This window comes from Trachypithecus francoisi, unplaced genomic scaffold (genome assembly GCF_009764315.1).
Source record: "Trachypithecus francoisi isolate TF-2019V2 unplaced genomic scaffold, Tfra_2.0 Lachesis_group11, whole genome shotgun sequence".
NCBI classification, from domain to species: domain Eukaryota; kingdom Metazoa; phylum Chordata; class Mammalia; order Primates; family Cercopithecidae; genus Trachypithecus; species Trachypithecus francoisi.
In genome coordinates, this window is record NW_022681456.1 from 69,379,890 (window position 1) to 69,524,068 (window position 144,179).

Genomic DNA, 144,179 nt, shown 5'->3' on the forward strand with positions numbered 1-144,179 from the left:
CACTCCCAACAGCAGGCATGGAAGCTGAATACCATGGGACAAAGACGAAGTGCAGGTGCGCACAGGGCGGAACCCCATCATCCCTGCGGGTTCCCCAGACACTCTCCATCCCATCTGTGTAAGGCAGTCACGGTGACCAAAAAAATACAAATACTCACTACTTTATGTTGAAATGGTGTGTTTCAGGGGTAGGAGACCTCAGGCCAACAACAGGGGTGGAGGGAGATTTCTAAAGAACTGACGGGGTTCTATTTTGGTAATGGCCATGGGTTGTCCATTTTATATAATAATCCTGTCAACTGTTCGCATGCTTTTTTATTTTTATTTTTTCACTTTCGGCCTCCCTCTTATGCATACTTTTTATACTTTTAAATGTGTATATTTCAAAAATTAAAACAATTGTTTTAAATAAAATAGGAATATGCGGTGTGAGCTTAAGGTTATTTTTCCTCAGAGGATAAGGCAAAGAGAAAATGACATCTGGGAGAATAAATATGACCCACCCAAACTTAGTAAAGTTGTTGCATTCCAGCATGTGTCCCTGCGTATCTGCAAAAGCAGCTCAGCCCACTCCTGTGACCTTTTTAAATCTAGCATATTATCATAAATAAACACACACAAACATCAACTAATAACTTCAATTTTTAATAATGGAAACAATTTTGCCATTCTAGAAACAATTTTAGGGAGGAAAAATCTTCCCTACAAAAATAAGCTTAAACCCATCAAAATTATAAATATTATAACTTTTTACTTCTGCCATTTAAAATGCTCTCCTGCAATACTACCCCCCTTCATTTAACATCTTTCCTGTACCATCACATATTGAAGAGAAAACAGTATTACAGCAAAGCTTAGATAGTTGAACATAACGATTTGCACAATGGTTCTTAAAAAATCTTCGGCCTTAGTGGCCTTTTTTCTTCACTTACACATTAAAAATGCTGCTGCAGTAACCAGTGTTTGGGAAAGGACTTCAGTCTTCAAGAACCATGAACTGACAGAATTTCAATACAGTAAGTTTCCAAATTGCAATCTGTAGTGCACATGACAGTGAGCGAGGTTCTGGATAAATACAGATGAGGATGCCTATTCAGACAATCTACTTCAAGTAAAAAAAAAAAAAAAATTCACAGATACCCATAAGCTACTACTTTAGGTTCTAACAGTGTCTTAATCTGAGAAACAAATGCTTCACAAAATATAAGTTAACTGGGATGAATAATTAAAAAATCAGGTGGTGATAACAATATACTCAAACCCAGGCCTCAGTCTGAATAGTAAAACCAGTAAAAAAAAATCATGAAGGCATTCCCTGAACAATAAAGGTAAAGTGTTGGATGATAATGTCACTAAAACCTCATCAATGTACTAAAGAGAAGTTACATGCAAAATTAAACAAGATGTGCCATACATATTTGACAGCTGCTAATTCTGTTTTTTTCAAATTTCCTTAAATGCTTAGGAAGATCTGATTGTCTCAGCAGATTGTGTGGCACAGCGTAACAACTTAGGTCTGCCTCCAACAAGATGGGTGTTCTCCGAGAAGTCAGAAGAGCCACCAAGAGAGGAACAGAAATGCAATAAAAGGCACAGTTCACTTAGGCAAAGAACTGAAGCACCTTGGAATTTCAAAAAGAATCCATTAGGTGTCACCAAAGTGTTAACAATTCCTTGGGAATTTATAAACAAAAAATATCTAGACTAAAAATAGAATATAAGGCCCCTCTGGAACCACTGCACACCCTTCCCTCTGTTCTCAGATTAAACTGCTGCATAAAATGAGGTTATTTAGCCTGTTTTAAGGAAGGCTTGTATTGCACATGCATTTCTTTGGTTGGTAATAACATGTACTTTTGTTAAAATATTTCCATAATGAAGCCCTGTTGTGTGGTTAGCTGGGTGTGGACTTTCCTCCTTTTCTTGGGGGCCCTCCTACTCACAGTCAAGTTGCCCTTTAGAACTAAAGATCTGGGTCCTCATTCAATTGCCCTGTTCTATATTATGTAAGAACAGATTTCAATGTAGAAAAGAAAGTGGGGGGGAGAGAAGGAGGGAAGGAACAAGGTAGGGTGGGAAAGAGAAGGGAAGGAAAGAAAAAAGGAAGAAAGGAAAAGGAAAGGAGGAATAAAAGGGAAGGCGGTGACTGTCACAAAAGTTTACTTGATAAATATCCTAGCTACCAATCAAGGGAGAAACAGCTGCCCCTACCCGAATTCCATCTCAACTTCGAAAACCACCTGGGGGAGGAAAATTATATACTGTATGTAACTTAACAAGAGTTAGTGAACGGTCACTGTCCTGCCTATGCACAGCAGCTACACCAATTAGACCTTCCACTCCAAAAGGGGCAGAATGAAGAGGATCAGGTCCAGTGTGAGGCCTACCTCTGCTCAGGTCGGCAGTCTCCACCTGCCTGATTTTCTGGTCGGTTGGTTGCAGAGTTCATAGGGCCCTCCTTTTGGTTTAGCTCCTGCCTCTGGCTCTGTTCCCACATAGGAAACCAAGCGATCCTAAAATGAGTTTAACATCTCCACACTGAATGCTTTTAACTCATTTACAAGCAACTACCCCTTTCTCCACTACCCCTAACTGAAAAGCCAAGTCACCTTCCACAGCCCGCAGTGCTCGCCACCACCCCACATGCCTTCTTCCAAACTTACACTTTCCTTTCTGTGTCAACCCCTAACAAAATCCTTCACAATAAATTCCTCAGAGTTCCTAGATTCCTGTGCCTTTCGATTCACATGGATGATTCATCTGACATTAAAAAAAGAAAAGAAAACAAAACAAAAACCAGACAGGTAGTTTCAAAATAGGACAAGTATTCAGAAAGATTCCTAGTTAAGCTTTTTAAAACATCAACAGCATATCCGTAAGCTTAACAGCATCATCACATAATTAAAACAACCAAAAAAAAAAAAAACACCCCCAGAGTTCATGCTTCCAAGCACCCTCGAATGCTCCTGACGACGCTACAGGTTCACAGCTTGCCAAGAGGTAACACTGCGGTGCTGAACAATAAGCTTGCAGCGTCCCTTACATGGGACGCTAAGGTGCAGGATGCTGTGTGACCAGGTTTGGGGAACAAAATCTACAGATAGAAAGGGGAAGACCCTAGCATAGAGGGGCAAGACAGCAGCCCTCTGAGAAGAGAGGCACTTGCTGTTGTTTTGTACATCGGTCCCCGCACTGGGCCTCGCGGGCAGGGAGCCCCCCTTTAATCAGGCTTCCACACCTCGCGGAGGGCTTCTTGCAGCTTGTGTCTGTAGGCTGCGTAGCGCCTCCTCAGGTTCTGCAGCTGCTCATCTTCTTCCTTGTCCAAGATACGCAAGAAATTCTGTAGTTCTGGAAGGCTGAAGGCTTCCCACTGTCAGGAAACAAAGGAAGAAAAACGCCAGGTGTTTAATGATCAGTCAGACTTAGGAACGCCGACCGGGAGCTCCCGGAGGTGCGGCTGCCCTCCCCTACCAGCCCCAGGCCGCAGAAGGTGTGGTCTGCAAGAGCTGGGGTGTTGCCAGCCTAAGGACTCCCTCTACTCCCACTCCCACCTCAGCTCACACCAATCACCTTCCTACCCTCTCCTCCCACTGTTGTTCAAGACTATCTCCCTAAAAGCCAGGGGCCTCTGTATCCCTAAGTCTATTAGACACTTTCAGTCCTTATCTGATTTGACCCCCAGCAGCATTAAACACAACTCGACACTCCTTCCATCTTAACCTCAAGTTCTCCACTCAGCCTTTTCTCCCTCGGTATGGCCCCTTGGTGCTAGCTACCATCATCTATCCCTGCATCGCTGGGACAGCTTCCTACCTGGCCTCCTCACTTGGCTGTTATGCTCCCTGATCTGTTCCCCAACAGAACATCCTTTGTAAAATGCACATCTGGCCAAGACTCTCTCCTGCTTAGAACCATCTGATGACTCCCCTTAGTTGCTGAGGCTAAGTCTGAAAGACTCTAAACTCTCCTGCCCCATCTCTCTCTCACTGAGCTTCACTCTCTACCCAAGTAGCACACATTCTCCCCTCCTCTGCTTTGCCTAGCTATGAACTACTCATCCTCCCCATCTCAGCTTAACAGCTACTTTCTCTAAGCAGCTTTCCACATCTTCCTCCCCTCTCTTCCCACCTGGGACTAAGTGTATCAAAAGCCTTCACAGAGCCCTCATCACAACCAAGATTTTAAAATTACAACTATTTGCTTAGTATCTATCTCACCTGCAACTTACCACAGCTGCCAGACTTCTCCTATTTAGAGTTTATCTCTTGCCTTGAGGCTCTGAGCCTTGTTTCCCTAACAGCTCCTAGTACTTATTTAGCAGGCACAAAATAAGTTTTTAGGCTGGGCATGGTGGCTCATGCCTATAATCCCAGCATTTGGAATGCTGAGGCAGGAGATCACTTGAGCCCAGAAGTTCAAGGCCAGAAGTTTGAGACTAGCCTGGGCAATATAGTGACACCCTGTCTCTACAAAAAATTTAAAAATTATCTGGTTGTGGCGGTACATTCCTGTAGTTTCAGCTACTCGGGAGGCTGAGGTGGGAGGACTGCTTGAGCCCAGGAGTTTGAGGCTACAGTGAGCCATGATTGTGCCACTGCACTCCAGCCTGGGTGACAGTGCAAAAGCCCGTCTCTTTAAAAAGAAAAAAAAACAATTAAAACAAATTTTAAAAAATAGAAGCAGTGAATGTCAAGGAGGGTATCTAGCATCATCTAGGAGGTTTTTTCCAAACACATCCTCCTCTCCCAAAGGGGGCCCTGGATCCTGGTGGAGAATTGCTGTCTGATGGTGTAGAGAAAAGGTTCAAAATAACCAAATACAAACAAATAGAGAAAAATAAGTAAATCCACCAAGTGGGCTCAGTAGTAGAAGAATTCCCGGAGATAAGTTTAGGCTGGTTATTCAAACAAAAATGAGCAACATGGAGGAGGAGAGCAAAATTCCACGTTAGAATATTCTGTTAATTTTTAAAATTTCAACAGATTATCTTTCACCTATGTTGAAGTCTCCAAAATAAAGACATCATATAAATATCCCTCCCACCCCCTAACAGCTATGGAAATTTCTTCCTTCAGTTCAGTTTTCCTCAGATAACTGAGAAACAAGAACACCATACAGAAGTCCAGTACAGCAGTCCAGAACAATAAAACCCAATGTGAAGTCAATTTCAAACCTAAGTTAAGGCCAGGTGCAGTGGCTCACACCTGTAATCTCAGCACTTTGGGAGGCTGAGGAGAGAGGATCGCTTGAGCCCAGGAGTTTGAGACCAGCGTGGGCAATGTAGCGAGACCCCATCTCTAATTATAATTAAAATAAAATAAAATAACTAAGTGAATAAAATTCTTGCCCAGTGTAGTTCTAGTTGCTACTTAAAACACTAAGTACAAGAAAAATAAAACACTGACTAGACTATGCTCATGTGTCTGGCTTAAGCTGGCAGAGGGAATGCTGCCCAACTGCAAAGCCAAGTCAGACTCTGCACCCTGCCTTCTCCCCAAAATGAGTCTGAATGTCTTGAAAAGCTTCAAAACACCAGAATCAAAAGAAACTTCAAAAACATCTAAAACCACTGTCTTCCTAAAACTCCCTTCACTTCCATGTATACATTTCTAATTGTGACTCAAAGCCATCTTGTAAAGTGTGTTTAGTCCCACTCAACAGATTTTAAAACTAAAGACTAAAAGATGAGAAGATTTACCTGAGGTCATGCTACTAATCTAACAAACAGTAGGAAACAGAGTGTTTCCCAACTTTTAACCTAGAAACCCTATTGTCAACTGCACCATGTAGGACATTTCATACCATTTCCTGTTTCCAGACAGAAGACTGGGACAGGAGCTTGGGATTTGCTCAAGTGTCATTTAAAGCTGACACTTGATCTAGAGGGCAGGCTCAAGTGCTTTTTTTCTTCTACTGAACTGGCTAAATACAATCCTCCCTGGAGACAACATGGCAAATGATGCACATGGAAACATAATTTCTTAGTCAGTTGACTGGGCAAAGGGGAAAAAAAAGATTCTAGAAAGCTAAATGTCTTCCATGGTAAAGAGATCAAATTTCCTTTTATTTCCTTTAGAAGGGAATTAGCCTGGAGACTTTTGTTAGCAGCAAACACATGGTGAGTGTCAACTTTCAAAGTTCAGCTGGACTGGAGTATTTTAGAGGTGGGAAGGGGTGAAAATGACTCTCTGGATGGAGATCAAGTAAAAAAAATTTATTTTCTCCCATCTCTGACACACTAATAACATAAGGTTATAAGAGAACGACATTGTAGGCTAACTTTGGGTTCATTTCTGACAATTCAAAATCTCTCTCCCTCTCCCTGCCCTCCAACTCGCCTCTCTTCCCATCCCCCATCAATAGCCAAGTCACTAGGCTACTGCAATTAAATAGGGCCAGCTTTCTGTACAGTGTAAAGCAATAGTGAACAATAACTCACCTCTCCAATTTCATGTTCACGAAGAACAAAACTAAGCGTGTCTGTTCTGGGCCCTGCTACCAAACGCAGGTAGAGTGGATGTTCCCGGTCTGAGAGCTTGCAGGCGTAGACTGGGTAAGGAAACAAGCAGCATGTTACAGAGTATTCAGCCATTCCTGAGACCACTTCCCCATTGTGATCCCCTCCTCCAGATCAAGGTAACCATTCAAGTTACCCTAGTCTCTAAGTCACCAATTGGCTCATCTTATTATTTAATACCAGTAGCCCACAGTGGAATAAAATCTATTCTGTTTCTGTTCAAATATAAACTGTGCCTTGATTAAGGAGGAAATTATTTTCAAGAATAAATTTTAATAGGTATTAGTCCCAAAATACGCTTATAGTTAGCTCTGCCCTTCCTTTTAGAAAACAGAGATAAGAGCCAGGCATGGTGGCTCACGCCTGTAATCCCAGTACTTTGGGAGGCCGAGGTGGGCAGATCACCTGAGGCTAGGAGTTTGAGGCCAGGAGTCTGAGACCAGCCTGGCCAACATAGTGAAACCCTGTCTCTACTAAAAATACAAAAAATTAGCTGGGCGTGGTGGTGGGCACCTGTAATTCCAGCTACTTGGGAGGCTGAGGCAGGAGAATCGCTCGAACCTGGGAGGTGGAGGTTGTAGCGAGCTGAGATCGTGCCATTGTGCTCCTGCCTGGGCAACAAGAGTGAAACTCTGTCTCAAAAAATAAATAAATTTTTTTTAAAAAAGAAAAAAAAAGAAAACAGTCAACCTAAAAACGGGTCTACAACTCTTTTAAAAACAGTAAAAATAGGCCAGCTATGCTGGCTCGCACCTGTAATCCCAACACTTTGAAAGGCTGAGGCAGGAGGATCACTTGAGGCCAGGAGTTCAAGACCAGCCAGGGCAACATAGCAAAGCCCCGGTCCCCCCCAAAAAAAAAAAAATATATATATATATATATATTTTTTTTTTTTCTAATTAGCCAGGCATAATAATGGTGCCCACCTACAGTCCTAGCTACTCAGGAGACTGAGGATCACTTGAGCCCAGGAGTTCAAGGTTACAATGAGCTATGATCATGCCATGGTACTCCAGCCTAGGCGACAGAGTAAGACGCTGTCTCAAAAACCAAAGCCAGGGGCTTGCGCCTGTAATCCCAGCACTTTGGGAGGCCGAGACAGGCGGATTGCCTGAAGTCAGGAGTTTGAGACCAGTCTGGCCACCAACATGGTGAAACCCTGTCTCTACTAAAAATACAAAAGTTAGCAGGGCATGGTGGTGGGCACTTGTAATTGCAGCTACTTGGGAGGCTGAGGCAGGAGAATCACTGGAACCCAGGAGGCGGAGATTGCAGTGAGCCGAGATTGTGCCACTGCACTCTAGCCTGGGCAACAGAGCAAGACTCTGTCTCAAACAAACAAAAGACAAATTTTAAAAAATGTATATGCCATCCAAAGAACATAAAAACAAGAGTTCTAGAAGCAAATCTCTCTACAGATTAAGAATTAGCAGCCACAAACCGAGCAATCAGAATATAAGCTCTGGTAGCTTCAAGCACAGCCATGTCTCATGCTAGACACACACAGTGACATTGCCAATCATGTTAAAGGATTTGCCAGCCATGGGGGTAATATTTCAACAAGTCACTATTACTTTCAGATTGTACAGCTGAAGTCCAGGTGAGCAGGCAAAGAAACTGGCAGATAAAAATGCCATCGAGCTTCTCTACATTATTGTGGCACTTCCAGATGCACTGCCTTGCCAATTTCCCTGTAGATATAAACTTCCCCCACAATACTAAGCTAGTGACCTCTGGAGGTAGGAACCCTGGTCTGTTCATCTTTGTATTCCACGGGGTCTAGCCCCATGGTATGTTTTTAAAAAGATGTCTGCATACTCAGCAATGAGCTGGGTTTCATCCTGTGTAACTGAAGAACATTACTATCCTGTAAAGGTTAATATATTTTCTTCTATAGCTACATGAGGCTTTACCCAGAAAAACTAAAGAAAGCTTCAATAGTTTATTGTACACACACACACACACACACACACACACACACACCCCAATTTCAAATCGCATGTAGTGAATCACTGAATCACTACTGTCCACCACTGGTATCAATTTCTGGTTACTGCCTGACCTGGAATATCTCATTCCGTTTCATACAGTAATATAATATTTAATATTCTCTTTCTATCCCCTGAATGTGGATATGAAGTTTAGTCAGACCCTAGATCAAAATGTTATTCACTCATTTTATGAGCCTCTGGGGGGCAGAGTACCAAAATGTCTCGGTGTAACACCAAGTGAGACAAGCTAAGGAATCAGGAGAGCCCAGGGCTGGGCCATTTCTATCAGTACGCTGAAATGTGCTGTGATGCACATGTGCCTCCCCAGTCACAAGGTCTCAGCACAGGTCCACCAAACCACTCCATGTACCGATGCACAACAAATGTGGAATGTGCTATTGAAAACTTTAAACACAGAGGCACTCTTTTGTGTCCTAAAGAAAATTTAAATCAAAGCCACTCCTAACAACAACAAAAAACAGCCCCCGCCCCATCCCAACAACAACACAAAATACTCCATAACTGCCCATCGCATATGGATGCTTCCAAGCTCCTCAGACCCACAACTGTCCAACTCAAAAATGTGGACAGCCAGGAAGCACTAAGTGTATGCTAAGATCACCATGGCTTCCAGCATTGGACTCCAGGCTCTTACACAATTGACATGGATGAGACCCACCAGTCTTCCCTCTGCTAATGAGAATAGCAGATGTAAGTAGAAGCACAGACCATTTTCCTTTTAAGCTGGCAGCATACCTTGGTCTTCCCTGTGACAACGCTTATAAAGTGCAAACTTGGCAGGGCTCTCAGTCACGAGAAATTTTTTGAGCAGGGCCTCGATCACTTCCCCGACAGTGTTTGTGCTGCTGATATGAAGTGTATTCATACAGCCATTGCTACTGGGAGAGAGTTTTCCAGAATTTGGAGAAGTCTGTGGAGGTCTGCAGAGTTCCATCTGTACTTTAATGAAGCCAGTGTAAATCCCATTTGAATTCTGAAGCAGGGAGAGAAGCACACACTTAGCTGGGTGGATGGTGGCACTTGAGGGAAGGAGCATATCAAAACAAAACGGGAAGGTGAAACACTCCTTTGTTCTCTTCTCTTGGAGGTTTGTGGCAAAACTTCACTAAAGATTGCCCCCAAGGGAATGACCTCAGAGGGCAGTTAACACACCAGGCAAAGTGCTTCCAGAGGCAAGGTCTGCAGGGCAGATGTGGCAACTGAAGAAGCCTCCTGATGCTGTGGCCGACTGCTGGCCCCAGACTCATACCTCTGAAGCTACTGGCAAAAGGTCAGGGCCCATTTGCGAGCTTACAATCCAATGAAGCAGATGCTAGCCAAACCATAAAACTTATTAAAGCTTGGGGGATATGTCTAGGCTACAGGCTCAAAGGAAACAACATCCTCAACTGGCGACTATTATATGCAAAAGGAAGGTCACAATTAGGGCTCTGAAATACCAAAGTCAACAATGAGGAGACAGTAAGAAAACAGGCTATTTTCATTCCTAGTGGCTGTATTCATTTGCACTGAATTACTAACTTTGCTTAAACTTTTTAACACAGCATATATGCCATGCAGCATGGGATGCATTTCAGGTCTCTTAAGCAGCATTTTAAAAACAAATTCAATTGCTTGAAACCAGAAGGTGGAGGTTGCAGCAAGCCAAGATCACGCCATTGCACTCCAGCCTGGGCAACAGAGCGAGACTCTGTCTCAAAAAACAAAAAACAAAAAACAAAAAACAAATTCAAGCCACTATACTTCACAGTACAGATCTTAAAATCAACTATCTTTGCTGATGGCAGAATTACCATTTCTTAGTTGACAAAAACAGTAATAACAGTTTGGTCTTCACTTTTTATTTTTCTATTCAGTATATTTGGGGCCAGGCGCAGTGGCTCATGTCTATAATCCCAGCACTCTGGGAGGCCGAGGCAAGCAGATCACTGGAAGTCAGGAGTTTGAGACCAGCGTGGCCAACAGGGTGAAATCCTATCTCTACTAAAAACACACAAAAAAAATTAGCTGAGTGTGGTGGCGGGCGCCTGTAATCCCAGCTACTCAAAAGGCTGAGGCAGGAGAATCTCTTGAACCCAGAGGTGGAGGTTGCAGTGAGCCGAGATTATGCCATTACACTTCAGCCTGGGCGACAGAGTGAGACTCCATCTCAAAAACAAACAAACAAAAACAGTATATTTAGAAAAGATTTACTGTAATGTTTTATTAAAACAAACTGTCAAGTGTTACATATAAATGCCGCAGTTAAAGTAGAACATTTAAAACTACATTTATGGTGTGTTATTTTTCTTCCTTCCCGCAAGATCAATTTCCAATCCCAACTGATTGAAATCCCAATTGAAAATTGTTCTTTTTTTTTTTTTTTTTTTTTTTTCTGTTTTTGAGACAGGGTCTCACTCTCTCACCCAGGCTGGAGTGAAGTGGCACGAACACAGCTCACTGCAGCCTCAACTTCCTGAGTTCAAGTTATCCTCCTGAGTAGTGGGGGCTGCAGGCGCCCACCACTACGCCTGGCTAATTTTTCTGTTTTTAGTAGAGATGGGGTTTTGCCACGTTGATTAGGCTGGTCTCGAACTTTTTTTTTTTTGAGATGGAGTCTTGCTTTGTCGCTCAGGCTGGAGTGCAGTGGCGCAATCTCGGCTCACTGCAAGCTCCGCCTCCCGGGTTCACCCCCATTCTCCTGCCTCAGCCTCCTGAGTAGCTGGGACTACAGGCGCCTGCCACCACGCCCAGCTAATCTTGTATTTTTAGTAGAGACCGGGTTTCACTGTGTTAGCCAGGATGGTCTCCATCTCCTGACCTCGTGATCCACCCGCCTCGGCCTCCCAAAGTGCTGGGATTACAGGTGTGAGCCACCATCCAACTCTTGACTTCAAGTGATCCACCCGCCTCAGCCTCCCAAAATGCTGGGATTACAGGTGTGAGCCACTGTGCCCAGCCTAAAATTTTTATTTTTATTTTTATTTATTTATTTATTTATTTATTTATTTTGAGGCGGAGTCTCGCTCTGTCGCTCGGGCTGGAGTGCAGTGGCCGGATCTCAGCTCACTGCAAGCTCCGCCTCCCGAATTTACGCCATTCTCCTGCCTCAGCCTCCCGAGTAGCACGGGACTTACAGGCGCCTGACACCTCGCCCAGCTACTTTTTGTATTTTTAGTAGAGACGAGGTTTCACCGTGTTAGCCAGGATGGTCTCGATCTCCTGACCTCGTGATCCGCCCGTCTCGGCCTCCCAAAGTGCTGGGATTACAGGCTTGAGCCACCGCGCCCGGCCTAAAATTTTTATCTTTAAAATAATATGGATAATTTGTATCTGTTTTAGTCTCTATGGGAAAAGAAAAAAAAAAAGCAAGTGGAATTCTCCTTTGATGAAAAAATGTGTTTGAAAACGAAATCTTGCTGCTGGAACGATGAAGAGTTACCTTGGGATTCTCTGTTCCTCTCCCCTCTTTTCGGAGGAGTTCTACCAGGGAGGGGTCCTTTACCACGAGGGTTTCTATCTGAAAGCTCCTCCCCAAGAATCACCGGATTCGGTAGGGCCTGTTTTAAACCAATCACCCTGTCCTTTGCCAAACTCTGTCAGTTCACAGTAAACAGACTGAAAGACAGGGGTCCAAGTGCCCTGGAAACTGGCACCAAGGGCTGACAAGTGCCGTGAAGAAGGCGGGCCACCCAATAGGTAGGCGAGACCTAGATGCCAGCTAAGTTTAAAGGAACATGAATACTCCAGCTCTACTGTCAGCTCTTGTTTCCCTGTCACCAGGCCCTGAGCTTTCTCCCTCCTGTACACCGACTCTGCATGCTTCAAACAGTGTGGTGCAATGCTGTGGAAGCCTGCGATGGCGACGTGAAAGACACTGAGTATTAAGTACCTCGTCTTACACTAATGACCGGCAGAGAAAACTGTCCTATTATATACCTCTATATTCCAATCCATGGGCTCAAAATCCTTTCCCTGACACTTCCATACTTATTTTGTACAAGACAAAAACTTACGGGCTTCTGATACCTGTAATCCCAGCACTTTGGGAGGCCAAGGTGGGCAGATCCCTTAAGCCAAGGAATTTAAGATGAGCCTAGGTGACACGGCAAAACCCCGTCTCTATAAAAAACTACAAAAATTAGTGGCAAGCGCCTGTGGTCCCAGCTGCTCGGGAGGCTGAGGTGGGAGGATGACTTGAGCCCGGAGGTCGAGGCTGCAGTAAGCGGTGATTGTGCCACTGCACTCCAGCTCGGGTGACAGAGCAAAATCTTGTTTCAAAAAAAAAAAAAACCTTACCTGAGGTCTTCTTAGAATCTGAGTCGCTATTTCTGTATGTTAGGCAATGATGCTAAAAATCCTTTGAGAAAGGAGGGGTGGGTCACAAAATCTTTTAAAATAAAATTGTAAGTGTTTCCCTTTTTTAAGGTTAACCCAGCAACCAATTTTTGAGACAAAGTTACTTCACAATACAGCTTTAAATTGAAAGTCACAGAAACATTGCATTTTCCTGTTCTGTATACCGTGACTACTACCCTTCTACAAATGTTATTCAGATATTTAGAACTATAGATTGTAGTACCAACAATTCATATTTGTTTTTTGACAGGTGTCAACCCAAATAGTACTGTGGGTACTTACCAAGGTCATCTTCAACTTGTCTGTGACTGCTAAGTTGTATTTATGAACTTTCTCTTTGATCTCCTCTTTGCTGAGGTAACTGTGGGTTTCCTTCTCTTTCTCAACATCCTAGAAGAAAAACAAGCCATGTCACATGTGAGCAATCATAGAAAAAACTGCGGATAGGCTGGGTGCGGTAGCTCACGCCTGTAATCTCAGCACTTTGGGATGCTGAGGTGGGCGGATCACCTGAGGTTGGGAGTCTGAGACCACCCTGACCAAAATGGAGAAACCCTGTCTCTACTAAAAATATGAAATTAGCTGGGCATGGTGGCGCATGCCTGTAAACCCAGCTACTCAGGAGGCTGAGGCAGGAGAATCACTTTGATTGAGAGGCAGAGGCTGCAGTGAGCTGAGATCATGCCATTGCACTTCAGCCTGGGCAACAAGAGCAAACCTCTGTCTCAAAAATAAAAGGGGATAAGTCAGGATTTTTAAAAAATTCCACACAAGGGCTGGGCACGGTGGCACAAGCCTGCAATCCCAGGACTTTGAGAGGCCAAGGAGGGCAGAGCTTGAGCCCTGGAGATTGTGACCAGGCTGGGCAACATGAGAAAACTATCTCTACAAAAAATATAAAAATTAGCTGGGTGCAGTGGTGTGCACCTGTAGTCCCACCGACTTAGGAGGCTGAGGTGGGAGGATCACCTCAGCCCAGAGGTCGAGGCTGTAGTGAGCCATAATTGTGCCACTGTGCTCTAGCCTGGGTGACAGAGTGCGACTCTGTCTCAAAAAAAAAAAAAAAAAAAAAATTACAACCCACACAAGAACCGTGTTGTTCTCGCACATCACCTTGACACACACACACACACACACCACACACACACACACTCTCTCTCTCTCTCTCTCTCTCCCTCTCTCTCCCCCCCGCCCTGCCCCAACTCCCTCGATGCTTCCCTTTCTCTCTTACTTTCAAACTCTCCAGGCTCATCCACCAATTACGGTTCTCATTCTTTCAGACTACAGTCTTCCTAGGGGATATATTTTTTTAAAAAACTAACTTGTCAGCAGCTAGAAGTATCCCTGACCTGTAAACTGTACACAACTACCAGAGGGTAATTCATCTTCCAAACAAATCCCCAGGCCAAGATACAAGTAGCCAGACTTCTCCTTCCCACCCTTCCAGTCTCACCCATTTCTCTACCTCCCTACACTCTAGAGGGAGAAACATCGGTTAAATCCTCCTCACTGTGAAGAATTTATCAACAATTAGCTGTCTAAAGAGTCCCACCAGTGCATGACATTATGCAGCAGCAGACGTGATCACAAATGACCAAATTACAGCGTTTTGTCACCCTGACGAAGCATACCAGGCACCTAACTTGTATTGCCTTTACTTCTCCCAACAACCTAATCAAGGAGGCATTATTATGCCAGTTTCAGCAAATTAAACTGCTGAAAAAAAATGTAACTGTTCAGTGGAAGCAAATGAAAGCCTGCTAACCCTCTCTAACTCCAAACTTTACTGGAAGCTCTAAGTCCTTCCACAGGGGTGTTCTCATTTAATCCTCCCAACAATGAGCTAATGCTAATTAGCACCCCTATGCTACAGATAAGGACAGAAGATTTACAGAGGCCAAGCAGTTTGTCCAAGGACAACCCAACTAGTTGAGAGACCAAGTTCCACTTTACTCCAGGTCTTCTAGGGTGTTCCCACTAAATCCAATCGGTCCCCAAGGGTCTAGTGTGGGTAAACATTTAAAAACTTACAGAAAGCCTGCATAATCAGATTCAACACAAGGAGAGGAAGAACAGTTAAAATCCAATGATTTACACCTGCAAAATAAAGCCTTTGTAAACACGCCTCTTTCTGCCAGACACATCACACCATTCTCACAGCTGGATAGTCTCCAGGCAGGCACTGGTTTCCATCTGCCCACTGGAAGCTAGTGTCGTAAATACACCAGGAGGGGCTACTACAGAACTTGCATCAATACCACATTGAGTAAGAAAAGGCTCTTGATCCATTCAAACCTCAAGATCTTTGACTTTAGACCCTAAAAGGAGTGTGCTGACTACAAATTATCTCGGTGACTTTTCAATGTCAGCACCAACCTGGTGAAGTCTAATGGGTCAGTATACTGGGTAATACTGGATAAATACCAGCACAAGATAATGTTTGCTCCCTAGCTTCAGGGGTATGCTTCCAGGTCCCTTGGGAGCATCCTATTTGCCAATGTAAAACCCCAAAGTAATCTTATTTTTGGTATTAGTGTTTGGTGGGGGAAAAGCTGTGGATTAAAATAAGCTTTCAAAAGCGCCAGTGACTACTTCCAAGAAAGTGTTTTGTTTTGTTTGAGACAGGTCTCACTTTATCACCCAGGCTGGTGTGCAGGGGCATAATCACAGCTCACTGCAGTCTTGACCTCCTGAGTTCAAGCGATCCTCCCACCTCAGTCTCCTGAATAGCTGGGACTATAGGCAAGCACTACTGCACCTAGCTAATTTTTTGTACAGATGAGGTCTGGCTATGTTGCCCAGGCTGCTCTTGAACTCCTGGGTTCAAGCAATCCTCCTACCTCAGTCTCCTAAAGTGCTGGGATTACAGGTATGAGCCACTGCACTGAGCCCCAAGGAAGTTTTAAACATGTATCACATCTCTGTCTTGTTCTTACCAATCCACAATTAGCTGGGCACCAGTCATAGCTGAAGAAGAAAAGGAAGTAGTCTTGGATTGTACATTGTTTTAACTGTCCAAAGACTCTTCAAAGCATATACTAAAAAGTGTATAATAAAGGACTTAAAATCTCATGGATGTGGGATGGGAAGTTGGTGGGGCAAAGGAGTGTTGCAGAAAGTGCACCACACCTGCAAGACTTGGGCTCCAGTCCTGAGTCTGTCACCAGCTAACTCTGTGCCTTGGGCTTCACTTCTCTGAGCCTGTTCCCTCATTTTCTACCAAACAAGGAACTAGAGTCAATCACCTCCTCTAAGGTGCTTCCTGGCCTATGCTGATCTGATTGCAAAGATGTAGCGGCGCCTTCACAGGTGTGACCAGGCCTAGAATCATCCGATTGAAAAGATCTGGTGCTTTCACAGGTATGACCAAGGGCAAAAGAGTCCCATGTGAGGAATCACCAAAGGCTCACCATTAAAAACACAGGAAATGGCAAAGCACATACATACACAGCAGCATACATGCGTCCTAGGGGCTTACCACCACTCACATGAGAATTCTAAGAACGAGGAGAAGGAAGTGATTAAGAGCAAAGAACAGGGTGAAGTAAAGCTGGTTAACCCTAAATTACAGGTTTTGCTGATGCTATGGGACTTAACACCCAGTCTTAGGCCCCTTCACACAGGCAGACCCAGAAGCTTGAGGAAAATCCAAAGAGTAAGCCAGTCTGGAAAGAGATATTTTCCCTGGATCATCCACACATAGATAACCAAGACATCCTTATGTAACAATCATATTTCCTTCTCAGAGATTAAAAACTAAGGAAACTGGCTGGGCGTGGTGGCTCACACCTGTAATCCCAGCACTTTGGGAGGCCGAGGTGGACGGATAACCTGAGGTCAGGGGTTGGAGACCAGCCTGGCCAATGTGGTAAAACCCTGTCTCTACTAAAAATACAAAAATTAGCCAGGCGTGGTGCCAAGCACCTGTAGTCCCAGCTACTTGGGAGGCTGAGGTAAGAGAATCGCTTGAACCCGGGAGGCAGATGTTGCAGTAAGCAGAGATCACGCCATTGCACTCCAGCCTGGGAGACAGAGCTAGACTCCATCTAAAAAAAAAAAAAAAAAAAAAAGGATCAACTGGATAGGAAAGTATATCCCAGAAACATAGGTAAAACCCAAAGGGCCCTGATGCTGTACTTTTAAAGCCAAAAATGTAGCAATCATACACCCAAGCCTCATCATTCGGCAAATATTTGCTGAGCTTCTGCCATGTGCCAGGCACCTGCCTAAGTGTGGGGCAGTCAGGCTCAGCAGCAGACACCACGCCCGTCCTCACTGGGCTTGGTGTCTGCACAAGTGGAGGGGGAAGGTCAAAGGACAAACTGCTTCCAAAGTGGCCACCAAACACTGTTTCTCTGGGTCTGGTAGCAAAGAAGCCATAAGCTCGGGCCTTGGAACAGAGGACGGTGGTTTCATTTAGCATCAGAGGAAGACCCTTAACTCTACAAACTTCCCAATTGTTTACCCCTTTAAAACAGACGCTCCTGTCCGCTCACAGAGTAGAATCCTCCCCCTTCCTCCGTATACACTGATTATGAATCAGAACCATAATCTCTAGGAATGCAGCTGTATGCCCAGAAAAAACGAAGAGAAGAAAATGAAACCCAGGAGGGGCACAGAAGCTCTCACAGGTAAAGGGGTGGGAGCAAGAAGGAAGGGTTAAAAGAAAACGGTGCAGTGGACGTGGGATAGATACACCACCACGTGTCAACCCTGGCCTTTCAGGAGAGGAAACGGCATGGGGCTCAGTCGTCTGTGGATAATGTGTCAGTTATTGTTCTTGGCAGGCAGTGAGGGCATCATGCCATGCCTGAGAGTGTCTGCTTGCTGAGTTACAAGTCATCTTTTCATAAGTCAGTTTTGTTTTGTATTCCCCAAACCCTCCAGCAGTTTCTCAGAGGAAGAGTTCTTCCACAAAAAAATATTTCGTAAATCCTAGACTCTTCTTCCCTCATTGTTTCCAGCCAGCAAACCCCGGAGAGCTGATCTTAGGCTCGCTTCAGTTCCTGGGTGGGGTTACGTCACTGTTTTTCAGCAGCAAACTTTCTCAAATGGGACACACCCCACCTCACAGGCACCCAGGAGTTCTCGCATAGCATGGCCCAGGCTCTACTCAAGAAATGCGGCCCAATCCCGTGGGCTCACAACTTCAGACTTTCGAAGAATATGCCCCAACAAATCTGGGTAAAGGGTATGAAAATTGTTTATACTCTTTTGGTTAATTTTTCTATAACTGTGAAATTATATCAAAATTAAAAACATAACAAAATGCCCAATAAACATAGTGCAATTAAGAGTGACTATTCGGGCCAGGCGCAGTGACTCACGCCTATAATCCCAACACTTTGGGAGGCCAAGGTGGGTGGATCATGATGTCAGGAGTTCAAGACCAGCCTGGCCAAAATGGTGAAACCCCATCTACAAAATACAAAAATTAGCTGGGTGTGGTGGCACACCTGTAATCCTAGTTACTCAGCAGGCTGCAGCAGGAGAATCACTTGAACCTGGGAGGCAGATGTTGCAGTGAACTGAGACTGTGCCATTGCACTCCAGCCTGGACAACATAGCAAGACTCTGTCCCCGCTCCCCCCTCAAAAAAATAGTGACTGTTCAAAAGAGAGTGAAAAGGTGAATGTGGCCCTATCATTTCCTCTATTTTAGCTTAGTGACAGCCTGTGGACTATGATTTAGACATACTTAGGTCTAAAATCACACAGCTCTGCCACATTCTAGCTGTGTGACCAGAGGCAAGTTACTTAACCTCTCTGGGCCTCAGTTTTCTCATCACTATAAAATGTGCAAAAGAATACCTACTTTATACAACTGTTATGAAGATATAATACAAGCCATTATTCAACAACTATTGATTGATTACCCATTGGTGCCAAGCTCCATGCCAAGCACTCAAAGCTGTGAGAGACAGCTGTGGACGCCTTTCTGCCTTTGCCTGCCTGACAGCCTAGGAAAGTTTACCTCACTCCCCACCCCAGCCCCACAAGAGGTTTTTGGGTGTTTTTTTATCTTTTTTTTTTTTTTTTTTTTTGGTATTACAGATCTCTTTAAAAAAATAAAGACCTTTTACCAAAAACAAACAAAAAAGAGCAAACATTAATAGCACAGATGCTCTGATTGAGTGGGGGACAATATATGCACAGTGCCTGATGCCAGCGGCATGACACTCAGTAAGTGGTACCATCACCCTGCCACTGGGAGGTCCCACAGCTCTCACAGGTGCTCTGACACCTGGTCAGGTTTGGGGTCCAGCCTGGGTCTGCCTAGAAGGGTGAAATTCCCAGGCCAACAGGTGCTTTCTCCAAGAAAGGCTAGATTCCGAAATCATGAATTCCTACTTTTCATCTCATCGTCTGCTTTGGCAATAGGCAGTCACCTGCTGATGATCAACAGACTGGGAGAACCAGTGTAATAACAGATAGAACAAGTTCTAGCCTAGGAATCGCATAGAGCAAAACATCAAGCACCTTTCACAAGGAAAACAGCACATTTATTGGAGCAGTGGGCCCATCCCATGTTGCAAATGGAATTCAAGGCTAGCTCAAACTGAACTGAACCTAGGTCTTGACTCCTCTAGATGTCTTCTAATAAGGACATCAAATAAAGTACCATGGACCAGACCAAAAGAGAAAAACATTCTCTGGGAGAGACATTTCCATTGAATTCCTGGAGGGACTTATAAGCAAACCAAAGCAGGTTTGCACGGAAGCATGGTATGAAGTAAACAAGTGATTTCCAGGAGCTACAGAGCAAGCACTGTGGGAGTTTCTTTTTTTTTTTTTTTTTGAGACGGAGTCTTGCTCTGCCACCCAGGCTGGAGTGCAGTGGCCAGATCTCAGCTCACTGCAAGCTCCACCTCCCGGGTTTACGCCATTCTCCTGCCTCAGCCTCCCGAGTAGCTGGGACTACAGGCGCCCGCCTCGTCGCCCGGCTAGTTTTTTGTATTTTTAAGTAGAGACAGGGTTTCACCGTATTAGCCAGGATGGTCTTGATCTCCTGACCTCGTGATCTGCCCGTCTCGGCCTCCCAAAGTGCTGGGATTACAGGCTTGAGCCACCGCGCCCGGCCTGTGGGGGTTTCAAAAGGAAATTTCAGCATGTGAAGTTAGGTGCTCCTAAACTAGATTTTAAAGTATGATTAATACGGAAAAATACTGTTCTCAGGAGTCTTTTAGGTATACAAAGTGGAGGCCATGTGATGAATACAAAGAGAATTGTCACACAGAGCTACAAAGCCCTAGGAGGGTCTTCCAGGTGGGGAACATGTCTTGCTCAACCCTAGTGAAATGTATGAGAAGAGCCACCTGGGACAGTTTGGCATTTACATTTGATGTCTGTCCAATGTTCTTTACTTTCAGCACCAAAACCTCTAAGATATTAAAGTAGGCAGAGTCATCAAGCATGGTGTCTCACGCCTATAATCCCAGCACTTTGGGAAACTGAGGCGGGAGGGTCACCTGAGCCCAGGAGTTCAAGGCCAGCCTGGGCAACATAGCACACCCTGTCTCTAAAAAAAACAAACAAAGAAATAGCTGGGCATGGCGGTATGTGCCCACAAAAAATTGTTTTAAAATAATAAAGTAAGCACAGGTGTTGAGGGAGCCCAGAAAGTTTTCTCAAATAATGATCAGCATTGTTGATATAATCAGGGCTATCCAGCAGTGTTTTCTGCAGTGGAGGAAATGTCCTGTAACTGTGCTGTCCATCAGAGCAGCCATGAGCAACATGTGGCTTCTGAGCCTTGGAAATGAAAACTGAATTTTAAGCTTCATCGAATTACTGTAGTAAACACTGCAAATACAGACTATAATAGACAGAGATGTAAATGAAGAACAAGGAAGGAAAAGATCCACAATAAAACAGTGTAAAACAGGATGTTCTAGAGCAATACTACAGACCGGGCACAGTGGCTCATTCCTGTAATCCCAGCACTTTGGGAGGTCCAGGCAGGTGGATCCTTGGAGCCCAGAAGTTCAATACCAGCCTGGGCAACACGGGGAGACCTCGTCTCTACTAAAAATAGAAAAATTAGCTGGGTGTGGTAGTGTGTGCCTGTAGTCCCAGCTACTCGGGAGGCTGAGGCAGGAGAATCACTTGAACCCTGGAGGTGGAGGTTGAGCCACTGCACTCCAGCCTGGGCAACAAGAGTAAAACTCCACCTCAAAAAAAAAAAAAAAAAAAAAAAAAATTTCTACCCCTGAAGGAAAGAATCAGAACAGTCGTTTCTGGGGTGTTTGGTGCTGCTGTTCTTGTCCTTAAAAGTACAGTGTGCTGCTTGCTGCAGTGTTCTCACGGCACCAGTGTTGATAATCTGCCATGGTGCCACATCTAGAGACTCAATGCTTATCTTGGTGTATGGCCCTGGCATGCTGAATCATCCTGGCCACTCTAGGGCTGGGATTTTTTTCCCCCTGCCAGATGACAGGATTTTTTTTTTTTAATGGTAGGATACAGGGTGGGGCTCTATTTTCACTTATGTGAGGATTCAGGAGTTCATCTTGCCTGAATTCAGTTTGTAAGCAGGCAACTTTTTTAGTGCAGCCACATAAGATGTTCACTTTGTTCATGTTTCCAACAGCAAGGAAAAGGTTAGAGAGGGACTTAACAGCCTCTCCCCATCCCCCAATCCTCCTTGTAGCAATAGATGCATCACTGTCATCTCAGGGCAGGAAAAGTAAGTGAAAAAACAGAGGGCAACTGGAATGAACAAGGGCAATGCACACAACATTGCAGAACAGCAGGGGCCATGCTCCCCAAAGAGTGTTCCATGGAACATCAATCCTCCAAAATGTGCTGTGGACAGAAAAGGCCCTCCTGTTCTTCCTCCTCCTTCACTCCTCTTAGAGATTCCCAGTGTTCCTTAGAATGTTCAAGGCTCTAAGAAATCCTGCAGTTAAGAAACCAGGCCAGGCACCGTGGCTCATGCCTGTAATCCTAGCACTTTGGGAGGCCGAGATGGGAGGATCGCTTGAGCCCAGGAGTTCGAGACCAACCTGGGCAACATTGCAAAACCCCCATCTCCATTTAAAATTTAAAAAATTAAAAAATAAACCAGTTAAAGGACACAGCAAGAAAACCTTAAGAAACTTTTAATGTTATGAATGTGACATTCCTTAACTATGAGCAAATGAGTACATTATAAAGGAACAAATATTTCTTTTTTCTTATTATTCATTGAAGTGAGCAGATTCTATTCATTAGAGGATTATCAGCACACACAATACCCATCTGTTGAACTTGAAATTTTAAACAACCTCTTTCTTGGTCCTTAAGGTTACTTGTTAAGCAAGAAGCAGGGGGGAGTCTAGGTGGGTATTTTAGGCAACTTCTAACACATGGTCTACAAAAATAAAATGAAGCAGCAACCTTATAAGGCTGAAGTACTATACTAGCCTTCCTTAAATACACTTGTATGGAAGAAAAACAAGAGAGCAAGAGTGCACACAGAAAACCAAAGCATACCATCCGCTGCTGCTATACTCCAACTTTACTTCTCACTATGTCCTGCCCTACCAGTCAGTGCAAGCTAAGAGCACCATTTGCACCCCACCCTGCTCCTCACCTGGTGATCCTCTGCGTTCAAGGCCCACCCCACCCAGGAAGCCATCCTAACCACAACAGCCCTCAGTTACCTCCCTGTCCTCAGAACGCCCATGCTACCCTCATCAGTTCAGGTTTAGGATCCACAACACCTTCTACGCCTTGTTGCTTCCTGTGCATACTTTTGCTTTCCAAATACACAACAATGCTTTTACACTTTCGTTTGTTTGAGACAGGGTCTCACTCTGTCGCCCAGGCTGAGGTGCGGTGGGGCCACATTGGCTCACTGCAACCTCCGCCTCCCAGGCTCAAGCAATCCTCTTACCTTGGCTTCCCAAAGTTTTGGGATTACAGGCATAAGCCACTGTGCCTGGCTGTTTTTTTTTTTTTTTTCATCTTTCACTCCCAGAATACTGTGCTGGAACTACCTCAGTGCTGGATATAGAAGAGGGCTTCGGCCGGGCGCGGTGGCTCAAGCCTGTAATCCCAGCACTTTGGGAGGCCGAGACGGACAGATCACGAGGTCAGGAGATGGAGATCATCCTGGCTAACACGGTGAAATCCCGTCTCTACTAAAAAATACAAAAAACTAGCCGGGCGAGGTGGCGGGCGCCTGTAGTCCCAGCTACTGGGAGGCTGAGGCAGGAGAATGGCGTAAACCCGGGAGGCGGAGCTTGCAGTGAGCTGAGAACTGGCCACTGCACTCCAGCCCAGGCGACAGAGCGAGACTCCGTCTCAAAAAAAAAAAAAAAAAAAAAGAAGAGGGCTCCATTCCTGTTCAGCTGATTCTGATCTGGTCATAGAGCTCACTGTTTCAAGACTGCATTTGCAAGCCACTCTCTTTCGTACATCTTATCAACTGGCATGAAGCTTTTTGCTCTCTTCTCAAAACTGAATGAATCTACAGAGGCATACAAAAGGCCTTTATAATGCCAGATACAAAGTTTGATGTACTTCTGTTATCCATGTGCATCATCAAAGAACAAGAATCCTTCAAAGCGTGCCCCCTAAATACTCTTGCACACTCGGGGCAGCAAAAGCAGGAACAGGCCCAGCATGTTAATAAGATTAATTGCAGTTGTGATACACATTAAAAGAGCTTCATCTGGGCCTTCCATGACCTCACTTTTTAAACCCCCTGGTTACCAGCCCTCCATACCCTATATGGTTGTACTTTTAAAACCGGGTAGTGTGCCAACAGTCAAACAGCCACTCATTTGTTTGGAGCCAGAAAACAAACTTGGAGGTGGACCAGTCTCCTCTGAGTGCCCCAGCATGAGGTCCCAACCTCAAGGCAGACCAGATTACACTCAGAAATCCCAATTTGACGTGTTTTCAAAGAGAATCAATTAAGATGCCGTTCATTTCTGAAAGGTGATATATTTCACAACTGGTTTAATTTTCTTCAAATTCTAGGTGAGCTATGTAAGAAAGGAAAGATTATTAGAGGCCTCTGAGCCACGCACATCCAAATCCACTAATCAGCTTTGACAATTGGAAAAGGAATGTGGCTGCACGAGAGTCAGCACTCTTGCTGCAGCCGTCCTTTCTGAGATCTCTGTGGGCTCCATCTCAATGGAAAAAGCAGTGGATTCTTAGGTTTTCAAAGGCAGGCGTGTCGTCATGGACTCAGTTTTCCCTGGTTATTAAAAGAAGCCACTGGACTACAGTCCTTTTCAACAGTAAGTTTTCAAATATTAATACCATCTACAACACTATCCCAAACAATAAATACAAAGTAAGTTCACCGGAGAGTAAGAAAATTAACTGAAAACATTAATAGAAGAGGACTGCCAAGAAGCCAGGAGGGAAGTGAGACTGACAAGGTAATTCCGAGTGGTGACACAAGCACCACCCTAAATTCAAGATTATATATAACACCTCACTGTTCAAAGTGTCACCCAGCAGCCATACATCTCCTTCAGCTAACAGCAATTAAAAGCCATAGTCCACTCATTCAGGTTAACTGGGTTTAAAAAACCAGTTTTTATTAAGGTCAAAGTTTGGAGGTCAAGTCTCAAAACTGCCATATCCTTTATGGAACTTTCGAACCTCAGTGATAAGGACAGTTTCCAGAAAAAGGAAATGAACAGACTCATTTGGAGGCGAGCCAGACAGGAAGCATGAAGCAATGAATGCTGCAGCAACCGAGGAGGCAGGTGGAGCCCATCTGGGAAACTCAGCCGGCTCCACCAGCAGCAGGAATCTGAACATCAAGGGCAAAGGCTTGCAAACAAATGGAGTAGCCACTCCGCCAGATGAACCTAATTTGAAGGGAGAAGAAAGTCTGAAGAAAATTAGACATTTCTGTAGACCAGGCTAGCCACAGTGGCTCATACCTGTAATCCTAGCACTGTGGAAGGCGGAGGCAGGAGGATTGCTTGAGCCCAGGAGTTCGAGATCAGCCTGGGCAACATAGCAAGAGCCTCCCCACCGTCTGAACAAAAAATAAAAATACTAGCCAGGAGTGGTGGTTGTGCACCTGTGGTTCCAGTTACTTGGGAAGCTGAGGTGGGAGGACTGCCTGAGCCCAGAAGGTAGAGGATACAGTGAGCATGACTCAGCCTGGGCAACAGAGCAAGATCCTATCTCTCAAAAATAAATAATAGGCCGGGTGTGATAGCTCACGCCTGTAATCCCAGCACTTTGGGAGGCCGAGGTGGGCGGATCATCTGAGATCAGGAGTTCAAAGACCAGCCTGGCCAACATGGTGAAACCCCATCTCTACTAAAAATACAATAATTAGCTGGGCAAGTTAGCACAGGCCTGTAATCCCAGCTACACAGGAGGCTGAGGCAGCAGGATCGCTTGAACCCAGGAGGTGGGGGTTGCAGTGAGCTGAGATCGTGCCACTGCACTTCAACCCGGGCGACAGAGTGAGACTCCGTCTCAAAATAAATACATAAATAAATAAAATAATAAAATAAAATAACTAAAAGAATATATATGGATTGTTTGTAATACAAATGTTGAATGCTTGAGGTGATGAATACCCCATTTACTCTGATATGATTATTACACATTATATGCCTGTATCAAAAAATCTTATGTACCCCATAAATATATACACCTATGTACCCACAAAAGTTAAAAATTTTTAAATAAATAAAAATAGACAAATGTAAAAGTCTGAAGAGGGTCATAGGGGGTTAAACTGTTTTATATCACTCTTGTTCCCATTAATTCCATCCACTTTCTTGTCCTGTATTCTCCTTCCGCCCTACAGGCCTCTCAAGATGGCTCTTTGATAAGTCTGTTCACAGTCCTTAAAAGGCATGGCTGAAATCCCAAGTATACAAGTATTTATTCTGCCTCAGGCAATACATGATGAAGAACGAAGAAAGATACCCCTCTGCTGCCATCAATTCAGGACACTGATAGAGGCACAGCATGGGCCCATGGAGAACACCTACACATCCAGCTCTATCTGAGCAGCAATTTCCTTCAGAAGCGCAGCTCTAAGTTTTGGTTTTATCTGAGGCATCACCTTCCTCCTCTTGCCAAGGAAGTAAAAAGTCCTCTGGAGTTATTAAATGATAAGTTAGAGCAATTCAAATAAAAGTTAGGTGATTAACACCTCAAAGAACTTCACAAAAGCAATTTCCAGAGGTACTCTTCGCTGCAGAAATCCTCTCCGTCCTCCTGCTTGGTGGCAGATAGGGTGTGAAACACTTACATGATCAAAAGAATGCCAGGAACACAGGTTGGTCAGAGTCAGAAGGCTCAGAGTGAGTAAGGAGTGAACATGCACAGAAGACCACAAGAGGTGAGGCCAGGGAGGCAGATCCCCTTGCAGGGAGAAAGCCGAGGGTCTGGTGTCCCTGGCCCACTTCACTGAACCCTGCTGGGGTGACCCAGGACCAGCCCCTGTCAGTCTTTGAGGGTTCAGGTGCTGCCTGAAACAAATACTTGAAGAGGGAAAAAGGTTTTTCTCAGCGACACCTCCCCTATCCTGCCTCCCTTTCTTTCCTGGTCCCTCATCCAAAACCAGACAGGGCAGGATTAGCCAACCCAAATTCTTGGGATGGGGCAGAGGCAGAATCCCCAGCACAGAGGTGGCAGCAGCTCCCCTTAGGGAATTGTATCATCACCCATTCCAGACACCATGCCACACCCTTCACAACTTGCCTCTGAATTCTTACAATAACCCTGGAATTGGGTAATACTATCATCCCTATTTTGCGAATAGGAAATAGAGGCTTAGGGAGATTTATTTTGCCTGAGGACACAAAGTTAATGGAGGGGCTAGGTGAGGTTCCTACCCAGGTCTGTCTGATTCAAAGCCAGTGAAGGCACGCAAGTGAAAGAAAGGAGGAAAGCCCTGTGGAAAAGACACGCAAAGCATGCTGAGACCCTAACGCTTGCCCACTGCTGGTTTCTGACGACTTAGCCATTTTGATACAGAAGGTCAATATGGATTTTGGAGGGCGGGGTACTAGCACAACTGGCAACTTACTGGGGAATCGGTAATCTGGCCAGGGCCACTGACAATTTAAAAAGAAAACTACATGTGCAGCACTCCAGAAATGACAAAACACCTTCATCTCCTAAGGACCATACAAGTGCTGTTAACGTGAAGCCTACGGAAGAGTTTTTCAATGAAAAGACCCCCCTCTCTTTAATGAAAAGAGAGACAGAGAAACCGCATCGAGTATGAGAAACAGTTTCTGCCTGATTGGTGAGATTTAGAATGGGCCCTCACTTTGTTTCTCTTTCCATACAAAAATTTCAACATCTTTACAACATTTTCAAAAACTTCTCCTCAGACTGTACATCTTTGTTAATCAGAAAAAAAAGTAAAATCTAGGAGGGGAAAAGGCTTTCATGTGTAAAAAATAAAATAACCTTGGAAATAAAAATAAAAACAATGCAATTCAGCCCTTGGCCAGCATAACTGAACACCACTTTGATGTGCCGCTCATGGGGCGGTCACCCCCAAATAAATAGCTTTAGACACAGAACAGAGGCACCAACACCACAAGGCTGTCTGGCCTCCTTAATGCAGACACCAACTGCACATACAGAGATGACATGTGGAAGCTGCTAGACAGAGCGAACCTGAGCTCCCTCAGGTAAAGATATGCAGTTGTAATCTGTGAAATAAAAAAGCTTCTCTATCCATTAAAAACAAAAACAAGCTGACCAATGTATAGATAAAAGCTACCCTCCATCTGCTCTGGAAAGCAGATTGCCAGCAATTTTTTTTTTTTTTTTTTTTTTTTTGGTAATCTACAGCAATTTACATTTTCTTTGTTGCACAGAAGTGTTGCTTGTATAACCTGAGGGTTCACACGTGCTCCAGCTCCTTTTCCTCCTTGGTGGCGTGCACAGGAAGCCGGAGGCCAGGAGGAAGGGGCCTCCAGCTCCACCTTTCCTCAGCACTGGGGTCAGTGGCCCAGCCGCCTCCCAACCCTGGCTGTGGTCTGCTGCTTACAAAGGGACGGGTCAAGGAGAGCGGCAGTCCAGCTACCAAAGCTGAACTGGAAACCTGCTAAAGGCTGATGTGAAGCAGAGAAAAGAAAAAGAGAAACTGAATGTAACATAATGAACGCGTTAGCATTACAAGTCTAGGACTTCACAGCTGTACTTCACTCAAAACTAAAGACCTAGGCAGGAAACCAGTGGCAGACACCGTAAGAGAAGAGTCAACACAGTCTTAAACACAGGATATGCCCTGCCTAGAGCCACATCCTTATCTCCACGTGTGGCAGGGGGAACTGTTTCATCCAGAACATCTAAGGAAAAAATGAAGACAAGGACTACATCAGATTTCACACATTGTAACCCAACTTTTTCTAGGGTGTGTGTAATATATAAAAGTCTTTCAATTTAGAACTTGACTTCCTTAGGAACAAATTTTTTTCCTCCTAAAAAATCAAAGTTAAACAGTCAACATCCAAGTCCCACCCTGCTGAGAGCTAAACTCCAATCACCATGTTTTCTGAGGTGCCAACGCAGGGTGATTAAAAAGAAAGAACAACAAGGCTGGACATGGTGGCTCACACCTGTAATCCCAGCATTTTCGAAGCCCAAGGCAGGCAGACGGCTTTGAGCTCAGGAGTTTGAGACCAGCCTAGGTAACATAGTGAAAACCTGTCTCTACGAAAAATACAAAAACTAGCCGGGTGTGATGGCACGTGCCTATAGTCCCAGCTACTTGGAGGCTGAGGTGGGAGAATCGATTGAGCCTGTGAAGTGGAGGCTACAGTGAATGGAGACTGTGCCACACTCCACCCCAGTCTGGGCAAGACAGTAAGACCCTGCCTCAGTTTAAAAAAAAAAAAAGGGTGGTACGGTTTGATAGAGGAAAGTGCCCCAGGCTGGCTGAGTGATATTTACATTGCTGATTCTGAGTGCCAAGCACTGGTTCCGGTCATTCAACAGTTATACCTTATGTAACCCTCCCAGGAATCCCGAGGGTAGAAATTTTAACCCCATAGTATAGATGCAGAAACCAAAGCTAAGAGCACAGAAGCAGAATGTGGTGAACACAAGTCCTGGCCAAGCCCATAACCATGCCCTTTGTACTCAGACCAAAGGCCTCTAGAGCCCAGGAGAAAAACCTGTTGCCAGCTATCTGTGTGACCTTGGGAAAGTACATCTTTCCAGGTGTCACTTTCTTACCTCTTAATACGGAAGAAAAACAGGCTCAGTGAATCTGGAAGGAGGGAGTGAGCATGCATGCATAGCCAGTCCCACCCTCTGTCCTCTCTTGAGGGCAACATTATGCTGCACAGCTCTGGAGATGAGCCTCAGGAAGGCCACTTGCCCACAGAGATAAGCCATGTTCTGCATAGCAGCTCTAACCCTGATCAGCATAAAGGTAAATTTTGGTCTCCAACAATTGAAGACTGGCTGAATTGAAGACCACCTTACTCTTGTCTTTCTTCTTAACTGATTCCAGGACACAGGCAGGGAACGAAGATGAAATTTGGTCCTCTTTGAATACCTGTAAAATGGGAAAATTTCTAAGACAGAACTTCTATTCATTTAGAATAGGAGTGACGACCCTCCTTCCCGCAAGGGACTTGTAATAGAAAGAAAATAGGCCAGGCGCAGTGGCTCACACCTGTAATCCTAGTACTTTGGGAGGCTGAGGCGGGAGAATCGCTTGAACCCGGGAGGAGGAGGCTGCAGTGAGCCAAGATGGCACCACTGCACTCCAGCCTGGCGACAGAGCGAGACTGTCTCAAAAAAAAGAAAGAAAGAAAAGAAAATACACACACACATTCCAAGTAACCAAAACACAATTCCAGAAATTAATAAATGGAAACTGTTAACTAGGTACACTTACTTTCACAAAATAAATGTGTTTCCCTTGCAGCAGAGAAACCATATTTTTGAAAGTACAGATATTATTTTAAAAACAAAAACACACCTTAGAAATTCCCAATGCAGAGAAAAACTCTGGTAACGGCTGGTAACCTTCTCCACACCCCTCCATTTCCCGAAGACCTGCCCCGAGCCCAGCTGAGCCTCCGTATCTGGCTCCCCTACCCAGTAACCGGCTTCTACCACACCCTGCACCGGTCAACACTCCTGAGCCACCATGGATCTCAATTACTTTTGCTCCCACTTTCTTGCTTTTCTGTACCCACTTTTCAATTTTCACGTGAAATGACAAATCTCTTTGCAGACACCGCCAACAAAAAATATTTTCCTTTCTTTCTGCTTAGTAAATGAACCAATTTTGGCATTCAATAAATATTTGTTCAGCACCTAAATACTGTGCAAATAGTTGTGTGAGGCACTGGAATACAACAGTGAACAGAGCACAGGTTCTGCCCTTCAGAGCCCAGGTGGGACACGGACAGTGGCGGGATAAAGAAGGGAGCACTGCAAGGAACACCTTGGGAAGGTTCCCTGTAGGAGGAAGTATCTAAGCTGGAAACTGCTTTGTAAAGTATTCTGTTAGAAAGTAAAGCCATTCTTAGCTTTACCTTTTAACACCCATCAAAGGTGTTATCCAGAAAGATAACAAAGTTACACCAGAATAAGAAGTCACCTAATGGAAGGCTTTGGAAAACCAGAGTATACAGCTCAAATCTGCTAATTTTAGACAAACAGAAAATACTTCAGTGAGCATGGTACTAAAGGGTATTTTTAGAGTCTGTTTCAGTTAACCACTCTGAACTCCTCAGTTCAAAAAAAAAAAAAAAAGGCAAGCAAAAGAAAGAAAACTATTTCAAATCTATAGCAAGTAAAAAATTATCTTCCTTCTTCACGCCTAATTTCTTTCATCCTACAACAGAAAATAAACAATCAGCATTCCATAGCTAATTCCATTCTATGCCTAACCACCTTATTTACTTAGTACTTGGGGAAAAAAGTTGACTACAGCTGTTACTTCTCATTGCTTATCTTGAGAAAACACTGAACAACGTAAAGCACATATGAGCAATAGGCAATAAATTAAGCACAAAAAAGCATGGCTCCATAAAAAAGTGATCATTTAACATAACTTTTTCTTTTCGTTACTTTCTAAATCTCAGTCTCACTAAGCCTCAGTTTCTTGTCAGCAAAATGAACATAAAAATACCTGCCCTTTGAGGGCCCTTGTTCAGAGTAACTGAGATAACACACATAGAACACTTCACTGTATCTGGCTGGTTACCATCATCATTACTATTACTACTACTATTGATGAAGGGCAGGCAAACTCCCAAACTGGGGCTTCGCCCACGAAGATTCTTGACTGCACTGAGGAAAGAGTTGAAGAGTGAGTGTGAGGTAGAAGGAAACTGCTTTACTGACGCAGCAGTGTCACAGCTCTGTGACTGCTCCAGAACAGCAGCTCAAGGGCAGTTCTGCAGTCATATTTATGCCCACTTTTAATTACATGCAAAGTAAGGGGCAGGTTAATAAGAAACTTCTAGAAAAAAGGTGGTAACTTCCAGGTTGTTGCCATGGAAAGGGGTGGTAATTTCCAGGTGTTGCCATGGCAATAGTAAACTGACATGGCACTGGTGGGTGTGATTTATGGAGAGGTGCTTTCACCTCTTCCCTGTTTCAGCCAGTCTTTAATCTGGTCTGGAGTCAAGTTCCACCTCCCACCTCACTAACAGTATTTATTATCAAACTTGGTGTTTAATAGTAAGTTAAAAATCTAACAGTAAAAATTAATGTGTATCAATTAAGCAATCTGACTGGAGACTTTCAAAATCAATATTAAAAGTGAACAAACCTGACTGGTGCCAAATGAATCATTTAAGTTTAGCATCTACATATGCTAGACACACATACTAATCCGTTTTGTCACACGAACCTTGCAAAATAACAATTACTTCACAAAAGAGAAAATGGAAATGGAGAGACTAATCTACCCACATTTTAAACAACTGGTTGCGAGAGGCACTGAGATTCTAACCCAGATCCACACAACTCCTAGAACCTTCCACTATCTTGTCTTTCTGATTTTAGACAATGATTTAGCCCACAAAATACTATGACCAACAGAGAACGTCATACCTCTTCATCCTGGACCTCTGACTTTTTAGAGGTGGAGGGGTACAATTCTAATATTTTTCAACAGAGACCTATTATTTAAATGACTTACTAAGCACTGTTAAACTGAGGTACAAATACTATATAGAGAACTGAAATAATTAGTAATCGCCTTCAATAGTTTTAGAAGTATAATTTTTAATACCAATAATAGGATCCACATTCCTTAAACTAAAGGGCAAGGCTAACAGCCAAAGACCAATAATGCTTGTGCTGAGGCAACCAGTGATGACCTCCCAAAATCAGAGCTGTCTTCTATAACTACGGAGTAATTTGTGATTTGGCTTCATTTTTGTTTTTTGGAAAGTGCCTGTGCTTGGACTTACACATTTAAATTAAATTTAATTTTTTAAACAACAAAAGCCAGGTGGTGGGGGAAGGGTTGAGACTGGGAAAGAATTTCCCTTTTTACTTTCTGAGCCCCGAAACTGATTTTATTTTTCGTAACTGAGAGATTGCTTCTGTAAGTACACAATAACATGATGTTGAAACAGAAACTATGAGACTTAAGGAGAACTGGTTGACTTAAAACATATACCAGGGCCAGGCATAGTGGCTCACGCCTGTAATCCTAGCACTTTGGGAGGTCGAGACAGGCGGATCACCTGAGGTCAGGAGTTTGAGACCAGCCTGACCAACATGGAGAAACCCCATCTCTACTAAAAATACAAAATTAGCCGGGCATGGTGGCGCATGCCTGTAATCCCAGCTACTTGGGAGGCTGAGGCAGGAGAATCGCTTGAACCCAGGAGGCAGAGGTTGCAGTGAGACAAGATCGTGCCATTGCACTCCAGCCTAGGCAACAAGAGTCTCAAAAAAACAAAAACAAAAACCATATACCAGTTTCTTCTTCCATTGTTAAAAGTAGGCTAACAACAGATCATTAGAGAGGAAATCGGATGATTACTGACCTTCTTGAGATGAAAGAGTACACAAGAAACTAATTACTGAACAGTTTGACAAATGGCCTGAGTAGATACTGCTGTACACAGGACATTGTATAATATTTTGTAAAGCCTGTTGTTTTTGGAAGTATTTACGGTAAGCTTTCTTTAAAATTATTAGGGTAACTACTTCTGAAATGCAGCATTTTTTTTAAAGCTTTGTTATTTCTATTACGATTTTTCATGGTAAAATTTTGGCACTGAGATGGGCATTCTCTGTACCTTGATAGCACCACTCCAAAGGCAGAGAACAATGATTGACAACAGTCAAGTTGTGGATGAAATGACCAGGAACAAATAATTAAGTATGTAAATCCCAGCTTCACAGGAACTCTTCTCATATTGCTTTTCTGACTAAAATTGCCGTTTATCAGGTCTCTGAATGTTAATGTCTGACTAATTAAGTCATTGCCCAAATCAGGTTTCCCCTTGCCCCATCAATATGTTCTCTCACATATACTGGCATGCTGCCATATAAAGTAAAAATCTGGAGATAGTCTATATTTTATATATAGGTTTATGTATTGTTGAGGATGCTTTTGTTCTGTTCTTTTGGACATAATAAAGAATTCTCTGTTGAAGAAAAAAAAAAAAAAAAAAAAAAAGGCAAGGCTAAAACGTAGTAAGACATTGCAGGATGGCCAGGGGCAGTGGCTCACACCTGTAATCCCAGCACTTTGAGAGGCCAAGGTGGGTAGATCACCTGAGGTCAGGAGTTGGAGGCCAGCCGGGCTAACATGGTGAAACCCCATCTCCAGTAAAAATACAAAAATTAGCCGGGCATGGTGGCGTGTGCCTGTAGTCCCAGCTACTCAGAAGGCTGAGGTGGGAGGATCACTGGAACCCAGGAAGCAGAGATTACACCACTGCACTCCAGCCTGGGCGACAGAGCGAGACTCCATCTCAAAAAATAATAATAATAACAATTGCAGGTGTAAACCACATAGAATAAGCTTGCATCCCTGATATGTATATTTTCCCAAACTCAAATTTAGTCGCTAACCCAGATACGGTCATTATATTCTTCTTTTTTGGGAAATCATTATATTCTTCTTTTTTTGTTTTCCCCATCAATCAGCATGTACCACACCTTTACTAGATTTCTTACCCTTTTCCCCCTTATCCAAGTACATTTTAAGGAATCTGACCATGTTTGAGAATGAGAATTATCCCTTTTGCCTATTGATCCACTAGATAGTAACACAAGGCCTTTGTTAGGTACACATCCGAGGTTCCCGCCTTAAAATCTATTCCTCCAAAATGGCCTAAGGGAATGAAAGGGTGAGGGGTAGAGAGAGATCAACATTATGTGCGTGCTCTAAATTTGGCACTTACATAATCATTAATACATAATTACTGCTTCTAACACTGAGCACTTTTTCCTTTTTTTTTTGAGACGGAGTCTTGCTCTGTCGCCCAGGCTGGAGTGCAGTGGCCGGATCTCAGCTCACTGCAAGCTCCGCCTCCCGGGTTCACGCCATTCTCCTGCCTCAGCCTCCTGAGTAGCTGGGACTACAGGCGCCCGCCACCACGCCGGGCTAGTTTTCTGTATTTTTTAGTAGAGACGGGGTTGCACCGTGTTAGCCAGGATGGTCTCGATCTCCTGACATCATGATCCGCCCGTCTCGGCCTCCCAAAGTGCTGGGATTACAGGCTTGAGCCACCGCGCCCGGCAGCACTTTTTCCAAGAACATGGCCCTTCTAGTTTCTATTTAAAGCTCTGAGTTTTATAACAAAAGGCACAATACATTATATGTGTTAATAGCTAAAATTTATTGAATGCTTAGCATTATTCTAAGCACTCTTCATGTATATCTGAAGACATCTCCCCCCCAACCCCTCTTACACACACACACACTCTTTCCCCATCAAACCTGAAGCCTTGTTGCTAGAGCCCTCACTCCCAGCCAGGCATGATCAAGAATTCACCTTCTTCCACAGACACTGTATCCCAGAAACAACCAGGGAGTTCCATTTCAGCACGAGATGGGGTCTGGCCCCCAGCAGGAGCTTAAAGACACATTTCACACAGAAATAAGATGCAGCTGCAATCACTCATTATCCCCAATATTCCTTCTCAGCAAACACACACACACAGACCATGGAAGCTTTATTTGCTTCTTGGCACTGACCACTAATCTAACATATGTCTAGGTATTTATCTTGTTTTTGTTTCTTTATTTGAGACAGGGTCTCACTCTGTCACCCAGGCTGGAGTGCAATGGTGCAATCACAGCTCACAGCAGCCTCAACTTCCCAGGCTCAAATGATCCTCCCACCTCACCCTCCTGAGTAGCTGGGACTACAGGCAAGTGCCACCATGCCTGGCTAATTTTTGTATTATTATTATTATTTTTTGGTAGATATGGGGTTTCACCATGTTGCCCAGGCTGATCTCAAATTCCTAGACTCAAGAAATCCACCTGCCTCCGCCTCCCAAAGTGCCAGGATTACAAGTGTGAGCCACCACACCCAGCATTTATCTTATTACCTACTTTCCCCACAACAATCTGAGCTCCACAAAGGCAGGGATTTTTTTTCTCTGTCTCCATTTTTGTCTCCAGCATCTAGAGCAAGGCTTGGCACACAGCTGGTGCTTAATACACTTTAAAAAAAAAAAGAAGAAGAAGAAGGAGACTGGGCACAGTGGCTCATGCCTGTAATTTCAGCACTTTGGGAGGCCGAGGTAGGCAGATCACTTGAGGTCAAGAGTTCGAGACCAGCCTGGCCAACAGGGTGAAGCCCCATCTCTACTAAAAACATAAAAATTAGCCAGGCATGGTGGTGGGCACCTGTAATCCCAGCTACTCAGCAGGGCTGAGACAGGAAAATTGCTTGAACCCAGGAGGTGGAGGTTGCAGTGGGCCGAGATCAAGCTACTGCACTCCAGCCTGAGCAACACGTGACACCCTGTCGCAAAAAAAAAAAAAAAAAAGAAAAAGAAAAAGAGAGATGGGGTCTTGTTATATTACCCAGGTTGCACTCAAACACCTGGGTTCAAATGATCCTTCCATCCCAGCCTCCCGGGCAGCTAGCTAGGACTTCAATACACATTTTTGAATGAAAGGAACAAAAAGGGTTGTGTGGGCATCACATCCATGGAAAGAATCCCCCGCACCCCTTTTTTTTAGAGACAGGGCCTCACTTTGTTGCCCAAGCTGGAGTGCAGTGGCAATCAAAGCTTACAGCCACCTCAAATTCCTAGGCTCAAGAGATCCTCCCATCTCGGCCTCCTAAACAGCTAGGACTACAGGCCACACTGTGCCCAGCTAGTTTTTTAATTTTTTGTAGAGACAGCCTGGTCTCAAACTTTTGGGCTCAAGTGATCCTCCTGCCTTAGCCTCCCAAAGTGCTGGGATTACAGGCATCAGCCACCATACCTAGGCCGAGAACCTGCTATGTACCAGGTACATCAGATCACTGTATCTAAGCATTGTTATTACCACTTACATACGAGCAAGCCAAGTTTAACTTACTCATGGCTACGGCTACCATTCGACTGAGGCCAGGATCTGAACCCAATGCCTCCGGCACTAGGCTCTTGCCTTCCACAAAACACCTTCTGACGTGTCAAGCCTCAACTTGAAAACACACCCGGAGAGCACGCATTCACAAGAAAGGGGTGTTCTATTATATTAATGGGAACCACTGAGCTCAAGTCTCACAGATTCAGAGGAAAGCTCGTGTGCTCCAGTGGGAAGATGGGAAGTTGATGGGGAGAGAGGGCCATATGATTCCCTGCCAAGTCCTCCAAATTCAAAGGATCACAAGAGGAGGCAGGAAAGGACTACTAAGCATGAGACAAAAGTCAGCAGAACAAAGCTTGCTTCTAACTCAAAGCAAAACCAATAGTCATCCTGAAAGAAATGTTTTTTCAAAAGCTCCTCCATTTTTTCCAATTTCCAAGTCTTCTGCATTGAGTATACATTATTTTAGCCATTGGAAAAAAATATGTTAAAAAGAAATGTCCCTGCTTTTACAGGGAAAAAGCTAATGATAGTCACTACCTTTAAAAAAAAAAAAATGATTTTGTAGCCTTCTCCTTAAAGGCCAAGAAATTAGAATTATGTCAAAGTATTAATCTTCCTTACGAAACACAAAGTTGTATTTGTCCCTCATAGCACCAAGCCACGTGCAAGCAGCAGCTTTCTCGTAATACTGGGCAATACAGACTTCTGAGTGTACACACCCTTACATACAATGAGACAGCTCTTTCAAGATGCCTTTTGACTCGCTTAGTATAGTGGCTCCAGAATGTAAATGGTTAATGATGATGGAATTGTAAGAAAGTAAAAAGAAATATCACTTTCAGTACCATTATTGTCTACTTTTTCTCTTCTTGAAAAAACAAATAATTTGTTTCCAGCAACATTAGGTTAATAATTATTAGCATTTCAGGGTGGGCACAGTGGTTCACATTTATAATCCTAACACTTTTTGAGGCAGAGGCAGGTGGATCACTTGAGCCCATGAGTTTGAGACCAGCCTGGGCAACATGGTGTGTGCCATATATACATATATATGTATTTTTTTTTTCTTTTTTTTTAGATGAAGTCTTGCTCTGTCACCCAGGCTGGAGTGCAGTGGCACAATCTCAGCTCACTGCAACCTCTGCTTCCCAGGTTCAAGTGATTCTCCTGCCTCAGCCTCCCAAGTAGCTGGGATTACAGGCATGCACCACCACATCCAGCTAATTTTTGTATTATTAGGAGAGATGGGGTTTCGCCATGTTGGCCAGGATGGTCTCAAACTCCTGATTTCAAGAGATCTGCCCGCCTTGGCCTCCCAAAGTGCTGGGATTACAGGCATGAGCTACCATGCCCAGCAATATCATTATTATTATTAGCATTTGATTTTTCTACATTTCCTTTCAAATTATGCTATATTCTATTAATAGACTGTTGCAAACCTCTCCCTCCCCTCCCTCAGCAACAGGAAAACAAAGACTCTGATTTATTGTAAAATTCACAGACAACCCTTGAACCAAAATAAAGCAGTCCACAAAAATGGACCCCTCTGTATCCTAAAGCCAACTTTTTGGAGTATGCTCCAAAATTCCGCCTCGGAATTCACCACCGGGCTAGGATCCCTGTTCTTCCATGTTTGTCGGTTTGCTCTGACCTTGTCATTAGTAAGAGAATGAGGGCAGTACAGGTTCCATTTAGGAGAAGAATAATCTTATCAGGAAATTACTTTATATCTCACACTGTGCTAAAAATATCACATCCTTATCCCCACACTTCACCTCTGACTCCACCTCTCTCTCACCTCCTCCCACCAAGTAAAGAATTTATTTAACAGACAAAGGCTGCCTCTGAGAATGATCTGTCTAAAAACACAGGCAGGACCATGGAATGTGTTTGAAACTAGAGTCTCTGGGCTCTTGGTCACTGACCCACAGGACTTAACGTCTCTTCCACAGTTTGTTCGTTTTTCTGTTGCTCAGGCTGGAGTGCAGTGGCGCAATCACGGTTCACTGCAGCCTTAAACTCTTGGGCCCAAGACATCCTCCTGCCTCTGCTTCCTGAGCAGTTGGGACTATAGGTGTGCATCATCATGCCTGGCTAATTTTTTGTTTTCTGTAGAGACAGAGGTCTCGCTTATATTGCCCAGTCTGGTCTTAAACTCCTTGAGCCTAAGTGATCTTCCTGCCTCAGCCTCTCAAAGTGTTGGGATTACAGGCATGAGCCATCATGACCAGCATAATTCATTCTTTTTTTGGAGACAGAGTTTCCCTCTCAGCTCACTGCAACCTCCACCTCCCAGGTTCAAGCGATCCTCATGCTTCAGCTTCCCAAGTGGCTAGGGCTACAGGTGTATACCACCACACCTGGATAATTTTGTATGTTTAGTAGAGATAGGGTTTCACTATGTTGTCCAGGCTGGTCTCGAACTCTCAGCCTCAAGCAATCCGCCCGCCTCAGCCTTCCAAAGTGCTGGGGTTACAGGCATGAGCCACTGTGCCCGCCAAAATTCCTTCTTATTAAATTTACTTTCACTAGTTTAGACAGTGCTCCATAAGCATGCTTTGTTTTGTGTTTGTATTTGAGTCTCCTCCATGGCTGGCCCATCAATTCCTTAAGGCCCTGGCTATGTCTCTTATGTTGCCTTGGGAAACCGTAGTCAGCGGAAAACCTCATGCTGATGGGTTCCTCACCAAAAGCACACAGTTCCTTTGGCACCACGAGGATCTTCGTTCCATGAAGAATTTTTAGCCTATAAACAAGTCTTGTTCTTTTAGAAACATTCTGGCTTAAAAAAAAAAAAAAAAAAGTATGTCTGCGGCTATCAAGTCTCACCCACATGTTGATTTTACTACTTTAAATTAGGTTTCCAGACATCTGACGGGCACTCTCCAAGTACTACCTAAATAACACCACCCACACTTCTACCACAGGGGAGCACAATGCAACCTGACAATTTATTTATCTTTTGGAGAGAGTCTCGCTCTGTCACCCAGGCTGGAGTGCAGTGGCACAATCAACGCTTGCTGCAGCCTTGACTTCCCGGGCTAAAGTGATCCTCCCACCTCAGCCTGCACCACCATGTCTGGCTAATTTTTTTTGAAGTTTTATAGAAATGAGGTCTCGCCCAGGCTGGTCTTGAACTCCTTGAGCACAAGTGATCCTCCGGTCTCAGCCTCCCAAAGCACTGGGAAGTGCTGGAATTACAGGTGTGAACCACCACACCGGGCCCTGACAATACTTTTCAAGCAAATGTATCTTTGCCAACCTCCCTCTGGATTAAAAGTGCCTTGGGGGCAGAGTTTTATCCTGCTTCTGTGCCAAGGCACTGGCGTTTCTGAAACACAGGAGATGCTCCATGGGTGACTGGTGGAAGGACCAGAATGAAGGAAGCAGGCAGAGACCTGCCCTGGGCATCCTCAGAAGGCAGGCACAGAGGCAAGAAGACCACTGAAAAGGGTGCCTGGCCTGGTAGACAATCTAAATACCCTGGTCCCACCCTCTCTTTTCATCAGAGTGATTTTACTACTCTTTCTTTTAAAAAATTTACTTTATTGTGGTTAAACACAACATAAAATTTACCATTTGAATCATTTTTAAGTATATAGTTCTTTGACACTGAGTTCATTCACAATATTGTGGAACCATCACTACCATCCATCTCCAGAACTTTTTCACCTTCCCCAGCTGAAACTCTGTATCACCCAGCACGGTGGCTCACACCTGTAATCCCAGCACTTTGGGGGCAGGCAGATCACCTGAGGTCAGGAATTCGAGACCATCCTGGCCCACATGGCGAAACCCCATCTCTACTAAAAATACAAAAATTAGCCAGATGTGGTGGTGCGCACCTGTAGTCCCAGCTACGAGGGAGGTTGAGGCAGGAGAAAATTGCTTAAACCTGGGAGACGGAGGCTGTAGTGAGCCGAGATAGCACCACTGCACTCCAGCCTGGGCAACAGACCAAGACTCCATCTGGGAAAAAAAAAAAAAAGAAACTATACTATTAAACACTGACTCCCTATTTCCCTGTGACTACCATTCTACTTTGTCTCTATGAATGTGGCTACTCTAGGCACTTCATGTAATTGTAATCATATAGTATTTGTCCTTTTAGTGACTGGCTTATTTCATGTAATGTCCTCAAGATTCATCCACATTGTTACATGTCAGAATTTTTCTCTTAGACTACTACTTTACTGACAGCCTAAAATGGTCCACAAATTAAGGGACCAACATCAGGAAATCCCAGAGATTCCATCAGTCGGGCAGGACCATTCCTCTGGTAGGTTTTTGCCTGAGTGGGCCTTCAGCCTGGTGTGATTTTTTAATCTCTGAGTTTATAGACTCAGGGTTGTGTAAACAACTGTCACTGCACAAAGTCAGGGCCACTCAGCATTTCCCCACCACCAGAAGAGAAGAGTGTTTGATGTTCTTTATCTTTCACTGCAACTGCATTGGGGGACTGGGATAATGGAAAAAGGTAGAGAATCACAACTTTGGAATCTTTTCAGCACTGCAAATTCATTAACAGCATTTTTTAAGCATCACGGAGATGCAACTCACATAACATAAAATTCACCCATATGTATACAATTAAATGGTTTTACTATATTCACAAAATTGCACAACCATCTCTATTTTCATCAACCCACAAAGAAACCCCAGACCCATTAGTAGTCACAGCCCCATATCCCACTCCTGCCCATTAATATGATTTTAAGCTTTATAATCTAGCTGACAAATATTCTTATACTCCTACATGTCCCACAGTACATAGCAAGTACTTAAAGAGTCCAATAAACACATCTATTACTATCAAATGCATATATACATACATCACAAATAACCTAAAAAATAATCCTTTCTAGTAAACCTTATGTTCAGAAATTTTGTTATTAGACATATCCCAATTAACCTGAGATCCAAGTTAGGGGGTAAAAAAAAGGATTTATGATTTTTTTTCTTTTTTTTTCCCGAGACAAAGTCTTACTCTGTTGCCCAAGCTGGAGTGCAGTGGTACTGTGTTGGCTCACTGGAATCTCTGTCTCCTGGGTTCAAGCAATTCTCCTGCCTCAGCCTCCTGAGTAGCCGGGATTATAGGCACCCACCACCACACCCGGCTAATTTTCATATTTTTAGTAGAGACAGGGTTTCACCATGTTAGCCAGACTGGTCTTGAACTCCTGACCTCAGGTGATCCGCCCACTTCGGCTTCCCAAAGTGCTGGGATTACAGGTATGAGCTACTGCACCCAGCCCAGATTTATGATATTTTTAAGACTAGATGTATGTTCCTAAAATGGTAGCATTTTGGCCAGGCATGGTGGCTCATGCTTGTAATCCCAGCACTTTGGGAGGCCAAGGCAGGTGGATCACGAGGTCAGGAAATCGAGACCATCCTGGCTAACATGGTGAAAACCCTGTCTCTACTAAAAATACAAAAAATTAGCTGGGCGCGGTGGCAGAAGCCTGTAGTCCCAGCTACTCAGGAGGCTGAGGCAGGAGAATGGCGTGAACCCAGGAGGTGGAGCTTGCAGTGAGCCGAGATCGCGCCACTGCACTCCAGCCTGGGTGACAGAGCAAGACTCTGTCTCAAAAAAATAACAATAAAAATTAGTCAGATCACGGGCAAGATTACTGTGCCAAAGTAGAAATGACTCTTCTTAGGGCTACCAAATTAATTCCAGTCAGAATCAGAGTGGGGAGAACAGAGGGCAAACTGGCAAACTTGACACTGGAGCAGCATCATTCTTTTCCAAACCAGACTTGTCTGTGCCCCATGGAGAAGGGGATCCACCAACAGCCCGCCACCAACTGGTGATCCCTGAGGGCCAGCCTCTAAGTTGGGACCCATGGCCAACATCCCGCAGACAGTACTCTCTAGATACACTACTGGAGAGTTGTTAAAGACACTGTTAAGGGCTGAGCGCAGTGGCCCATGCCTGGAATCCCAGCACTTTGCGAGGCCAAGGCAGGAGAATTGCTAAAGCCCAATAATTCAAGACCAGCCTAAGCAACATAGTAAGATTCCATCTCTACAAAAAATCTGAATTAACATAGGAATGCCAGCTACTAGGGAAGGTGAGGCAGGAGGATCACTTGGGTCCAGGAGGTCAAGGCTGCTGCAGTGAGCCATGTTTGCACCCATGCACTCCACCCTGGGTAACAAGGCAAGACTCGGTCTCAAAAAAAAAAAAAAAAAAGATACTGCTGAAGATTGATTTGTGTCCTCCCAAAAATCATGTGTTGAGCCAGGCATGGTGGCTCATGCCTGCAATCCCAGCACTTTGGGAGGCTGAGGTGGGCGGATCACCTGAGGTCGGGAGTTCAAGACCAGCCTGACCAACACGGAGAAACCCAGTCTCTACTAAAAATACAAAATTAGCTGGGCATGGTGGTGCATGCCTGTCATCCCAGCTACTCGGGAGGCTGAGGCAGGACAATCGCTTGAACTCAAGAGGCAGAAGTTGCTGTGAGCTGAGATCGTGCCACTGCACTCCAGCCTAGGCAACAAGAGCGAAATTCAGTCTCCAAAAAAAAAAAAATCGTATGTTGAACTCCTAACTCCCAATAACAGAATGTGACCTTCTCCGGAGACAGGGTCTTTACAGAGGTAATCAAGTTAAAATGTTAAGGCTATTAAGGTTCAGGGTGGTCCCTAATGCAATATAACTGATGTTCCTGTGAAAAGGGGAAATTAGGCTGGGCGTGATGGGTCAAGCCTGCAATCCCAGCATTTCGGGAGGCTGAAGTGGGAGGATCACTTGAGGTCAGGAATTTGAGACCAGCCTGGGCAATACAGTGAGATCCCCGTCTCTATAAACATTTAAAAAAATTAAAAAATTAGCAAGGCTTGGTGGCACATGCCTCTAGTTCCAGCTACCTCAGAAGGCTGAGGCAGGAAGATCAGTTGAGCCTGGGAGATCAAGGCTGCAATGATTCATGATCACACCACTGTACTCCAACCTGGGTGACACAGTGAGACCCTATCTCAAAAGAGAAGGGGAAATTTGGACACAGACATGTACAGAGAGATGACGTGAAGACACCGGGTGAAGACAATCACGTATAAACCAGTGAGAGAGGTCTGGGACAGATCCTTCCCTCCTAGCCCTCAGAAGAAAGCCACCCTGCCAACACCTCAATCCAGGGCCTCTAGCCTCCAGAGTCATGAGACAATACATTTCTGCTGTTTAAGCCACCTTGCTCGTGGTGCTTTGTCAAGGCAGCCAAGGCAAACTAATACACACAAGACTTTACATGTAAATAGAATTATACTGCAAATTACATACTGAAACAAAATCAACATTTCCCAAGTTCCACATAATTAGAAAATAGTAAGAGTGTGATTACTGCAGTAACCACTAAATAATTCCATCATATATTCATCTTAGAAGCAAGATGAAGCAAAAAACAACACTGAATTAAGAGCAAGAATCCTCATTCATCTCCGGATTGAATGTGCTCAGAGTGTGCTCAAGCACAGGCTGAACAAATAAATTAACCCATATGTTTCCTCTAGAAGATGGAAACAATGTCTATAAAATCACAGTCCTTGAGCCAGGCCTGGTCCAAGCTACTCAGGAGGCTGAGGCATGAGACTCTCTGGAGCCTAGGAGTTTGAGGTCAGCCTGGACAACAATAGTCTAAGTAAGAAAGAGGAGACGGGAGGGGGAGGGGGAGGGGGAAAAAAAACCACTTTGCAGTCCTCAGATATCTTAAAAAAAAAAAAAAAAGCCCAAGCACCTGCAATGGCCATGAAGCACTGTGCTACAGAACACACTGAAAGATACAGCAAGTTTATAAATGAACATTGTCTTTAAAGCAAAATTAAGTGTAATATCTACTAAGAAGATTATATTATTCAAGTAATATAAAACTACAATGTTAATTTTGCCATTAGAACCTCAGGCCTCTAATTTATAGCCAAAATACCATCCTTTCTCATTTCTATTCAACAAGGAAATAACCAATATACTGCAAAATATGGTAATCTATTTTAATACCTTAACACCAACTAGTCTGTTGTAAATTTCAAAATTATTGCCTTAGCATGTCTAATAATTCCAAATAAGAATATCCAGTAATTAATACATAAGAGACACCAAGCCTACAATTAAACATTAAATGCGGCTGGGCAAGGTGGCTCATGTCTGTTACTCCAGCACTTTAGAAGGCCAAGGCAGGAGGATTGCTTGAGCCCAGTTTGAGAACAGCCTGGGCAACAGGGTGAAACCCCGTGTCTAGAAAAAATGCAAGATTTAGCCAGGTGCGGTTGCGTGCACCTGTGGTCCCAGCTACTCAGGAGGTTGAGGGTGAAGGATCACTTGAGCCCGGGAAGTAGAGGTTGCAGTGAGCTGTGACTGTACCCCTGCACTCCATCCTGGGTGACAGTGAGACCCTGTCTCAAAAAACAAAAACAACAACAACCAGCTGGGCATGGTGGCTCACGCCTGTAATCCCAGCACTTTGGGAGGCCAAGGAGGGTGAATCACTTGAAGTCAGGAGTTCAAGACAGCCCGGCCAACACGGCAAAACCCCGTCTCTACTAAAAATACAAAAGTTAGCCAGGTGTGGTGGCAGGCACCTGTAATCCCAGCTACATGGGAGGCTGAGGCAAGAGAATCGCTTGAACCTGGGAGGTGGAGGGTGCAGCGAGCCGAGATCAGGCCACTGCACTCCAGCCTGGGTGACAGAGTGAGACTTCGTCTCAAAAACAAAAACAAAAACATTAAGTGGGCAACCTTAAAAATAACTTCTAAACATATGTTAATACATGCATCTCCAGGCACCATGGTCATTATCATTTTTATTGTCTCTCCACGCATCTTGGACCTTAAACTAGGTAAGCTACAAAATTTCCTGACATTTAGTTGTAACTAAGTTTTTTGTTTTTTTTTTTTAAAGAGGGGACATGAGAGAGGCACAGCCCATTAAGACACTGATTTTTCTATTACTAGATGTGTCTGAAATGCAGTAACATTTCCTTAATAAGTTCGCTCTGTATACGGTCATATGGCACTTTCAAACACTAATCTCAAATCTATTTATATCAAATGCAGCAAAGCACACACAGCAAACACATCTTGGAAACCACTTTACAAGCCTGTAAGAAATCAGTGTTAGTCACAATAGAGGCAAAAGGCAAAGAGCCAGCAATACAATCGCGCATGCACAAGTCATAAAGTTTACAGGAAAGTATGACTAAAAGTAAATAGTGCAGGGGTTTTCCAATGAGGATGATATACCTTAGGCAAAAATGTGTAAGAATCAATATGAAACATCTAAGACAGCAATTCCCTTTAGTGAAACCATTCTTTAAGGTATAGAAAAGACTTTTTTTTAAGACTCCTAAAAATCCTTTAGAAATAAATACCTCAGCCAGGCATGGTGGCTCACGCCTGTAATCCCAGCACTTTGGAAGGGCTGAGGCGGGTAGATCACAAGGTCAGGAGTCCGAGACCAGTCTGGCCAACACAGTGAAACCCCATCTTTACTAAAAATACAAAAAATTAGCTGGGTGTGGTGGTGCATGCCTGTAATCCCAGCTACTCAGGAGGCTGAGGCAGGAGAATCCCATGAACCTGGGAGGCAGAGGTTGCAGTGACTCCAGATTTGCACCACTGCACTCCAGCCCAGGTAACAGTGCAAGACTCTGTCTCAAAAAAAAAAAGGAAAAAAAAGAAATAAACACCTCCTAGCTGAGGACAACTATCACTAAGGTCATCACTGAGCACAGCACAGAGGTCCTGTCAAGGTCCTATCAAGGACCTATCAAGGTCCTGTCATGGCAGCGCTGCTTCAGGCTTGCTTTGAGGCACTGCTTCCTCTTTGGCATAGAGATGATCAAATTTGTTTATCAAATTGCCAATGACATCTGGGGGGGTAAGCCAGACCACAGGCTCAAACAGGGTGAATCCAAGATAGAATTAAAGGTACACTTAAGGTTTACACCGGGAATCCCCTGGCCCTGGCCCTGCAAATGCATGCATATATCATCTACATAACAAGAGAGAAATAAATGATCCCACTAAACTGTGCTGGTGCGTAAATTTGTGGGTGTCTTATTTGAAAATCAGTACTAGCAAAGAGCAACAGTTCAGAGGGAATCATAACAAAGGCTCTGAAAACTACACAAGAGCCTACTGGGGATGTTAGTGTGGGGAAAAGGAAAACTGGGAGAAACAATAAAAAGTGTCTTTATAATCTAAAGAATATCATGTACAGGGTGGGCTGGCCTTGTGCTCCCTGCAAGGCCCATACTGTGAAAGCTATTCAGGGAGACCATTTAGCTTATTTCACCAAAGAGCTTTTCTGATCCTCAAAATTGCCCAAAAATGGCTGCCCTGGAAGTTGGCAAACTCTTTGTTCTGGAAGTGTTAAGCATGACCAATTTGGAAACAAGATCTTTTCGAGACATTTAACACTGATAACTTGGCTATCAAGATGGCAGGATTTTTCCTGAGTTCCCTGAGAACTCAGAGATATGACTATGTCCCAACTGGGTACCGTAGGACCATTTTCCTCACTGCTTCTTACCTGCAGAGTGGGCAGAGAAGATGCACTAGAAGTCAAAGTGCTTTTAAAAATTCAGATGGCTGGCCGGGCGTGGTGGTTCACGCCTGTAATCCCAGCACTCTGGGAAGTTGAGGCGAGAGGATTACGAGGTCAGGAGATCAAGACCATCCTGGCTAACACGGTGAAACCCCATCTCTACTAAAAATACAAAAAATTAGCAGGGCGTGGTGGCGGGCGCCTGTAGTCCCAGCTACTCAGGAGGCTGAGGCAGGAGAATGGTGTGAACCCGGGAGGCGGAGCTTGCAGTGAGCCGAGATCACGCCACTGCACTCCAGCCTGGATGACAGTGAGACTCCATCTCAAAAAAAACAAAAACAAAAACAAAAAAATCCAGATGGCTGCTGAGACCCCAAGAATACCAATTAGAATCTCCAAAGTCAGACCAAGCCAGACCGTTTTCAAGAGCTGTATGAGTAGCTGGGCTCGTTCCTTTACTGTAATCCCAGCACCCTGAGAGGCCAAGGCAGGAGGATCACTGAGGCCATGAGTTTGAGACCAGCTGGGCAACATAATGAGACCCTGTCTCTACAAAACATTTTTTAAATCATTAGTCGAGTGTGGTGGCACACACCTATAGTCCTAGCTACTCAGTAGGCTGAGGGGTGAGGATCACCTGAGTCCAGAAGTTGGAGGTTACAGTAAGCCAATACTGTACTACTGCACTCCAGCCTGGGTAACAGAGTGAGACTCTATCTCTAAAAAAACTGTTTTCAATTTGAAAACAAGAAGCTTGGCCGGGTGTGGTGGGTCACGCCTGTAATCCCAGCGCTTTGGGAGGCTGAGGCAGGCGGATCACAAGGTCAAGAGATAGAGACCATCCTGGCTAACATGGTGAAACCCCGTCTCTACTAAAAATACAAAAATTAGCTGGGCATGGTGGCGCGTGCCTGTAGTCCCAGCTACTCATGAGGCTTAGGCAGGAGAATCACTTGAACCCGGGAGGTGGAGGTTGCAGTGAGCTAGGATCACGCCTCTGCACTAGGGGCTGGCGACAGCAAGACTCCATCTCAAAGAAAAAAAAAAAAAGCTTTATGAGTGATTCTGACACACATCCACCATTGGCTAACCGACTATGCCCTAGAGCTCTAGCCGGGAGCCTCTATCTACTCCCATGGCTCCTACAACCAGTTTTGTAACTCCCACGTCCGTTTTCTCCAGCTCAGATCTACCTCCCAACTAGCCTTCAGTCCCACACGATGGACACCCTACTGCAAGCTCTCCACCAGCCTCTCCACCTCCACGTGCTGCCATACCACTGCCCAACGAATCGTCCAGCGGGAAATGCTTCAAAAGGCCACAAGGCCTGACATTCAAGAGTCTCCCTGACCTGGTCCAAATCTGGGGCCACCTACTCACTACTCAGCTTATGCCTGTCACACATGCACCCACCAAACAGAAGTATCTGCAATTTGAGGCACAAATTTTATCTCCACGTGCTGGCCCAACTCCTAGTGTTCACATGTCTATGATCCAGCCACTTTTCAAAGCACAGTTCAAATACCTTCTCCTACACAAAGCCTGGTACCACCGACAGCCCCAGCACTTCCTCAGGACCTGTCCTCTGTACTTTCCATAGACATCATGGCTGAACATATGCATTTCTAATCTTGGGTGCCATACGCAGTGCCCTTGAAGGTTGGACCTATTTCTCATTTGTTCCGTTTTATACTCCTAAAGGGCCTAAAAACAACCTTAGGAGGCTGGGGACAGTGGCTTATGCCTGTAATCCCAGCACTCTGGGAGGAGTGCTTGAGCCCAGGAGTTGGAGATCATCCTGGGCAACAGGGCAAAACCATGTCTCTATTAAAAAAATACAAGGCCAGAGCCAGGCGCGGCGGCTCACACCTGTAATCCCAGCACTTTGGGAGGCCGAGGCGGGCAAATCATGAGGTCAGGAGTTCGACCAGCCTGGCCAACATGGTGAAACCCCATCTCTACTAAAAATACAAAAATCTGCTGGGCATAGTGGCAGGTGCCTATAATCCCAGCTACTCAGGAGGCTGAGACAGGAGAATCACTTGAACCTGGGAGGCGGAGATTGCAGTGAGCCGAGATCGCACCATTGCACTCCAGCCTGGGCAACAAGAGCGAAACTCTGTCTCAAAAAAAAAAGAAAAAGAAAAAAAAACCAAAAAACAAAAAAATTAAAAAAAAAAAAAAAAAAAAAAAACAAGGCCAGGTGCGGTGGCTCACACCTGTAATCTCAGCACTTTGGGAGGCCAAGGTGGGCGGATCATGAGGTCAGGAGATCGAGACCAGCCTGGCTAACATAGTAAAACCCCGTCTCCACTAAAAAATACAAAAAATTAGCTGGGCGTAGTGGCAGGCGCCTGTAATCCCAGCTACTCGGGAGGCTGAGACAGGAGAATTGCTTGAACCCGGGAGGTGGAGGTTGCAGTGAGCCACGATCATGCCATTGCACTTCAGCCTGGGCAACAGTGCAAGACCACGTCTCAAAAAAAAAAAAAAAAAAATTAGCCGAGCATGGTGATGTGTGCCTGCAGTCCCAGCTGCTCGGAAGATCACTTGAGTCTGGGAGGTTGAGCCTGCAGTGAGCCATGATCATGCCACAGCACTCCAGTCTTGGTGACAGAGTGAGACTCTGTCTTAAAGAAAAAAAGTAAAACAAAGAACAAAAAAAAACAAAAAAAAAAAACCTTGCTGAATAAAACAACTATGGGTTTCATTTATGTTTTACCAGAATTGGGGTGCCAGGAGGTGGGGGGAGGTTCTCAGCTTAAAAGATAAAAGGAATTCGGTTAGTAAATCCTAACTACATAGAGATCATTTTTATTAATAATCATAAGACAGGGGCCTCATTCCATCCTTTGTAGTTAGACAGACCTAGATTAAAATTTCAGCTTCTGCATTTTCTAGCTAGATAAACTTGGGCAAATTACTTAACCTCTCAAAGCTTTAGCTTCTTCATCTATAAAATGGGGGTGGCAAACATACATATACTTCATTGGGTAGTGATAGAAAGTAAACGAACTAAGGAATACAAATCACTTCGCACAGAATTTGACCCAGAGGAGGCCCTCAGTAAACGCTACGGTTGTTATTGTTACTAGATCTGCAAAATGTACACACAGGCATATTCTTCCTGGCTCTTTCACTCTATTTCAACAGGAAAAAAAAAAAAATGGAGAGTAGAGAAACCAAACACTGATCCCTTTTGAAGTATGAGGTTTCCCATAGGAATATGTAGTGATTTTTTAAATATTTCAGCATGAATATAAGAGGGGAGAAGAAGAACATAAGCATAATTAGACTAGAATTTTGACAATGTTGACTTACAGTAGATGGGTAGGGAGGGTCTAATCAGAAATTCTTTTTGGTTGTCATTGAAATAAATGCTACATCTGAAAAAAGATGCTGAGCAAAGCTTTAGGCTATGCGTTGGTTATTCATCTTCATCCCACCCAACTTGCACTAATCAGAAACTTCCTTGCTAGTTCCTTTCTCCTGTAAGTGAGGGTGGTTCCTACTTGAAGACACAATTAAAAACGGAACAACTAAAGAGACTGTTAGCAAGGATGTGGAGGAAAGAGAACTCGCATCCATTGTTAGTGGGCATGTCCGTCAGTCTAACACAGTTAGAAAACTGGTAATATCTACTAAAGCCAAGGATACACCTACTCTACAATGCAGTAATTCCACTCTTAGGTATATATATCCAAGAAAAATGAAGGGTTATGTCCACCAAAAGACACGTCCTACAAGAATGTTCAAAGCAGCTGATTGACAATCTAAATGTTCATCAAGAGAACGGATAATGATATATTCGAACAATGTAATATTGTACCACAATGAAGAATTGCTGATACATGCAATAACATGGATGAATCTCAAGGTGTGGCACTGACTTGGGCAAAAGATGTCGGCTGCAAAACAGTGCATACTGCACGGATATGAAGTTCCAGATGCGGCAACATTAACTTAGCGTGATAAAAGTCAGACTAGTGGTTCTAGCCGAGGGCTGGGGAGATTACTGATTGTGAACAGTCACATAGGAACTTTCCCGGATAACAAAAATGAACCACATTTCTACATCTGGGTGGTAGTTAAACATAGAGACTCATTAGATTGTACAATTAAGACTTGTGCATTTTATTGTGTATAAATGATACCCCAATTTTCAAAAATTCAAATAAATATCTACACAAATAAACATTCTGTGAAGATACAACATGCCCCATTCTTAATCTCAGGAGTAAAACTATTTTTCTTTTTCTCTTTTTTTGGTAAGGATGGGAAGGCAGGATAGAAGGCTAGTAATACAAAGTTTGGCTTAATGAAACAGAATACACACCTAAAGCACACAAACTTCTCAAAATAAAAAAAATTATTTTTAAAATTTTGTAATTTTTTTTTTTTGAGGCGGAGTCTCGCTCTGTCGTCCAGGCTGGACCAGTGCAGTGGCCGGATCTCAGCTCACTGCAAGCTCCGCCTCCCGGGTTTACACCATTCTCCTGCCTCGGCCTCCCCAGTAGCTGGGACTACAGGCGCCCGCCACCTCGCCTGGCTAGTTTTTGTATTTTTAGTAGAGACGGGGTTTCACCGTGTTAGCCAGGATGGTCTCGATCTCCTGACCTCGTGATCCGCCCGTCTCGGCCTCCCAAAGTGCTGGGATTACAGGCTTGAGCCACCGCGCCCAGCCAAAATTTTGTAATTTAAAAAGATAGAGACGGGGGTCTCACTATGTTGCCCAGGCTGGTCTCAAACTCATGGCCTCAAACCGTCCTCCTACCTCAGCCTCCCAAAGTGCCATGCCTCGCCAAAGTGAAAATATTTCTTAAGAAAGGATAATCTCTCATGTACTTTATCCTAAAAGAACCCTCCTCAGAGAGTTACTGTGATGATACACACATTCAATACATACTCATTACTTAATACATTAATTAATGAATACAATACATATTCATTACTTAATAATGGTTTGCCAAAATTATTTGCTCATTTCCTTCAGCCCTTTTGATCCATTCCACAAAAATTCACAACCTGAATTGAAAAAATTCAGGCCGGGCACAGTGGCTCAAGCCTGTAATCCCAGCACTTTGGGAGGCCAAGGCGGGTGGATCACAAGGTCAGGAGATCAAGACCATCCTGGCTAACATGGTGAAACCCCGTCTCTACTAAAAATACAAAAAAAAACTAGCCGGGCGAGGTGGCGGGCGCCTGCAGTCCCAGCTACTCGGAGGCTGAGCCTGAAGAATGGCGTGAACCCAGGACGCGGAGCTTGCAGTGAGCCAAGATTGCGCCACTGCACTCCAACCTGGGCGACAGAGCGAGACTCAGTCTCAAAAAAAAAAAAAAAAGAAAAGAAAAAATTCAGAAAATCTGAATTTGTTGAAAAAATTCAGAAAATCTCTCTCAGCATGCAAACCATAAATAATTCCTACCTTAATCCATAAGAAAGTCCTCAGGCTGTCACCAAAGCTGGAGTGCAGCGGCGTGATCATGACTCACTGCAGCCTCAACCTCCCAGGCTCAAGTGATTCTCCAGAGTAGCTGTCTACTGGCACACACCACCATGCTCAGCTAATTTTTTTATTTTTTTGTAGAGACACAAAAATGTGTTAGGCTTCTCACACTAACATAGACACAAACCTCTGGGTATTCCCAGGTATCCTGGAGGTAACAGGATAAACATGGCATATGTATCTGAGGACATCCTACTTAAAAATTTATAGGAACACCACATGTATACATACATATTATATATATTTTTGTTTGTTTGTTTTTGGTTGGAGACAGGGTCTCTGCTGCCCAGGCTGGAGGGTAGTGATCCAATCCCAGCTCACTGCAGCCTCAACCTCCTGGGCTCAGGTGATCTTCCCACTTTAGCCTCTGGGGTAGCTGGAACTCTAGGCATGTGTAACCACACCCAGCTAATTTTTTGTATTTTTTTGTAGAGATGGGGTTTCTCCGTGTTGCCCAGGCTGGTTTCCAACTCCTGGGCGTAAGTGATCTGCCCGCCTTGGCGTCCTAAAGTTCTGGGATTATAGGCATGAGCCACCTCACCTGGCCAGAAAACATATTCATATGTAAAGAGATATTATTAAGCAGATTACAGATTTGACTAAGACAACACAAGACACTCCAGAGAAACCTCTGCTGCTCAATTCAAGCTATGCTGTAGGCCATCACTCTTCCTGAGCCCCTCAGGTACTCTTCCTCTCTCTATATTTCAACAACAGTTTTGACAGGTTAGGCACAGGATATTTAGAATATTTCTGGCTCTCTACCTTAAACAACTCTAATCAATGTGCTTCAGGCTTTTTAATGCAATTTAAACCCATGACAAAGTTTAAGCTATTTCCTCAACTTATAAAGACCACTCCATCTGGCTTACTAGCCCTGCAGAGCCAAATATTTATTTTCAGCAATGTTGACATGCAAAAGCAAAAGAACAGGAAACTGTGCTTAAGAAAAACAAAATACCACAATAAGATTAACAAACTACATACAATTTTATAGTTAGCTTTAGGAAGCTGTCTTTGTATGAAAAGTATATTTTCGATTCAACTGCATACATACAATGAAGCTTTACTTTGTTAAAATAATTAGTCAATCACTGGGAAACAAATGAAACTCTGAGATAAAGTGAAAAAACAAAATGCCCTTTTTAGAATTCACCTGCCAGTAATCTCTGGGTGCTTTTACCCAAAGACTCTAGTCTAAAATTCACATGCAAAACATTTTTTTCGGTTATAAAACAAGAGTTGCAGGAGAGAAAAAACACAGAAGCCAAAAGAGATTGTCCTATCATCCAGAGTAGATCTTTTTTCTTTTCCTATTTTTATATTTAATGAAACATTATACATGCTGTTTTGTTGGGGTTTTTGGTTTATTTCTGTTTTAGGGTTTTTTTTTTTTTTTTAAGAGATGGGGTCTCACTATGTTGCCCAGGCTGAAATGCAGTGGCTATTCACAAGCACAATCATCCCATACTTACAGCCCTGAACTCCTTCCCCGGTTCAAGCAGTCATTCTGCCTTAGTTTCCCATGCAGCTGGGACTACAGGTGCTTGCCACCTCACTGGGCTCTACACATGCTGTTTTAAGATTCTTTTCCATTTGAAAAATGTTGTGAATATCTGTGCATCTAACACTTTTAACAGTAACAATAGCTAAATCTTTATGGAGCATTTACTATGGATCAGACATGTTCTAAGCATTTTACAAGGTATTAATAACTTCTTTGATATTCAAAATAATCCAAGGACAGCTGTTAAGCTACAGTTAACAATTGCATTAAGAAACTTGCCCAGGGCAGGCGTGGTGGCTCACACCTGTACTCTCAGCACTTTGAGAGGGCGAGGCAGGGGGATCACCTGAGCTCAGCAGTTCGAGACCACCCTGAGCAATATGGTGAAGCCCCGTCTCTACTAAAATACATTAGCCAGGTGTGGTACCACGTGCCTGTAGTCCCAGCTAAGGCACGAGCATCGCTTAAACCCCAGAGTGAGACTCTGAAAGAAAGAAAGGAAAGAAAGGAAAGGAAAGGGAAGGGAGGAAGGAAGGGAGGGAGGGAGGGAGGGAGGGAGGGAGGGAAAAGAAAGAGGGAAAGAGAAAGGAAGGAAGGAAGGAAGGAAGGAAGGAAGGGAGGGAGGGAGGGAGGGAGGGAGGGAGGGAAAGGAAGAAAGAAGGAAAAGAAAGAAAAGAAAGAAAGAAACTTGCCCAAAGTCACCAAGTTCTAAGTGGCAGCACAACTATCAGAATCCACTTAGTCTGAATCCAGAAGCTATACTTTTAAACCACTGCACTCTACAAATAATTTTAAATAATTGAGTATCTACTGTTTCCAAACTTCTCACTATTACAAAGTTTTGATGAACCTTCTTTTTTTTGAGATGGAGTCTTGCTCTGTCACCCAAGCTGTAGTGCAGTGGTACGATCTCGGCTTACTGCAACCTCCGCCTCCAGGATTCAAGCGATTCTCCTGCCTCAGCCTCCCGAGTAGCTGCGACTACAGGCACCCGCCACCATGCCCAGCTAATTTTTGTATTTTTAGTAGAGACAGGGTTTCACCATGTTGGCCAGGCTTGTTTTGAACTCCTGACCTGAGGTGATCTGCCTGCCTCAGCCTCCCAAAGTGCTGGGATTACAGGTGTGAGCCACCAAGCCCAGCCCTTGATGAACCTTGTTATAAGAAATCTTTTCATACATCCTTGATTTTTTTCCTTAAGATAAATTTTTAGAAGTATGATTGCTAAGCCAGAAGATAAAGCAAATAATTTAAATAACCAGGTGAGCTGTCAACCAGAACACATTTTAATCAGCTCATAAGGAAACAATGCAGTAGAAAAGATAATTTGCAACAAATAATTACAATTAGATGGCTCCATATATAGAAATAAGAATCACAGGCCGAGCACGGTGGCTCATGCCTGTAATCCCAGCACTTTGGGAGGCCAAGATGAGGTCAGGAGTTCGAGACCAGCCTGACCAACATGGAGAAGCCCCGTCTCTACTAAAAATACAAAATTAGCCGGGCTTGGTGGCACATGCCTGAAATCTCAGCTACTTGGGAGGCTGAGACAGAAGAATCACTTGAACCCGTGAGGTGGAAGTTGCGGTGAGCCAAGATCACACCATTGCACGCCAGACTGAGCAACAAGGGCGAAACTCCATCAAAAAAAAAAAAAAAGAATCACCAAAAAAAAAAAAAAAAAAGAATCACTAGGTACTTTAAAGTCACAAGGGAGGTGCTAAATAGCTAAAGAAATGCTGGTATTCAACTGCTTAAATGCCCCCTTGGAGTCAGTAACTTAAAAAAAAAAAAGAGAGAGAGAGACAGGGTCTCACCATATTGCCCTGGCTGGTCTCAAACTCCTGAGCTCAAGGGATCTGCCTCCCTCGGCCTCCCAAAGTGCTGGGATTACAGGCCTTTATTTTCAACTTTAACATCACCTGTTTTAAAGCTCTAAGTCACATGGAAATAACCCAAATGATGATTGATGTTAAATAAGTGTATCTTATTTAATGTCATGAAATAAGATTAATAAAAATGCAATGTATATATACATTAGAATATTATTTCACCTTTAAAAAGAAAATCCTAGGCTGGGTGAGGTGGCTCATGCCTGTAATCCCAGCACTTTGGGAGGCTGAGGCAGTAGGATTGCTTGAACCCAGGAGTTCGAGACCAGCCTGAGCCACAGCTACTCAGGAGGCTGAGGTGGGAGGATCGCTTGGGTCTACGAGGTTGAGGCTGCAGTGAGCCATGACACCACTACACTCCAGCCTGGGTAACAGAGTGAGACCCTGTCTCAAAAAATAAAGTAAAATGAAAAGGAAATCCTACCATTTGCAACAACATGAATGAACCTTGAGGACAATATTCTAAGTGAAATAAAATCAGTCACAGAAGGACAAATACTGCATAATTCCACTTATACGTGGTTTATCTAAAATAATCCAACTTATAAAAGCTGAAAATAGAAAAGTAGTTGCCAGGGGATAGGTAGAGAGGGAAATGAGAAGTTGTTCAATGGGAATAAAGTTATAGTTATATAAGATGTATAAGCCCTCAAGATCTGTGTGCAACATAATGCCTATAGTTAATGATACGGTACTGTACACTTTTGTGTTGAGAGGGTCAAACTCATGTTAAGTGTTCTTACCACAAAAAAAAGTGACAAGAAAAATTTGGAGGCAATAGATGTTTATGACCTTGAGTGTGGTGATATCATCACTGGTGTGTACATATGTCCAAACTCATCAAATTGTATACATTAAATACATACAGGTTTTTGGTATAGCAATTATACTCAATAAAGCCGCTAAAAAAAAAATCAATTGATTAAAATAAAAGTAACGTGGTCCACTGGGGAGAAAAGGTTTGACTTAGGTCAAACTAGCTGGAAAGTAGAGAATATAAAAGACCCTCTGAGGCCTCACATGAATTAAACAGGTCAGTTATCTACCTACATTAAATCTGCATAAATGCAGTTTACCTTTCATTTCTTCATCATAGAATGGCAAGGAGATCTTTCATGTTGCGTTTCCTCAAAAGATCTATGCAATATAATGACACATCACAGACCTTGTGGCCAAGATCCACCAGAAGCGGCTCTCTTACTGATTCCTCCCAGTAGGTAGTAAGTGTTAGGAGAAGCAACTATACCATAATAGGAAAACTGTTTTAGAACCTTATTGAAGAATGCAGTTACATAAAATTTATAAAAACAATGTGAAAAAAATATGAAGGAACCGATATTATCAGCCTAAAGCCAGTCCAACAGGTATCTTGGAAACCACAAACTACACCTGGGCAACTTGAGCAGGAAGAATACGATAAGAAAACAGAACCTCTTTCACCCAAAGGGAGCATTCCAGGTGACTTCAAAAAGATCTTGTCATGATTTATGCCATTCTTCATAATTAAGGCACCTGATCATTTCTACTTGATCACTTTGAGACGTGATGGTTTAAAAAGAGTTTCAAATAAATTATAGAAGTTTTAAAGGCCACACAAAAATGTTATCACCTGTTCAAAAGTCTCCCCTGCCCAACTAAGCCATATTCACTGTAAGTCAAATTACAGGTGGGCACAGATACACAAAACAAAAATATAGTTTACGAATTTCTTTTTTACAGAGTCTCTCATTGTGGTCCTATGCATTATTATGCAGCCAGTATTACTGTTTATTATTTAAATTAGATGGAACTTTACATAAGTCACAAGTTATGAACCATTAACACAACAAATATTTCCTATTGTGTATATTCCATTTACCTCCTAAACCACAAGTATGCAAAGCTCCATTACAGTTTCAAAATAAATCAGCATACAGGTTTAAAAAAATAATTTCTTAATCCTCAGAGCTTCCCATTTCAAAAAGAGAACTGAAGAATCTGCCAATGGCAGTAGCCTATGAACATGAAGACACAGCCCCTTCCCTATGACTAAGCAGCTCCAGGCCTTGGATTATAACTACACAATGTCTCTCACACATGCAAAAGGAGATCCATAAAGATGTTTATTGTAGTACCATTTGCAATAGAGAAAAATGGGAGGAAATAATAATTAAATGTCCATCAACAGTAAAATGGGCACACTATGGCGTGTTCAGCAGCTCAGAAGGAACTAGAACAAAGGTCAGTCTCAAAATCAAGGTTCAACAACAGAAATAACCTGTAGAAGAAACACACAATATGACACCACATATCCATAATAAAAGTATAAAGCAGATGGATGGCAATGATCAAAATGAACTGGGGGAAACAATAGGTTAAGAACAAATGGGGCCAGAAATTGAGACCCAAGGGCTTCAACTATGATGCAATGTTTTCTTTTAAACTGAATGGTGACTAAAAGGTATTCATACGACTTTTTTTTTTTTTTTTTTTTTTTTGAGACGGAGTCTCGCTCTGTAGCCCAGGCTGGAGTGCAGTGGCCGGATCTCAGCTCACTGCAAGCTCCGCCTTCCGGGTTCACGCCATTCTCCTGCCTCAGCCTCCCGAGTAGCTGGGATTACAGGCGCCCACCACCTCGCCCGGCTAATTTTTTGTATTTTTTAGTAGAGACGGGGTTTCACCGTGTTAGCCAGGATGGTCTCGATCTCTTGACCTTGTGATCCGCCCGCGTCGGCCTCCCAAAGTGCTGCGATTACAGGCGTGAGCCACCGTGCCTGGCCCATACTACTTTTATAGAATTACTATAAAAGTAGTAATTATGCCTGAATTACTTTAATAGTAAAAATAATCCTTTCCTAGCAATTGACCTACTTCAATAAATTAACATTTATAATAGTTCAAAAATAATTCCTTTCTATTATAATCTTGCATTCTTCAATAGAAATATATGATAACTAGGACAGGCGTGGAGGCTCATGGCTGTAATCCCAACACTTTGGGAGGCCGAGGTGGGCAGATCACGAGGTCAAGAGATCGAGACCATCCTGGCCAACATGGTGAAACCCCACCTCTACTAAAAATACAAAAATTAGCTTGGTGTAGTGGCACACGCCTGTAATCCCAGCTACTTGGGAGGCTGAGGCAGGTGAATCACTTGAACCCAGGAGGCAGAGATTGCAGTTAGCCGAGATTGCGCCACTGCACTCCAGCCTGGTGACAGAGGGAGACTCCGTCTTTAAAAAAAAAAAAAGAAAATCTGATAATTACAGGAAAAGGGCACAAAGGAACATCCTAATTTTAGAACTAGCCCGGTCACATATACACACTTTGGAGTGTTTCTAGAAAGGAACAACTCGAGGGGCTGGGCATGGTGGCTCATGTCTGTAATCCCAGCAGTTTGGGAGGCTGAGGTGGGCGGATCGCTTGAGGCCAGCAGCTCAAGATCAGCCTGGCCAACATGGTGAAACCCCGTCTCTACTAAAAATACAAAAATTAGGCAGGCATGGTGGCACATGCCTGCCGTCCCAGCTACTTGGGAGGCTGAGGCATGAGAATTGCTGGAACCTGGCAGTCAAAGGTTGCAGTGAGCCGAGATCACGCCACTGCACTCCAGCCTGGGCCTGGGCAACAGAGCAAGAATCTGTCTCCAAAAAAAAAAGAAAAGAAAGAAAGAAACTACTCATACTACCCACCTATCTCTGGAGACAATCCCTAGAAGTCTATAAAACTCATTATGCTTTTGAGACAATCTAAACTTTTCAAACACACACCAATGCTTTTTCTACAGAAAAATAAAAGACACCCACTCAGTCAGTTTGAACTTCTATCCTTCCAAATCCAAGCTTCTCCCACCTTCAGGAGGTATGCCCTTTTCTATGCAGCCCCCAAGGGGCCTACTGCTCAACAACAGTCGCACAAAAGAATAAATCAGGCTATCCCTGTGGGCCTCCTTAAATGTATTTATTTTAACCTCTTCTGGATTGCTCTATAGTCATTTACACAGCTGTTACTGTTTGCAAATTGCATCATATTATATTGGTCTCCCCATATAAACTTGGGAATATATGTAGGGAGGAAGCAAGTCTCTTATGGAATAACCTAATTGTATCTAGTACAAAGTTCTATGCATTGTCCATGCTCAATAATACTGTAAACATTTAAGGAATCCCAGTATGCCAGTAAGGGTGTGTGTGACTTAATTTTTTTTTTTTTTTTTTTTTTTTTGAGATGGAGTTTTGCTCTTGTTGCCCAGGCTGGAGTGCAATGGCGCGATCTCACTCACTGCAACCTCCGCCTCCCAGGTTCAAACGATTCTCCTGCCTCAGCCTCCCAAGTAGCTGGGATTACAGGCATGTGCCACCATGCCTGGCTAATTTTGTATTTTTAGTAGAGACGAGGTTTCGCCATGTTGGCCAGGATGGTTTTGAACCCCTAACCTCAGGTGATCCACTCACTTCGGCCTCCCAAAGTGCCGGGATTACAGAGGTGTGAGCCACCGCGCTCAGCTACTTTAATTTTTGGAACTCACCCAGGTCCTTTACATTTTTTCTGATCTGAGAGGAAAACAAGCATGCAGCAATATACAACCACTTTCTAGAACTCCTTCCTTACCACTCCCTGAAACACATTTCCGAAGCCTACCAATAACAGACTGCTTTTTAAATTACAATAAACCAGCCAGGTGCAGTGGCTCATGCCTGTAATCCCAGCACTTTCGGAGGCCAAGGCGGGCGGATAGCCTGAGGTAAGGAATGCAAGACCAGCCTGGCAACATGGCAAAACTCTGTCTCTAATAGAAATACAAAAATTAGCCAGGCGTGGTGGTGCATGCTTATAATGGGAGCCTTGGGAGGCTGAGGCGGGAGGGAGGATCGCTTGAACCTGGGAAGCGGAGGTTGAAGTGAGTCAAGATTGCGCCACTGCACTCCAACCTGGGCAACACAGCAAGACTATCTCAGAAAAAAAAAAAAACAACATAAGTTATAATAAACCACAGAGAAACCCCCAACTTCTTTGGAATTGTGAGCGACTCTTATTACAATCATTATCATTTCCACCCATACTGTACATGCATATTTTTAAATAACAATGAATGTAATCAGTATGTTCATAAGAAATATAGTTTAGGAATTTCAGGGTAACCTTTGACATAAAAAGGAGATACTGCCTATTTTCAGAATCTGGTTCCCATCCCCGTCTCTATCCTCACCTTCTACTATCTGACTTCAAACTAGTCCGTCTAGGTTTAATTTAATTATAACCTTTTAATGTCCCTTCCCATTGTCCCTGGACCCCCACAGCCCAGGCTCCACACACATGCACAAAGTCCTCATCCCCTTATCTTCAATAATACAACAGTCACCCTAACCAGGCTGCAGCTTCCCTTCTTCTTACTGCTTGTTTTTTCTTTTTGGTATTTATTTATTATACTTTATGTTCTAGGGTACATGTGCACGACGTGCAGGTTTGTTACATATGTATACATGTGCCATGTTCATGTGCTGCATCCATTAACTCATCATTTACATTAGGTAAATCTCCTAATGCTATCCCTCCCCTCTCCCCCCACCCTTCTTAATGCTTTTGAAAAGTATGTGCTCTCACACCAGACCACCCAGTTTCTAATGTTGGTTAATTTAATTACCGGCTACTATTCAACCTCTCTGTGCCTCTTCTAATAACTGTATCACATCACAGAGTTGGTGTGAGAATGGGATGAATCAGTATGTGTAAAAGGTATTGTAAGTGCACCACAAGTGTGAGCCATCCTTATCAACAGCAGCATGCTCTTCACTGCCCTTACACAGACATTGACAGTGGTCATTAAATGGCTCTTTATGACTTTCCACTAGCCCATGTGCTCCACTAGCTTGCTCCTCTTTGAATTCCCAGAGAAAACCACAGCAATGGGTATTAGGCAGGCACGTAATAAATGTGTGATACTATAAAACAGGAATACAGATACAAGGGATCATCAAAAATTGCAAGGAAAATGAGTATTATGAAAAAACTATGGCCAGGCACGGTGGCTCGAGTATTATGAAAAAACTATGGCCAGGCACGGTGGCTCATGCCTGTAATCCAAGCATTTGGGGAGGCTGAAGCAGATGGATTACTTGAACTCAGGAGCTTGAGACCAGCCTTGGAAATACATCAAAACCCTGTCTCTCCAAAAAATGCAAAAATTAGCCAGGTGTGGTGGCATGTACCTGTAGTCCTAGCTACTCAGGAGGCTGAGGAGGGAAAAGGGTGACAGAGGTTGCAGTGAGCCAAGACCGCACCACTATACTCCAACCTGGACGACAAAGATAGACCTTCTCTCAAAAAAAGAAAAAGAAGGCTGGGCGCGGTGGCTCAAGCCTGTAATCCCAGCACTTTGGGAGGCTGAGATGGGCGGATCACGAGGTCAGGAGGTCGAGACCATCCTGACTAACACGGTGAAACCCCGTCTCTACTAAAAACTACAAAAAACTAGCCGGGCGAGGTGGCGGTGCCTGTAATCCCAGCTACCCGGGAGGCTGAGGCAGGAGAATGGCGTGAACCCGGGAGGCGGAGCTTGCGGTGAGCTGAGATCCGGCCACAGCACTCCAGCCTGGGTGACAGAGCGAGACTCTGTCTCCAAAAAAAAAAAAAGAAAAAGAAAGAAAAAGAAGAAACTTGCATGGATTTGAAAAACTTTTTGCACCAAAATAAACTTGTACTAAACTTGTCATAACATGTCTGAGCAAAGCCTAGTTTGAGGCACTAAGAAGGACAAACATCAGTTTGAAAAGAGCCCCTCTCTGAGCAACATAAATAATTCTGCTAATTTTTTTTTTTATGAGACGGAGTCTCGCTCTGTCACCCAGGCTGGAGTGCAATGGTGCCATCTCGGCTCACTGCAACCATCGCCTGCCAAATTCAAGTGATTCTCATGCTTCAGTCTCCGGAGTAGCTGAGATTACAGGTGTCTGTCATCACACAGGGCTAGAATTCTGCTAAAATTTAAGCAAAAATAAACATCAAATTTATGGTGAAGCTTGGGCAGAATGGTGAAATCACTATTGCTTTTTGAAAAGTTTATGGGGACAATGCCCCCCAAATATCAGTTTAAGTGGATAACCCTTCAAGAATTGTTGGGCGCAGTGGCTCACATGTGTAATCCCAGTTGGGAGGCTGAGGAGGGTCACTTGAGCTCAGGTGTTCAAGACCAGGCTGGACGACATAGTAAGAACTCATTTCTATGAAAACATGAATTTTTTTTTCAAAGTAGGAAAAAAAAAAAGACGACGTTGAAGATAAAGCTCACAGCAGCAGACCCTCTGTGTCAATTTGCAAGAAAAAAGTTAACCTTGTTCATGTCCTAGTTTAAGAGGACTAATGATTAACAGCAGAAACAATAGCCAACACCACAGACATCTCAACTAGTTCAGCTTACACAATTCTTGCTTGTTTGTTTGATACAGGGTCTGGCTGTCACCCAGGCTGGAGTGCAGTGACTCAATATGGCTCACTGCAAACTCTGCCTCCCAGGCTTAAGCCATCTTCCCACCTCAGCATCCCCAGTCGCTGGGACTACAGGCGCAAGTCACCATGCCCGGCTAATTTTTGTATTTTTTGTAGAGATACAGTTTTGCCACATTGTCCAGGGTGGTCTCAAACTCCTGAGCTCAAGCAATCTGCCCACTTCAGCCTCCCAAAGTGCTGATTACAGGCGTGAGCCACCCCACTTGGTCCATATTTCTATCAGCATTTTGGTCAAATTTAATCAGTCTCTAACAAGTTCCAAAACTTTCCCTCATCTGCCTGTCTTCTTCTGACCCCTCCAAACTTCCAGTCTCTGCCTATTACCCAGTTCCAAAGCCAGTTCCACATTTTCAGGTATCTTCATTGCAATGCCCCTCTCCTGGTATCAATTTTCTGTGTTAGTCTTTTCTTCATTGCTATAAAGGAATATCTGAGACTAGGTAATTTATAAAGAAAAGAGGTTCATTTTAGCTCACAGTTCTGTCGGCTGCACAGGAAACATGGCACCAGTATCTGCTCCTGGTGAGGACCTTAGGAGGCTTCCAATCATGGTGAAAGGAAAAGGGGAAGCAGGTGTGTCACATGGCAAGAGAGGGAACAAGAGAGAGAGGAGGAGGTGCCAGGCTCTTTTTAAACAACCAGCTCCCACATGAACAGAGTAAGAACTCACTTATCACCAAGGAGGTGGTACTAAGCCATTCATGAGGGATCCATCCCCATAATCCAATACCTCCCACTAAGCCCCAACTCCAACATTGTGGATTACGTTTCAACATGAGACTTGGAGGCAACACACATCCAAACCATATCAGTATTCTCTGGTGTCAAAACCAGGGCATAATTAATGCAATGGCACCACACTCAAAACGTATGTTTCATCTTCAAAGACTTTTCAAAAACATAACCAGCTAGTCCCTGTCAGTCCTCTGAAGTCTCTTATCAAAAGGAATAAACAAAATGATTGAAGAAACAGATTTTAACCTGATAGGAAAAAAACAAATAGAGCCAGATCAAGATAACAACATTTCTATTGAAACTTCTTAGATTTATTTTCTAGCTTATTCTAGATGTGCTAATTTTGAGCTATTTGTGGAGCACCACCACATTCTGGTCATCACAGACTTTTTTCCTAAGAAAGTTAAAAATATACTCAAATGGTCTGTGAAGTTTACTCTTCCAGTCCATATCCACATCAAGATTTATTTTTCTCTTGTTATTTCAAATAAATCTTAACCACTTCCAATTCAAGGATGATGATCTCATGCTTCCATGAGATCTGAGCATGAGATCTGAGGTCTGTTCTCAGCTGCAGACCCCTAATTCTGGCTGCCAGCTGGATGCTACACAAATGTTGTGTATAGGCCCTAAAACCGAGCTGTTCCCCTACCTCACTAAACCTGTTCCCTTTCCTCCCAGTGTACTCCTCGTTCCACAGTGGCATGGCCATCCTCCCACCCAGCCACCTTCCATACCTCCTTCTTTTCTCTGGTCTCCTTCCTTCTCTGGTCGATCAGGTGCCAAAGTGACACCTCAACTTCTGGAATCCTTCTCTCTCCCACTGCAACTGCCCTATTTCTAGCCCTAATTACCTTCACCCAGCTTACTGCAATCGCCTTCCAAACAATATCCCTACCTCTCTTGCCCTCTAAACTCTGCCATAAACTGTTGTCAGTTTTAAAATCATAGGTCTGACCACTTTATTTCTCCCTAAGTGGCTCCTCCTTACTCACAAAATATTCAATCTTCAGGCTGGTAAGCACAGCCCTTCAGAGCCTGCCAACCCTCCCTCCTTTCCAGCCTAGTTTCTCACCAACCCTTGGGGTGGCAACCTTTGCTGCAGCCATACCACCAGTTGGTCCCAAATACCCCAGCACTCCCCTCTTCTGGCCCGGTGCCTGCGTGTGTGGGCTTCTCTTCATGCACCACTCCCACATGTGCATACCCACTACCTCCATCAATATCCACCTGCCACCAACTGAAATGCCTAGTCACCCCCTCTTCTATTCTAAACACATTTCCAGATTGAACTTCTCCTCCACTCAACCATGGGAGAGTCCAAATACAATCCTTTCCAGTGCGAAGGCAGGCATCTCCTTCAATGATCCCCACTCCCCTGACACTCAGCCTTACTTTCCATTCAAGTCCTCTAATCTAAAAATAAATAAAAAACAGGCCAGGTACGGTGGCTCACCCCTGGAATCCCAGAACTTTGGGAGGCCGAGGTGGGCGGATAACCTGAGGTCAAGAGGTTGAGATCAGCCTGGCCAACAAGGCGAAACTCCATCTCTACTAAAAATACAAAAATGAGCCAGGTGTGGTGGCTGGCGCCTGTAATCCCAGCTACTTGGGAGGCTGAGGCAGGAGAATCTTGAACCCAGGAGACAGAGGTTGCAGTGAGCCGAGACTGCGCCACTGCACTCCAGTCTGGGCGACAGAGCAAGACTATGTCTCAAAATATATACATACATACATCTATAAATACATACATTCATTCATACATATATACATTACATACGATGACAATACTCTTACCACTTCCTTTGCCCTTGTGGGTTCATTTTACTACACCATCCTCTCCTTGCCAGACAAGCCTCATGGAAGAGCACCTCTACTCACTCTCCCGCTTCCCCTGCAGTACTCACTCGCCATCCACTGCAGTGTGACTGTGTGCCTCCAGTTCACTGAAGTGGCTCTCCTCAAGGTCTCCAGAGACTGCCTCATGGTTCCACTCCAGGCCTTCTTGGCTTTTCTGCAGTACTTGTCCCATGACCAAGCCCTTGTTCTTGAGGTGGTCCCGACCTCAGATCCCAGGACAACCACCCTCTTCTTTTTCTCCAGCCTCTCTGACCACTCCTTGGTTCCTCCATGGACACGCCCTTCTCTGCCCACTTCTTACCTTCTGGGGCCCCCATGCTTCTGTGATATCGTCCATGCTTCTGTCTGAAGACCTTTTTTGCTGTACACACACAGTTCAGGTGACTGCATCTAAGCCCATGACTTCAACAAATTCCAAAGCTCTCTCTGCAGACCATGTCTACCTTCTTGATAAGAAACCCAAGAAAGTTCGATAGCCCACAGACATCTCAAAACACACATGCCCAGATTTACTCACTCAAAATTTATTGACTGCCTAGCGTGTGCCATACATACATTGCCTGAATGTGTCCTCCCTCCTAAACCTGATCTTTCTTCTTACTTGATTTCTTGGTGAGAGGCAGCTTGCTAGCACCATCTTCCAAGGGACCCAAACCAGAAACCTACAACTCATCCTTGACTCCTCTTTCTCACCACCTGTATGCCCACATTCAGTGTTACTAACGCCTCACAATTAACCAGTATCTCCAACCCAGCCCCTCCTCCACTTCATCCCCACATTCATGCCTTCATTCCATTTTAACAACTGAACATCTACTGAGAACTGGGTACAACTTACTCCTGTGTAGACATATGATCACATGTCCTGAGAGTAAAAAGAACAGTTCAGGATTTTTTTTTTTGAGACGGAGTCTTGCTCTGTCGCCCAGGCTGGAGTGCAGTGGCCGGATCTCAGCTCACTGCAAGCTCCGCCTCCCGGGTTTTATGCCATTCTCCTGCCTCAGCCTCCAGAGTAGCTGGGACTACAGGCGCCCGCCACCTCGCCCAGCTAGGGTTTTTTTTTGTATTTTTAGTAGAGACGGGGTTTCACCGTGTCAGCCAGGATGGTCTCGATCTCCTGACCTCGTGATCCGCCCATCTCGGCCTCCCAAAGTGCTGGGATTACAGGCTTGAGCCACCGCGCCCAGCCAGTTGAGGATTTCTAAGCACCCTTTTTGTTTGTTTCGTTTCGCTTTGCTTTTGAGATAGGGTCTCCCTCTGTCACTCAAGCTACAGTGCAGTGGTGTGACCATAGCTCACTGCAGCCTGAAACTGCTGGGCTCAAGCAATCCTCCTGCCTCAGCCTCCCAAATAGCTGGGACTACAGACACAAACCACCACATTTGGATAATTTCTCTTTTTTCAGTAAAGACAATGTCTCGGTCTGTTGCCCAGGCTGGTCTCAAACTCCTGGGCTTAAGCAATCCTCCTGCCTCAGCCTCCCAAAGTGCTGGGATTACAGGCATGACCCACCATGGCCTAATTTTTAACTTTATATCTCTTTTTTGGATGACAAAAATTATACATATGGCAGCCCACATTTTCCCTTTTGATGAATGAAAAACCTTAAAATCAATGAGTGCCTACATGAGTGGAATGCCTACATGTAAACTCAGAGGTACTTCAAATATTTCGTAACTGAAACATTTAGGATCTGGGAATTTGGTGCTTTTATTTGCCACAAAATGCAAACAACCTTTTAGTTCATATAAACCATTTTTCTTTCTTTTCCTTTTTTTTTTTTTTTTTTTTTTTGAGATGGAGTCTTGCTCATCACCCAGGCTGGAGTACAGTGGCACAATCTCAGCTCACTGCAACCTCCGCCTCCCAGGTTCAAGCAATTCTCCTGCCTCAGTCTCCCAAGTAGCTGGGATTACAGGTGCACACACCACGCCCAGCTAATTTTTGTATTTTTAGTAGAGATGGGGTTTCATCATGTTGGTCAGGCTGGTCTCAAACTCCTGACCTCAGGTGATCCACCCACCTCGGCCTCCCAAAGTGCTGGGATTACAGGCATGAGCCACTGCGCCCGGTTGACATAAACTATTTTTATACAATACTCATTTTCATAGGCCAACTTTTCCAATTAAAACAAACATAGTATGTGAGCAGCTACCTAAATCAGCTATTTCTTCATATTATCACATTAAACATACAAAATCCACCACAGAATTTCAGGAATACTAAGATCTGTTTAATGAAAACGGCAGGAGTTGCTAGAAAAATAATTTTTTATGATTTTCATAACTAAAATCACAAGTTTGTGTAACTATGCATTTAAGTATAGTCCTTCTAGCTAGAAGAATAGCAGGGGGACGGGCGCAGTGGCTCATGCCTGTAATCCCAGCACTTTGGGAGGCCAAGGCGGCCAGATGGCTTGAGCCCAGGAGTTTGAGACCAGCCTGGGCAACGCTGTGAAACCCCATCTCTACAAAAAAAAAAAAAAAAATACGAAAAATTAGCTGGGTGTGGTGGCAAGTACCTGTAGTCCCAGCTACTCAGGAGGCTGAGGTGGGAGGATTGCTTGAACCCATAGGCGGAGGTTGCAGTGAGCCAAGATTGCACCACTGTACTCCAGCCTGGACGACAGAGTGAGACCTTATCTTAAAAAAATAAAAAATGAAAATTAGCCGGGTGTGGTGGTCTGCACCTGTGGTCCCAGCGACTAAGGAGGCTGAACTGGAAGGATCACTTGAGCCTGGGAGGTGAAGGCTGTGGTGAGTTATGTTCATGCCACTGCACTCTAGCCTGGGTGACAAAGCAAGACCCTGTCTCAAAAAAATAATAATAATAAAATAAAATAAAAATTAGACAACTGACTCTGGCATTTTATAATAGGATTTAACTTGCTGCAAGTTTTCTAGGAATATTTACCTATATGTGTAGGCTGGAATAAAGGAGACACTTGAAGCAAGTGAAAGAAATTAATCAGGCCGGGCGCAGTGGCTCACACCTGTAATCCCAAGCACTTTTAGAGGCCAAGGCAGGCAGATCACCTGAGGTCACAAGTTCAAGACCAGCCTGGTCAACATGGCTACACCCCATCTTTACTAATAATACAAAAATTAGGCAGGCGTGGTGGTGCATGCCTGTAATCCCAGCTACTCGGGAGGCTGAGGGAGAGAGAATTGCTTGACCCTGGGAGGCAGAGGTTGCAGTGAGCCAAGATCGTGCCAATGTACTCCAGCCTGGGCGACCAAGCGAGACTCCGTCTCAAAAAAAAAAAGAAAAAAATTAATCTTCCAAAAGAAATGAACACACTCCCTCAATCCCAAAAAGTTGCACCAACCCTCAAGTACTGACTCTTCCAGGAAGTATAGTGGCTAAACAATCCCTTCTGTCCTACCATTCTCAGTAAGAAGATGATTCTCATACATTCATCCTGTCCTGGTTTTGAGGAATGTGGAACTGCTAATGGGCTCTTATTAAATAGTTCTTGATACTGTATTTATAACTCCTGCAATATATAGAAGTTCAAAACAATCAAGTGTTCTTTTGGCTTACATGAAATCCATTCTTAAAAAAAGAAAAAGAAAGAAAGAAACCTGCTCTTGTTGGCACTAGATAGGGGATGAATCAAAGATATCACCCGGGTCCCCCTTGATTTCTTTCCCAAGACATTCCGTCTTTTGGAAAAGAAATAATTCTATATATTCTATTTATTTCTCAAACACCCATGACTAATCAGCTCACTTGGGTTTTCCCCATCCAAGTAGCTATGACCTAATATAGCTGTTTCTAAACTAATTCATTTGGCATCTCAATACATTTGTGAAGCCCTCTCAGGTCCTATTGCTGTTACTTTCCCTCCAATCAGTAATTCTGTTCCAGAATAAACTAACCATTTGCCACACAGCTGGACAGGGCCTTTGAGGAAGAAACTGAAGCCAAAAATGGTTAAGTAACTCTCCCAAAGTTATCTCTGCCATTTAATAAAGGACCAGTCCTAGGAGCTAGGTATCCATACCCTTGGCCCAACATACTTTTCACCTAAATATCCTTCCTCCACATGAATATATAAGCTATTACTGTTGTTTTATTATTACTCCCTCTGAAACCAAAAGAAACACATTTTAGTGCCTTTGCCCAACTTTTCCTTGATTATAATTCTGACACAAGTCTGATCAGATGAAAAGGAGGTGGTCAATTAACAAATATCAGTGGGACTCTCTCTGTCCTCCGTGCCAGGCACCAAAATAGCACTGAAAATATCATAGTGAACTAGAGATGTGGTCTGCCCTTGTGAAGCTCATAGGTAGGATAATCTGGAAGGCTTAAAGCTAAATTAACTCAAGTCCCCTCAATAAGCCAAAATGTCATCTTCCCCCAAATCACCAGTGCTTCGTAAACATAATCATCAATTCATAAAGTAATTTAAATTTGATGTTTAGCTATCAATTGTTCAGGTCCCCAAACACAAATCACCACTCTGCAGATAAAAACAGACATAGAAGAGATGGGGAATAAATTCATTTTCAAAAACTGTTTATCAAGTGTCAATAGTACAGTCAGCTGAGAATGTATCATCAGTTTACATTAGACAAGATTAAAATTAGGAGAAAATCATTTTTTAGTAGTCTCTAAACATACCTGTGATTGCTACCACACTTACAATTACGTAATAATCTATAATCTAGGAATACTTTCCACATACATTATCTGATTTAACCCCTCTATGTTTTAAAGATCAAGAAACTGTTGCTCAAGGAAGTTAACTAAGGAATCTGCTCAAGCTCCCAGAGCTAGTAAATAACAGATCCAAAATCAAAATTGTCTCCCAATTCTAGATCCCCAGACCTTTCTACTGAACCACACTGCCTTCATAAAATCTCCTACCAAATTATTTTAATTAAGAATGCTGGGCCGGGCGCGGTGGCGCAAGCCTGTAATCCCAGCACTTTGGGAGGCCGAGATGGGCAGATCACGAGGTCAGGAGATCGAGACCATCCTGGCTAACACGTTAAAACCCCGTCTCTACTAAAAAATACAAAAAAAAAAAACTAGCCGGGCGAGGTGGCGGGCGCCTGTAGTCCCAGCTACTCGGGAGGCTAAGGCAGGAGAATGGCGTAAACCCAGGAGGCGGAGCTTGCAGTGAGCTGAGATCCGGTCACTGCACTCCAGCCTGGGCGACAGAGTGAGACTCCATCTCAAAAAAAAAAAAAAAAGAATGCTGGATGAGCATGGTGGCATACACCTGTAATCCTAATACTGTGGGAGGCTAAGGCAAGAGGATCACTTGAGCCCAGGAGTTCAAGACCAGCCTGGGCAACACAGCAAGACCCCATTTCTGCAAAAACATTTTTTAAAATTAGTCAGGCATGGTAGAATGCACCTGTAGTCCCAGCTACTCAGGAGGCTGAGGTGGGAGGATCACTTGAGCCCAGGAGTTCAAAGCTAGCTACAGTGAGGCATGATCACACCACTGTACTCCAGCATGGGTGACACAGCAAGACCCTGTCTCAAAAATAAAAAATAAAATAAAATAAAACAATTCTAATACCATTAGAAATAATAAGTTAATCTTTTTCTTTTTTCTTTTTTTTTTTTTTTTTGAGACAAGAGTCTTGCTCTGTTGCCCAGGCTGGAGTGCAATGGCACAATCTTGGCTCACTGCAACCTCTGCCTCCTAAGTTCAAGCAAGTGTGTCACGCTAATTTTTGTATTTTTAGTAAAGACAGGGTTTCACCATGTTGGCCCAGGTTGGTCTCGAACTCCTGACCTCAAGTGATCTGCCCACCTGCCCACCTCGGCCTCCCAAAGTGTTAGGATTCCAGGTGTGAGCCACCACACCCGGCAGAAGTAATAGGTTAATCTTTATTAAACATGTACTTATATGCCAGGTATAGTTCCAAGCCTTTTATATGAATTAACTTGTTAATAACATATATACAAAAATATATCAATAACATTACAGCTCAGCCAATTAAAAAATTTAAAGGCTATTAAAAATCTTCACAATGGCATTTGGAATTACTACAAAGCCAGTTTCCAACAACCAATTCATTGTGAGAAACATACAACCAAAGGAAGGGGAGGTTGGGGATGGAGAGAGAATATGAAAACCCAGAAGGCGCATCCGGCCTGTAGGACTAGGAAGAGGTTTCCCACCGGATTCCAAGACTCATACCAATTTTACAGAGTACAAACGAACTCTGAAGAGTTGGCCAAGCAGATCACATGACTCATTGAGCTTTAATGCCTGTACTGGAGCATAAGCAGGCCTGTTTCCTAAATGTGGAAGCATCCAGCATCGCTGAAACCCTCAAAGCTGAGACAGTCACTCTGTGGAGAGAGAACAGAGGGCTGGGAACCCAGCCACCACCAGGGAACTGAACTCTAAGGACAGCAGCAGGGTCTGCCTCTGCAGTACGTTATACAGTTTGCATGTATTACCTTATTTGATTTGATCTCATGAAAACCAGAAAGACGACAGTGACTAAGTTCCTAAACCATGAGCACAAGACCTTCTGGAGGAAAAAGGAAAGCCCCAGGAAGCAGCGGAATTCGTCACCAGGTCAAGCGAGCTGCCCTGAGCAAAACTAGCCAGGATCCCATGATCAGAGGCAGATAAGAGAGAAAGAGGAAGTTAAAAAAAAAAAATGTGTACAATGTGTTAACTGTACATAAACTCTTGAGCAAAAAAACACACACTTTCATATGTCCAATCATTCTCTTTCAACGGGAGTGGCTTGCTTTAAAGGAAAAAGAAGTTGGTGAAGACTTGTGGTTAGGTGTCCCCAGGCTTGGTCAGCAGGCCACAGCTCCTTTCCAAAAACAAAGGCACCACAGTGATATGGCATGCAGTTAAAAATAAAAAGTAAAAAAATAAAATTAATCCTCCAGGAATGACTGGAGCTCCTTCCTGATCAATTACATTGAGATTCCCAATTCATTTTGGTTAATAAAGCCAATGAGACAGGCCTAATTTCCTGCCATTTTTCGCTCTTTGGCTGGACTATCTATTAGTTCACTTCAAATCTTTCAACCACTGTCAGTTCTCCATATGGTCTACTACCCTCAAATGAAAAGGGGTATATAATGGCATGTAGGAGGATCTTTTAAAAATAACTGTTGCTGGCCGGGCGCAGTGGCTCAAGCCTGTAATCCCAGCACTTTGGGAGGCCGAGATGGGCGGATCACGAGGTCAGGAGATCGAGACCATCCTGGCTAACATGGTGAAACCCCGTCTCTACTAAAAAAGACAAAAAACTAGCCAGGCGAGGTGGCGGGCACCTGTAGTCCCAGCTACTCAGGAGGCTGAGGCAGGAGAATGGCATAAACCCGGGAGGCGGAGCTTGCAGTGAGCTGAGATCTGGCCACTGCACTCCAGCCTGGGCCACAGAGCGAGACTCCGTCTCAAAAAAATAAATAAATAAATAAATGTTGCTGGCCGGGCGCAGTGGCTCACGCCTGTAATCCCAGCACTTTGGGAGGCCAAGGCGGGCAGATCAAGAGGTCAGGAGATCAAGACCATCCTGGTTAACACGGTCAAACACCGTCTCTACTAAAAAAAAAAAAAAAAAATTAGCTGGGCATGGTGACAGGCACCTGTAGTTCCAGCTACTGGGGACGCTGAGGGAGGAGAATGGTGTGAACCCCAGGAGGCGGAGCTTGCAGTGAGCTGAGATCGTGCCACTGCACTCCAGCCTGGGCGACAGACCACGACTCCGTCTCAAAAAATAATAGTAATAACTATTGCATTTATTAATGCTTATGAACTTCCAGGCATCCTACTAGTTTACATATGAGGAAACTAAGACTCAAAGAGGTACAACGATTTGCCAGGTGTGGTGGCCCATGCCTGTAATCCCAGCACTTTGGGAAGCCAAGGCAGGAGGATCACTTGAGCCCAGGAGTTCAAGACCAACCTGAGCAACAATGAGATCCTGTCTCATAAAAAAGAAAAAAATAGGCCGGGCGCGATGGCTCAAGCCTGTAATCCCAGCACTTTGAGAGGCCGAGGCGGGAGGATCACGAGGTCAGGAGATCGAGACCATCCTGGCTAACACGGTGAAACCCCGTCTCTACTAAAAAGTACAAAAAACTAGCCGGGCGAGGTGGTGGGCGCCTGTAGTCCCAGCTACTCGGGAGGCTGAGGCAGGAGAATGGCGTGAACCCAGAAGGCGGAGCTTGCAGTGAGCTGAGATCCGACCACTGCACTCCAGCTTGGGCGACAGAGCAAGACTCCGTCTCAATAAATAAATAAATAAATAAATAAAAATTTAAAAAAACAAAGAAGTACAATGACTTGCCCAAGATAATACAGCTAGTGATTTAAACACAGGGTGCCCTACATAGCTGCCTGCAATTAATCAATTAAGAACACATACCCTTTTAGCCTATAGTTCTCCCTCTTTTTCATTACTGAGTTTTAAGCCCTCACCTCAAACAAGCAAGATTCATTGTAATGCTAATTTTAAAACTGTAACAGAACTTCCTCCTTTAGGAATGGATTTTGTAAGTGGATTTGCTGATATGGGCGCTAGGTTTGCCTTTATGAAAAGTACTCCTTCTGCTATACAATAAGCCCACATTCACTTCCCCCAAATTGCACGAATACTTATTTGGATATAGAGACCACCAATATGACAGCCAAAGATCAAACCCCTGCATGGCAGCAGCACCTCATTCACGCTAATTGACAGTTTCACGTGACCAAATCTGGGCAGAGTAAAGGCAAGAAAGCAATTTTAAAACAGAAACGTGGCCGGGCATGGCGGCTCATGCCTGTAATCCCAGCACTTTGGGAGGCAGAGGCGGGCAGATCACTTGAGGCCCGGAGTTCAAGACCAGCTTGGCCAACATGGCAAAACCCTGTCTCTACTACAAAAAAATACGAAAATTAGCCAGGTGTGGTAGTGGGTGTTGGCAATCCCAGCTACTTAGGAAGCTGAGGCACAAGAATCTCTTGAACCTGGGAAGTGGAAGCTGCAGTAAGCTGAGATCGAAAGCTGCAGTGAGCCGAGATCGTGCCACTGCACTCCAGTCCTGATGACAGAGCGAGACTCCATCTCAAAAAAGAAAAGAAAAGAAAACTCCGAAATATCTGAAAGGGCTGTACCTTCCTCCTAAAGAAACACTGGCAAGAAAAGCAATCCACAAGCCTGTCTGAACAAACAGAAACAGACCTTAAATGGACAAACGTAATATTGTTTCTTTATACCATCTACATAATATTTACATTTTCCCATAGCTGAGAAATTACTCACTACAGTCAAGTACCCCTGAATTTACCTCTGGCATGTCATGAAACCTGCATCTGCTTAAGGCCTAAACGGATAAACGTGCTAGTTAAATTTCTCATCTCAGAGTTCCTCTGAAATTAAAGTTCAATAAAATCAACTGAATTTTAATTCCCCTGGAATGCTCTATTAACTGTAAAACACTAAGGAATGCTAAAGTTAATTTTAGTACTGGTACTTTTCCTCCTACATAATACATTTAACTTTGTTGTTTTCTAATTTCATTTTAAAAAATTTTGTTCCTATGACTTTGCTGGCAAAATATCAAAAAAGATTCCTCGAAACAAGCATTTGTAGAAAATTTTCACAGTAGCCAGACGTGGTGGCTCATGCCTGTAATCCCAACACTTTGGGAGGCCATAGCAGGCAGATGACCTGAGGTCAGGAGTTCGAGACCAGCCTGGCCAACATGGCGAAACCCTGTCTCTACTAAAAATACAAAAATTAGCTGGGCGTGGTGGTATGTGCCTGTATTCCCAGCTACTGGGGAGGCTGAGACAGAAGAATCACTTGAACCCAGGAGGTGGAGGTTGCACCAAAATCATGCCACTGTACTCCAGCCTAGGCAACAGAGAAAGACTCCATCTCAAAAAAAAAAAAAAAAAAAAAGAAAGAAAAAAGAAAAATTTCACAGTAAGCTTGTTTGAGTTAAGAAATTGGGAATTGGCCGGGCGCGGTGGCTCAAGCCTGTAATCCCAGCACTTTGGGAGGCCGAGACGGGCGGATCACGAGGTCAGGAGATCGAGACCATCCTGGCTAACACGGTGAAACCCCGTCTCTACTAAAATATACAAAAAATTAGCCGGGCGAGATGGCGGGCGCCTGTAGTCCCAGCTACTCGGGAGGCTGAGGCGAGAGAATGGCGTAAACCCGGGAGGCGGAGCTTGCAGTGAGCTGAGATCCGGCCACGGCACTCCAGCCTGGGCGACAGAGCCAGACTCCGTCTCAAAAAAAAAAAAAAAAAAGAAATTGGGAATTGAGAAGAGCTCATAAACTATCAATCATAAAGTCAGAAGTAACTCTTCACATGTTTTTAAAAGATTCATTTGATAAAAAGATTCTGAAAGAAGAAAAAATGCAAAGTAGGAGTTAATCAGAATAAGAGATTAAGCAACAATTTTCTACAAAGGCATCAACAAGGCTAAAAGTGTTAAGTTGGTGCAAAAGTAATTGAGATTTTTGCTACTGAAAGTAATGGCAAAAACCGCAATTAGTTTTGCACCAACCTAATAGATGCCAATGCCAATCCCTTTCTCATCACAATTTTTCAACAAAAGGCAATAAGCCTATAAGTAAACAGTATAAATTATCTTTGGTGGGTAAGGTTTCCAGCAGTTTGCCCTATCATCCTTTTTTCAATACCTAGTATATTTACAAAATAAGTTAGGCTTGGCCAGGCGCGGTGGCTCACACCTGTAATCCCAACACTTTGGGAGGCTGAGGAGGGCAGATAACAAAGTCAGGAGTTTGAGACCAGCCTGACCAACGTGGTGAAACCCCGACTCTACTAAAAAGGAAAAAAAAAAAATTAGCTGGGTATGGTGGTGCACGCCTGTAGTCCCAGCTACTCAGGAGGCTGAGGCAGGACAACAGCTTGAACCTGGGAGGCGGAGGTTGCAGTGAGCCGAGATCGCACCACTGCACTCCAGCCTGGTGACAAAGCGAGACTGTCAAAAACATAAAAATAAAAAATAACTTAGGTTCTTCTAAGTTCTACCAGAGTGGTTGGAAAACAAGCACGAAATTTATTGAAATTCAAAGATAAACAGGAACTTTCTAGTCACCCTTTTTCTAAAAAAACATGATTAGTAGAAAACACATCACCCAACTCCCCACCTTCTGAATCCCACGGGTTTATTTATGGTGATGCTTTCTTAGCAACGCCTTCCCCATGTTGTAACTACAGTATTTTTCTGAGTTTCAGTGATACCAGCCTGAAACACATTCTGAAGTATTTCAAAATGCCCAGGCTGGGCGCAGGGGCTCACACCTGTAATCCCAGCACTTTGGGAGGCCCAGGCGGGTGGATCACCTGAGACCAGGAGTTCAAGACCATCCAGTCTGATCAATCCCATCTCTACTAAAAATACAAAAAGTAGCCAGGCATAGTGGCGCATGCCTGTAATCCCAGCTACTTGGGAAGATGAGGCAGGAGAATCGCTTGAAATGGGAGGCAGAGGTTGCAGTGAGCCAAGATCGCGCCACTGCACTCCAGCCTGGGCAATATGAGCAAAACTCCGTCTTTAAAAAAAAAAAAAAAAAAAAAGCCTAAATATGTAATATCCCTTTAGTACAAACAGTGTAAGTCAAAAAAAACCCTGAAGTTCAGCTGACCTCAAAAAAGGAGAACCATCTACCCAGCTAAAAATGCACAGACTCAAGCAGTGCTCTCTCAAGATTTTGCCTACCTAATAGACAAATGGGCAAAGGTCATGCATGGACAATTCTCACACAGGGGAGATTTACTCAGAAGTATTAAAAAAGTATTAAATTCATAGTTAATTAAAGGAATGCACCGGGTGCAGTGCCTCATGCCTGTAATCTCAGCTCTTCGGGAGGCCGAGGCGGGTGGGTCACCCGAGGTCAGGAGTTTGAGACCAGCCTGGCCAACATGGTGAAACACCATCTCTATTAAAAATACGAAAGTCAGCAGGGCGTAGTGGCGGGCACTTGTAATTCCAGCTACTGGAGAGGCTAAGGCAGGAGAATCGCTTGGTTCTCCTGTTGTGGTGAGCCGGAGGTGGAGGTTGCAGTGAGCCAAGATCGTGCCATACACCCCAGCCTGAGTGGCGAGCAAAACTCCATCTCAAAAAATAATAATAAATAATTTAAAAAATAATAACGGAAGGCAAATTAAATAGCAATAAGATGCCTTTAGCTATTGAAGTTTTCTTTCTGTTTTAATGACTATATCCAATGGAGGTACGGATGTAATGAAACTTAAAATTACACAAAAATTGGCGATATATAACTACAGTCATAAAAAGTCACACCCTCATAATCAGTGAAATTTCATTTTTGTACAACTATCCTATAAAATTAATCCATAACGGAAAAGGTTTCATGTTCAAGGTATTTATTAGTGCTATTTACAGTAGCAAAAATTAGAAACTTTCACATTTTCCAATATTTGGGGAATAATGCCAATTCGATAAAATACAATGTAGACAATCAAATGACAGCTGAAATCAAGCAGCAGTATTCCATAATCCTGGGTTTAAATAAGGACTCAAATTTGTCAGTATAGTATTCCTCAAAAAATTAAAAACAGAATTACCATATGATTCTAGAGCAATTGTTACTTATGGGTATATATCGCAAAAAGTTTTAAGAAGGGTCTTTAAGAGATATTTGTACACTCATGTTCATAGCAGCATTATTCACAAAAGCCAAAAGGTGGAAGCAATCCAAATGTCTATGGAAGGATGAATGGATCAACAAAAAGTGATACATACATACAATGGATATATTATTTGGCCTTTAAAAGGAAGGAAATTCTGACACATACTCCAACATGAATAAATCTTGAGGACATCAAGCTAAGTAAACTAAGCCAGTCACAAAAAGACAATTACTGTACAAATTCACTTATAAGAGGTATCTAGACTAGTCAAATTCAGACGAACCTATATAGGCCCCTCATAAAGGCAGGTTTCAATCTGTTTTGTTCACCACCGAATCTCTAGCACTTAAGTCTAGCATCACTGTGAATATTCAATACTTAGAAAATGAATTTAGAAAACTACACACACACATACACACACACACACACACGGTCAACCTACACTAATTTCTTTTTTTGTTTGTTTTTTGATACGAAGTCTCACTCTGTGGCCGAAGCTGGAGTGCAGTGGCACGATCTCGGCTCACCACAACCTCCACCTCCCGGGTTCAAGCGATTCTCCTGCATCAGCCTCCTGAGTAGCTGGGAGTACAGGCATGCGCCACCATGCCCGCCTAATTTTTGTATTTTTAGTAGAGATGGGGTTTCACTATATTGGCCAGGCTGGTCTTGAACTCCCGACCTCGTGATCCACTCACCTCGGCCTCCCAATGTGCTAGGATTACAGGCGTGAGCCATCGCGCCTGGCAACCTGCACTAATTTTAAGTGAACCCTTTGCTGATTATATTCTAAATCTGTTAACTCCAAGATCTTCTAAATCTATCCTTCTGGTCTCTAATTCCCAAACTCACCCTTTTTCCTCCTCTAATTATCTCACTTTGTTTAGCATCTGGAAAAAGAACCGAGTGCTGCAATATATAATTAGTAAATTATTCTTAGCTGACTGAATCATGTAGCAGCAGTTAGCAATTACAGTCCATAAAATGCAAAATATTAAGCTTGCTGCTTTAATACTCTATGAAACATGAGCCCTCTTCTCTCTGTAAACTGAAGGCAGAGTTGCATTGAGAATGTCATTAGGTCAGTTTTATCTTATTGGCTCATGTGGGAAAAAAAAAAGGGGGAAGTTGCCCACACAAAAGTTTCACAACCCCAAAATGCTAGTATGTGTGTCCCTGGATAGGCTGAGAAGAAATTATCCCCAACAGTAAAGGGCAAGTTCCCCTTCACAAAGAAAAATCTTTCCAACACACCAGGCTGGTATCCCCACATCCATCCGTCTGCAGCCACCAAAACAATGGAGATTCAAACCTCCGGCAAGGGCTGCCAGCTCTGCTTTAGCAAACAGCATTGTTCAACAAAAATATAATGCGAGCCACATGCATCATTTTCAGTTTTCCAGTAGCCATGCAAAAAATAAGTAACATTAAACTGACTTAACTCAAATATTATCAAATATTATCATTTCAACATGTAATTGCAATTTTTCAATTATGATAATATATTTTACATTACTTCTTTCTAGTCTTCAAAATCCAGTGTGTATTTTTCACAGCAATCTCAATTCAGACTAGCCACCTCCTGAGTGCTCAAAAACTACATGTGGCTAGTGACTACTGTATTGCACAGCACAGTTTTAGAATGGTCACTTCTATCTCAGAATATATTTTCTGATTTGTTACATAGGTTTTTACATATATTTCAAACACTCATCATTTTTTATGGGTTCTGACATCCTTCCTAGAGCATTATCTGGCCCTCTCCATTTAAAAAAAAAAAAAAAAGGCCGGGCACGGTGGCTCACACCTGTAATCCCAGCACTTTGGGAGGCTGAGGTGGGAGGATCATGAGGTCAGGAGTTTGAGACCAGTCTGGCCAACATGGTAAAACCCTGTCCCTACTTAAAAAATACAAAAATTAGCTGGGGATGGTGGCATGCCCCTGTAATCCCAGCTACTCGAGAAGCTGAGGCAGGAGAATTGCTTGAACCCAGGAGGCGGAGGTTGCAGTGAGCCGAGATCATGCCACTGCACTCCAGCCTGGGCAACAGATCAGGACTCATCTCAAAAAAAAAAAAAAACATTAAGCAAACAGAAGTTATTTAACAACACTACTGATAGCCAAACCAGAACTATCTGTTTAAACTATTAAGAAAAACCAGGAATACTCAGGAGGCTGAGGCAGGAGGATCATGTGGGCCCAGGAGTTCGAGGCTGTAGGGCACTATTGTCATGCCTGTGAATAACAACTGCAGTTTAGCTTGGGCAACATACATAGAATGATCCCATCTCTTTAAAAACGAAAAAAGAAAAGAAAAAAAAAAAGAGCTGGAAAATAAACCAAATTTGGTTGATTTCTTTGGTTAATTTTGGTTAACATTTTGGTGAATTAACCAGTTCGGTTAACTCTGGTTGAAGTTACTAAAAAACATTTTCTAACCTTGAAGATGATTATGTTTCTGTTGGAAGACAGTCATCAATAAGGAAATGCGATTGTTTTACACAGGGATGTAAAACAGGAAGGGATACACTTCCATGTCAACATTCCCATCTAAATAGATGTATAGAGCTGGGCGCAGTAGCTCTTTCCTGTAATCCCAACACTTTGGGAGGCCAAGACGGGCGGATCACAAGGTCAGGAGTTCAAGACCAGCCTGACCAACATGGTGAAACCCCATCTCTACTAAAAATACAAAAAATTAGCTGCATGTGGTGGCAGACGCCTGTAATCTCAGCTACTGGGGAGGCTGAGGCAGGGGAATCGCGTGAACCCAGGAGGCGGAGGTTACGGTGAGTAGAGATCGCACTATCGCACTCCAGCCTAAGCGACAGAGCAAGACTCCGTCTCAATCAGCAATCAATCAATGTATAGCTTTACCACACTACAAAATAGGTGTGTTCCTGAAAAACTACATTTCAAAGTTTCCTCAAATATACTAAAGGAACAAGCTCTTTAGGGAAAAATTAGAGAGATATTTTCATTTGCCTATTGGGTAAGCTTTTTAAAAACATTGCCAAAAGAGGCTAGGGACTGTGTATTGTTCACCACCCTAACCCCAGAGCCTAGAACAGTATCTGGCACATAGTAGGCACTCAATAAATTGTCAACTAAATAGATTAACAAATACATGATGAGTTTTCTTAAAACAAGGGGAAAGTATATAAAGTGAATTATGCCTAACCAGTAATCACAGATATCACCAACACCATACCATTTTAAATCACTACTACCTATAAGATACTGTGAAGGCTTATGGTCTAGTTTGGAAAGGGGGAGACACTGTGTACATTCGTGTATAAAGGAAAACTAACAGTACCAAATACTGGGACATCCATCCAAAATGAGCAGGATTTCATTTGTTCAAGCACCTTAACTGCTAAGCATTTATTTTATGTAGTAGGTAAAAAATGCTAATGTCTGTCCTCATTAAACAAAATATAATGACAAATTGTAATTTTTGCTATGAAGGGAAAGAATAGAGGACTTTAAGACTTTTTTGAGTAGACATGTTAAGGAGAATGGAGGGCGGCAACTCCTGGCCATGGTTCCAAGATGGGGATGGGGCCTGAAAGGAATTAAAGAGAAGGCTAATATGGCTACAGTCCCAAAAGTTATTACATCACAGGGTGAACAATAAGCGGGGGCCTTGTAATAGAGGTAATGCCTGCTTGCCATGAGAATAAAAACTTCCTACAAGGCAAATGTGTATAGCTCTTCAAAGAGAGGAAGATATAAAGAGGCTAAGTTAGCCAAGACTTGTCATATAGAAGAGAAGCTCCTTTGCATGCATTTATCATATATCCTACTGTCTTTTCACCATCCCCTCTGAAGAGGGACTGCTAGCCAATTAGGAGTGAAATGCATGTTTCAAACTGGGGCCTTTATTTAAAGACAGCTACTTATGCTTGGAGACTTGGGGTGGAAAATGCAAGGGCTAATGCCCAGGGCTAAGAGTTGGTAATCAGGCCACACTAGAAAGCATTTGGTCAGCCTCAGTATTTTTTTCTCCCAGAAAAAGAATGTTAACAGTATGACAGACACTGACTGCCAAAGGAAGTCTAAAAAGAAAAACCACATTATTGGATATTTTTAGCCTTTCTTTTCAAAATGTTTTGTGTCACTGCTTTCCAAATAATTCCAAATCTTGCGAGTTAGCCAGAAGAAGAAATGGGATAAGGAGTATATTGCTCAAATATGAGGCTTTATAAGACTGGAAACTAATTTTCTTTTGAAATTCATTTAAAGGAATATGCCTTTGTGAATCTTGCTCACACAAACACAAAATTCCAATGGATTAGTATCGTGTAAGAACAGAACATATCAGACATGCAGACAAGATGTGTAAATCACCTTGCACTAGGCAAAATGTCTAGTGAAAATGTTTATGCCCCATAATACAGGAATTAAAAATAAGCATTTAAAAAGCTAGCATAGGCCAGGAGCAGTGACTCATATCTGTAATCCTAGCACTTTGGGAGGCCGAGGTGGGTGGATCACCTGAAGTCGGGAGTTCAAGACCAGCTTGCCCAACATGGCAAAAGCCTGTCTCTACTAAAAATACAAAAAAAATTAGCTGGGCATTGTGACGGGCGCCTGTAATCCCAGCTACTCGGGAGGCTGAGGCAGGAGAATCACTTGAACCCAGGAGGCACAGGGTGCAGAGAGCCGAGATTATACCACTGCACTCCAGCCTGGACGACAAGAGCGAAGCTCTGTCTCAAAAAAAAAAGGGGGGGGCTAGTATAGTCAAAATACCTATAATGTCATAAACCACTATCCTTTTACCCCAGTGATCTAGCTCTGAAACTTCTAATGGAAACACTAATAAAAGAGTGCAGCTCATTACTGTTGATTCTAGCAGTAAGACACAACCAAATAACTGAGGCACAAAAGTATTTGAATAAGAAAGAGAAAACCAAAAGGGTGAAGTTGAGGCCTGCTATGTAGAGTCTCATAGGCTTACTTACTGAAAAATTCTTTAGCACAATTTTTTTTAAGTATGGGTTATTCAGAAGACAATTTCATGTTTCTCAAGACTTCTTGACTATCCTACTTCTAAAGCAAAAATACTATCTCATTTCCTTATTCCCATGAACTACCAAAGGCTCAGGAGAGGGAGCTTAGCTAAGAGATAAGACACACTCCAACAGATTATAATTTTAGACCATTTCTACTCTTTGGAAATTTGAATGTGTCCTCTATTTACAGGCAGTTTGATTTTGGTGGGAAATCAAGAAGGCAAATAATAAATTACAGGACTGTCCACATTTTTGATTCTGCTGAAAACAATGATTAGGTGGATCCTTTGAAACACAGGGAATCCACAAATACAAATTATAAACACTATCATGACAATATGTGCATGTCAGGGAGTTGAAATTTTAAGAAACGGCCAGGCATGGTGGCTCATGCCTGTAATCCCAGCACTTTGGGAGGCCGAGGAGGGCAGATCACTTAAGGTCAGAAGTTCAAGACCAGCCTGGCCAACATGGCAAAACCCTGTCTTGACTAAAATACAAAAAAAAAAAAAAGCCAGGCCTGGCGGCATCTGCCTGTAATCCCTGCTACTCAGGAGGCTGAGGTATGAGAATCATTTGATCCTGGGAGGCAGAGGCTGCAGTGAGCCAAGATCCCGCCACTGCACTCCAGTCTGGGTGACATAGTGAGAATCCATCTCAAAAAAAAAAAAAAAATGTTAAGAAACTCTTAAATTTTAGGTGTCCTTATTTGCAAAGGGAATATGGGGCCGTAAAATTATTTTTATAGCTAAAAAGCAACAAAATGGAGAGTGTATTTTGGGTCAGAAAACCTAAGTTCCATCCTTCTTGCTATCTAGGTGTGGGCCTTACACAATCACTAAATAATACCTCCCCCTTTCATTAAGTTAATGTTTCATACAGTTTTGGGGACAACCATAAGATAGAGTACATTTGAAAATGGTAAAGATCAGGGGCCAGGCGCAGTGGCTCACACCTGTAATCCCAGCACTTTGGGAGGCCGAGGTGGGTGGATCACCTGCGGTCAGGAGTTCAAGACCAGCCTGGCCAACACGGTGAGACCCCCGTCTCTACTACAAAATTTAGCTGGGCGTGGTGGCAGGCACCTGTAATCCCAGCTACTCGGGAGGCTGAGGCAGGAGAATCGTTTGCACCCGGGAGGCAGAGGTTGCAGTGAGCCAAGATCGTGCCATTGCCCTCCAGCCTAGGCAACAAGAGCGAAACTCCGTCTCAAAAAAAAAAAAAAAAAAAATCCAGCTATTATCAAATCAGAAAAACATTCATTCATTCAGCTTGCATTCACTGAGCAACTACTGTATATCAGGTACTGATCCAGACCCTGGGGATACAATAAACATGACATTCAAACTGCCACAAAAAGTCATATGTTCATTCCCTTTATATCTTTTAGACAGTTTTGTTTTTGAGACAGGATCTCGCTCTGTTGACCAGGTTGGCGTGCAGTGGTGCAATCACAGCTCACTGCAACCTCTGCCTCCCGGCCTTAAGCAATACTCCCACCTCAGTCTGCCAAGTAGCTGGGACTACAGGCGGGCGCCACCATGCCTGGCTAATTTTTGCATTTTTTTGTAGAGACGGGGTTTTGCCATGTTGTCCAGGCTGTTCTCAAACTCCTGGGCTCAAGCAATCCTCCCATCTCAGCCTCCCAAAGTGCTGGGATTACAGGTATGAGCTACCACACCTGGCCTAGACAGGTTTTTAACCCTTTTCCATTTTGTTGTTGTTGTTGTTGTTGTTAAGAATGGGGTTTAAAATAAGATAAAAAATGATAACATTTTCTTTGTATCTATAAGGTTTTGTTACTGTTGGGAATAGAAAGAAGTTGGGCTATGTTCCCTTGCCTGGCAAGAGAAGAAAGAAATTTCTAGTCTACCCGCTCCCTCACCCCTTTCTCCCCACTCTGCATTTACCACAAACATCTTGTTTTCTCTGCATATTTTCAAGAATTCTAGAAACCTACTTTTTCTCACTTTTCCACCAGGTGGTACAACATCCAAAAAAAATCACTGTATCTCTAATAGATCCTTCTAGCAACACCTCTCTTTCCATCTCTCTAGAGAAAGGATAAATTTCACTACTATGCTATATGTCAGAAGTGCTTTTCTTATTCTTCTAATCATCAGCATGAAAATGAAGAAAAAAGCTTATCTAACCTTAGAGAAAAGAAACGTTCTATATTAAGAGTGCTTTGCTTTAAATTTATGATGTTTTACTTCCCTAATTCACCAATCTTACCAGGAATTTAAAACATTCGTATCACCTCTTTAAATAAACCACAATGCCCACTAAAATTCAGTTTAGAACACTTTGCCTGGCAAATAACTCCTACAACTCAGCACCTTACATGTCTTACGTTAAAAGGGAAAAATATGCAGGCAATAAAGCTTCAGATACACATATGAAGCTCTTCAAGCACGGAACTATGTTTTCCTGTCCTGATTTCCAACACATTATTTCAAAATACATATTAATGTTAGACTAATTCTAAATGCTAAATACTACTACCCTGAGTATATATGCTAGATGAATAGTACATAAATTAATGCATACAACATAGAAACAATAAATGCGCCAGGGGCGGTGGCTCACAACTGTAATCCCTGCACTTTGGGAGGCCAAGGCCGGCAGATCACCTGAGGCCAGGAGTTGGAGACCAGCCTGGCCAACATGGTGAAATCCCATCTCTACTAAAAATACAAAAATTAGCCAGATGTGGTGGTGCATGCCTGTAATCTCAGCTACTTGGGAGGCTGAGGCAAGGGAATCGCTTGAACCAGGGAAGCAGAGGTTGCAGTGAGCTGAGATCACACGACTGCACTCCAACCTGGGTAACACAGTGAGACTCCATCTCCAAAAAAAAAAAAAAAAAATGCTAAATGCATATAAACCTGGAAAAGAAATCTGATGTCTTTACTCTTTAAAGCACTAAAGGATTGTCACACAATTCCAATCTGAATACTTTGGCCCTTGTGGCATCTCACCCCTGGAGAATCCAAGAACCAGCTAGTTTTCAGATTAGCAGACACCTCTGGAATAAACTTCAAACTGGCATGAGTTCCTTTTCATGTCAAGTGATGAAAGCAACATAAATGAAAGGAGAAAATGCAAAATGGACAAGAGGAAGAGAGAGCCAAGAAAGAGAAAAGCAAAATGGAAAAAGCATAAGCAAATGCAATTTTTCTATAACCCAGGGAGGGTGGGCGTGGGGAGGGGAGGGCATTTCCAACTTTCAAACTGCACAGCAAAATCTCATGCTTTTAGAACACACTCTGCGGAAAGTAAGAGATCCCACTCAAAGTGATTCGTAAATAGTGGGGCCTTAAGTCTTAGAAACAATACAAGACGGACAACTATGGCACTGGGACTTGACTGGAGATTAACTGCGGTTACTGAATAAGGGCACTTGACTTTAGCTTACCCTTCACCGTCTCCTCTCCTCCTCCTGGTTTGAGACTTAAGGGCCTGAAAAGACTAGAACTTCCGAATTTTAGAAAGAATTTTACTTCAGAAAGTGGCTAAACTTAAGAGGTCTGGCAAGACCACCCTGACAGATTGCACCCTCCCACACCCACCAGAAAAAGTTACCATCCGGCCCCTGAACGATTCTTCTTACTTCTAGTCTCTAGGTCTCAGTCTGGTATTAATAGAAATGTCTGGCAAACGCCTGTTTTCTAAAAGCAACAAATTTGTTCCATTACGATCTTCTGTAATCTGATGTGAGCGGGTTGGCCCGGCTCCCTGGTGCGGCTCCCAGTGCCAGGAGGCCGCGGGTTCTAGCACCGGGGTCCTCAGTCCAGCCGACGTGCCCCGTTTCGGGAAGGCCTCCCTAAGCAACACGGCTACGGCTGGCGAAACTGGCACAAGTTCCCTTCCCATCTTTTCCCAAGTCGTGCTTCCCACGGCGTGCTGCCTCCAAAAAAGGAAGAAACCGGCCAAAAGGTTAGCTGTCGCTGGCCAGTATTTACCATCGGAGCTTGTTTGCAAAACATCTGGGCACCAAAAAACCTAGCTTTACAGGAAACGCACAACCCTGAGTCCCGCAACCGAGATTTAGTTAGCGCCTACGGTGGCGAGGCCCGCGGTGCCCCTGGACCCCCACCCCACCGCGGCGCCCGGGCCAGGAAGAGGGGAGGCCAGGTCACCTGGCCACCCCTAGCTATTACACGTTGACCCCAAGCCACTCTGGGGGCCACATATGAGTGAGCAGACTAACAGGAAGGACAGGCGCGCGAACCCGACCGTCGACCCAGCGGGGACGCTAAGGGGAAACATGGGGGAGTGGCCCGGGGACGCCTGCTGGCTCCGGGACTGCTCCCCGCAGGCGGCGGCCCGAGGCGGAGCTGCAGAGGCCATCTGGCGCGGAAGGCAGAAGCCGACCCTCAGCCTCCCCGCCCTTCCTCCGCCTTCCCTCGCCCACATGCACAAGCTCCAGGCACGCTCCCGGGACCCGAAAAGGCAGAAGCCACTTCTTGGCCCGTTCCTCCTTCCCGGCGAGCATCCCCCGAGCGCCCTGCAGAGACACGTGGAGTCAGGGGGCGCGGGCTGGCGGGTTCCCTGGAGCTCCGGGACGCGGACTGCAGCGCCCGCCGCTCGCCACTCACTTGCTGGCCGGAGCGGGGCTTGCCCTGAGGCGCTCTCCTGAAGAAGGAGGTCCTGGCGGTGAAGAAGAAGTCCTCGGCGTCCTCCTCCAGGCTGCTGTAGCCGCTGCTCATGCTGCCGGTCCCGTAGCGCCCGGGCGGCCTCCCCGGGGCGCAGGAGGCCAGGGAGGGGGTGCGGCGCCCGCCAGCCCCGCGAGGTTCCCGGCGCGCGGCCCCGGGCCGTCCTGCTGCAGCTGCGGCCGCCGCTCAATCAAGCGTCCCAGCCCCTCCCGTCGCCTCCCCGCCCGGCTCCAGGCGCGGCTCGGCCCCGGTGCGCCCTCGACCCCGCCTCCCTGTGCTCCGCCCTGGACGGGCGACCGGCCGAGCCCCACCCCGCGCGGGCCCGACCCTCCCCGCCCGCCCGCAGGTGGGGGGAGCCCGGCACGGCCCGCCCCTTCCAGGCGCGCGGGTTTCTCCCTGCAGCGTCGCGGAACCCGGAAAGCCGGGCGCTAGGGCTGCATCTGGTGGAGCTGTGCTCGGGTCGCTTCCTCAACCTCCCGGAAACTGCAAATTCCTCTGCGAGCCGTCCGCCCGCCCCCAGCCTCGCTGGCTCGAGTTTCGGAGAGGGCGGGGTCAGAGCGGGGAACTTTCTCTGCTGTCCACACCCTGCTCGTCCCCCTCCCAGGGTCCTATGGGGGTGGGTGGGGGTTGCCCGGCCCTGTGGAAGGGCCCCCCAGGTCCCACGGCTTCCTGCAGCCGTCCTGAACCCCAGCAGCTCGCCCCTCCTGGAGGATTTCAAGTTGGCAGAGATGGGTGCGGAGGTCAACAACTGGGTTGAGTTTATTCGAATGAAAACATCCATTCTGGTCATTCATTTGAGCTTCGGTCTTATCCTTTTCCCCTTCTTTCTAGCGAGGGCTCACTTCCAAATAAGATCGTTATCTTAGGCGTACTCAGTGCAACTGAAGGGTGAACTAGTTCTATAGTTACAGAACAATCGAGTGCTTATTAATTAAGTGTGCTTTGTAAATGTCCCCGCCACAATCAGCCTTCCACAGTCACCCACAGGCATGGTTTAAGTGGTGAGGATAAGGCGATCAGGGAATTCTATTCATCTACATACAAAAAAAAAGTTTCCATGTTTTGTAAAATTCTTCCAGTCAGCTAATCCTCTTTTAAAGCCACCTGTGGGTAACAGTCTTTTACACCTTGGTGTTACTGCACTGATTTAAATCATACTAATTTCAAGATCTTGACTGAAAGGTTCTTTTGAAGCTGCAAGCCCTGCTGTGGTTAGCGAGCTTCAGAGGAGGTTTCATTAGGAGGGGAAGAGAGACGTTAGAAAAGAGAAAATGTCCAGCATAGCCAAACTAGCCAAACTCTCTTACATTATCTCCTTCAATCCTCCGAGCAACTCTGTAAGGTAGGTAGTACTATTTTATGCCGGTTTTACACCTAGAGCAGCAGCTGAGGCTTAAAGAGAGGAAAGTGGCGGTAGGTGGCAGTACTCGGACCTTTCTGCTCTGCGTTCTGCTGATCTGAACGTGGGCACAAACCCTACTGGGTTCTCTGCTTGGTCTTGGTCAGCCGGTCAGCTGTGCTCTTTTGTGGACTACAGGAGGAAGAGTTGGACCCGAAATGACGGGAAGGAGAGAAGAATTGGCTCATGAGTCATCCTACTGTCCCCAGGCTGAAAGAAGGCTTGCAAATCTGCTCCACCTTCGGGCTTACACATCCATCTTGTAAAATAGTATATTACCCCACGTGATTCACAACTCCAGAAGAAGGGCCTTATAGTTACAGCCCATTTTAAAGGTCCTACAACATTAAAATCTTCTTCTCAGCCACACAGCCACTGAATGATAGGAAGCCAGGAATTCTAACTCCGTATAAGTTTCACCCAGTTTAAGCTGATCCCTGTGTGTGCCATGCACATAATCTAATGTAGGAGAATAGGGCTTTATGACAAATTTTTCTTATTTGGTTTCTCTTATTTCATTATTCAGATATAATATTAGCGCAGCTCTTATTAAATATGCCAATGTAAAAATAATGTGTAGGTTAAGGACTTAAATTACTCATTTTATTGTGGGTAGAAAGGGGAAAATAATTTTACCCAAAACAAGTTGAAGTTTATCAATACTTTGAGGAAAAATGCATTAAAATGCTTCATTGGGCGGGCGCTGTGGCTCACTCCTGTAGGAGGCCTAGGCGGGTGGATCACCTGAGGTCAGGAGCTGGAAACCAGCCTGGCCAACGTGGTGAAACCCCGCCTCTACTAAAACTACAAAAATTAGTTGGGCGTGGTAGCGCGCGCCTGTAATCCCACCTACTCGGGAGGCTGAGGCTGGAGAATCGCTTGAACCGGGAGGGGCATAGGTTGCAATGAGCCAAGATGGCGTCATTGCACTCCAGCCTGGGCGACAAGAGCAAAACTTCATCTAAATAAATAAATAAATAGCTTTATGATGCACCACACCACAAAAATGATTTTTTCATTGTATTATTACGTTCAAAAGGACTGGATTAATTTATATATCTCTCAGCATACCATCAGAATCAGTTATAATAAAAAGGCATGATTGAGTGGGGTACAGTGGGAAGCTGAGGAGGAGGATCACTTGAACTCAGGAGTTCCTGTCCAGCCTGACCAACATAGTGAGACCTGTTCTCTAAAAAAAAATGATTTTTTTATAAAGGCATGATTAGGTCAGGCACGGTGGTTTACACCTGTAATCCCAGCAATTTGGAAGGCCGAGGTGGGAGGATTGCTTGAAGCCAGGAGTTCAAGACCAGCCTGGGCAACAAAATGAGACCCTGTCTCTACAAAAACAAAAACAAAAAACAAAAAAGAATTAGCCAATGTGGTGTCACATGCCAGTGGTCCCAGCTACTCAGGAGGCTAGGTGGGAGGATCACTTGAGCCCAGAAGTTTGCGGCTGTAATGAACTATGATCTTATCACTGCACTCTAGCCTGGGTAATAGAGTAAAAGTCTGTCTCTTAAAAAAATAAATAAATAAAATAATTAAAAAAGCGATGATCAAATAATGAAATGGAAGCACTGCTTTTAAGCAACAAAAAACAAACAAACAAACAAACATAAATAAAGGAAAGGGCCGAGTGAAGTGGCTCACGACTGTAACCCCAGCATTTTGGGAGGCTGAGGCCGGCGGATCACTTGAGGTCAGGAGTTCAAGACCAACCTGACCAACATGGTGAAACCCCATCTCTACTAAAAATATAAAAAAATTACCCAGGCATTTTGGCACATGCCTGTAGTCCCAGCTATCTGGGAGGCTGAGGCAGGAGAGTCACTTGAACCCTGGAGGCAGAGGTTGCAGTGAGCCGAGATCATGCCACTGCACTCCATCCTGGGTGACAGAGGGAGACTCTGCCTCAAAAAAAAAAAACGATAAATAAATAAATGAAGGAAGGAAGGAAGGAAGAATTGTGATTTTGTTTCCTAAAAGCAGCATAATTATATTTGTATATTTTTCTGGTAACTTTTTTTTTGAGATAGGGTCTCACTTCGTTGCTGGAGTGCAGTGGTGCCATATTGGCTCACTGCAGCCTGGACCTCCTAAGCTCAAGCAGTTCTCCCACCTCGGCCTCCCCAGTAGCTGGGACTACAGGCATATGCCACCAGGCCTGGCTAATTTATATATATATATATATTTTTTTTTTTTTTTTTTTTTTTTGTAGAGTTAAGATCTCACTATGTTGCCCAGGCTGGTCTTGATGAACTCCTGGGCTCAAGTGATCCTCCCACCTTGGCCTCCAAAAGGGCTGGGATTACAGGTGTGAGCCACCATGCCTAGCTTGGTAGCATTTAAAATTAAAATACTGTGAATTTAAAATTTAGCTCATGAAAATTGTATCTGTAAAAATTCAAAATGTCATGTTAAGCAACTAGACGTTTTTAACATTTCAAATTCAGGGAAGGGGGTAGAATAAATAAAATTAAATGTATGCAACGAAGTTCAAGTTTTGTTTTGTTTTTTTGAGATGCAGTCTCACTCTGTCACCCAGGCTGGAGTGCAGTGCTACGATCTCAGCTCACTGCAACCTCTGCCTCCTGGGTTCAAGCGATTCTCCCGCCTCAGCCTCCTGGGGAGCTAGGATTACAGCACCACCACACCCAGCCAAGTTTTGTATTTTTAGTAGATACAGGGTTTCACCATGTTGGCCAAGCTGGTCTCAAATTCCTGACCTCAGGTGATCTGCCTGCCTTGGCTTCCTAAAGTGCTGGGATTACAGGTGTGAGCCACCATGCACAGCCCAAGTTCAGTTTTGAAAGGACTTATCATCAAACACACAATTGAATTTGTATGTAGACTGTATCATCATTACTATTTCAGTGATATAAGATCCTAATGATTACATTTATAGCCTAATACGCTTTTGTTTCTACGTTTAATGAGGAATTGATTTAAAACTTTATTTGGGCCGGGTGCGGTGGCTCACGCCTGTAATCCCAGCACTTTGGGAGGCCGAGGCGGGCAGATCACGAGGTCAGGAGATCGAGACCATCCCAGCTAACACGGTGAAACCCCGTCTCTACTAAAAATACAAAAAAAAAAAAGAAAAAATTAGCCGGGCATGGTAGCAGGTGCCTGTAGTCCCAGCTACTCCAGAGGCTGAGGCAGGAGAATGGCATGAACCCAGGAGGCGGAGCTTGCAGTGAGCCGAGATCACACCACTGCACTCCAGCCTGGGAGACAGAGCAAGACTCCATCTCAAAGTTTGTGTCCTTTATAGGGACATGGATGCAGCTGGAAACCATCATTCTCAGCAAACTATCTCAAGAACAGAGAACCAAATACCTCATGTTCTCACTCATAGGTGAGAATTGAACGATGAGATCACTTGGACACAGGAAGGGGAACATCACACACTGGGTCCTATTGTGGGTGGGGGGAAGGGATAGCATTGGGAGATATACCTAATGTAAATGACGAGTTAATGAGTGCAGCACACCAACATGGCACATGTATACATATGTAAGAAACCTGCACGTTGTGCACATGTACCCTAGAACTTAAAGTATAATTTTAAAAAAAGATGTGAAGTATTATAAACACACAAATGTTTCATAATTTTAATAATCCTGTATATCAAATCATTTCCCTTAATATAAAAGGAGAGACTTTAGTTACAGTTTTAACCTTTCTTGCTCAACAGATAAATCATCATGAAAATAATAATTCTATATAAATGTGATTATCAATCAAAAAGTTTAAATCAGGCCGGGCGCGGTGGCTCAAGCCTGTAATCCCAGCACTTTGGGAGGCCGAGATGGGCGGATCACGAGGTCAGGAGATCGAGACCACCCTGGCTAACACGGTGAAACCCCATCTCTACTAAAAATACAAAAAAACGAGCCGGGGGAGGTGGCGGGCGCCTGTAGTCCCAGCTACTCGGGAGGCTGAGGCAGGAGAATGGCGTAAACCCGGGAGGCGGAGCTTGCAGTGAGCTGAGATCCGGCCACTGCACTCCAGTCCGGGCGACAGAGCGAGACTCTGCCTCAAAAAAAAAAAAAAAGTTTAAATCATATTCCAGCTAAGTACCCACTGCCACGAATAATAGAAACACAAATGTAATAAATGCAGAAAAAATTTCAAACACAACTCACCCTTTGACTAAATACATTTAGAAGTAAAATATTTATTTTGCTAATTTGTCCTAATAAAGATAACACGGTATTACAGAGGAAAAGTTTTCTGGATTTGATTATGTAAAAATTTAAATATTTTAAACACACACACACATTCACACACATACATACAATATTAAAAGACAAGGAAAAAATGGGGGGAATGTTTGCAATATAAACGACACAGGACTGATATACTTAAAATATAGGGAACTCATGCAAATCAATAAAAATGTTGAACACTTAATAGAAAAATAAGTAAAAGACAGAACAAGCAGTTCATAAAAGAAGAAATATGAATAATTTATCAGTCATTTATATGTTAAAACATTCACTCAGCCAACAAATATTTATTGAGCATATACTATCTGCTAGACACTGATCTTAGCACAAAGGATACATCACTGGACAAAACAAACACAAATGTTTATTCTAATGGAGCTAGTATGTTAGAAGGTAATAAGTACTTTCACATAAATTATGGAAGAAAGATAAAGAATGTTGTACATGGACTGGTTACTGAAGGTCTCAATGAAGTCACATTTGAGCAAAGATGTGTAGGACGTGAGAGAGCTGTCCATACAGATATCTGTGGGAAAAACATTTCCAGGTGGGAGAATAGCATGTGCAAAGGCCCTGAGGCAGAAGTATGCTTGGCATGTTTAAATAAGAGCCAAGAAGCCAATGTTTCTAAGTGGGCAAGTGGAGAGCAGAGTAGTAGGAATAATTTTGATGGAAAAGTAACTGATGCAGTGAGTCAAGATCGTGCCACTACACTCCAGCCTGGGTGACAGAATGAGACGCTATCTCAAAAAAAAAAAAAAAAAAAGAAAGAAAGAAAGAAAAAGAAAAGAAGAGAAGAAAAAGATGACAGAGACAGAGGGGTTACTGTTTCTGTGTTTCTGTAATACCTGGAAAGCAATGGTATGGACTTCAGTTTTGGCTTTTACTCTGAGATGAGAAACCACCAGAGATTTTGAGCAGAGGAATGACAATATTTGACTTACCTTCTTAATGGACCCCTTTGTTTGCTGGGTGGGGAATAGACTGCTGAAGCTTATGAAAACCAAAGCAAATGAAAACAAAGTCTATTTTTTTTCACTCATGAGGTTGGCAAATATTTTTTAAAGCAGGTCACGAAACTGCATACATAATAAGATTTATATGTGTGTAATTATAATCATAGGTAATACTCTTACAATGTGCTGGGAACTAAGATGCTTCATCCAAGGATTTATAAAAGGTTCACACACATACTGACAGACAAGTATTACCTTGATACCTGTGTGATATGGAAAAAGCATGTCCTTGGAGGTCGAGCAGACCCAAATTTGAATGACAACTCTATCACTGACTCTTATGTGACCTTTAACAATTTAATTAACTTCTCTATGCCTCAGGTTCATCAGCAGCAAAATGGGGATGACAGTGTCCTCATATTATTTTATTTAGTTTACTGTAAGGATTAAGTGAAAGAATCCAGGCAAAGTCCTTGGCATAGAATAGGGTCAAGCAAGTATTCATCTCTCTTGCCCCAAATATTAGACCTTATGGCGTACTTAACATTCATCACTCACTTCTTTCTTGTTAACTAAACAAGGAATTTAATTCAAGAATCCCCTCAGGAAAAGAAGTCCAATCTCAGTTCGGGGTAAGGCCTGACATGCAGAGTCAGTGGTGGTGGTCCCATTCCCCTTGCCAAGGATAGCTTTAGGCATGGATGGGTCTCACAGACCTGACCACTGGGACCAGAGGGAAAGTCAGCTTAGTGCCTTTTGGGAAGATGTTTCTCACTTTTAAAAGAAACCTACAAAAAAGGCTATCTTTTCTTCCTCTGGACCTTGCATGCTTGCATATAGTACCTAGGAATTCTGTAGCCATGCTGTGGACAAAACAGACACCATGAAGACATAGCAAAGCAGAACGATACAAAGACTTGATAGCTCTTTGATTAACCAGGTTTGTTTTGACACCGCCCTAATTAGGACTTCTTGTTATGTGACATAAGATATTGTCTCGTTGCTTTTTTTTTTGAGACGAAGTTTCGCTCTTTTTGCCCAGGCTGGAGTGCAATGGTGCTATCTCAGCTCACCACAACCTCGCCTCCTGGGTTCAAGCGATTCTCCTGCCTCAGTCTCCCAAGTAGCTGGGATTACAGGCATGCGCCACCACCCCAGCTAATTTTTAGTAGAGATGGGGTTTCTCCATGTTGGTCAGGCTGGTCTTGAACTCCCGACCTCAGGTGATCTACCCGCCTCAGCCTCCCAAAGTGTTGGGATTACAGGTGTGAGCCACCGCGCCTGGCCCACACATTGTCTTGTTTAAGCCAGTTGAGTTGACCTGTTATCATCCTATAGTCCCATTGTTTTGTTCCTGCTGGAATAGTCATATCTCTCATAATATTTCTGCCAAGTTCTGTTCTCCTGCATTGACATTGGTAGAATCAGTAGAGACAGATAGAAAAAGAAGTAAGAGTTTTTACATGATTGCTAAGTTGTTCCCCTGAAAATAATTTTAAAAGTTCATTCTCTCACATTAAAAAAAAAAGAACCCATAACAGAGGTATTTAAATTGACTTTAAAAAGGAAAAAAATATGTTCTAAAATTTCTCTCAAAAATTCTGACAGGCCAGGTGTGGTGGCTTACATCTGTAATCCCAGCACTTTGGGAGGCTGAGTCAGGCAGATCACCTGAGGTCAGGAGTTCAAGACCAACCCGGCCAACATGGTGAAACCCCCTCTCTACTAAAAAAAAAAAAAAAAAAAAAAAATAGCTGGGTGTGGTGGATGCCTGTAATCCCAGCTACTCGGGAGGCTGAGGCAAAAGAATCACTTGAACAGGGAGGTAGAGGTTGCAGTGAGCCGAAATGGCACCACTGTACTCCAGTCTGGGCGACAGAGCAAGACTCTGTCTAAAAAAAAAAAAAAATTCTATGACAAACTCAAAGATGATAAGAGTTGGTTACATCAGGCTGGTAGCTGGAGGACAGGTTCTGTAGTAGCTAAACCGATGCAATCAGCGATCAGCGGCTCTTCTCTTTGGTCAGTGCCTATTGGCTGCAACTGTCACCCTGGTTGCTTCCATTTTGTTCATGGCAATGACAAGAATAAATGGTATAATAACTGAAAGGCAATGTGTTTGGTTAAATATGCAGGGTGAGAAATCAGCCTGGGCTCGGCACAGGTGGCTCACACCTGTAATCCTAGCATTTGGAGAGGCCGAGGCAGGCAGATAGGTTGAATCTAGGAGTTGGAGACCAGCCTGGACAACATGATGAAATCCTGTCTCCATAAAAGATACAAAAATTAGCCGGGCATGGTGGTGCGTACCTGTAGTCCCAGCTACTCAAGAGGCTGAGATGGGAAGATTGCTTGAGTCTGGGAGGTCATGGCTACAGTGAGCCATGATCAGGCCACTGCACTCCAGTCTGGGCAATGGAATGAAACCCTGTCTAAGAAAAAAGAAAACCTGTAGTCCCAGCACTTTGGGAGGCCGAGGTGGGAGGATCATAAGGTTAGAAGATCAAGACCATCCTGGCCAACATGGTGAAACCCTGTCTCTACTAAAAATACAAAAATTAGCTGGGCATGGTGGCACACGCCTGTAGTCCCAGCTACTCGGGAGGCTGAGGCAGGAGAATCGCTTGAACCCAGGAGGTGGACACTGCAGTGAGCCAAGATCGTGTAACTGCACTCCAGCCTAGCGATAGAGCAAGACTCCGCCTCAAAAAAAAAAGAAAAAAGAAATCAGACTGTCTGTGTTCAAATGTGGGCTCAGATGGTGTGACCCACTGCATATTATCTAACCTGGTTTAACCACAGTTCTGCATCTGGAAAGGGAGGGTAATAGTATGCACTTACCTTGTAGGATTCTTAAAGGGATTAAGTAAACTAAGACATGCAAAACATTGTGCCTGGCACATAATAAAATTTCATGATGTTAGCTAATATGATTACATATAAGGATAGTATTTCCATGTTTGGGCACATTCTTAATAATCAAAGAAGGGATGTGTTACCTGTGAGCCTGGAGTTAACCCCGGTTTATAGGACAAGGTGGAGGAAAAGCAAATGGCTTGTCCATCACTAGATTTGTCCATCCAACATATCTAGGACCTAATGGAATGAGCTGAAATATTTTGGGCAAAGGGCACTACCTGGTATGAGGACTGCAAGATAAAGCCCGTAGTTTGATATCTGTGTCCAAGTGAATTTCATCATAGGCTTCTGCATTTCCTCATTACTGTGATAAGAACTGGCCAAGGGAAAGCACGTATCTGATGAAAACATCCTTGATCATCATAATCATGTTACCTTGTATCTCAGACCCTCAAAGTCCTTGACATTAATGTTTACTCTGACCAAGTCATAATTACCTGTCTCCTTTAAAAGATAAACAAACAACAAAACAAAAGATAAAGAAACCAAACAGATAAATGGAAGAGCTACACCCCCAATTTTTTTTTTTTTTTTTTTTTTTGAGACAGAGTCTTGCTCTGTCACCTAGACTGGAGTGCAGTGTCATGATCTCAGTCCACTGCAACATCCGCCTCCTGGGTTCAAGCGATTCTCCTGCCTCAGCCTCCTGAGTAGCTGGGATTACAGGTGCCCACCCCCATGCCCAGCTAATTTTTGTATTTTTAGTAGAGATGTGGTTTCACCATGTTGGCCAGGCTGGTCTCAAACTCCTGACCTTGTGATCTGCCTGCCTTGGCCTCCCAAGTGCTGGGATTACAGGCGCGAGCCACTGTGCCTGGCCTATACTCCAAATTTGGGAGAGTAGAGTACAGGGAGAAATCCTTCTTTAGTTGTGAGGCTTTCTGCTTTCTCTCTCTCTCCTTCCTTCCTTCCTTCCTTCCTTCCTTCCTTCCTTCCTTCCTTCCTTCCTTCTTTCCCTCCCTCCCTCCCTCCCCCCTCCTTCTTTCTTTCTTTCTTTTTTTTCATTTTTAGAGATTGGATCTCACTGTGTTGCCCAGGCTGGCCTCGAACTCCTGGGCTCAGAGTGGTGTATAGCTGGGACTACAGGTCGTGTGTGCCACTGCTCCAAGCTCCTCAGCCTCCCGAGTAGCTGGGACTACAGGCGCATGCTGCCACACATGGCTAATTTTTTTTTTTTTTTTTGTATTTTTAGTAGAGATGGGATTTCACCATGTTGCCCAGGCTGGTCTCGAACTCCTGAGTTCAGACAATCCACCCACACCCCCCCCCCACCTCCCAGAGTGCTAGGATTACAGGCGTGAGCCACTGCACCTGGCTCTAGCTGACATTTTATTTCTTTAAAAAGAAAAGGGTTTCTTGGCCAGGCACAGTGGCTCATGCCTGTAATCCTAGCACTTTGGGAGGCCGAGACAGGTATATCACCTGAGGTCAGGAGTTCGAGACCAGCCTGGGCAACATGGTGAAACCCGTCTCTATTAAAATACAAAAAAAAAAAAAATAGCCAGGTGTGGCCGCATGCGCCTGTAGTCCCAGCTACTCGGGAGGCTGAGGAGCTCAGAGCCTGACCAATATGGAGAAACCCCACCTCTACTGAAAATACAAACAGCTGGGCATGGTAGTGCATGCCTATAATCCCAGCTACTCCAGAGGCTGAGACAGGAGAATCGCTTGAACCTGGGAGGTGGAGGTTGCAGTGAGCCAAGATCAGGCCATTGCACTCCAGCTTGGGCAACACGAGCAAAACTCCGTCTCAAAATAAATAAATAAATAAATAATAAATAAATAATAAATAAATAAAGGGTTTCTCCTCTACTACCACTGCTTCACTTTACTAGTCTTAAAAAAAAAAAAAAAAAAAAAAAAATCAAAGAAAGAAAAAAAAAAGAAAAAGAAAGAAATGAGAAATAGGCCAGGCATGGTGGCTCATGCTTGCCTGTAATCCCAGCACTTTGGGAGGCCAAAGCGGTGGATCACTTGAGGTCAGGAGTTCGAGACCAGTCTGACCAACATGGAGAAACATCATCTCTACTAAAAATTCAAAATTAGCCAGGTGTGGTGGCGGGCGCCTGTAATCCCAGCTACTTGAGAGGCTGAGGCAGGAGAATTGCTTGAACCTGGGAGGCAGAGGTTGCAGTGAGCTGAAGTTGTATCATTATACTCCAGCAGCCTGGGCAACAAGAGCAAAACTCCATCTCAAAAAAGAAAGAAAGAAAGAAAGCTAGAGAGAAGCAAATATGGCAAAATGTTAATGTGTATTTTATCTGAGTATTGACAATACAGATTTTTAAAATAGTTTCATATGTATTTTTTGTATGTGTGGACTATTTCTTTCTTTGGTTATAATTTTTTTTTTCTTTTTTTGAGACTGAGTCTTGCTCTGTTGCCCAGGCTAGAGTGCAGTGGCGCAATCTCAGCTCACTGCAACCTCTACCTCCCGGGTTCAAGCAAGTCTCCTACCTCCACCTCCTAAGCAGCTGGGATTACAGGCATGCACCACCACACCTGGCTAATTTTTGTATTTTTAGAAGAGACGGGGTGTCACCATATTGATCAGGCTGGTCTCAAACTCCTGACCTCCTGATCCATCCACCTTGGCCTCCCAAAGTCCTGGGATTACAGGCGTGAGCCACAGCGCCCGGCCTTGTTATATTTGTTTATTTTTATTTTTATTTTTGTTTTTGTTTTTGTTTGAGATGTAGTCTCCCTCTGTCGCCAGGCTGGAGTTTGTTGGTAATTTCCACTTACCATTATTACTTACATATAGGTCACAGTTAAAAATTCATTGTTAGTTATTTCAGTCACGCTACAAAGACGATGCATATATGGTGAATGGAAGCGGTAGAGAATTCTAGCTCCCCTCAAATGAGAAAGAACAAAAACAAAATCCAAACTTGGACATTTGGATCTTTTTGGCAAAGATATAGGACTCCCAAAGGGCATTTGAAACTAAAAATTAATTAAGCAGGTTGTTCCTCAAATAGTTGGGAAATTTACCGAGTAAACACACATACTGTTTGCTCAGTATGTTTAATGAGTTTGCTCATTAAAGTACTAGTTTATTCATGTCCAGTGAAAGAAAGCCTATGGGGGGAAAAAGCCTGAAGAGCAGTCAGTGATGTGTGTGCGTATGTGTGTGTGTGTTTTGAGATGGGTTTCCCATACTGGCCAGTCTGGTCTGAAACTCCTGGACTTAAGCAATCCTGCCTCTACCTCCAAAGATGCTGGGATTATAGATGCATGCCACTGTGCCTTGCTAGTTTTTTTGTTTTTGTTTTTGTTTTAACTTCTGAGATATTTTTTCTGGAAGAGACTCCTCAGATAAGAAAAAAAGATTAACTCATTGAACATTTATTGAGCTCTTACTATGTATCAAGCACTATTTTTTTTTCTTTCTTTCTTTTTTTTTTTTGAGACGGAGTCTCCCTTTGTCGCCCAGGCTGGAGTGCAGTGGTGCCATCTCGGCTCACTGCAAGCTCCGCCTCCCGGGTTCACGCCATTCTCCTGCCTCAGCCTCCCGAGTAGCTGGGACTACAGGCGCCCGCCACCATGCCTGGCTAATTTTTTGTATTTTTAGTAGAGAGGGGGTTTCACCATGTTAGCCAGGATGGTCTCGATCTCCTGACCTCGTGATCTGCCCGCCTCGGCCTCCCAAACTGCCGGGATTACAGGCGTGAGCCACCGCGCCCAGCGTATCAGGCACTATTCTGAGCGCTGCTAAACTCATTTAATCCTCCTAACACTTCTCATCTTCCCCTGGAAGCATGGTATAGACTTTACAACGTCAAGTGGCAAGGCAGCCTGAGCTCCCACGTTCACTCTCCTGATCACTACTGCATTACACAGCCTTCAGGCTCAACTAACCTAGGGTGAGAGGAGTGTCAGGTGGCTTCAGAGGAAACCACAAGGGTTTCCAGTCACAAATGATTTGCAGTGAATTGATTTGAAATGTGTTATTAGAGAGTGTCTTTGTGTGATAGAGATTGTATTCGAGGTTTTTAAATGAGAGAAAATATTATTTTTATTCAATTGGCTGAGACATTGAAATTTCCAACATTGATTTTGATCAGTCCTTGCAATTAATTCGTGTTCCCTACCCCCATGCTTCTACTAAGGTCTTTTAACTATCTATCCCTTAGTTTGAATACAGGCAGGGAGAACCTGAACTTTTTTTGCCATGAAGTATTCACCATGATTATGAGCCATCCACAGTGACACATTATGTCTTATAGGGGCTTCCAGAAGCAGAGCTGAGGCTGGGAGATGAATGCTGTCCTCAAAGTGAAGAGTCACCACTACTTGTCAAGTCATGTCATCTCTGCAGCCATGTGCATTTTGTAAACTGGGAAGAATAAACAGACATTTCTGACATTTTTGCTTGAGATTTAACTAACCTCAGCGCGTCAAGAGATAGAGAGGGGAACAGAAATAAATAAAATGTGGCTTAATAGGGGCCATTTATCACAAACACAAGGCAGAGATCTGGTGACCATATCTGACTTTGAAATCTGTGTCTCATGATGACAGCTTTAGGAAAACAGAAATGCTTTTTTGTTCAAGAAAGGCATTCCAGGGAGAAATTGAGCCTTCTTAATAAATACAAATAAGAGACATAACAGTGCCCTCAGAATTTCTATGGAGGCCTTACTGGTAGCCTAAGCTGGGCTGCATAAATTGTCCATATCAAAGGAGAATTGCTGATGGAGATAGTTCAGCAATTGTTCTTCTTTGTTCTCTGCTGTGCTATATCCATGCCATAGCTATAGCTACATCCACTCTTTCACTACCTTGAGTACTGAGATCTTATTATATGCATAGCACCATGGAAACTGGGTAAGACATAAAAGAAGAGTTAGATAGGTTTCTGCCCTTCAAAACCTTATAAACTAGTTAATGAAAGAAATATTCCACATAGAACAATTATGTAATGATAACAGACTGTGATTAGCCAATCAATAAACCTGTGAAGAATGTGTCAAAATACAAGACAAAGGTCAGAAGAATGTGATAAGATTTGGTCAAGGGCTGGGCGAGGTGGCTCAAGCCTGTAATCCCAGCACTTTGAGAGGCCAAAGTGGGCAGGTCACTTGAGGTCAGGAGTTCTAGGTCAGCTTGGCTAACATGGTGAAACCCCATCTCTCCTAAAAATACAAAAAAATTAGCTGGGCGTGGTGGCTTGTGCCTGTAATCCCAGATACTCAGGAGGCTATGGAAGGAGAGTCGCTTGAACCCGGGAGGAGGAGGTTGCAGTAAACTGAGATTGCACCACTGCACTCCAGCTTGGGTGAGAGAGTGAGACTCTGTCTCAAAACAAAATAAATAAAGGATTTGGTCAGGAAGCCTTCAAAGGAGGTGGGATTTAGTTTGATTCTTAAAGGAGAAAGATAGGTGAGAGGAAGAGAATAGAAAGTTCAGGGAGAAGACAGGTCATTGGCAAAAACTTAAGCACAATCTATTTGTCTGCTGAATCAAACACTTAAATAGGCTAGGCGTGGTTGGCACATGCCTGTAATCCCAGCACTTTGGGAGGCTGAGGTGGGTGGATCACCTGAGGTCAGGAGTTCGAGACTAGCCTGGGCCACATGGAAACCCTGTCTCTACAAAAAATACAAGAATTAGCCAGGCGTGGTGGTGCACACCTGTAAATCCCAGCTACTAGGAAGGCTGAGGCAGGAGAGTCGCTTGAACCCGGGAGGGGAAGGTTGCAGTGAGATGAGATTGTGCCACTGCACTCCAGCCTGGGCAATAGAGCGAGACTCTGTCTCAAAATAAAAATAAAAAGACAAATAAAATAAATAAGTAAAATAAAAAAATAAAATAGGCTAGGTGCCAGGCTCATGCCTGTAATCCCAACACTTTGGGAGGCCGAAGCGGGTGGATCACAAGGTCAGGAAATCGAGAGCAGTCTGGCCAACACGGTGAAACCCTGTCTCTACTAAAAATACAAAAATTAGCTGAGTATGGTGGTGCATGCCTGCAATCCCAGCTACTCGGGGGGCTGAGGAAGGAGAATTGCTTAAACCCAAGAGGTGGAGGTTGCAGAGAGCGAAGATCGCACCACTGCACTCCAGTCTGGGCAACAGACCGAGGCTCTGTCTTGGGAAAAAAAAATTAAAAAATAAAAATAAAATGGAGAAAAATTGACCAGATATGTGAAGGCCAACTTACAAAAAAAAAAAAAAAAAAAAAAGTACACTGAGGCCAGGCGTGGTGGCTCATACCTGTAATCCTAGCACTGTAGGAAGCCGAGGTGGGCAGATCACCTGAGGTCAGGAGTTTGAGATCAGCCTGACCAACATGGAGAAACCCCATCTCTACTAAAAATACAAAATTAGTCGAGTGTAGTGGCACATGCCTGTAATCCCAGCTACTTGGGAGGCTGAGGTAGGAGAATCACTTGAGCCTGGGAGGCAGAGTTTGCGGTGAGCCGAGATTGCACCATTGCACTCCAGCCTGGGCAACAAGAACTAAACTCTGTCTCAAAAAAAAAAAAAAAAAAAAAGTACACTGAAGAGTTAAGACTTTATCTGCAGGGAATTTGAGAACCAGTGGAGTCAGGGCATGACATGAAGAAAAGAGTGTTGGGGCATGGGGTGAGGGTGGAGGGCTGTGTTGTAACACCAACCTGGGAAGGATCAGACAAACAAGCTCTGACCATAGTTTGTGAAACTTCCTGTCATTTAGCAAGGGACACATGCAGTGCACAGGATGAGCACTTGTTGGGCACTGGGAAATTTAACTCCAAATCCTTGAACATCAGTGGTACCATGCTTGTACAGCCTGCAGAACTGTGAGCCAAATAAACCTCTTTTCTTTACAAATTTTGCAATCTCGGGTTTCCCTTGTAGCAACACAAAATAGACTAACACAGGAGCCAAGGGAGAGCTTTCCCCTTGTCCCTCTGAAGGTTTGCTGAAAAATCAACTAGCGTAAGGTAGATTAACTGAAGAAAAGACAAACAAATTTATTTAATGTAGATACACGAGAGCCTTCAGAATGAAGACTCAAAGGTACAGGGGAAAATGTCCATTTTATGTTTGGGTTCAACAAAGCACAGAGAGCCGTGTAAAAATATAATTGGACAAAAAGGGTCTGATCAAATGCTAATAGACTGAGTGGGGAAACCCAGCAAGGCCTGTCTGCCTAGATTCTTCCTGGCCTCTCTGAGCATGCATTCCTTCCTTCTGTGTTTGGAGCAGGACCCTTGTTGACCTACAGTTAAACAAGGTAGGTCAGGTGATTTCTTTATGGACAGCTTTTACAAAGAAAGGGAGAGGAAAAGTCTGAGTAATATTTTGAGGTTTTATGGCTGGCTTTGGAGAAAAGGGGTTCTGGTTTCTATGACCTGCCTTGGGGAAGACAGATTCTAGTTTCTATGGCTAGCCTTGAGGGAGAATGGGATTGAGAGAAAGGAGGACAGGAAAAGATCAGAGAAAAACTTTTGCTTCTTAGGCTGCTTCTGAAACCCTCATTTTGGGGTATCGTTTTATGAGCCCTAGTAGTTTAAAAACAAACAAAATTCAGTCTTCCACTAAGCTTGCGAGGTTCATGTGATGTGAGTAGTGTAGGAGAAGAAGAAACTTTGCCCTGCATTCTCTTAGGTTCTGTACATGGAGGCCTACAAATTAGACTGACAAAAGACAGATTAATAGGAGAAAAAAGATATATTACATATGCATGTGGGAACTTCACAGAAAAGGAATGAAAGCACAAAGATGCAAATATTCCCCAGGGTTTATATATCATGTAATAAGTCCTGGAGGAGGTGGTTTTGGACTTCCATGTGCAGGGGGCAGTAGGTTTTGGGAGGATGACTAGGAAATGTATGGTGCATAAGGGTTGATTTGTAAGATTTGTTATGAAGAAGCTAGGTGCAGTGACTCAGGCCTGTAATCCCAGCACTTTGGGAGGCTGAGGCAAGCTGATCACTTGAGGTCAGGACTTCGAGACCAGCCTGGTCAACATGGTGAAACTCCTTCTCTACTAAAAACATAAAAATTAGCCGGGTACGGTGGCACACAACTGTAGTCCCAGATACTCAGGAGGCTGAGGCAGGAGAATTGCTTGAACTGGGGAGGCAGAGGTTGCTGTGAGCCAAGATTGCACCACTGCACCCCAGCCTGGGTGACAGTGAAACTTTGTCCAAAAAAAAAAAGATTTCTTATGAAAAGTCATCTCAGATGGTCAGATGGTAAGAGTTGTGTTTGTGTGTATGTAGTGAGCGTGTGTGTATGTGCGTGTGTCTGTGTCTTTGGAGTCATTCTCCTCTTCCTGGTATAGAAGAGGACACCTTCACAAAGAAATTTCTGCCAAACACAGTCGTACCTACCTATAGTCCCAGCTAATTGGGAGGCTAAGGTGGGATGATCATTTGAGCCCAGGAGTTCAAGACCAGAAGACCAGCTTGGGTAACATAGTAAAACCCATCACCCTACCACCTCCAGCTCAAACAAAGAAAGAAATTACCTTTACAAATGTAAATTTTCTTTGCAAAAGGAAAGGGTATGCTGTGTTTCTAGAGTTTTCCCTGAATCTGCTGTTTCTCAATTGCCTTCAGCGCAAAATAGTTGCTATACCAAAGTGGCATTTTTTTGAATGGAGTATTTTGATTCTCTTATAGCAGCATGTTGGAAATAGCAAGAGTACCAAAAGTCTTTTGAGGCTACCACATTATTTTTTGCTTCCTTAACCTACTGCTTGCCCCACGAACTCTCAAATAAAAAGGAGTAATCCTATTCAGCTTTGCTACAGGATTTCAAAATTTTATCTTAGAGCTTCCTTTAACAGAAAGAAGTTAATTAATACTAGTTATAATAATGTGTCCTCATCTCCCCAGCTAGAATATACATTAGGCCTATATAATCTATTTGTTTAAAACACAGAAAGAGAATTATGAGATATTTGCTGAAAGAACCTGTTTACATTAAGTCATGGATGTAGCAACTAAAAAACCACAACTTCAGTCAGGCGTGGCTCATGCCTGTAATCCCAGCACTTTGGGAGGCTGAGACAGGCAGATAATTTGAGGTCAGGAGTTCAAGACCAGCCAGACAACATGACAAAACCCTGTCTCTACTAAAAATACAAAAATTAGCCAGGCATGGTGTTACGCATCTATAGTCCCCGCTACTTGGGAGGCTGAGGCAGGAGAATTGCTTGAACCCCAGAGGCAGAGGTTGCTGTGAGCTGAGATAGCTCCACTGCACTCCAATCTGGGTAACAGAGTGTGAGACTCTGTCTCCAAAACAAAACACAGCTTCATGGCAAAATAGAATGCAATAAGCAGAGTCCAAAGGCAAATGACAGGAACTGATCTTGATTGTGGTCATGGTGGGTTACACAATTATATTCATTTGTCAAAACTTCTTGCACTGTGCTCTAAAAAGGGTGAATGTGATGTGTTTGTAAATTATACTTCTACCTTAATTTTTTTAATGAGGTAATTGTAATTAACAAATGAGGAAAAGGTACTTGCACATTTTTTCATAAAGAGCAAATATCTATAATCTGCAGAACATTCCCAAACATCAAGAAGAGCAAACACCAGCCGTGTGCAGTGGCTCACGCCTGTAATCTCGCTACTTTGGGAGAAGGAGGAAGGAGGCTCACTTGAAACCAGGCGTTCAAGACCAGCAAGACCTTGTCTCTACAAAAAAATTAAAATAAAATAAAATAAAATAAAAATTAGTCAGGCATCTTGGCATGTACCTGCAGTCCTAGTTATTTGAAAGGCGAAGGCAGGAGAATCCCCTGAGCCCAGGAATTCAAGGCTGCAGTGAGCTATGATTGTACCACTGCACTTCAGCCTGGGCAACAGAGCAAGAACCTATCTCAATACAGAAAAAACTTGGTAAAAATATGAAAGTTAGACAACTTTCTTACTGAGGTTGCAGAAAAACAGGCATTCTCACATACGGTTGTTTGGAATGCAGAATGGTACAATTCCAAGACAGGCTAATCCCGTAGTATCCAGCAAAATTACATATGCATTTCCTCTTGTAGGAAACAGTATCAAAGACACACTGAAAAAAATATAAATGCCTCATGGTCAAAGTTAAGACTGTACCATTATTTATAGTAACAAAAAAAGGAAACAACCTAAATATCTATCAATTAGGCAAATTGGCTAATGGAATATTATATAGCCATTAAAAAGAAATCAGGACCCTCTCAGTACACTGATATGGAATAACCTCCAGAATAAATCATTTAAAAAGAATAGTGCAGAACAGTGTTCATAGTATACTGGCTATTTAGAAAAAAAATTTGTTTAAAAGAAGCAACAGAATAGCTGATGTGGTGGCTCATGCCTGTAATCTCAGCACTTTGGGAAACTGAGGTGGGCAAATCACTTGAGCCCAGAAGTTCAAGACCAGCCTGGGCAACATGGTGAAACCGCCTCTTTACAAAAATTACAAAAATTAGCCAGGCATGTGGCATACGCCTGTAGTCCCAGCTCCTCAGGAGGCTGAGGTGGGAGGGAGGATCACTTGGGTCTGGGAAGCAGAGGTTGCAGTGAGCCAAGATGGTGCCACTGCACTCTAGCCTAGGGGACACAGTCTCAAAAAAAAAAAAAAAAGCAACCAAAGGAATAATAAAAATTAGTTATTTGTAGGAGGATAGAGCGAAACAGATGAGAACACATAATGGAAGCACAACTGATGTGACTATGTCTAGATTTATAGTTTTGATTTTGAAGCTCTATGAATGTTTACATAACTAAAAATCTAAGTTTAACCGAAAGTGGGAAAAAGCAACTCCTAAATTGAAAACAAAATAAATGAACCTACTGAATATTTAGAGGCACACACAAAAAAATGCTCAAAAATAAAAAAGGAAATATATCTTGAAATATGTATTGATGAAATGACATGATGTCTGGGATTTGCTTGAGTTAAAGGAAGAAAAAAAGAAGGACAAAACAAGTGTGGCAAAATCTTGACAATTGGTAAATGTACATGATCGGTTTGTGGGGGTTTGTTACATCATTCCCTCTCAGGTTGCCTTTTTTTGTTTTAGATGGAGTCTCACACTGTCGCCCAGGCCTGGAGTGCAGTGGCGGGATCTCGGCTCACTGCAACCTCCGCCTCCCAGGTTCATGCGATTCTCCTGACTCAGCCTCCTGAGTAGCTGGGATTACTGGTGCACACCACCACTCCCAGCTAATTTTTTGTATTTTTAGTATAGATGGGGTTTCACTATGTTGGCCAGACTGGTCTCAAACTCCTGACTTCGTGATCCACCTGCCTTGGCCTCCCGAAGTTCTGAGATTACAGGCGTGAACCACCGTGCCCGGCCAGGTTGACTTCTATAATAAGAAGTTTTAAAAGAAGCAGCTGCCCACTTTTAATAATTCCACCAGAACACAATCACCACCCCTCATGTTGTTTAACACAAAATCAGGTAGGACCAGAATTAATGTGAAGAAACCTCTTAGCATCCTTTCATCTTCAAAGCTCTTCAAAAACTCCTAAAGATAAGGTTTCACTGTGTCATTGAGAGGTATTTCAGTTAATAGCTGTATTTCTACATGGAGAAATTAGATAACTGGCGTACAATAATAATAGCTTGCTGTGTTTGGTTGATGCTCTTTTAAATGCTCACAGGACTTTCTCACGTAGTTATCTCACCGTTACCTAAAGCGTCTGTAATTACTGCCACTTCACAGAGGAGAAACTGAATCTTGGCGAAGGTAAGTGATGGGTCCACCCTCACAGCTGACCTGCTACTGAGACCCGGGTTTCCTATCAGCCAACTGGCTATCAGGTACTAGTGGAGAGTTGGAAGTCAGCTACCAACTATCATATACAGACCACAGAGGAAGTTAACATCAAGAGAGGAGATTAGAATTCGTATTTTAGCTTTTACACCAGCACTCTGGTTAAATAGTATACATATTAGAAAGATCACCTTTAAACCCTAAATTTCACATATAATAAGTAGTCTAAAACTACTTAAAAATGTTTGCGTTCACATATGTGTGTTGTGTGTGTATGTGTTCATCTCTCTCCCTTGTCAACACTACAATAAAATGAGGGGTGTCTCTTCCCCTGTATTTGAAAGTCAGGTTCATGGGCTCATGTCTACAAAGTAATCATGGTAGAACACAATGGTTGTTGAATGTTTTTACTGTTTACTGTCTTGACCTCATTCCTTCCTATAGAGAAGGATTGAGCTTATAAGTTAATGTTCATTTAATAGTTACAGAACACATTGTTACAGGGCAAGCCTAAGTCTTGAACACCTTTTTTTTTTTTTTTTTTTTTTGACAGGGTCATTTGTCACCCGGGCTGGAGTGCAGTGGCTCCATCTCAGCTCATTACAGCTTTGACCTCCTACCCTCAAGTGATCCTCCCACCTGAACCTCCAGAATAGCTGGGACTACAGGTGCACACCACCTGGCTAATTTTTTTTTTTTTTTTTTTTAGATAAGAGTTTTGCCATGTTGTTCATGCTGGTCTCTGACTCTTTTTTTTTTTTTTTTTTCTGAGACAGAGTCTTGCTCTGTTGCCCAGGCTGAAGTGCAGTGGCATGATCTTGGCTCACTGCAACCTCCGTCTTCTGGGTTCACGCAATTCTCCTGCCTCAGCATCTCCAGTAGCTGGGGTTACAGGCACATGCCACCATGCCCAGCTAATTTTAGTATTTTAGTAGAGATGGGGTTTTCACCATGTTTGCCAGGCTGGTCTCAAACTCCTGACCTCAAGTGATCCACTCGTCTTGGCCTCCCAAAGTGCTAGGATTACAGGCATGAGCTATCACACCCAGCCATGTCTCAAACTCAAGCTGAAGTTGTCCTCCTGCCTTGGGCTCAAAAATACTGGGATTACAGGCGTGAGCCATTGCACTTGGCCAAACACCTTTTCTTTATGAAAAAAAAAAAGTTGTTGATTTGAACAGCACAGCTAAGTGTTTTAAAATTATTCTCAAGCTTGTGGAAGCAATACTGGCATGTGGAAGGCTATCTTTAGTTTTTAATTGTGGAGTGCCATCTTTAACTATTTGATTATGCTGACATTTTAATTTAATTTAATTTTATTTTTTGAGACAGGGTCTCACTCTGTTGCCCAGGCTGGAGTGTAGTGGCACAATCTTGGCTCACTGCAGCCTCTGCCTCTGAATTTCAAGCAATTCTCCTGCCTCAGCCTCCCCAGTAGCTGGGATTACAGGCATGTGCCACCACACCCGGCTAATTTTCGTATTTTTAGTAGAGACTGGGTTTCACCATGTTGACCAGGCTGGTTTCGAACTCCTGACCTCAAATGATCTACCTGCCTCGGCCTCCCAAAGTGCTGGGATTACAGGCGTGAGCTACTGCTCCTGGCCTATGCTGCCTTTTTTTTTTCTTATGCTGACGTTTTCAATGTGAAAAAGAGAGTTGGCTTCCACCTTAAATTCCCAGGTGGCTCTTAGTTCTTTGATTTATGTAGCATATTTGGTGTTACTTGAATATTTTGTTTTATTTTTCAAAAGGGGGTGTTTCCTTCAGGTTTTCTTATAATTTGGGTCACGATAGCTTTTGCAAATTAGAAACAAAAAGAAGTCATGTGAAAAATTATAGGAATTAGAATTTTGACTCCATTAAAAAGATTCATTCACATTAAAAGTTACATAGGCCAGGCGCGGTGGCTCAAGCCTGTAATCCCAGCACTTTGGGAGGCCGAGACGGGCGGATCATGAGGTCAGGAGATCGAGACCATCCTGGCTAATACGGTGAAACCCCGTCTCTACTAAAAAATACAAAAAAAAAAAAAAAAATAGCCGGGCGACGAGGCGGGCGCCTGTAGTCCCAGCTACTCGGGAGGCTGAGGCAGGAGAATGGCATAAACCCAGGAGGCGGAGCTTGCAGTGAGCTGAGATCCGGCCACTGCACTCCAGCCTGGGTGGCAGAGCAAGACTCCGTCTCAAAAAAAAAAAAAAAGTTACATAAAGAGGGTCTTTATGTGTTTATATTATATAGACATTAAAGTAATCTTTAAAAAAAATTCCACTCAAGTAGATAGAAAAAGTCATCTTATTTAAAACCATTTAATACCATGGAGAAATGTTCATGATTTAGTATTAAGTCAAAAATAGAATATAAAACTAAATATCCAGTGTGATTACAATTTTATTTAACGATAACTAATGCATAGAAAAAAGGCCAGATGGAAATATACCATATTGTTTATGAATATAATTTTAGCCTAGTGGAAGTATGTGTTGTTTAAACATTTTAAAAATGCTTTCCTACATTTAATGAATTTTTCATAATAGATATATTTTATTTATTATATACATTTATCATAAGAAAAAAGAAATACAAAAAACTAGCCGGGCGAGGTGGCAGGCGCCTGTAGTCCCAGCTACTCGGGAGGCTGAGGCAGGAGAATGGCATAAACCCAGGAGGCGGAGCTTGCAGTGAGCTGAGATCTGGCCACTGCACTCCAGCCCGGGCGGCAGAGCGAGACTCCGTCTCAAAAAAAAAAATAAAGTAAAATAAAAGAAAAAAGATATCTTTTTTTTTCCCTTTTTGTGTAGAACAGAGTCTTGCTATATTGCCCAGGTGGGTCTGGCTTAAGCTATCCTCCCACCTATGCCTCCGTAAGTGCTGGAATTACAGGTGTGAGCCACTGTGCCCAGCAGAAAAAAAAAGGTATTTAAAGGCTTCTATGCCAGTTTTTAATCTATAATAATTAATATTATTAATAGTGTTTTTTATAGCTCTCAGCAATTCTGTATCATGCCGAAATGGCCTACAAAATGTACCGTTGACTGGACAATTCAAGAATTCACTTTTCTAATCTTTCATTCATCACCACAGCAAAAGGCAAAATGTATTACTCAGGAGGTTGAGGTGGGAGGATGACTTGAGCCGAGTAGGTGGAGGTTGCAGTGAGCTGAGATGTTGCCGCTCACTGCACTCCAGCTTGGGTGACAGACTGAGACCCTGTCTCAAAAAAAAAAAGGGGAGGGAGATGTAAAGAATGATTCCCCGTGATATTATTCCTTCTTATTCTCAGTAACCATTTGAGCAAAACTTGGAATAACTTGCTCTTTCCTGATAAACTAATTTAGTACATAAATGTACTTTGATAAATATAGAAACCTAAAGATGCAGCTAGGGGGTGGTGTTCATTTAGTTAATACCATGAAACTACCAAATAGTATAATCTTGGAAAAAATCGTGGGTTGAGATATCATTGTCTATGTTGCAGTATTTTAAACTATGTCAAAAATAGAAGTCCCACAGTTTCTATTTTCTTCAAACAGTTACTTGCTGGAAGTGGTGGGAATCATAAAAAACAACCAGGACCTTGCATCCTAGTATAGAAGCCACAACTGTGGAAGCTCAACAGCTGGGCAAATGCCTACAAAACACCACCATCTGCACTGGACGCATATGTCCCTGACCTCACAAGTGAAAAGGAGAGGAAGACTGCGACACCTCCAGGCTTCAGACACATTAATCCTGTGAATGGTGACCCACTCTTAAAACCAAGGTCTTTTAAATTAAATGAGGTATTTTACATTCCACTTGAAAATACTCTGGCCAGGCAGCCTAACAGTCTTGTAGATGAAACAGCCAAACTAGGTTGTTCTCAAACTCTTAGCCATTTTTTCTTAGGAAAAAGAAAAATTTAAGAACTACATACACATGCAACTACTGCCACTTCACAAATTAAAAAGTGGAGAGAGGAGGCCAGTCACAGTGGCTGATGCCTGTAATCCCAGCACTTTGGGAGGCTGAGGCAGCTGGATTGCCTGAGGTTGGGAGTTCAAGACCAGCCTGACCAACATGGAGAAACCCTGTCTCTATTTAAAAAAATACTTTGGGAGGCCAAGACGGGCGGATCACGAGGTCAGGAGATCGAGACCATCCTGGCTAACACGGTGAAACCCCGTCTCTACTAAAAATACAAAAACTAGCCGGGCGAGGTGGCGGGCGCCTGTAGTCCCAGCTACTCAGGAGGCTGAGGCAGGAGAATGGCCTAAACCCAGGAGGCGGAGCTTGCAGTGAGCTGAGATCCGGCCACTGCACTCCAGCCCTGGCGACAGAGCCAGACTCCGCCTCAAAAAAAAAAAAAAAAAAAAAAAAAATACAAAAATTAGCCAGGCATGGTGGTGCATGCCTGTAATCCCAGCTACTTGGGAGGCTGAGGCAGGAGAATCGCTTGAACCTAGGAGGCGGAGGTTGCAGTGAGCCGAGATTGCACCATCGCATTTCAGCCTGGGCGACAACAGCGAAATGCCGTCTCAAAAAAAAAAAAAAAAAAGTGAGGAGAGGAATATGGAAAATAGATTTTAAAGAACATATCAACTTGGAGACAGAGCATTTGATTTATCAGCTGAGTGGTTTGGGGTAAATTATTTTACTTTTCTTTTTTCTTTTTTTTGAAATAGAGTTCTGCTCTGTCGCCCAAGCTGGAGCGCAGTGCCACAATCTCCGCTCACTGCAATCTCTGCCTCCCGGGTTCAAGCAATTCTCCTGCCTCAGACTCCCGAGTAGCTGGGATTATAGGCACAGGCCACCACATCTGGCTAATTTTTGTATTTTTAGTAGGGAAGGGGCATGGCCCACCACGCATGGTCTCCTTTCTGGTTTTTTAAGAGACTGAAAATGCTTAGTTCAGGAGATTCTAAAGAGAACCAAGTGACACCATGAATGTAGATGTTTTTGTAGAGACTCTCCACTGCAACAATTGTTAAAGACTCGGCCAGTTGCGCCGGCTCATGCCTATAAATCCCAGTACTTTGGGAGGCCGATGCGTGAGGATCGCTTGAGCCCAGGAGTTTGACACCAGCCTGGACGGCATGGTGAGACCTTGTCTCTACAAAAAAATTAAGCAATTAACCAGGCTTGCTGGCACATGCCTATAGTCCCAGCAACTTGGAAAGCTGAGGTAGGAGGATTGCGTGAGCCTGGGAGATCAAGGCTGTAATGAGACGTGATTACGCCACTGCACTGCAGCCTGGATGACAGAACAAGACCCTGTCTCGGAAAAAGAAAAAAAAAAAAGGACTTGTCTAGTAAAATGCAGTAAGAGTATGTAGATGAACCAGTGAGGAAAGAAACTTCTCATTTTTCCCCCTCTTCACTCATTGGCATCTGAGTTAGGAGCTATTGTGTCAAATCATAGTGCTGAAAACAATATATTGTATTCCCAAAGTTCTCTCCCTAGACTGGGCACCAGTCTTTATGGTCTTGGATTTTTCAGTGATTGCCCAAGAAATCCCCACTGGTGTCCCTAGGTCATCAGCCCTCCTGCTGGAGAGTCTCAGTTCAAAGAATCCTTCTGGGCCAGGCATGGTGGCTCACGCCTATAATCCCAGCACTCTAGGAGGCCAAGGTGGGCAGATCACGAGGTCAAGAGATTGAGACCATCCTGGCCAACATGATGAAACCCCGTCTCTACTAAAAATACAAAAATTAGCTGGGCATGGTGGCATGTGCCTGTAGTCCCAGCTACTCGGGAGGCTGAGGCAGGAGAATCACTTGAACCCGGGAGGTGGAGGTTGCAGTGAGCCAAGATCATGCCATTGCACTCCAGCCTGGTGACAGAGCAAAACTCTGTCTCAAAAAAAAAAAAAAAAAAAAGAATTCTTTTGTGCTTTTCCAGGGTGATCCTGAGAATAACATTGCAACAGGTGTAATGTGAGTTGCTGTGCTTCAGCCAACCAAACCTCCCTCTCCCCAGAAATTTGCTAAGGGTTGGATGTTTCCCATTAGAAATCTATTCTCTGTGAGGCCTCTCCCTAACCACACCTCACCTTCACCTCCCAAGGGTGACAGTTACGTCTTTCTTGCATCCTACATTCAGACACTTTGGCTGAATGTATTTGTTTGCGTGCATTTCCTTTGGAATTCATAGGAAAGGTCACCGTCATGAAGATGTAGGATATCTGAAGGGAGAGAAAGGCGATCAGATATAGAGCATTGACTTTCTTTAGATTTTTTTTTTTTTCTTAGCCTGGACCCCTTTTGTAGAAGGCAGCAAGACCTTTGAGGGTATGAAAAGTGGATAAGAGAGACAAAGAGGGAGGTATGGAAAACAGGGGTGACAGGAGATCTCCAGGACAAACCACCTCATTGTTTTGCCTGACTCTGGCTCCATCAATGAAAAGTCCCTTTTCCCCTCTGGGCAAAAGAGAGAATCAGCATAATTAAATGTTCAAGGTTTGTTAGATGTTAGGTGCCTGCATTTCAGCTGAGGAAGGAGCTATTCCATAAAGTGGAGATTTCTCTGTTTAGAACTGCCCTGCAGAAATCAAGCTGGCATCAAAGCCTGGTCTTTTTATTTCGGTTTCTTTCTGAGTTTTGCTGCAGCTCATAAGTTATAATCAGAGGAAGGAAACGCCTGAGAGATCTGAAGGTTTTAATTGTTGTTGAGTGCAGATGGTTTGGATTACCGCACAGGAATGGAGCTCAAGGTCAGTGTCTGTAATCAGCTGCCGGAATGTATGATTTTAGCTGGACGGCACCATTTCTGGGTAAGAGCTGTGCAGCTACATTTAAGCAGCATTGGTGCCTGGAACACTGGCTGACAGATTAAAATGTAAGTTTATCAGAAATTGATAGCACAGATAAACCGACCATATTTGTCACATAAAATAAGATCTTGTCAGTGAGCTTTAAAAGAAAACAGGAAGTGGACGTGATTGGAGGACAATGAATCAAGCAAATTCCACCACCAAGATCCTTCTTGGTTTCTTTCAGCTGAATACAGTAAGGATTGTTAGGGGGGAGGAGTTGCATGGAAACTGAGGCAGAGGGGTTGCAACGTGTGCCTGGTGCCAGCAAAAATCATGTGGATGACTGAAACGTTGGTGTTTTGTTTTGTTCTGTTTTTGAGACGGACTCTCACTCTGTCATCCAGGCTGGAGTACAATGGCTCAATCTTGGCTCACTACAACTTCCGCCTCCCGGGTCCAAGCAATTCTCCTGCCTTAGCCTCCCAAGTAGCTGGAACTACAGGTGCGTGCTACCATGCCTGGCTAATTTTTGTATTTTTAGTAGAGATGGAGTTTTACCATGTTGGCCAGGCTGGTCTCCAACTCCTGATCTCAGGTGATCCATCTCCATCGGCCTCCCAAAGTGCTGGGATTACAGACGTGAGCCACTGTGTTGAGCTTGAAACTTTGGTTTTGTATGAAACACAAATGTGATTTCCCCTGCGTGACATGGAACACTTGAGCTTTTCACCCCATTAACAGTGAGTAAAAAGGGAGATTCTTTTTAATTTCAGAAAGAGCCTAAACAAAGCAACTGCATTAACTGCATCAGAGGGTGGAGATCACTTTGTTCCTACCCTGGAACACAGACTCAATACTTTGTGCCATGCGAAGGGTCCTCAGGTACCTCCCATTGCCTTGAGTAGAAAGTGGGAAGGAGGTGGGGTAGAGAAGATCTCTCTGGGGGAGAGAACTGCTTGTCTTGCAAGAGAACAAAAGGTACAGGACTCTCTTTGAAATATGCACTTCCAGGCCCAGGGTTTATGCTGCTATGCACAAAGATTGATCAAGCACTTCAAAATGAGTAAGTAGTGTCTCGAAGGTCTTTCTACACTTCCAGCCTGCTCATGTGAGAAATGAGAAAATAAATGGACATACACGCTGGCCAAAAGTGTGGGAAAATCAATAGTAGTGCCAAATCAGAACGCTGGCTCAACCTTCAGTGTTTTCCTTGAAGTAGAAAGCCCCAAACAGCTAGAAGCTATGAAAGACTCCAGGTCTGATTCTTCCCTCTAAGAAGGACACTGCAGGGTACTTGTTCCTAAGCCAGCTCAAGGGTGGGTGTTGAGAGGGAGATTGCTTCAGAATGAATCTTTTTCTAACTCCACGCTTTCTTTCCTTCATTCTGAGATGCACCCCTCACCTACCCCTCAAAGTCCCCTATCCGGGAGTCTCTGTGCCGAAATGGGTTGTAACTGACGAGACTTTGTTTCCAATCTGAGTGTCTTGAAGACAGAAAAAGATTCAGTTACCTAACGTGTTCTTCAGGCTCTAAATTATCTTCTATGACGAAAATAGTAAAGCTTTTCAAAGTAAAATAGGCACAATGATTTATGAAATTACCTAAAGAAAGATGAGTGTAGTTAATCTTCTTGGCAGGAGGCGTTTTCACTAGCTGAGCAGGCTAGTACTGTCAGCAAAGTTTCTGAGTAGACAAGGAAAACCTGGCAAATTTCAGAGAGCTGGGCAGGGTGGTGGCACTGTGCTGAAAGACCTACAAGGGCTAGCCTTCATGATTTTGCAGTAGACCCAAATCTTTTGGTTAGGGGATCTTTGATCTAGTTCATTTTTCTGTCTCCTACAATAAAAAATGCCATGGTCAGATGGGCGCAGTGGCTCTCTCCTGTAATCCCAGCACTTTGGGAGGCTGAGGCAAGAGGATCACTTGTGCCCAGGAGTTTGAGACCAGCCTGGGCAACCACATCGCTACAAAAAATACAAAAATTGGCCAAGCATGGTGGGCCATGCCTGTAGTCCCAGCTACTCAGGAGACTGAGGTGGAAGGATTTGCTTGAGCCTGGAAAGTCAAGGCTGAAGGGAGCCAAGATTGTGCCACTGCACTCCAGCCTGAACACCAGAGTGAGACCTTGTCTCAAAAAACAAAAACAAACAAAAAACAGGTCATAATCTCTTTTGAAAGGTTTTCAGATTTAAAAAGAAGAAACATCCTTTTTTGGGCTTTGGCAATGAGGTCTTCATTATATGTAACCCTTCAAATTTGCCTATAACTTTAAAAACATTCTCATTTTCATCACTGCTTTTTCCCTAGACTCAAGTAATCCTCCCACCTCATCCTCCCTAGTAGCTGGAACCACAGGCATACACCACCACACCTGGCTATTTTTTTTTTTTTTTTGGTAGAGGTGGGGTTTCACCATGGTGCCCAGTCTGGTCTCAAACTCCTGAGCTCAAGTGAGCTGCCCGCCTTGGCCTCCCAAAGGGCCAAGCTTACAGGCTTGAAAAGCAACTACTTGCAAGTTGTATTATATTTTGTTTCAAAAGAGCACTTTACTTGTAACCACTGCCGCTAAAAACTAACCTGATGTTTTAAGGTGCTCAACTAAGTCCCTTATAAGCTACGTGTACAGTTCTAATGAATTCTTCTCTGATAGCCCTGCCAACAGTCAGAACTGTCCAAACCCTGGGCAGTCTACAGAGATAGTCACCTGTCAGTGGGCTCAGTATAGGCACAATTACTATTGTCAAGTTTTTACCAAAAGAATTCAAGAACTGGATGAGTGCTTAGATTAAATCAGTGTTTATAAGCTCTCTCTCTTTTTTTTTTTTGCCACAAGTGATATTAAACACATTTTTGCATTGTGATTCAATACATAGGTTTTACATATATATGTAAATATATGATGTATAAATGTGTAAGTAGATACATGTAATATATATGTCATATATATGTATGATATATATATATTACAGGTTGAATGAGTTGAATCCTCACCCCCAAAAGATATGCTGAAGTCCTAACCCCTGGTATCTGTGGTTGTGACTTATTTGGAAATAGGATCTTTGCAGATATAAACGAGTTAAGATGAAGTCAGTAGGATGGGCCCTAATCTAGTACAACTGATATCCTTATAGGAAGAGGGAAGTTTGGACACAGACACACACAGACAAGAGAATACAATGTGACAAAGGCAGAGATTGGAGTGATACAGCTGCAAGCCAGGGATGCCAAGGATTGCAGGTGGAGAGTCAAGGAAGGATTCTACCCAGAGTTGCATGGCCTTACTGACACCTTGATTTGGGCTTCTAGACTCCAGAATCAAGACAGAATAAATTTATCTCTGTGTGTGTGTGTGTGTGTGTGTGTGTGTGTGCGCGTGTGTGTTTTCCTAAAAAAGAGACAAGGTCTCACTCTATCCCCCAGGATGGAGTGCAGTGTCATGATCATAGCTCACTGTAGCCTCGACCTCTTGGACTCAAGGCATCTTCCCACCCCAGCCTCCGGGAACAGGCGTGAGCGACTGGGCCAGCTCTGTTGTTTTAAGCCACCGGGTTTGTGGAACTTTGTTACGGCAGTTCTAGAAAATGAATATAATAATTAAAACGAAAGTTTTGTTAACTGCTACCTTTACCTTTATCATGTGCAATTTTATTTTATTCTTTTTTTAAGCTTGTCATAACTCAGTTCACTGGTTTCATAATCTAACGGGTTGTAATCCAAAGTGTGAATAATATACCAGAAATACCCTTGAAGGTTCTTTCCAAACTTGAGAGTTTGTGATTCTATGGGACCTAAGTGGGGCACAGATCAGAAGAATCAAAACACTAAAAAAGGCTGTGTGCAGTGGCTTATGCCTATAATCCCAGCACTTCAGGAGGTCTAGGTGGGCAGATCACTTGAAGTCAGGAGTTCAAGACCAGCCTGGCCAACATGGTGAAATCCCATCTCTACTAAAAAAAAAAAAAAAAAAAAAATTAACCAGGCACGGTGGGGCATGCATGCAATCCCAGCTACTCGGGAGGCTGAGGCAGGAGAATCTCTTGAATCCAGGAGGTAGAGGTTGCAGTGAGCCAAGATTACGCCACTGCACTCCACTCCAGCTGGGCAACAGAGCAATACTCTGTCTTAAAAAAAAAAAAACACAAAAAAACACCTAGTTTTGTACCCTACTCAGCATAGTCAATCTTCACTTTATAATCTCTTACAGTTTCTGGAAAAAGACAGAAATATTTTAATATTAGACAACACAAAGCAATAGCATTAATAAAAAGTTTTTTATTAAAGAATTTGGCTATTGCTGGCCGGGCGTGGTGGCTCATGCCTGTAATCTCAGCACTCTGGGAGGCCGAGGTGGGCGGATCACAAAGTCAGGAGATCGAGACCATCCTAGCTAACATGGTGAAACCCCATCTCTACCAAAAATACAAAAAATCAGCCAGGCGTGGTGGCAGGCGCCTATAGTCCCAGCTACTCGGGAAGCTGAGGCAGGAGAATCGTTTGAACTGGGTGGCAGAGGTGGCAGTGGGCCGAGATTGTGCCACTGCACTCCAGCCTGGGCAACTGATTGAGACTCCATCTCAAAAAAAAAAAAAAAAAAAAAAAAAAAAAAGAATTTGCCTATTGCTAATAATTCCGTTCCCCCAAATAATAGATATTAAAACATTTAATTATAACTTAAATGCGATGATTTCCATGGCTTGATTACTTGACAATTCCCACTCTACTGGAAACTCTTTTGAAGCTGAACAAAGGTGCAGACTTTCTAACATGGTTGTGTGATTAGTAGGTTCAACTGGTACCCCATCAAAAAGGCTTTTTTTTTTTTTTGAGACGGAGTTTTGCTCTTGTTGCCCAGGCTGGAGTGCAATGGCTCAATCTCGGCTCACTGCAACCTCTGCCTCCTAGGTTCAAGCAATTCTCCTGCCTCAGCCTCCCAAGTAGCTGGGATTATAGGCATGCACCATCACACCCAGCTAATTTTTTGTATTTAGTAGAGATGGGGTTTCACCATGTTGGTCAGGCCGGGCTGGAACTCCTGACCTCAGGTGATCCACCCACCTCGGCTTCCTAAAGTGCTGGGATTACAGGCGTGAGCCGCCACGCCCAGCCAAAAAGACATGATTTTATAGAGTTTATAAATTGCAAGCTGGCTGAGGGAAGCAGTTGCTTCCCAGTGTGGCTGGTGCCTGGGCAGCAGTATAGGCAAGTAGTCAAGAGCATTGACTTTCCTGCCAGGCAGTCCATCAGGGTCAGGTGGGTTTAGTTTCACGACCTTGGGTATTTATTTAGCCTTTCTTGCCATCAATTTAAATCTATTGCTCTCTTTTTTTTCTTTTTTGTAAAGACAGGGATCTCACTATGTTCCCTGGGCTGGTCTCAAAATCTTGGCCTCAAGCAATCCTCCCACCTCAGTGTCCAGACGAGCAGGGACTCCAGGCGTGCCCTATCATGCCTGACTAAATTAATTTTTTCATTTTTTATAGAGACAGGGTCTTGCTATATTGCCTAGGCTGGTCTTGAACTCCTGGCCTCAAGCAGTCCTCCCACCTTGTCCTTCCAAAGCACTAGGATTACAGGCAGGAGCCACCACAACTGGCCTAATTATCTCTTAAAATGATAACAATAACCTCTGCCTCCCTGGGGTGTTGTTGGAATTAAATAAATTAATGTACGTAAACCATTTAGTATAGTTCCTGTCACATTGTAAACCCTCAGGAAATTTTAGGTTTTTTTTTCTTTGTGACAGAGTCTCACTCTGTTGCCCAGGCTGGAGTGCAGCGGCATGATCTTGGCTCACTGCAACCTTCGCCTCCTGGGTTCAAGTGATTCTCCTGCCTCAGCCTCCCGAGTAGCTGGGATTACATGCATCGATCACCATGCCCAGCTAATTTTTGTATTTTTAGTAGACATGGGATTTCACCATGTTGGCCAGGCTAGTCTCGAACTCCTGTTCCAGATCACCTCAAGTGATCTTTCCACCTCGGCCTCCCAAAGTGCTGGGATTACAGGCACGAGTCATTGCGCCTGGCAATTTTAGGTATTTTTATCATTACCCTACTGTAAGTTCCTTGAAGGCAGAAACCATGATTTAGACATCTTTGCATATAATCATAACTCTGAACACAGTCCCTTGTCCACAACAGGTGCCCAATAACAAATGTTGGTTGCAGGAATTCAATGTCTGACAACATAACAGCACTCCTACTTTTTTTTTTTTTTTTTTTTTTTTTTGAGACGGAGTCTCGCTCTGTCGCCCAGGCTGGAGTGCAGTGGCCGGATCTCAGCTCACTGTAAGCTCCGCCTCCCGGGTTTACGCCATTCTCCTGCCTCAGCCTCCCGAGTAGCTGGGACTACAAGCGCCCGCCACCTCGCCCGGCTAGTTTTTTTATATTTTTTAGTAGAGACGGGGTTTCACCGGGTTAGCCAGGATGGTCTCGATCTCCCGACCTTGTGATCCTCCCATCTCGGCCTCCCAAAGTGCTGGGATTACAGGCTTGAGCCACCGCGCCCGGCCGACTCCTACTTTTTTGTTGTTTTTGTTTTTGATTTTGTTGTGAGACAGAATCTTGCTCTGCCACCCAGGCTGAAGTACAGTGGAATGATCCCGGCTCACTGCTACCTCTGCCTCCTGGGTTCAAGAGATTCTTGTGCCTCAGCCTCCTCAGTAGTTGGGACTATAGGAGACCGCCACTACGCCCAGCTAATTTTTGTATTTCTAGTAGAGACAGGGATTCCCCCATGTTGGCCAGTCTGGTCTTGAACTCCTGACCCCAGGTGATCCACCTGCCTCGGCCTACCAAAGTGCTGGGATTATAGGCCAGAGCCACCACACCCGGCCACTCCTACTGTTTTGTCTTCTTCACAGACAACACCGATTTCTCAAGGAAAGCCAATCTCCTGAACATCGTGGGCAGTAAATGCACCTCATTAATTTTTAAAACATTGTAGCACTAAATGGCAGCAGCAAGTGGAATTGCTCCCAGCTTCAAAGATGGGAAAAGCTTAAAGGGTATGCATGAGTTTCATCATCAGTCTGTCAACAGGGCTAGAAATAGAAGCCAGAATTCCTGCCATCACAACCCTTATGGGGCAGGCTAGTCTCCTTTTAGGAACCTCAGCAGAGTAGCGTTTAACAACCTATAATACATTTTTTGGAAAAATGAGATTTCTCAAAGAAAAGAAAGTCATTCCTTTCTTTTTTAGTTTATCATTCATAGAAAGACTATGCAACAATTTTAGGAATCATTTTGAGAAAACTTGCTACCCTAGACAACTATTTTTTATTTTTTGCAAAACACCCTTTTGTCGTTGGCCTGATGCACTCATGTTTTCCATAGTTGTTCTTATAGCATGCATGCCACTGTGCCTCCTGCTTCCCTTGCTTAGTATAATATCATACTCTTCCATGTTCTTATACTTCATCATCAATATTTTTTTTTTTTTTTTTTTTTGAGACAGGGTCTCACTCCATTGCCCAGGCTGGAGTGCAGTGGCCCAGTCATGCCTCACTATAGCCTCAACCTCCCAGGTTCAGGCTCCCACCTCAGCCTCCTGGGTAGCTGGGACTACAGGCATGTGCCACCATACCCTTCTAATTTTTGTATTTTTTGTAGGGCAAGGATTCTCCACGTTGCCCAGGCTGGTCTCAAACTCCTGGGCTCAACTGACCTGCCCACCTCGGCTGCCCAAAGTGCCAAAGTGCTGGGATAACAAAAACAGGTGGCCAGATTTGACCTGAGGGCTGTAGTTTGCCAATCCCTGGTCTAGGTATCAGTTATTTCCTTTGTAATGAGTGGTTTTTGTGTCTTGTTTAATACATCTTTTCCTACCCTCAAGATCTTAGAGATATTCTCTTGTGATATCCTCTAGAATATTTATTGTTTTGGTTTACACATTTAGATTTACATATAATTCAATTGGAGTTGATTTTTTATGTACACAGTAAGATAAGGGTCAAGATTCTTCCTTCCTTCCATAGATATTCAACCGTTCCAGAAGCATTTATTAAAAAGACCATTCAAGGGCACCACGTTTGTCATAAATTAAGCATCCATAAATATGTCAGTCTGTTTCTACGCTCTCAGTTCTGTTCCTGTGGTTTATTTGTTTATTTTTGAGCCAAAATCACAGCCTTAATTATATTGGTTTAATTTTTCTGTGAAAAAAATCCTCCCATTTTTGTCTTCTCCAAGATTGCTTTAACTATTCTTGGCCCTTTGTGTTTCCAAATATATTTTGGAATCAATTTGTAAAATTTCACAAAAAGATCTGTTGGGGGCCGGGCGCAGTGGCTCACACCTGTAATCCCAGCACTTTGGGAGGCTGAAGCAGGCGGATCACGTGAGGTCGGGAGTTTGAGACCAGCCTGACCAACATGGAGAAACCCTGTCTCTACTAAAAATACAAAATTAGCCAGGCGTGGTGGCGCATGCCTGTAATCCCAGCTACGTGGAAGGCTGAGGCAGGAGAATTGCTTGAACCTGGGAGGGGGAGGTTGTGGTGAGCTGAGATCACGCTATTGCACTCCAGCCCAGGAAACAAGAGCAAAACTCCGTTTCAAAAAAATAAATAAAATCTGTTGAAAATTATTTTCGGAATGTACCAGGGGGAGATAAATTTGGGGAGAATTGACATATTTACAATTCACAATCGAATATTGACATATGGAGTCTTCCAATCATGAATATGATGTAACTCCTGTTTTTTTTTTTTTTCCAAGGCCATCAATCATGAGTGACAGATTATGAATCATCCTTACACTGAAGTGCACCAGAGTCAAATAAGCATCATTTGGCTTTCTCTCTCTTTTAAAAAAAAATCTTTAGTTTTTCATAATAGTCTTCTGTATGGCGATGTTGAAAATCTTTCATTTGTTTTATTCCTATTTGATTGAAAAAACAAACAAACAGAGGCGAGGTTGCCTGGGCTGGAGTGCAGTGGCCATCCTCAGGCACACTCATAGTGCATTACAGCCTTGAACTCCTGGCGTTAAGTGATCCTCCTGCCTCAGCCCCCCAAGTAACTGGGACTACAGGTGCCTGCCACCATGCCCAGCTAATTTTTTGTATTTTTAGCAGAGACGGGGTTTGACCATGTTAGCCAGGATGGTCTCGATCTCCTGACCTCGTGACCTGCCTGCCTTGGCCTCCCAAAGCCCTGGGATTATAGGTGTGAGCCACCATGCCTGGTCAGATGTTATATTTAAACATCTCACTTTACAATTACTTTTGTTATTGGTATATAGAACACACAATTGGTTTATGTGTGTTGATCTGAATTCAGTGACATAGCTCAAATTCCAAAACTTGATCTGAAGGTTCTTTAGGATTTTCTATGTACATAATTATGTCATCTGCAAATAATGACAGCTTTCTTTCTTTTTTCCATCCTTATTTCTGTTATTTCTTTTTCTTGCCTTATTGCATTGGCTAAGGTAGCCATTCAAGGTCAAATAGAAGTGGTAGCAGTCAAACTTAACAAGTTTCCAGTGTCAGAGGAAAGCTTTTAACATTTCATCATTAAGTTGATACTTGCTGAGGTATTTTTGTAGATGACCTGTATCAATTAGCTTTCGTTGGATAACAAAAGAACCACAAAACCAGTGACATATAAAAATAGATACTTATTTCTTACACATATGTGGCAATCAGGTGATCTGGGCTAGGCTTAGCTAGATCACTCTGCTGGTCTTGGCTGAGCTCATGCATGCATCTGCAGCTCAGCTAGGAGCTCTGTCCTCAGCTGGGCTTGACTGAGTACCTTAGCTGGAGAACCTGTGTTCTACGTATTTCATATCTTCTTCCTGGGACCAGAAGGAGCAGCTTAGGCAGGTTCTTTTCATGGTAAAGAGTAGAAGAACACCCAGCACTTTGGGAGGCCGAGACGGATGGATCACGAGGTCAGGAGATCGAGACCACCCTGGCTAACACGGTGAAACCCCGTCTCTACTAAAAAATACAAAAAAATTAGCTGGGCGAGGTGGCGGGCGCCTGTAGTCCCAGCTACTCGGGAGGCTGAGGCAGGAGAATGGCGTAAACCCGGGAGGCAGAGCTTGCAGTGAGCTGAGATCTGGCCACTGCACTCCAGCCTGGGGACAGAGTGAGACTCCGTCTCAAAAAAAAAAAAGAGTAGAAGAACAAAAGAGCAAACCCCAGTAGGCAAGCTCATTTCAAAGTTTTACTTGCATCACATCTGCCAATATCCCATTGGCCAAAGCAAGTCATATGCCTGAGTCCAGAGTCAAGGGTAACTTTGCCCATGATTGAGGGCATTGCAAAAGCGTATAGCAAAAGGTATGAAACAGGAAGGGTGAGGAAGTGCAATCTACTGTATGTCTTTATCAGAATAAGAACAATTCCTCCCATTTCTAGTTTGCTAAGAATTTTTATCATCAGTAGATATTAAATGTTATCAAATATTTCTTTTTTCTTTTTTTTTTTTTTTTTTTGAGACGGAGTCTCGCTCTGTCGCCCAGGCTGGAGTGCAACAGCTTGGCTCACTGCAACCTCCATCTCCCAGGTTCAAGCCATTCTCCTGCCTCAGGCTCCCGAGTAGCTAGGACTACAGGTGCCAGCCACCAGGCCTGGCTAATTTTTGTATATTTTTTAGTAGAGGCAGGGTTTCACCGTGTTGGCCAGGTTAGTCTTGAACTCCTGACCTCAAGTGATCCACCCACCTTGGCCTCCCAAAGTGCTAGGATTACAGGAGTAAGCCACCATGCCTGGCCCAAATATTTTTTTAATCTATTGAGGTGATCATATATTTCTCCTTTGTACTATTAATATGACAAATTATACAGATTGATTTTGAATTATTAAAGTAACCTTGCTGTGGTGGGCAGCTTGTGAGGTGACCTGTGATTCCTGACTCCTGGTTGTTTTGACACCCTAATCCCTACTTTTGAGTGGGGGCTGGATCTAGTGACTTGCTTCTAATGAATAGAAAATGGCCATAGTGATATGAAAAGTCATTGCTGAGATTAGGTTACAAAGACTTAAACTTCAATCTTTCTCTGTCCTTCCTCCAGGGAAAGCAAATTACCATGTTGTGAAGGCTGCTTTGAAGAGGCCCAAATAACAAGGAACTGTCTCTGTCCAACAGCCAATGAGGACCTGAGTCCAATAAATACACATGACTGAGCTTGGAAGTAGATCCTTCCCTAGTCAAGCCTGGGGCATTCAGTGAATTTATAAATGGAGGTAAAACATGTAGAACAATTTTGGCACCTGGTAAAAGCTTAATATAATTTAGCTACACTACTTCTGAGTTTGCCTTTTCATATCTGTTAAATGGGGATAATATGATCTATTCCATAGGATTGTGGTAAACATGAAATAAAATAATGTATTAGTAAGCACTTAATGAATAGTCACTATTATTTATCTTAACTGGCTAAACTGTTGTTTAGATGAAAGGTGTGTTTGTTTGTTTGTTTGTTTGTTTTTAAGACAGGGTCTCACTCTGTCACCCAGGCTGGAGTGCAGTGGCATGATAACAGCTCACTGCAACCTTGACCTCCCAGGCTCAAGTCATCCTCCCACCTCAGCCTCAACTAGGACTACAGAGGCACAACGCCATGCCCAGCTAACTGGGTCTCACTAAGTTGCTCAAACTGGTCTCAAGTGATCCTCCCACCTCATCCTTCCAAAGTGTTGAAATTACAGGCATGAGCCACCATACCTGGCAAGAGGAAAGCTTTTTAAAAATAGGAATTGCATTTTGGGCTGGGTACAGTGGCTCCTGCTTATAATCCCAGTGCTTTGGGAGGCCGAGGCAAGAGGATCATTTGAGGTCAGGAGTTTGAGACCAACCTAGGTGACAGAAGGAAGCACTGTCCCTTAAAAAAATTTTCAAAAGAAATTGCATTTTATTGATCTTTGAATTCTCTAACATAACAAAAATAGATGTCCAATTAATGGTTTGGAATTGACACATTCAATCTGTCTTTATATATGTGAAACAAAAAAACAAGCTTCATAGACTTCGACAAGTTGGAAATGTAACCTCTGTTTCTTCATCTATTAAGTGAAGGCAGTAGACTTACTTTCTGTGATTTCTTCAAGCTTTGTTCGTACATCCATTCACTCTTTCATTCATTTAGTAAATATTTATTGGGCCCCAACCATATGCCAAGCTCTGTGCTTGGTGCTGGGGTTCAGTGATATGCAGAACAGATGTGGCTTGTGTTCTCATAAAGTTTACTGCCTGCATTCATCTACTCAGGCTGCCATAACAAAATACCATACACTGGGTGGCTTAAACAACAGAAAGTTATTGTCTCCCAGCTCTGGAGGCTGAAAGTCCAAGATCAGGGTACCAGCATGGTCAAGTTCTCGTAAGGGCTTTCCTCCTGGCTGGCAGAAGGCCACCTTCTCACTGTGTCTTTACATGGCAAGACAAAGAGGGAGACAGAGCATGCTGGTGACAGCAAGCTCTCTAGTGTCTCATCTTACAAGGGCACTAATCCTATCATGAAGGTCCCCAGTTTCATGACCTCATCTAAATCGAATTATCTCCTGAAGATTAATCTCCTGAATTATCTACATTGGGTGTTAGGGTTTCAACATATAAATTTTGAGGGGACACGATTCAGCCCATAGCATAGTCTAATAAGAAGACATAAATAATCACACACACACAAATCTACAAACTGTGATCGGTGCCATGAAGGCAAGGTTCATAGAGCCATGGGAAGAATTAACCAGGTAACTAGGCCTAATCGCAGGTAAGGAGTAGCTTATGAATGTCATAACCTATGAATTCTAGGCTTGGTGGAAGGCCCTTTGTCCTCCAGCTATCCGAAAGAAGAGAATAAAGTAAGTGATTCTGGCACCAGCAGAATCCCGAAATCACTTCTTGCCCCCACTGTCTACACCAGCAAGCCTTACTTTGTGTATGCAGCCACTCATAGCTGGGCATGGCCAAGCACTTGGGAACCTGGGAAGAGAGAGGAGACACCATATGGACGGAATTTGTTCCCCATTTAAATGTATGCATTGGAACAGCACAAAAAAAAGTGTCACGAATCTCTCCACAGAACTTTTACGATAGGGAGATAATTGCTGGAAATTGCTGTATGGTGCTGTTAACACCAGATCAGAAGAGGCTGCCAAGCTTGGCTTCCTCCCACCTCCATGGCAGCCAAAAAACACAGGTGTCTTAAAGAAAAAAAAAATACAAAGGAGAATGCTGAATGATCAGGAAACTTATGTGTGCTGAAGCCTCAGCCCAGCCCAGTGCATCTCCAGACAGATCTCACTGAACCCACTTTCTCCTTTGCTGCCAGGTCATAACAAGGCTTCCGATTGTGCTCACTGGTGTGGGTTTGAGGATCATGTTCTCGTTTCCTGTGGCCAGGTAGCCTCACGATTCTCTGAAGCCCATGTCCTGAAAAAGTGACAGCCCCTCTTCTTTGTCTAAGGGCCTGGCATCTGCAGTGTGTCATTTATAATGCACCAACCTGGACAAGCTTGGAGACAAACTGTCATTCTTTTATTTTTGTTTTTATTTTTATTTTTTTGAGATGGAGTTTTGCTCTTGTTGCCCAGGTTGGAGTGCAATGGCATGATCTCAGCTCTCTGCAACCTCCACCTCCTGGGTTCAAGTGATTCTCCTGCCTCAACCTCCCAAGTAGCTGGGATTACAGGCATCCGCAAACACACTCGGCTAATTTTTGTATTTTTAGTAGAGATGGGGTTTCACCATGTTGGCCAGGCTGGTCTCGAACTCCTGACCTCAGGTGGTCCGCCCATCTCGGCCTCCCAAAGTGCTGGAATTACAGGCATGAGCCAGCGTGCCCGGCCTCTAGACACTTTTTAACCCAAAATCTGGCTTGCCAGATGACTTGAGTCCCCCAAGGTTAAGAAGGGTCTCCAGTTTGTCCTCTGGAGCAGGGTAGGACACTTCACAGAGCCACACTGAGATGACAGAACCCTCACGTTTTCAGCACTACCCAAGAACCTCGTGAGAAATGCTGCAGCTGACATTAATCCAAAAGCAGCTTAGATTCTTGTGGGGATTGTTCATATACGATAGGAGGGATGGGGTGGGGGAAACGCAGGCAGCTACATAGCTCCTAGAAAGACAATTTTTCCCTTTGTTTTTGGTTGCTGGATAGAAGCATATTTCAATTTTCTAGTCAGCAAGTTAAGCCAGCTGCACACACAGTGGCTTGACAAAGAAGGAGGCCAGTATGAAAAAATATTAAAATGCAAAACACATTTCAGAGGCAGCCTTCTCAAACTGCATGGTCACAGGGAGAATTCATAAATCAGAAATGAGGTCAAGTGTTAGTGTTGAGTTCAACTCTGTTTGTCCCTTGATATTATTATTATTATGCCCAGATGAGAAATATAAAGGAGAGAAGGCCAAGCGAAACATCTGTCCTTCTAATCCATCAGCTGTGAAACATCAGTTTTAGGACAACACCAAAATAAGCATTCCAAGAGAAGAAATCTGTATAATCAGCATCGGCCCACTTTTTAATTAAATCATTCATTTACAAAGACACACCCTTTGCTTGAGGTTCAGGTCTCAAAGAAAATAGTACATCCAGAAATCTATTCTCTAAAGTTTGTGCACTTTATAGGCCGAAGTCTGAGACAGCCAAGGTCAAATCTGAACCAGCCAAGGCAGAAGGTAGAGTGAGCCACAGTTATTCACAAGCTTAAGGGGTGAGGAGAAGAAAGTCAAATACATTACAGGCAGCCTTGGTATTTTTAGTGGGCAGTTTGTCCCCTAAAGATGTTTTGTTGTTGTTGTTGTTATTGTTATTTGAGACAGTGTTTCACTCTTGCTACCCAGGCTGGAGTGCAGTGGCACAGTCTTGGCTCACTGCAACCTCCACCTCCCCAGTTTAAGTGACTCTTCTGCCTCAGCCTCCCGAGTAGCTGGGATTACAAGTATGTGCCACTACACCCAGCTAATTTTATATTTTTAGTAGAAACAGTGTTTCTCCATGTTGGTCAGGCTGGTCTTGAACTCCCAACCTCATGTGATCTGCCCGCCCCAGCCTCCCAAGATGCCGGGATTACAGGCATGAGCCACTGCACCCAGCCTAAAGATGTATTTTTAAGTTGCTTACTTGAAAAGACCTAGGAATACATTTCCTCATAAGAATAATGACGTTAAAATACTTGTATTCTTGGATCAGCCCACGGAATTCCATTTGGGACAGTGTAACTAAAAATCACCTCTGGTCACCCTAAGATCCCCAAGGGTGACAGTGATGAGATGGAGCTGGGAGGAACTGGTTGTAACTCATGGCAACGTTCGGGAGCGATTTTAGCAGCCAAGTGGGAAGAGGCCAACACCACAGGTGTGGAGTTGGTTCATTGCACAAAGCAGCTGGCTGGAGGCCAAGAAGAGGCTGCAATCCAGCCTGCCCTCTACCAGCCAAGCTGAGGCTGCAGGACAGGGCTGTGTCAGACAGAGCGGCGGCTTTTTTCTAACTTGTGCAAAGAGCTCTGGCCCAGATAAGCTCTAGAGGTTCCAATAGTTACAGCAAAGGATGGCTTTTCTACAAGAGAGTATCAGTCGGGGAGAGGCAAGAGAGAAGCTGCCATTTACACACACATTTGTATGTCTGGGTCACTGAGCACTTGAGTGGGTTTACACTTAGCCCAACCAAAACCTCTTCTTGCAGCCACGCTTAGTCCTCTCTAAATTTTCTCATACTACTTTGAGACTCCCTAGTTGACCTGGCTACTTCAGTGAGTGGATGGCAATTAAAACTGAACTCATGGCCAGGCACGGTGGCTTACGCCTGTAATCCCAACACTTTGGGAGGCCGAGGCAGGTGGATCACAAGGTCAGGAGTTTGAGACCAACCTGGCTAACGTGGTGAAACTCTGTCTCTACTAAAGGAATACAAAAATTGGCCGGGCGCAGTGGCTCACGCCTGTAATCCCAGCATTTTGGGAGGCTGAGGCAGGCAGATCACGAGGTCAGGAGATCGAGACCATCCTAGCTAACACAGTGAAACTCCTCTCTACTAAAAATACAAAATAAAATTAGCTGGGCATGGTGGCGGGTGCCTGTAGTCCCAGCTACTCGGGAGGCTGAGGCAGGAGAATTGCTTGAACCCGGGAGGCGGAGCTTGCAGTGAGCCGAGATCGCACCACTGCACTCCAGCCTGCGTGACTGAGTGAGACTCTGAAAAAAAAAAAAAAGTGAACTCAGAAAAGGCTCATTACACCTTAGGGCTGGGGTTGGTGGGTGTATGAGAAAAAGGCACCTCTGGAAATTTTCAGTAGACCAGAACTCCACCAAACAGACTGGGGAGTGCCTGACTGCAGCTCCTGCTGGGGTGGAGTCCAGCGACTGTTCCGGAGACAGAGGAAGGGGAAGAAGGAATTGCCACCACATGGTGTGTTGGGGATGTGAGGAAAGGGAGCTGCAGGAAACGGCCCCACCCAACTTGAATGAAGATGAATGATCTTTACCAAGGACTCTGTTGTAATAGAGGAAAAGCAAGCAAATGGTTCAAATAGACAATTTTCTGATATACATATGTTTTACCACATACACACACACACAAGTTTAAAAAACCAAACAAGCAGCCAGGCGTGGTGGCTCATGCCTGTAATCTCAGCTCTTTTGGAGGCCAAGGCAGGTGGACCACCTGAGGTCAGGAGTTCGAGACCAGCCTGGCCAACATGGTGAAACCCCTGTCTCTACTAAAAATACAAAAATTAGCTCGGTGTGGTGGTCCATGCCTGTGATCCCAGCTTCTCAGGAGGCTGAGGCAGGAAAATCACTTGAACCCAGGAGGCAGAGGTGGCAGTGAGCCAACATCGCACCATTGCACTCCAGCCTGAGCAACAGAGTGAGACTCCATCTCAAAAAACCAAAAACTGAACAAATAAAAACCAAACAAGCAAACAGACACCATGGACACATGCACGCCTCAGGATGTGAGGAGAAAGGCATGGGTGTCTATACAAACACTCTTCTATCCAGCCTCCAACTCGAGATAGAGCAAGAGCAGTAGCTTCACCCTGCCCGGTGGAAAGGCTGTGTCTCCCATTACTCCTGCCTGGGCAGCAGGGACAGATGTGGACACCCCACAGCCCAGCAGTACATGCTCTGCAGAGGCAGCTCTGGTGTGTGGAGTCACATCTCCCAGGCCAGTAGCTCCGACAGTGGGACTTGTGAGACTCTATCAGGGAATGGGACATTAGCAGTTGCAGTTCCAGAGTTTATTATTCAGGGCATGTCAACTGTTGTAGGGAATCCCAAAATCCTAGCCTTCATGCTGTAGCCCGCTGTGGCTGAGACATCACTCAGGGCCAGGCTCCTTCCAACCCATGGCTATGACACTGTTAGCTTCCCAAAAATGTCTCTGTTCAGCAGGTGGAAAGGAGAGAGAATAATGCTTGTGCATGAGAGGTTTGAGGGGCCAGGGCTGAGAGTGGCCAGCAGCATTTCCACTCACATTTCATTGGTTGGAACACAGTCACTGGCCACACTTAACGGAAGGGAGGCTGGGGAAGAGAATGTAGCTGTGTGCCCAGGAAGCAGAGGAGAAGATGGGTATGGTATTTGTTTGTGACCCCCAGGTAGGAGATTCCTTCCATTTCTTTGTATCTGTACTTGTTCAGGCAAGAGAGTTGCTGCTGTAACTGTGACTGATAAAGGCAGGGCCAGGAACCAGGGTGTAACTATCACCCTCTTATGTTCAGGCAAAATGCCACCCAGGTCCTCCCTTGGGGCATTGCTGTGGTCACCCACGCCTTTGTCTCCCAGCCTGGCTCCTGCAACAGGTTTCCTCTAACCAGGCGTCTTTTGAAATTGATCTGCCCCAACAGTTGCAACCCCCAGCTGCTCCTTTACTCCCTCCACCAGTAGCAAGAGAATCAATTATCCCTGGCTTCAGTGAACCTCGGCGTTTGCTGATCTGCCAGAGGATAGGATTCAAGGTCTCAGCCTTGCCCATAAAGCTATACTTAATCTGGACCTAATCGCTTCAACAATTGTTTTTTGCCCTTGGTCCTCACCTGGCAACAACAAAAACACCACCTCAGAGTTTTAGGAATCTAGAAACCCTGCCCCTCAGGGGAGACACGGACAGGCATGCATAATAACTTCCATTTGTGTAGAGTGGTGAGGAAAGTAAATGCTCACCATCTTTTTTTTTTTTTTTGAGATGGAGTCTCTCTCTTGTTGCCCAGGTTGGAGTGCAGTGGCGCGATCTTGGCTCACTGCAACCTCTGCCTCCGGGGTTCAAGTGATTCTTTTGCCTCAGCCTCCCTAGTAGCTGGGATTACAGGCATGCACCACCACGCCTGGCTAATTTTTTGTATTTTTAGTAGAGATGGGGTTTCTCCATGTTGGTCAGGCTGGTCTTGAACTCCCAACCTCAGGTGATCCACCCACCTTGGCCTCCCAAAGTGCTGAGATTACAGGCGTGAGCCACCGCGCCTGGCCAACGCTCACCATCTTTAAGGCTGAGTCTCACTATGGGCTTCTCACCGTGATAGCCTGTGGTTGCTTACTCTCTACCTGTGAAAATTCCTGAGCATCTCTGTGTGGAACCCTCAATTCATATTCATTTTAGACTTCTCAGTGTTGCCATTTTAGGATTTATTCATTACTGTCTCTGTCCTCTACCTTTTCACCTCTACTCTTGGTAATTTTGACAATGAGCCTCATGACTGAGCAGAACTGAGGCTCTGTCTCTCCTTTCGGGACCTTTTCAGGCACCCAGGTCTGTTTAATATACTTACTGAGTTCCCACCAGGTGCAAGGCCCGGCTGGACACTAAATTTTGAGGTCAGTGGCCTTGCTTCCAATGAGTTCTGCTTTGGAATGTGTTTTTCAAATGCTTTGTAACAGTGCCATGCAAATGGATTCAATGGTAAATTAAAAAATGTTAAACAAGATGGTTTGCATTCCTTGGGGAATAAAAGCAGAAATGTCTAGGATGGCAAGCATTCTTAGAAAAGCTTCTCTCCCGTCTTATTCTAAATAGAGTCTGTCAGCAAGACTCTTTTCTTTGAAACAGTCTTGCTCTGAGACAGAGTCTCGCTCTGTCTCCCAGGCTGGAGTGCAGTGGTACAATCTCCGCTGACTGTAACCTCAAGTGATTCTCCTGCCTCAGCCTCCCAAGTAGCTGGGACTACAGGCGCCCGCCACAATGCCCAGCGCATTTTTGTATTTTTAGTAGAGATGGGGTTTCACCATGTTGGCCAGGCTGGTCTCGAACTCCTGACCTCAGGTGATCTGCCCTCAGCCTCCCAAAGTGCTGTGATTATAGGCGTGAGCCACCACGCCCGGCTGCAACAGTCTTCTCTCCTTCTGTTTTTGCGATGAAGTCTCGCTCTGTTGCCCAGGCTGGAGTGCAGTGGCGTGATCTCGCTTCACTGCAACCTCTGCCTCCAGGTTCAAGCAATTCTCCTGCCTCAGCACCCCCTAGTAGCTGGGATTACAGACTTATGCCACCACATCCAGCTAATTGTTTGTTTGTTTGTTTGTTTGTTTTGAGATGGAGTCTTGCTCTTGTCCCCCAGGCTGGAGTGCAATGGCATGATCTCAGTTCACCGCAACCTCTGACTCCCAGGTTCAAGCAATTCTCCTGCCTCAGAACCCCCTAGTAGCTGGGATTACAGGCGCACGTCACTTTTTTATTACAGGCTAATAAAAAAATTAGCCATCTAATTTTTTTTATTTTTAGTAGAGATGGGGTTTCACCATGTTGGCCAGGCTGGTCTCAAACTCCTGACCTCAGGTGATACACCTCCCTCGGTCTCCCAAAGTGCTGGGATTACAGGTGTGTGCCATCGTACCTGGTCTAATTTTTGTATTTTTAGTAGAGACGAGGTTTTGACCTGTTGGCAAGGCTGGTCTTGAACTCCTGACCTCACATGATCCATCCGCCTCAGCCTCCCAAAGTGCTAGGATTACAGGCATGAGCCACCACACCCGGCCAGCTCTTCTATTCTTTAGGTATCAGTAATTGGTGCAAAAAGACATCCTCCCCTCAGTGCCTTCCTAACACAGTCTCCAAGTTGAAGACAGAAATTTTTTCTCTATTCGTGGACCAGGCTTTTTTTTTTTTTTCTGGTTCTCAAGATATTTGTAGTTTACCTTCTACTTATGTATGCCAGTTTAGTTTGAGGTTGTTAAAAATATACCCAAAAAGTAGGCCAGGTGTGGTGGCTTACGCCTGTAATCTTAGCATTTGGGAGGCTGAGGCGGGCACATCATTTGAGGTCAGGAGTTCAAGACGATCCTGGTCAACATGGTAAAACTCTGTCTCTAGTAAAAATACAAAAATTAGCTGGGCATGGTGATGCATGCCTGTTGTCCTAGCTACTTGGGAGGCTGAGGCAGGAGAATCACTTGAACCCGGGAGTGGAGGTTGCAGTGAACTGAGATTGCACCATTGCACTCCAACCTGGGCAACAGAGCAAGATTCCCTTTCAAAAAAAAAAGAAAAGACAAAACAAACAAACAAAAAAACACCTAAAAAGTGTTGAGACATAACCACATTGTTTTCTTCAATAACGCATTTCTCTGTTGGCGATGGCAACTTGTAGAAACGTGTTAGGGAGGGCTGGGCGTGGTGGCTCACGCCTGTAATCCCAGCGCTTTGGGAGGCCAAGGTGGGCAGATCACCTGAGGTTGGAAGTTTGAGACCAGCCTGACCAACATGGAGAAACCCCATTGCTACTAAAAATACAAAATTAGCCAGGTGCAGTAGCGCATGCCTGTAATCCTAGCTACTCGGGAGGCTGAGGCAGGAGAATAGCTTGAACCCAGGAGATAGAGGTTGTGGTGAGCTGAGATCGTGCCATTGCACTCCAGCCTGGGCAACAAGAGTGAAACTCCATCTCAAAAATAAATAAATAAATAAATTAAATTAAGAAAGAAAGAAAAGAAATGTGTCAGGGAGAGGAGGACTTTACTGAATTTAGGGGGCTAACAAAGAAGAATCAGTCCCCAATCCAATAAAGTTAGTATAGTAGTTTTCAGAGGGCAAGAGCCCCTTGGCTTCTTGTTTATAAAGATTCTCTTTAGAAATTATGCAGACTCCATTGTCGACCAGCAAATATTGTCTATCAGTTGACAGTTGAAGTCAATACTTACAACTGACAGTGTATAGAACAACAAATCCCAACATTTGGGATACTGTATATTGAAAGGCAAAAGATTGATGTCAATGATCAAAATCTGCAATGACATTAGCTATAAGGGGACCATGTACATCAAAGGTACTATTCATTCATGTAACACACACATTGTTGAGAGCCCACTCTATGCCCAGCTGGGGTGGGTGCTAGGGATGCAGCCATGAGCAAAACAGACAGCCTCTTTGCTGATGAAACTTATATTTAGATGGGGGAGAAAAGAAACAAATAAAATGATGTTGCATAGTGGTAAGTGGTAAGAAGAAACTAAACAGAGTATGTAATATGTTAGAGAATGTGGTAGTGTGGAGGCTGCTTTAGTTTGGGTGGTCAAGGAAGTCCTCATTGAGAGATGACATTTGAACTGAGACTTGAATCAAGGAGACAGTTTAGAGAGGATGTGGGAGGATATTCCAGGCAGAATGAACAGCAATGGATCTCAGGACTGAGCTTGGTGTATTTAAGGGACAGAGCAAGAGTCAGCAGAGCTGGTGGTATATAGTGATTGAGCAGGGCAGGGGCATGAGCCAACATCAGCAAGGTAGGCAGGGGCTAGATCATGAGGGCCTTCTAAGGCTTGGTAAAGCATGTGGATTTTATTTTAGGGAAGTAGGGATTTTAACATCAGATGTAATCTGATTTACATTTAAGAAAATATTCTGGCCGAGTGTGGTGGCTCATGCCTGTAATCCCAGCAATTTGGGAGGCCGAGGTGGGTGGATCACCTGAGGTCAGGTGGTCGAGACCAGCCTGGCCAACATGGTGAAACCCTGTCTCTACTAAAAATACAAAAAAATGTAGCTGGGCATGGTGGCAGGTGCCTGTAATCCCAGCTACTTGGGAGGCTGAGGCAGGATAATCGCTGGAACCTGGGAGGCGGAGGTTGCAGTGAGCTGAGATCATGCCATTGCACTCCAGCCTGGGCAACAAGAACGAAGCTCTATCTCAAAAAAAAAAAAAAAAGAAAAGAAAAGAAAAGAAAAGAAAAAGAAAAAAAATATATTATCTGGCTGTTACATTGTAAAGGAAGCAGAGAACATAGAAACGTAGACAGGAGGCTGTTATATTGGTATGAGTGAGATGATGGTGGCTTGGACATGCAGTAGCTGTGGGCACAGAGAGAAGTAGATAGACATTTGTTAGATTTTGGAGACAAAGACAATTGAATTTGCTCATGGATTGGATTTGGGGTGTAAGAAAAAGAGAAGAATTGGGCTGGTCACAGTGGCTCATGCCTGTAATCCCAACACTCTGTGAGGCCAAGGTAGGAGGATCACTTGAGCCCAGGAGTTCAAGACCAGCATGGGGAACAAAGTGAAACCCTGTCTCTACAAAATATATTTTTAAAAAACATTAGCCAGGTGTGGTGGCATACACCTGTAGTCCTAGCTCCTTGGGAGGCTGATGTGGAAGGATGACTTGAGCCCAGGAGGTCGAGGCTGCAGTGAGCCATGATCATGCCATTGCACTCCATCCTGAGCAACAGAGAGAGACCCTGCCTCAAAAATAAAATAAATAAATAGATAAATAAAATTTAAACACCCAGAAGAATAGAGGAAATTTCCCCAGCTTTTAGCTTGAACAACTAGCTGCAGAAGAGCATCATTTATTTAGAAGGGAAAGATGGGGGTAGAGACATGAAAGAGCAGTTTCGGAAAGGATGGAAAAGCAATGGTTTGGTGCTGAAGTGCATTTCATTCACTCATATGAAGATACTAGGAAGGCAATTTGAACTATGACCAAATGGCCTATAGTGGGTCTCCTAACCAGGATGTCAAAGGAGCTTATAAAAATGCTATGGGTACTCAGGCACAGTGGCTCACGCCTGTAATCCCAGCACTTTGGGAGGCCAAGGCAGGCAGATAACTCGAGGTCAGGAGTTTGAGACCTGGCTGGCCAACGTGGCAAAACCCTGTCTCTACCAAAAATACTAAAATTAGCCGGGCGTGGTGGTGCGCGCCTGTAGTTCCAGCTATCCAGGAGGCTGAGGCAGAAGAATCGCTTGAACCCGGGAGGCGGAGGGTGCAGTGAGCCAAGATTACACCACTGCATTCCAGCCTGGGCAACAGAGCAAGACTCTGTTTCTAAATAAATAAATAAATAAATAAATAAAAATACTGTGGGTCATGCACGGTGGCTCAGGCCAGTAATCCCAGCAATTTGGGAGGCTGAGGTGGGTGGATCACTTGAGGTCAAGACTTTGAGACCAACCTGGCCAACACTGTATTTGTATACAAATACAAAAATTAGCCAGGCGTGGTGGTGCTCGCCTGTAATCCCAGCTACTCGGGAGGTTGAAACACAAGAATCGTTTGAACCCAGGAGGTGGAGGTTTCAGTGAGCTGAGATCATGCAACTGCACTCCATTCCGGGTGACATAGTGAGACTCCATCTCAAAAAAAAAAAAAGAAAAAAAAGATAAATGCTAAAGAGGTGCAGAGTACTCTCTGAAGCAGGAATGGTTGTGACTCCCTGAGGCTGAGGCATTTTTTGTTTTAGTGGCTCTCTTGAAATTATGGAAGTGCATTATACAGGAGTCTTGTCTGGATATTAATTCTGACTTTGCGATCAGTGAGCTGTTCAGTGGTACTACTTGGGACTGTATTGCCTCCAGGGAGCTTTTAGAAATGAGGTGGTTGGGGAGCAATTATATTTTCATGATGCAGGAGATCGGGGGGACTATGGCATCTATTCCCTGGGGCCAGAAATGCCAAATGTGCAGCAATGCGTGGAATATCTTCACACAAAGTAAAAAGGTCCAATCCGAAATGCATGTGCCTTGGGAAAGTTTGTTTTAAATTTCCAATTCTCTCTTCCTTCATCATTAAAATGAAGACATCACATGAAATCATCTCTGAGGTTAGATCCAGCTTCCTTATTCTATGACTCACAAGATACACAAACAATAGTGATATAATAGGCTTCAGGGGACCTGGTGGGAGGTTGTGGCCATGAAAATGCATCCCTCAGCTCTCCTGCTGCGGGCAGCATAATTGACTGATGGCTGCAGCTGCAGACCTCTGGACCCACCCCCATCTTATTTACAGAATGCTCTTGCTACAAGCTGCTGCTAGCCAATGACTGAGCAAGCAGGGCACAACTAATACAGATTCATTCTGTGCTAATACAGACTCATTATTTACTAATACAGACTCTTTGAATGACAGACTTTGGCTCAAGGATGCCCCATCAACCAGGCTGAGCAGTTCTTGTGACTGCAGCCCGAGAGTCTCCTATCAGATCCTCCTTCCTTCCCCATATCCCTCACAGAGGTCAGACCTGTATTGCGTCTGAACGCTCTTCTTGCCTATTTCGGTTCCCTCTCCTTCTTCCTGCACAAGTATTCCCCAAGGAGTTTCCTGCACATCCAATCCCATCTTAGCTTCTGCTTCTCAAATAACTCAAACTAACCCAAGTAATGTCAGCAGTGGTCTGAGAAAACAAGAATAAGATGGGGTTTGGAGACTGGCTCCCTCATTGCTTAGTAGGCTAAGAGGATGCTACCCTGAATGATATGTGGGGTGTGGATAGTCCCTTGCACAAGGTGGTGGCACAACTGCTAAAGATTCCATCAGTGGTGGTTCGGGAAGCTATCTTGGTGGAGGAGAATGCAGTGCAGGTGCAGAGATCCAGGCATCGGAGAGCTATGGTGGTGGGGGAATGACAGTTACAGGGAGAGCAGAGTTGACTGATTACTGCTAAGTTGTACTGACATCCTACCAAGTGATAACAAGCAATAGAGACTGTGAGAGCTAGAGAACCTGTTTGGTAGCTTAAAAAAGGGTCCTCCTCTCCTGCAGTGAAAGAACTGCCACAGCTGAGCAACAGACTGAGGATCTGATAGTCCTAGAGCTCTAAAGATGCCTAAATGCTCAGCTAAAGCAAATCAGTTACGCTAAGGTCAGGGCCCTGTTTGGAGGAAGCTGGGACTCTGAAACACGGGATGGGGGCATCCGAATGCATGCCCATCAGGATGTTGACTTGGCAGAGCCCTCTAAACCCTCCAGGTCTGCCAGGCTGGTTTATCATTTCATAGTAAGAACTACCACTTTCACAGGCCGGCTTCGGGGGACCTGGTGGGAGACCGCGGCCATGAAAATGCGTCCCTCTCTAGCAAGGCAATAGGTTGCCCTCTCAGGAGCTGCCTCCAATTCCTCTACTGTCTCCCAAGCCAATAAACAAACCCAGTATAATCAAGACAGGGATGTGCTGGGCCTAATAGGGAGAAAAGAGATTACATGTCAAAGGACCTATAAGAATTAGCTAGCAGGAACCAGTGGAAAACTTTGGAATCAGATTTGAGAGTACTTGGTCAAGGAGGCCAGAAAATAAGACTAGAAAAGCAAGACTTCCTTGACTAGGGGACAATTCTAGGGGGGGACACAGGCCCCTGAAAAGGACCCCAGAGGATGAGTGAAACTTACTGCTAAAGTGGCTCGTCTCTACTAAAAAAATACAAAAAACTAGCCGGGCGCGGTGGCAGGTGCCTGTAGTCCCAGCTACTCCGGAGGCTGAGGCAGGAGAATGGCGTGAACCCGGGAGGCGGAGCTTGCAGTGAGCTGAGATCCGGCCACTGCACTCCAGCCTGGGCGACAGAGCGAGACTCCGTCTCAAAAAAAAAAAAAAAAAAAAAAAAGAAGCCTACTGCAATGTTAGGCCATGCTGAGCAAAGTGGAAATGCTTGAGATGCCCTGGCAGATGGCAGAGAAAAGAATGAAGAAGCCGAGGAAAACGGACCCACAAGGACCCAGAGGACATGCTGCTCACCAACGCCTTCAGGACTCGAGAGAGGCACCAGTATCACTAAGCAGTGGTGGCCCTCCTCTGCAGGTCAGCGCCGATGGCAGAAGTGGCAGTGGCAGAGCTGGACTTATTAACATCTGTGGGAATATGAGACCCCAAAGTAATAGAGGCCAGGTGGTGGCACTTAAGTGTCAGGAGCCAGGCAGCCACAATCACCAGAACGACTAGCAAGGTCAGGCTGCAGTCAGAGGGCTGGACCTGAAGGGAGCTGTGAGACAGTAGAGCATGCTGTCCCTAGGAGTAAAAGGGAGCCAAGAGGGTGCAGCATTATACTGACACTAGAAGACGTCAGGAAAGGAGGGGAAGGAGGCTGAGGAAGATCACTCCAGTCAGAAGCCACATCCCTTCAATGTTCCCATACTCGAGCCAGTTTTCAGATCTGTAACCCATTGACTGAAGGGGTGGCCAGGTCCCTAGGGAGAAGGAGGCTGCCATACTGCAGCAAATATCTACTGTAATAATCCTTGCAGCCATTCCTCAGAGAGACCTCTGGCCATTTACTCAGGTGATTATAAAATAGAGAAAGGGGAATACTCAGTCATTTCAAGGATTATTGGACGTAGGGTCTAAATTGACTTGATTCCTTGAGTTACGCCAGCCCTTTTCTCACATTTTACTGGGCTCTGACAGAGAGAATAATTGACTATGGTTATAAGTAACCACACCCCTAGAACTGCCCACTATGAACTGGCTTCTGTCAGATCCACCAAGTCATAAAGTAGGAATAGAGGCATGCAGCTGGACATATTTGAATGACCACCGAGTATGAAAATTTTTGTGTCACATGTTAACAACCACCAGAAAGCATCTCCCATGGAAAAGGTACTGATCAACCAAGTAGGCAGAATGACTTAGCCAGGTGACATTAGCCAATCTTCATCATCAGCCACTCCACAACAGGCATCATGAGCACATGAATGGAGCAGCCATGGTGGCGTAAATGGAGCCCAGACATCATCCCAATGTATGAACTCTCATGTATCAAGGCCGATTTAGCTACTGCTGACTTTGAATGTCCAACTGTCAGCAAAACAGACTAACAACAGGCCCTCAATATGGCACTATTCCTTCGGCAAGAGAACTGGTTGCTTTTTGACAAATCTACTACATTGGGCACCCTCCATCCCGGAGGGCCAGTGGTTGATCCTTAAAGGGATAGATATATATTCTGAGTATGTGTTTGGCTTTCTGCCCAAAAAGCCTCAGCCAGCATGACTGTCTGGAGTCTTATACAATGCCTGATCCATAAGTATGAAATCACTTATGACGTAGCATCTGATCAGGGGACCCAATTATAATAAAGGAGGTGCAGGAGTGGACCCGTGACCATGGGATCCACTGGTCATATCATACATCACACCATCCAGAAGCAGCTTGATGCAATAGCATGGCTTCTAAAGATAACTAAAGCACCAGCTCAGAGGCAACACTATGCAAATACAGAGTGCCATCTTCAGGATGAGGAATATGCATTAAATCAGAGATGTCTCTGTGGTGCTGTGTTCCCCATAGAAAGAATAAATGGATCTGGGAACCAAGGGATGGAAGCAGGAGCGACCTTACCTACCATCACTCCCAGTGACCCACTGAGGGATTCTGTGCTTCCCATCCCTACAACTCTAGGCTCTGCAGAATTGGAGGTCCAAAAGGGGTACACTTTTGCCAGGGAACACTGAATTGCAAGCTGTAGTTATTGCCAGGGTACTATAAACTCCTGTGAGACCAGCAGGTGAGAAGAGTCACCATTGTGGCAGGAGTAATTGACTCTAGTCAATTACTAGCAGGATGATGTAGGGCTGTGCTTACACATGGGGTCAGGGAAGAATTTATGTGGAACCCACGTGACCCAGTTGGGCACCTCCCGGTACTTCCTTGCCCCACTGTAACTGTGTATGGACATTCACAGCAACCCCCAGTCTCAAAACAGCATGATTGCCAGGAACTCAGGCTCTCAGGAGTGACAGTTTGGGTCACATAACAAGATAAGCACTGAGAACTGCCAAGGTGAGATTCTAAGGTGAAGGGAATTTAAGATGGGCAGGGAAAGCTGGGCACTTTTGTGGTTCACACTTGTAATCCCGGCACTTTGGGAGGCCGAGGTGGGTGATCACC

The 144,179-nt window shown here is 44.0% G+C and overlaps 1 protein-coding gene and 1 non-coding gene across 2 annotated transcripts; both read right to left on the minus strand.

Annotated features, from left to right (window-relative positions):
• Positions 1-624: 624 nt before the first annotated feature.
• Positions 625-88,630, minus strand: RASSF3 (Ras association domain family member 3). The gene is made up of 5 exons (XM_033221391.1): positions 88,120-88,630; positions 13,150-13,257; positions 9,265-9,502; positions 6,440-6,549; positions 625-3,370 (listed from the first exon to the last, which is right to left on the minus strand). The coding sequence occupies exons 1-5, from the start codon at positions 88,228-88,230 to the stop codon at positions 3,221-3,223; spliced, it is 717 nt and encodes a 238-aa protein (XP_033077282.1). The 5' UTR covers positions 88,231-88,630; the 3' UTR covers positions 625-3,220.
• Positions 88,631-124,854: 36,224 nt separating this feature from the next.
• LOC117091216 lies at positions 124,855-124,931 on the minus strand. Its single transcript, XR_004440324.1, has one exon. It is a non-coding gene; the product is annotated as a small nucleolar RNA SNORD83 (small nucleolar RNA).
• Between the last annotated feature and the right edge of the window lie 19,248 nt (positions 124,932-144,179).

Coding starts and splice junctions, on each gene's coding strand:
- RASSF3 (XM_033221391.1), bottom strand. CDS start 88,230: ATGAGCAGCGGCTACAGCAGCCTGGAGGAGGACGCCGAGGACTTCTTC. Junction 13,258..88,119: donor AGCCCCGCTCCGGCCAGCAA/GTGAGTGGCGAG, acceptor TTTTTCTTCTAG/GATGTTGAGAAAGAGAAGGA. Junction 9,503..13,149: donor ACAAGTTGAAGATGACCTTG/GTAAGTACCCAC, acceptor TCCCTGCTTCAG/AATTCAAATGGGATTTACAC.